We start from the raw sequence: 139,167 nt of genomic DNA, 5'->3' as shown, positions 1-139,167 counted from the left end.
GCATTTCGAAAATGTATCGGCGAGTGTGGTGGCTCATGCCTATAATCCCAACACTTTGGGAGGCCGAAGCAGGTGGATCAGAAGGTCAGGGGTTCGAGACCAGCCTGGCCAATATGCTGAACCGCCCCCCTCTGTCTCTACTAAAAATACAAAAAAATTAGTTGGACATGGTGGCACATGCCTGTAATCCCAGCTACTCTGGAGGCTGAGGCAAGAGAATTGCTTGAACCCGGGAGGCAGAGGTCGCAGTGAGCTGAGATCGTGCCACTGCACTCCAGCCTGGGTGACAGAGCAAGACTCCATCTCAAAAAAACAATGTTGTGTCATTTTCTTCTGTCTATCTTAGTCTGTTTTGTATTGCTATCATAGAATACCTGGGGCTGGGTAACTTACGAAGAAAGAGGTTTATTTGGGTCACAACTCTGGTGGCTGGAAAGGTTAACAGCATGGTGCTGGCATCTGCTCAGCTTCTGGTGAGGGCCTCGTGCTGCATCACAACATGGCAGAGAAGCCAAAGGGGCAGCCTCACTTTATAACAACCCGCTCTCATAGGAACTAATCCATTTCAGAGAGAAATAATCCATGAGAACTAATCTAGTCTCACAAGAAAGACATGAATGTGTCTTAACAACCTAATCATCTCTTAAAGGCACCATCTGCCAACATTGCTGCACTGGAAACTAAGGTTTCAACGTGAGTTTTGGTGGAGATGCTCAAACCATAGTACTGGCCTTCACAGTTTGGGATGAGAAATCCACAGTCATTGAAATCACTGTTCTCCTACAGGTAATGAGTCATTTTTGTCTCACTGCTTTCAAGATATTTTATTTTGCCTTTAGTTTTCAGCAATTTGATTATGTGTCTGCATGTAGGATTTCTTTGGCTTTATCCTGTTGGGAATTTGCCCACCTTCTTGACTTTATGTCTTTGCCTAACTTGGAAAGTTTGGGGCCATTATTGCTTCAAATATATATATATTTTGAAACAGGGTCTTGCTCTATCACCCAGGCTGGAGTGCAGTGGCACAATCACAGCTCACTGCGGCCTTGACCTCCTGAGCTCAAGCAGTCCCCCCACCTCAACCTCCCTAGTAGCTGGGACGTTAGGCAAATGCCACCACCCCTGGCTTGTTTTTGTTTTTTTGGAGAGACAGAGTCTCCTTATGTTGCCCAGGCTGGTCTCAAACCCGTGGGCTCAAATGATCCTCCTGTCTTGGCCCCCCCCGCCCCCCCCCCACAGTGCTTAAACAACAGGCTTGAGCCACTGCCTTCACCCGGCCTCAAATATTTTTTCTGCCCCACACTCCTCTCTTTCTGAGACTCCAATAGCTTGAATATTAGACTTTTTGCGGTTGTCCCACAGGTTCCTGAGACTGTTGTTGTTTTTCAATCTTTTTATTCTCTGTGTTGTTCTGGTTTAACATTTTTTATTAATCTATCTTCAAGTTCACTGGCTCTTCACTCTGTCATCTGTATTCTGCTGTCGTACCTATCCAGCGATTTGTTTAAATTTTATCTTTCAGTTCCAAAATTTCCATTTGGTTAGCCTTTGTCTTCTCTTTTCTATTCCAATACTTTCCATTTTGATATTTGTTTCAAGCATGATTGCTCATTCAATCATTTTTATAAAGCTGCTTTAAAGTGCTTGTCAGATAATTCCAACATCTGCATCATCTCATTCTTGGCATCTACTGGTTGTCAGTCCCCATTTGAATTGAGCATTTCATTATTCTTTGCACGCTGAGTAATTTTGGATTGTATCCTGGCCATTTTGAATATTATGTATTCATAATACATAATATGGGCCTTGTTTACATCATATGAAGAATATTGATACATTTGTTTTAGCAGGCAATCTATACGGTTAGGTTCAGGCCACAAGTTCCATCCTGTCTCCTGTTGGTGTGGGATTTTTTTTTTCCATTCAGTTTTCACAGATTTTACAGCATTATTCAGGTCCATCCCATTGTGTACCACCCAGTAGTGAGTGAGTCTAGGACTTGGACAGAGGTCTAGCATTAGCTCAGCTCACAGTCTTTGGTATGTAAATCAGGATCCAATGCATGCACATGCAGGTCAGGGCCTGGGGAAAGCAATGCCGTAAAGTTGTTTATGAGTTCCTGTGCACAAACCTAACCTGCAAAGGCCGTTTCATTGGAGTTCTCCGAGGTACCAGGTGGATATGAAGGTCCAGGCTGGCCTCCTCCTCCCCATCCCCAACCCTCACTATGGCCCACTAGTTGTCTCTGGTTCTTTTTCATCCCCACTTCTCAAAAGAGGGTGTTGAGACAGAAACAGGGCTGGCACAGGGAGGCTCCCAAGGCTCCAAAGAGGGTATAGAGGCCTTTATTGTGGACCCTCAGAAAACCAGGGATGATCTGAAGCCTAAAATAGGGAACCTTCCCCCACCTCAACAGAACTGGCTAGCCTCCTAACCCAGTCACTTCCAGCCCATTTCTCAATCAAGGTAGAGGAGAGAGGAGTGGAAGGGCTCCAGGGAGCTCCGGGGGCCACAGTGGTGTGTTCTGAGAAGTCTGAGGAGGGGACCACCAGGAATTACAGGTGATCTGAGGCCCCTAGTATGGCTCTCTTGCCCTCTCTGGAACTCCTGGACCGGGGAACTCAATGTAGTGGGGCACATGCTCCAGCTCCACTCCCCAGTGGTGGAAGCCTCTGCCCTGACAAACGTTAAAGCCCAGCACTATCTGAGTCTTTTCTGGCCAATTGACTAAATGGCCATCTAGTCAACCAAACTTCTAAAAAGAACAGTTGGTTGAATCAAGACATCTGGTCAACCTGTGCACCCAGATTTATGGTCAACCCCCAAATCCGAACATCGTATCAAACCACAAAGCAGGCCATCCGGTCAGTCTGACTTACCAAAGGACAATGTGTCATGGTCCCTGGGGGTCCCTGCACATTTGTGCTAGGCATGCCAAGAATGCAAGGTCCTGACCACTCTCTACAGAGGCAATGGCTCAGTGAGCTCCCTTGAGAAATGAGGTAATAGATCCTTCCAGAGAAAAGCAAGACTTGTCACTGCTCATTATAAAAGCAACAAATCCACCACATTCAGTGTATCTCTCCTATAACACAACCCACTGTGTGCGCACACATGCGTCTAGGCCCGCCTGCATACCCCTCTGAGACCTGGGGGCATGGCCAACCAGCCCAAACATCATGCTAATACTCTGGCTACTGCTTTTGCTGTAAATAGTAAAGTCCTTTATCTCCGACCAAGGAGTCTCATGTCTTCTGCTTGCCTCCATAATACAAGACATCTTGTTGGCTTGAAATAGGGTAAAACCTTAGACCCTTTACAGTTCTAGACATTGATTCTCTCCCATCAGACACTGAGTTTAAGGTCCTCAGGCAGGCACTAACGCCATACTCCTCACACCAGACACTAAGTGCCTTCCCCCTGCCAGATACTATGCCGCCTACTACTAGGTCCCCAATTCCCCCTTCAGAAGCTAACGCCACACTAATAGCTCCAGGACCTAAGTCCTACTTTAAGCTTCAAGGCTGAATCTTGACCTCGCTTGCTAAAAAGCAAGTGGGTATCTCTGCCTCCAGAGGGCAAGTTCCAACTTATGCCACCAGCACCAGGTTCCCCAAATCCCCCTCCAGGGACCAACTTTCCTCTGCTCCCCCTACAGATGCTAAGTTCTGATTTCAGCTCCCAAGTCTAAATCCCCACTTCATAGTCCTGATAGGAGTCTAATTTTCTCTGCAGAGGCTAAGTCCCAACTGTCACAAGCAGTCGCTGAAGCGGTCTTACCACCCGACCTCAGCCTGAGGATTTTGTGACCCCATTTCTCATGCAGGGGAGAAAGGAGAAGAGAGGGATTGGCAGAGGTAGCCCTGGAGACTTCCACAGAGGGTACTGAGTCATTTTAGAACTGACCTAAGGGAGGCCAGGCACGGTGGCTCACACCTGTAATCCCATCACTTTGGGAGGCCGATGCAGGCTGATCACTTCAGGTCAGGAGTTCGAGACCAGCCTGGCCAACATGGTGAAACCCCATCCCTACTAAAAATTTCTGTAAAAAGCTGGGCATGGTGGTGGGCACCTGTAATCCTGGCTACTTGGGAGGCTGAGGCAGGAGAATCACCTGAACCCTGGAGAGAGAGGTTGCAGTGAGCTGAGACGGTATCATTGAGCTCCAGCCTGGGCAACAAGAACAAAACTCCATCTCAAAAAAAAGAGACAGAGAACAGACCTAAGGAGGGCAGCAAGACTGACATGGGGAAAAAAACCCAGGGGCTAACACTAAGGGTGTCCAGTCCCTTTAGGGAGGACCCACTGGGGATCAGACGCAAAGCCAAACGCCAGTACATGCTTCCCCAACAGAGGTGGCTAGACATACAACCTGACCCTGGGCACTTAGGGGGCAGGGAAGACAAGCGTTGGGGGGAATGGCACGGATCAGCCCTGGGGTTCTCCGTGGTGAGTGCAGTAGCCTTTCAGGAGAGGTGCTACAGGAACTGGGGACATCCTACGTCCCAAGAAGCCTCCCTACACACTCCATGCAGCCAGCCAGCTTTCCAATAACCACCAGGGACTTACGGCCCAGTTTATCACATGGAGGAGGTTGAAGAGTAATGGAACCCCATGGGATGACCCCTGGGGCCAATGAAAAGGGTGAACCTTCTGTGGAACAAGGGCTCTTTGAAACCCATCTGGGCTCCATCGTCTCCAGCCATTTGGCCACCTGGCATTGTCCTGGTCACTCTCTGACACCATAGTCTGGAAGCCAGATTGACTTGCTCAGCCCCCAGGGCCTTCTACATAGAGTGCAAAGTTCCTTTCTGGAGATCTCTTCCAGATACCTATCTCTAGGTGTACAAAAGCCCCAGGTTAAGCTCCTCGCACCTCAGGAGGCTATTTGGGGGTTTTTTGTTTGTTTCAATACAGGATCTTGCTCTGTTGCCCAGGCTGGATACAGTAGTGCGATCTCGGCTCACTGCAGCCTCTAATTCCTGGCCTTAAGCAATCCTCACGAGTAGCTGAGACTACAAGCATGCACCAATATGCCCAGCTAATTTTTGTATTTTTTGTAGAGATGTGGTCTGATCAAGTTGCCCAGGCTGGTCTTAAACTCCTGGCCTCAAGTGATCCTCCTGCCTCAGCCTCCCAAAGTGCTGGGATTACAGGTATGAGCCAATACACCCAGCCAAGACTAACTGTGTGACCCCCACCCCCACCCCATGGGTTTCCAGCCCCAGCTCTCAGCAGGTGAGGTCAGAGAGAAGTAGGACAGGCTTGCTGGTCCTTTCAAGGCTCCATGGAGAACAGGCTTGCTGGGCTCCCAGGCTCCTTCCTCTGCAATCAGTAGGACCAGCACCAACAACCTCTGGAGGTTATAGAGGCTTTAGAGGCTTTTTTTCTCTTTTCTTTTCCTTTCTTTTCTTTCTTTTGTTTTCTTTTCTTTTTTCTCTTCTCTTTTCCTTTCTTTTTCTTTTTCTTTCTTTTTTTTTTTTTGAGACAGGGTCTCACTCTGTCGCTCAGGCTGGAGTGCAGTGGTGCAATCTCAGCTCACTGCAACCTCTGCCTCCCAGGTTCAGGCAATTCTTGTGCCTCAGTCTCATGAGTAGCTGGGATTACAGGCACCTGCCACCACTCCCGGATAACTTTTGTTGTTGTTTGAGATGGAGTCTCACTGTGTTGCCCATCCTGGAGTGCAGTGGTGTGATCTCAGCTCACCGCAACCTCCACCTCCCAGGTTCAAGAGATTCTCCTGCTTCAGCCTCCCCAGTAGCTGGGATTATAGGTGCCTACCACCACGCCCGGCTAATTTTTGTATTTTTAGTAGAGATGGGGTTTGGCCATGTTGGCCAGGCTGGTCTCAAACTCCTGACCTCAGGTGATCCACCTGCCTCGGCCTCCCAAACTGTTGGGATTACAGACATCAGCCACCATGCCCAGCCAAATTTTTGCATTTTTAGTAGAGATGGAGTTTCACCATGTTGACCAGACTGGTCTTGAACTCTCGATCTCAGGTGATTCACCCACCTTGGCCTCCCAAAGTGCTGGGCTTACAGGTAAGAGCCACCACGCCAGGCAGAGGGCCGTTTTTGAGGGATGACCCAACATCCAGGGCTGGTCCCTGCCTCTAGACCAAGCTCCTCCAACTGCAGCAGGTTAAGCATGCTATTTCAACCCAGCCTTGACTCAGCTGGGAGAAATCATATAGCATCTAGAATGACTTCATGAACACCTGAGGCCTCCGCACTGAAGAAAGAAGCTTTTTAGGAGGGATTACAGTAGACCAGGTTGGGGGTAGGCGGCATCCGTCACTGCATACTGTGCTTCCCTGTCCGCAGATAGCTTGCTACAGGCGTGCAGCACTACATGCAACCCTTTTTTTTTTTCAATTTTTAGTAGAGACAGGGTCTCCCTGTATTGCTCAGGCTGGTCTCAAACTCCTGGGCTCAAGCCATCCTCCCGCCTTTGTTTCCCAAAGTGCTACCATTAGAGGTGTGAGCCACCACGTCCAGCAGACCAGTTTGCCCCCTTGAGAAGGTGTTCAGGCATAGCATAAGGTGGGAGAACTGAGTTAGAGCCCACCTGATTTCCTGAGTGGAGGATTTGAGGCTAAGACTTCTGGGAGATCAAAATAGCTAGAGTTGATAGAACAGAGTACCAGAAAGCAAAAAGCTAATTTTTGCTTTCTGGTTAATTTTATGTCAACTTGGCTAGGCCTCGGTACACAGATATTTGGTGAAACAATATTCTAGATGTTTCTGTGAAGGTAGTTTTTAAATGAGGTTGACATTTAATCAGTAGACTTTGAGTAAAGCAGATCATCCATAGTGCACATGGGCCTCATCCCATCAGTTGAAGGCCTGAATAGAAAAAGACTGATCTCTCCAGAAAAGGGAATTCTGCCAGAAGACTGCCTCAGACTCACACTAAAGCATCAACACTTCCCTGGGTGTCCAGCCTTCTGGTCTACCTTGAAGATTTTCGGACTTTAGGCCGGGCATGGTGGCTCACGCCTGTAATCCCAGCACTTTGGGAGGCCGAGATGGGTGAATCACCAGAGGTCAGGAGTTTGAGAACAGCCTGACCAACATGGCAAAACCCTGTCTCTACTAAAAATACAAAAATTATCTGGGCATGGTGGTGGATGACTGTAATCCCAGCTACTCAGGAGGCTGAGGCAGGAGAATCGCTTGAACCCAGGAGGCGAAGGTTGCAGTGAGCCGAGATCGCGCCATTGCACTCCAGCCTGGGCGACAGAGCAAGACAACATCTCAAAAAAAAAAAAAAAAAAAAAAAAGATTTTGGACTTTGTCAGCCTCCACAATCATGTGAGCCAATTCCCTAAAACGTCTGGATGGATGGACGGATAGATAGGTAGGTAGGTAGCTAAATATAGACACCTATGTCATAATATATCCCATTGGTGCTGTTTCTCTGGAGAACACTAGTACAGACAGAGAACCCTGCGGATCTGAACAGCATACCCTTCAGTATTCAAAAGACGATTGATACAGTATATGCGTGTGAGGAAACCGCCTGGGGCCAGGGAGCGAACATCTGAAAGAATTAGACAGAATAGTGCCTCATGCTCACACAGAGCCAGTAATAGTGCCTGCTCCCACCAGTCAGATTGGAAAAAAATGCATAATTCGTGAGGCACTGGGTAGAGTCCTCAGGAAAGTCTCGCCTTAGTTGTGGAGAATAATCAGCTCTACACAGAGCACCGCTTAAGACTCCATCATCAAACAAATCATAAAAGCTAGACCTTAAAGAATAAAAATATTTCCAGCCAGGTGCGATGTCTGACACCTGTAGTCCCAGCAATTTGGGAAGGCCGAGGCGGATGGATCATGAGGTCAGGGGATAGAGACCATCCTGGCTAACTCAGTGAAACCCCATCTGTACTGAAAATACAAAAAGTTAGCCGGGCGTGGTGGCGTGCGCCTGTAATTCCAGCTACTCGGGAGGCTAAGGCAGGAGAATCGCTAGAACCCGGCAGGCAGAGGTTGCAGTGAGCCGAGATCGCGCCACTGCCCTCCAGCCTGGGGGACAGAGCAAGACTCCATCTCAAAAAAATAAAAAAGGATAAAAATATCTCCAAGGAGACTTAACTGTAACTCAACAAAGTTCCAGAAGATTTATACCAAATACAAAAATATCCAGCACCCAAAAAGAAAAAAATCACAATGTTTGGCATCCAATCAAAACTTTATGGGGCTGGGCATAGCAGCACATGCCTGTAATCCCAGCACTTTGGGAGGCCAAGGTGGGTGGATCACCTGAGGTCAGGAATTCGAGACCAGCCTGGCCAACATGGCGAAACCCCATCTCTACGAAAAATACAAAAATTAGCCGCCGTGGTGGCAGGCACCTCTAATCCCAATCCCAGCTATTCGAGAGGCTGAGGCAGGAGAATCACTTGAACCCAGGAGGCGGAGGTTGCAGTGAGCAGAGAACGCACCACTGCACTCCGGCCTGGGCGACAGAGTGAGACTCTAACCCCTCCCCCCAAAAAATTAAAAAATAATGTGCTGAAGGAGGAACTCTTATTCAAGAATAGTATATCTGGTAAAAATATCATTTGAACATGAAAGAAACGACAAAACAAAAGCTGAGGGATTTCATCCACACCAGACCTGTCCTACGAGAAATGCTAAAGGGAATTCTTCAATCTGATAGAAAAGGATGTTAATGAGCAAGAAGAAACCATTCGAAGGTACAAAATTCTCTGGTACTTGTAAATACACAGAAACAAAAAACAATGTATTATAACACTGTCATTGTGGTGTGTAAACTACTCAAATCTTGAGTAGAAAGACTGCAAGATGAGCCAATAAAAGATAACTACGACAGCATTTCAAGACATAATACAATAAGATATAAATAGAAACAACAAAAAGTTAAAAAATGGGGGATGAAGCTAAAGTGTAGAGTTTTTATTAGCTTTCTCTTTGCTTGTTTGTTCATTTGTTTGTGTGTTTATACCATAAGTGTTACTTTTTCACGAGTTTAAAATAATTGGTTATAAGATATTCTTTGCATGGCTCATGGTAACCTCAAATCAAAAAACATACAACAGATACACAAAAAATAAAAAAGCAAGAAATTAAAACATACCACCTGAGAAAATCACCTTCACTAAAAGGAAGATAGGAAAAAGGAAAGGAGGAAGAGAAGACCACAAAACAACCAGAAAGCAAATAACAAAATGGCAGGAGTTGACAAAGCTCAACATCCTCTCATGATAAAAACCCTCAAAAAACTGGGTGTAGAAGGACCATACCTCAACACAATGAAAACTATATATGATAGACCCATAGGTAGTGTCACTCTGAATGGGGAAAAACTAAAAGCCTTTCCTCTAAGACCTGGAATAAGACAAGGATGCCCATTTTCACCACTGTTGTTCAACATCGCAACAGAAGTCCTAGCTAGAGTAATCAGACAAGAGAAAGAAATATGGCGGGGCATGACGGCTCACACCTGCAATCCCAACATTTTGGGAGGCCAAGGCAGGCAGATCAACTGAGGTAAGGAGTTCAAGACCAGCCTGGCCAACATGGTAAAACCCCATCTCTACAAAAAATACAAAAAAAATTAGCTGGCTGTGGTGGCATGCACCTGTAATTCCAGCTACTCTGGAGGCTGAGGCAGGAGAATCACTTGAACCTGGGAGGTGAAGATTGCAGTGAGCTGAGCTCAAGCCACTGCACTCCAGCCTGGGTGACAAAGCAAGACTCCATCTCAAAAAAAAAAAAAAAAAAAGAAAGTGAACTCTGATAAGTTAACAATGTATACTATAAACCCTAAGGCAACCACTAAAACAACGAAACAAAGACTTATAGCTTATTAGACAACAAAAGAGATGAAATAGAATCATAAATGTATTTAACTGATCCAAAAGAACACAGAGAAAAATTTAAATTTGGAACAAAGAACAGATGGGACAAATAGAAAACAAACAGGAAGGTGATAGAATCAAACCTAACTACCACACTAATGTGACATTAAATATAAGTGGTTTAAACACTCCGATAAAAAGGCAGACATTGCCAGATTGGATAAAAAGGCAAGACCAATCTCTGTGCTCCCTACAAAGAATTCACTTCAAATACAAACACACTAATAAGCAAAAGTAATAGAAAAGATATATCATGCTCGTATTTTCAAAAAATTTGGAGTGACTATTAATATTGAAAAAAAGTCCATCTCGGGGATAAAGAAGGTCAAGAAGATATTAAAAAAAAAAAAACCCTTAACATTTATAGCCTGGAAAGAGAGCTCAAAATGCATAAAGCAAAAACTGATAGAATTGCAAGAAGATATAGACAAACCCAAAATCATAGCTGGAGCTTTCAATAAGCCTTTTTTGTTGTTGTTGAGATGGAGTCTCACTCTGTCACCAGGCTGAAGTGCAAAGGCGCGATCTCAGCTCACTGCAACCTCCGCCTTCTGGATTCAAGTGATTCTCCTGCCTTAACCTCCCCAGTAGCTGAGATTACAGGCACCCACCACCACGACCATGCCTAACTAATTTTTGTATTTTTAGTAGAGACAGGGTTTCACCATGTTGGTCAGGCTGGTCTTGAACTCCTGACCTCAGGTGATCCACCCACCTCAGCCCCCCAAAGTGCTGGGATTACAGGTGTGAGTCATCTCACCCAGCCTCAATAAGCCTTCTTTTTTTTTTTTTTTGAAACAGAGTCTTTCTCTGTTGTCCAGTGGCGAGATAACAGCTCACTGCAACTTCCACCTCCTGCGTTTAAGCAATTCTCACACCTCAACCTCCCAAGTAGCTGAGATTGCAGATATGTGCCACCACGCCCAGCCAATTTGTGTGTGTGTGTGTGTGCTTTTAGTAGAGACGGGGTTTCACCATGTTGGCCAGGCTGGTCTTGAACTCCTGACTTCAGGCAATCTGCCCGCCTTGGCCTCCCAAAGTGCTGGGATTACAGGCATGAGCCACTGTGCCTGGCCAATAAGTCTTCTTAATAATTAATAGAATAAGTAGTCAGTTAATATCGGCAAAGACATAATAGACACGAGCAACACTACTAACCAACTAAACCTTAATAGCATTTATAGAATACTCCTTCAACAACAGCAGAATACACATTATTTCCAAGTGCACATAGAACTCTTACAAACATATATTCTGGACCATTGACAGGCTTCAATAAATTAAAAAGTACTCAAGTCAAACAAGAAATGTTCTCTGACCATATTGGAACTAAATTCGAAATCAATAACAGAAAGATCTTTTTAAAATCCCCAAATAAAGGGCTTCTACAAAAATCCTACATCTAACATCATACTTAATGGTGAAAAACAATGCTTTCCTCATAAGATCTGGAATAAGACAGGAATATCTACTCTTACCACTTCTCTTCAATATTGTACCGAAAGTTCTAACTGGCTTCACCAGTGAATTCTAGCAAATATTTAAAAAGGAAAAAGACACTAATCCTAAACCAGGCCCAGTGGCTCACACCTGTAATCCCATCACTTTAGGAGGCTGAGGTGGGAAGATTGCTTGAGCCCAGGAGTTCAAGATCAGCCTGGGCAAAACAGTGAGACCCCATCTCTACCAAAAAATTTAAAAATTAGCCAAGTGTGGTGGTTCACACCTGTGGTCCCAGCTATTCAGGAGGCTAAGGAGAAAGGATTGCTTGAGTCCACGAGGCTGAGGCTGTGGTGAGCCACATTCACACCACTCCACTCCAGCCCAGGCAACACAGTGAAGACCTGTCTCAAAAAAAGCAAAAAACACCAATCCTGCACAAACTTTTCTGGAAAAGATATCACAGATCTGAGGTTGCACAAATAGCATAAGGAGGAATTTATTGCATCAGAAATAATTTTACAAGAAGGAATGTATCCTCTCTTTCTGGACAAACTCATCTTTTCCCGAAGTCTCAACAATCATCCACTTTTTTTTTTTTTGAGACAGAGTGTCAAAAAAACACTAGGCGGCTCTGTCGCCCAGGCTGGAGTGCAGTGGCGCAATCTCGGCTCACTGCAACCTCCACCTCCTGGGTTCAAGCGATTCTCATGTCTCAGCCTCCTGAGTAGCTGGGATTATAGGCACCTGCCACCACTCCTGGCTAATTTTTGTATTTTAGTGGAGACAGGGTTTCGCCATGTTGGCCAGGCTAGTCTTGAACTCCTGGACTCAGGTGATGCACCCACCTTGGCCTCTCAAAGTGCCAGGATTACAGGCGTGAGCCACAGTGCCCGGCCACAACCATCCACTTCTGAACGTGTATCCCAGGCCCCTCTGCAGAGCCCAGACACACATATCCAGTTGCCTACTGGATATTACCAATGGAAATGAGATATAAATAAATATATATATATACAGAATATGTTTTTTCTGTCAATTGTCACTCCATGAGGGAAAGGACTTTGCCTATCTTGTTCCCACCTGTATATTCAGTGCTCAAGATACACAGTAGATGACTAAGAGTTTAGTTCCTATTCAAGAAATACCTTCCTGGCCAGGTGCGGTGGCTCAGGCCTGTAATCCCAGCACTTTGGGAGGCCGAGGTGGGTGGATCACGAGGTCAGGAGTTCAAGACCAGCCTGGTCAACATGGTGAAACCTTGTCTCTACTAAAAATACAAAAATTAGCCGGGTGTGGTGATGTACACCTGTAGTCCCAGATACTCAGGAGGCTGAGGCAGAAGAATCACTTGAACCCGGGAGGTGGATGTTGCAGTGAGCCAAGATTGTGCCACTACACTCCAGCCTGGGTGACAGAGCAAGACTCTGTCTCAAAAAAGAAAGAAAGAAAGAAAGAAAGAAAGAAATACCAGGCTGGGCGTGGTGGCTCACACCTGTAATCCCAACACTGTGGGAGGCCGAAACAGGTGGATCACCTGAGTTCAGGAGTTTGAGACCAGCCTGGCCAACATGGAGAAACTCCGTCTCTACTAAAAATACAAAGTTATCCGGGCGTGGTGGTGCATGACTGTAATCCCAGCTACTCAGGAGGCTGAGGCAGAAGAATCGCTTGAACCTGGGAGGGGGAGGTTGCAGTGAGCCGAGATCGCATCATTGCACTCCAGCCTGGGCAACAAGAGTGAAACTCCTTAAAAAAAAAAATACCTTCCCACAAAGAAAATAGTGAGCCCAGAGGGCTTTGCAGTTGAGTTCTACAAAACATCCAAGGAACAGATTACTTTAGTACTGCATAAACTCTTACAGAGAAGAGGAAAAAAGAGGTTTGAGTTTCCAATTCATCTTAGGAGGATAGTGTATTGACGCCATAGAACTGCCATTACAGACTACCACCGAGTGGCTTAAAGCAACAAACATTTATTCTCTCACAGTTCTGGAAGCTGGAATTCTGAAGTCAAGGTGTCTGCAGGGCCATGCTCCCTCAAACTTGTCGGTGAATCCTTCCTCTCCTCTCCTAGGTTCTGGTGGTTTGCCAGCAACTTTTGGCATTTCTTGGCTTGCAGCTGCAAAATTCCAATCTCTGCTTCCATGGCCACATGGCATTCTCCCTGTATGTTTCTGTCTTCACATGGCCGTCTTCTTATAAGGATATCGTCCTAACTAATTACACCTGCAAAAACCTTATTTCCGAATTTTTTATAAGATCAAATTCTGAGCTACTAGGGATTAGGACTTTAACATCTTTTTGGTGGAGGACACAATTCAACGCCTAAAAGATAGCATAACAAACAAGGATCACTTGAGGCCAGGAGTTTGAGACCAGCCTGGGCAATATAGCGAGACTGTTTGTAAAGAAATAAAAATTTAGCCAGATGTGGTGGCATGTACCTGTAATTCCAGCTAGTTGGGAGGCTGAGGTACGAGGATCACTTAAGCCCAGGAGTTCAAGGCTGCAGTGAGACATGACCACACCACTGCACTTTAGCCTGGGCAACAGAACAAGACCCTGTCTCTAAAAAATAAAAGTAATAATAAAATATTTTTTAAATAAAGAAAATTTTCAGGTTTATCTCCTTCATGAACATAGACGCAAAAATCCTAAATGAAATGCTAGTAATACATAAAAAGGTTAATATATCATAAACAAGTTGGGCTTATCCCTGGAATACAATGCTAGTTTAATATTGGAAAATTAAATAATGTAATTTACTTTCTTTTTTTTTGAGACGGAGTCTTGCTCTGTCGCCCAGGCTGGAGTGCAGTGGCGCAATCTCAGTTCACTGCAACCTCTGCCTCCTGGGTTTAAGCGATTCTCTGGCCTCAGCCTCCTGAGTAGCTGGGATTACAGGTGCATACCACCACGCCCGGCTAATTTTTGTATTTTAGTAGATATGGGTTTCGCCCTGTTGGTCAGGCTGGTCTCAAACTCCTGACCTCAAATGATCTGCCCACCTCGGCCTCCCAAAGTGCTGCGATTACAGGCGTGAGTGACCATGCCCGGCCTTTTTTTTTTTTTTTTTTTTGAGACAATCTCACTCTGTCGCCCAGGCTGGAGTACAGTGGCGTGATCTCCACTCACTGAAACCTCCACCTCCCAAGTTCAAGCAATTCTATTGCCTCAGCCTCCCGAGTAGCTGGGACTATGGGCATGCTCCACCGCACCCAGCTAATTTTTTGTATTTTTAATAGAGGTGGGGATTTCATCATGTTGGCCAGACTGGTCTCAAACTTCCAGCCTCAAGTGATCTGACCACCTCGGCCTCCCAAAATGCTGGGATTACAGGCGTGAGCCACCTTGCCTGGCTAATTTACCATATTTACAGATTAAAAGAGAAAACTCTTGTGATTGCCAAGAAAGACACAGAAAAAGCATCTGACAAATCTTAACATCCATTTACAATTTTTTAAATTAAAAAATTAGCCAGGTGTGGTGGTGCAGACCTGTAGTTCTAGCTATTTAGGAGGCTGAGGTGGGAGGATCACTTGAGCCCAGGACGTCAAAGCTGCAGTGAGCTATGATTGCACCACTGCACTCCAGCCAGGGTGATAGAATGAGACCCTGTCTCTGAAAAAAAAAAAAAAAAGGCTGAGCACGGTGGCTCACACCTGTAATCCCAACATCTCAGCCCTTTGGGAGGCTGAAGCAGGCAGATTGCTTGAGTCCAGAAGTTCAAGACCAGCCAGGGCAACATGGCAAAACCTTGTCTCTACAGAAAAAAAAAAAAAGAAAAATTGCTGGGTGTGGTGGTGTGTGCTTATCCTACCTACTTGGGAGGCTGAGATGGGAGGATCACTTGAGCCCTGGGAGGTCAAGGCTGCAATTAGTGGTGAGCAATGATCGTGACACTGCACTCCAATGTGGGCAACAGAGCAAGACCCTGTTAAAAGAAAAAAAACTTCTATCAAACTAGGAAAAGATGGAAAGTGGGTTTTTTTTGTTTTTTTGTATTTTAATGTGATAGTCTCTACAAAAGTGTTCTCAATAGGAAAAGTTGAAAGATTTCCCTTTAAATCAGGAAAAAGACAAATGTCCCAGTATCAATATTCCCATTCAACATTGTACTGAAGGCTGGGCACAGTAGCTCATGCCTGTAATCCCAGCACTTTGGGAGGCCGAGGCAGGTGGATCATGAGGTCAGGAGTTCGAGACCAGCCTGACCAACATGGTGAAACCCCGTCTCCACTAAAAATACAAAAATTAACTGGGTGTGGTGGCGTGCACCTGTAATCCCAGCTACTCAGGAGGCTGAGGCAGGAGAATTACTTGAACCTGGGAGGTGGAGGTTGCAGTGAGTCGCGATTGTGGCACTGCACTCCAGCCTGGGTGACAGAGCGAGACTCCATCTCAAAAGAAAAAAAAAGAAAACAAAAAAAAAATTGTACTGAAATTAGCCAGGCATGGTGGCGGGCATCTGTAATCCTAGCTTCTCAGGAGGCTGAGGTAGGAAAACCGCTTGAACCCAGGGGGCAGAGGTTGCAGTGACCCAAGATAGCACCACTGCACTCCAGCCTGGGCAACAGAGAGAGACCCCATCTCAAAAAAACAAAAAACACATTGTATTGAATATTCTAGCCAGTTCAGTAAGACTAGAAAAAGAAACAAAACTGTAAGAATGAGTGGTCTGTGGAGGTCAGTGATTGCGGAGAGCAGGGGGCATCTGTGAGGCTCAGATCAAGAGCTCAGGCTGTCGGATGACAATGTAATGGTTACTTAAAATAAAGCTCCTAAAAATAAAAAAATAAAAAATAAAAATAATAAAGCTCCTGAATATTTCAGTGCACATCCTGGACAACCTACATTGCCTACCCTCTGCTGACAAGATTACAAACTTCCCAGATACCTACCTAGGCCCAAAACCAGGAGATCTGCCCCAGGACTGTCTCCATTGCTGGCCTTTCTCTGAGTCAAACTGTGAACCTGATGGAACACATGGAGGTCGGATTTGTCCAAGGGAGTGGAGGTACCTCACAGGACATATGGAGATAGATAGGATTTATAACAGAGAGGTGTTGGGGGGCGCAGTTGCCCTGCAGCAAAGCCAGTCCCTATCCACACTCTCCCCCACCCACCCTCCAAGTCCTGAATCCATAGGGGTGCATCCCAGTGTGTTACTGCCCCTATTCCCGCAAATCTTCTATGGTTTCGCACTACGGACATGCTGAGGATCTTCCGCAACAATACTAGGGCATTATACATATTATATACTATACACGTATTATGGTATTATATAATATATGTGTTATACGTTATCTCCATTTTCTAGATAAGGAAACTGAGGCTTAGAAGGAATCAGAAACTTGACCAAGGTCATACTGTGTTAGTAAGTAGTAACGAAGTACTGTGTTAGTAGTAAGGAAGTAGTAAGTAGTAGAGCTATGTACCAAATACATGTAGGTCTGAATCTAAAGGGAGATTATTACCTAAAAAACCCAACTCCATGCCTTCCTAAAGACCCATTCCCACCTGTCTGGGGCAGCTGTTTCCCACAGGGTCCTCCAAAGTCTCCAAACAGCAATCACACATAGGTCCAATCCCTGACCCTCCAAGAATCCGATTAAGGAACCAAAGAAACCACAATCAAGGCTGGGCACTATGGCTCATGCCTATAATCCCAGTGCTTTGGGAAGCCAAGGTAGGAGGACCTCTTGAAGCCAAGAGTTTGAGGCTGCAGTGAGCTATGATTGCACCACTGCACTCCAGCCTGGGTGACAGACCAAGAAATAAAGAAGAAAGAGAAAGAGGCCAGGTGCAGTGGCTCACACCTGTAATCCCAGCACTTTGGGAAGCCGAGGCAGGTGGATCATGAGGTCAAGAGATCGAGACCATCCTGGCCAACATGGTGAAACCCCATCTCTACTAAAAATACAAAAATTAGCTGGGCGTGGTGGCACACACCTGTAGTCCCAGCTACTCAGGAGGCTGAGGCAGGAGAATCACTTGAACCCGGGAGGCAGAGGTTGCAGTGAGCTGAGATTGTGCCACTATACTCCAGCCTGGCAACAGAGTGAGACTCCATCTCAAAAAAAAAAAGTGACAAGGGAGCACTCTGGGACCCCGTTTATAAGGTCACTAATTCCTTTCATGAGGGCTCTGCCCTCAAGACCTAACCACCTCCCCAAAGCCCTACCTTCTAATACCTTAGGGGTTAGGATTTTAACATACGAATTTTCAGGGGACATAAACACACATTCCACCGATAGCAAGTAGCATCTTAGTACTTGTAGCTCAGTTGCTAAACACGGCATAATCCAAGGCCACTCAGGTGTCAGAAGAAGCAGATGAATTTGGATCAGTCAGATCTAAACAAGACTGTGCTGGCCCATATATGTCTACAGGTATGAGGGAAGCCTGTGTTCAGGAGCTATTGTTGATGGCATCAGGTACAGCAGAGTAATTCAGGACCAGCCATGCTCACATGTTTTTGTTTTTTTTTTTTCTGTTTTTATCACCCGAGGACAGTGATGACGAACCTGGCAGCAGGTCAGATTGCCAGCTGCACCTGCTGCTTGACTCCAGTACAGCAGATGATTGTTTTGTTGGGCTGCAGTGCTTGATCTAGGAGACAAAGAGAGCATTCATTGTCTCCTCATCTCACACTTCTCAGGGTCTAAGAGATTCCCTCCCTGTATTAGTCCATTTTCACACTGCTATTAAGAGCTACCCGAGACTGGGTAACTTATGACAAAAAGAGGTTTAATTGACTCAGAGTTCTGCATGGCTTGGGAGGCCTCAGGAAACTTACAATCATGGCAGAAGGTGAAGCAGAAGCAAGAACCTTCTTCACAAGGCGGCAGGAGAGAGAGTGAGAGAAGAAAGCCATGCACTTTTTTTTTTTTTTTTTTGAGATGGGGTGTTGCTCTGTCACCCAGGCTGGAGTGCAATGGCACAATCTTGGCTCACTGCAACCTCTGCCTCCCGGGTTCAAGTGATTCTCCTGCCTCAGGCTCCCAAGTAGCTAGGACTACAGGCACACACCACCATGCCCAGCTAATTTTTGTATTTTCAGTAGAGACAGGATTTCACCATGTTGCCCAGTATGGTCTCGAACTCCTGAACTCAGGCAATCCACCCAAAGTGCTGGGATTACAGGCATTAGCCACCACACCCAGCACCACGCAGTTTTTAAACCATCAGATCTCGTGAGAACTCACTCACCATCTCAAGAACAGCATGGGGGAAACTGCTCTTATGATCCAATCCCTTTCCATTAGGTTCCTCCCCTGACACATGGGGATTACAATTCAACCTGGGATTTGGGTGGGGACGCAGAGCCAAAGCATATCACTCCCCAAATGCTCTCCTTCCACATCTCATGAAATCAATGTGTCCCATCCCAGAGCCTGTAACTTCACTTTTTCCCAATCATCCCCTATTTGTACCCAGACCTTTCATCCAGAAGGGTCGAGTACAAGAGGGTCAAAGGCATTTTTATAAAATTTACAGAATTGTTTTGTTTTTAATGTCTCCTATCTTAGCCAGTGTGAGCTGCTTGCTGTATGGGAACTTGGTGAGCAGTGTACTCAATCAAGTGGTCATTGCTATAGGATCCAGGACTGTGTCCACCCAACAAGAAAATTCAGGTGACTGACCAGAATTAAGTTTAAGTCTCAGCCGGGCGCAGTGCTTCACGCTTGTAATCCCAGCACTTTGGGAGGCCAAGGTTGGAAGATCACCTGAGATCAGGGGTTCAAGACCAGCCTGGTCAACATGGTGAAACCCCATCTCTACTGAAAATACAAAAATTCACCAGGCATGGTGGTAGATGCCTGTAATCCCAGATACTTGGGAGACTGAGGCACGAGAATCGCTTGAACCCAGGAGGCAGAGGTTGCAGTGAGCTGAAATTGTGCCACTGCACTCCAGCCTAGGCAACAGACCAAGACTCAGTCTCAAATTAAAAAAAAAGTTTAAGTCCCCTAGGCCTCTTTTGGGCTGGGCTGCTGCCTGAAGGGTTACCAACTAGGCTAGCCTGGGACCTGGGATTACTGTTAAATGAGAGAAAAATACATCAGGTCCAGGAATGGCCAGGGCAGAATCCCAAATACCTCTATAACCCAACCTTTTTGTCCTGACCATTACCCGAGGTACCCAATGGGAGATGATCCCATCCTTGGGACAGCCACATTTAGTGACCAAACTGTCTTACTAAGGTGAGTGGACCAGGAGAAGGAGAGAGAGGTAGGTTCTGAAATCTTTTTGAGTTCATTTTTGAGGAGGCCATTTCAATGTTGAACATTATCAGATACCTGCCCATGGTAGGGCACATAGAACACCTATGGAAGGCTTTGACTACAAGCCCATAGTTGGGTGGCCTTTGCAACAAAAGGCACAGCACCATCAGACTGAAAATGGTTTGTGTCAGGAACATAGAGTACTTTACTCTGTGCCCAGTCTATGATGGTGGCTGCATTGCCATGTTCAGGGGACAGTGGCAGTGACCTGGAAGTGCATCAGCTGTTTGATTCCAGTCGGTCTCAGAGAACAGGCTTTTACTATGGGCATCTACATGAGTGACCCAGATTGACCAATTCCACCAGTAGCTCCCTACCCGCTTAGCTGAGTAGTTGTTGTTGTTGTTGTTGTTTTTCAGACAGAGTCTCACTCTGTTGCCCAGGCTAGAGTGCAGTGGTGCGATCTCGGCTCACTGCAACCTCTGCCTCCCTGGTTCAGTCGATTCTCCTGCCTCAGCCTCCTGAGTAGCTGGGACTACAGGCGCGTGCCACCATGCCCTGCTAATTTTTTGTATTTTTAGTAGAGACGAGGTTTCACCATATTAGCCAGGATGGTCTCGATCTCCCTACCTCGTGATCCGCCCGCCTCGACCTCCCAAAGTGCTGGGGTTACAGGCATGAGCCACCGCGCCCGGCCACTTAGCTGTTTTTAAAAAAACATGTGAGGCTTTAAAACGTTTGAAAGTCACAGCTTTAGAACAGTTTAGCTTTTCCACTAACCATCTATTACTGGTCTCCACAGACCCCAATATTGTCTCTAGAACCCTGCCATTGCTCACCCCAGAAATCTTCTATTGGAAACACCTGCCCTCCATCGTAGCCTCGCAGGCCATAAAACCTCAAATCTAATTCCAATCCTAGGCCAATTCTTCAACCCTGACTGCCTTTTCTGGGCCGGCTCTTTTTTCACAGGTGCGGTGAGGCCATCGTTTCTGTACAGCGCGGAAAAGCTAAACTGTTCTAAATTTGACTTTCAAACTTTTTAAAGCATCATATGCCTTTTAGAAAACAGAAACGGCCGGGCGCTGTGGCTCACGCCTGTAATCCAAGCACTTTGGGAGGCCAAGACGGGCGGATCACCTGAGGTGAAGAGTTCAAGACCAATCTGGCCAAAATGGTGAAACTCCGTCTCTACTAAAAATACAAAAATTAGCCAGGCGTGGTGGCAGGGCCTGTTATCCCAGCTACTTGGGAGGCTGAGGCAGGAGAATTGCTGGAACTCGGGAGGCGAAGGTTGCAGTGAGCCGAGATCGTGCCACTGAACTCCTGCCTAGGCGACAGAGCGAGACTCCGTCTCAAAATAAATAAATAAATAAATAAATAAATAAATAAAACACAGATAAGCGGGTAGGGAACTACTAGTGGAATTGGGTTTCCTCTTTAAGGGAAACGAGGACAAGGACAAGACCCCGTCTTTTCTGCACTCAGTCGCCCCGCCCCCAACTGAAGCGGACATGTTTATTGGATGATAAGAGGGTCAGTCAAAGCAAGGACCAACTCTCTACTGCCAAAAGCCACGTATTACTCAAGGGCCCCTGCCTCAGACGTTCTCACTGGTCGGAAAGGCCATCAATCAAGTTCCAATCCCCGCCCCCTTCTTGTGGAAGAACTGTGAGTCCTAACTTATCTCTTACTGTCAGGCCTGCTGTCAAATCGGCTCCACAACGTCTAGTGCTGCACTTCCCGGGCCATCAGAGCAGGAACTTCTGATTGGTCCGCCTGCCGTTCTTTCAGCTATAGAGCCCACCCTCTAAAGGTGTCAAGCTGCTCCAAAGAACAACTGATTAACCCAAAGTCTGTCTTTGGCCCTCAGAACTGTCACACCTGGCTCCGCCCCCTCCCGGACATCTGTTGGCACAGAGAACGGCTGGGTTGGAAAGAGGCTCCGACCCATCCCGGCTTCTCTGTTGGACCTTGTCTGGTCTCTTGTTCCGTGCCCAATGTCACCTGGGTTGGAAGGCAGTGGGGCAGTGTTGGTTCTCATTTCACCTCGGAGTCTCTGCGCAGACGCAGTTCGAGAACACAAAAATCTGGAGGCGGGTCCAAAACACTAAGATTGATTGAACGCGCTGCTGATTTGGTTTTCTCTTACAGAGCTTAGGTAGTGGCTTTTATCCAGACTCCCCCGTCCCCCTTCCCCCGGAATGAATCCTGGTACGGGAAATGTCACCTGTATGTGCGCGTGAGATTGTTTTAAATATATTTAAATTTGATGAATCAAAAACCTTTTTCAAGGGCAGATCCCAGACCGACCCCTCTGGCCCCCCCCCCCTTTTTTTTTTTTTTTCAAAATGAAAGCTTTCCCAAAGAGGCCACGTTTATAGAGCTAGTGGAATATTTTGGAAAAGGAGAAAGCGGATTCTGGATGAGGACAATGGTGGCCCAGAGGTCGCTATGACTTAAGAGTCTTGGCGGAAGCAGTGGCTGGAAAAAGCGAGCAGAGAGTGTTTTACATTTAGGTGGCATCGGTACGAATCCTAGTTTGGAAAGGTGCGAAGGTTTTGCGCCTTTGTTTTTAATATTTTGGCTTTTAATTTTCAGTTTCTTTTTTTCACTTAGTTTTTATCTTCGAGGTTTAATTTTGCTGTTTTACTATTTTATATATTTTTTTAATTGTATAAATTTCAGGTATAACCTTAAGACTAAAAAAAACAAAAGTTAAAAATTGTATAATTAAGCAAATATTGCTGCTAGCTTTTTATTTATTTTTAAAGCAAATTCTTCCAGATCCTGAGTTTCTGGCTTTTTAAATTAAAACTACAAGAAAATGCATTCATTCCTCTGGTATTAACAGGTCTGGGGACATATATTTATGATACTTTGGACCTACTGATAATCTATAGAGTACTTTATTTATTCATTAATCATTTCATTCTAAAAACCCTGCTATATATATCCCCAAAATAGTAAGGCCTGGTGAGGAATATCTTATAAATAATTAATGATTATTACTAATTATTAATAACCATTAATGAAAATAAGAAACCGTTAAGAGATTCAATTAAGTGCTGTGTAATTTTATGTTGATTATGTCTACCAGTAATATTCATCATGCACTGCATAGAAGTGAGATTGTCTCTTACTTTTTCTCCTAGCTGGTTTGTAAGAAAATTGTGAGCAATTTTGCACAGGGAGGCTTCAATGTCTAATGTTTATTGACTGCTTGTATGGACTAGGAATAATTCTAAATACCCTTCATGTGTTTTGATTTTTCTTCTTTTCCTCCTTTTTTTTTTGTTTTCTTTTTTCTTTTTGTCATTCTAAATGCGCTTCGTGTGTTATCTCATTTAATCCTCACAAATAGGCAACTTTATTCTCCCCATACTACAAATGGGGAAACATCCTTAAGTGGCAGAGACGGGATTTGAACCCAAGCTGTCTTAAGGACTGCACCGGAACAGTGTTTTTTGTTCTCTAAAATGGGGGTAATAATACATGTAAAGTGATTAGGACATATAGTTAGCTCTGAATACATAGCAGAACTTATTGCTTTTTTTTTTTTAAGAGACGGGGTCTCGCTATGTTGCCCAGGCTGGGGTGCAGTGGCTATTCACAGGCGCGATCCCACTACTGATCAGCACGGGAGTTTTGACCTGCTCCGTTTCCGACCTGGGCCAATTCACTCTCCTTAGACAACCTGGTGGTCCCCCGCTCCCGGGAGGTCACCATATTGATGCCGAACTTAGTGCGGACACCCGATGGGTATAGCGCACTACAGCCCAGAACTCCTGGGCTCAAGCAATCCTCCCAACTCAGCCTCCCGAGTAGCTGGGACTATAGGCACACGCCTCCGCGCCCGGCAGAACTTACTGCTAAGGCTCTCAGCCACCCTGTGAGCTAGGGACCACCATGATCCCCCTTTTCTACAAGAAGAAACAGGTTCTGAGAGAATAAATGACTTGCTCCAGGCTACTCGGTGCATGGTCTAGCTGGGCTCATGCTGTGGTCACTTTCCTGCTATAAACCCTCCCAAATTCCACACCCCGCTCTGGATAAACTCTTGGTGCATCAAGTCTTTTGGTTAATAAAATTTAAATATATTGGGGCCGGGGGCGGTGGCTCATACCTGTAATCCCAGCACTTTGGGAGGCTGAGGCGGGTGGATCACGAGGTCAGGAGATGGAGACCATCCTGGCTAACACGGTGAAATCCCGTCTCTACCAAAAATACAAAAAATTAGCTGGGCATGGTGGCACGCGCCTGTAGTTCCAGCTACTCAGGAGGCTGAAGCAGGAGAATCGCTTGAATCTGGGAGGCAGGGGTTGCAGTGAGCCAAGATCGTGCCACTGCACTCCAGCCTGGGCGACAGAGCAAGACTCCGTCTCAAGAAAAAAAAAATTTAATGTATTTCTAAGCTGGATATGATAGCATGCACCTATAGTCCCAGCTTCTCCATGGGCCTAGGTGGGAGGGTCGCTTGAGCCCGGGAATTCGAGTCCCGCCTGGGCAATATAGCAAGAATCTGTGTCTAAAAATATATAAATAAATTTCTAAACACACACACACACAAACGTCAAACCCCTGCGTGATCTGGCCCCAACCCATCAGCCCTGCCTTATCTTAATGGGTTTAGAGTTTTTGTTTTTTTACTTTATTTTATTTTATTATTATTTCAGTAGTTTTAGGGAAACAGGTGGTGTTTGGTTACATGGAAAAGTCCTTTAGTGGTAATTTCTGAGATTTTGGTGCATCCATCACCTGAGCAGTGTACACTGTACCCAATGCGTAGTCTTTTACCCCTCACCCCCCTCCCACCCTTCCCACTCCAGTCCCCAGAGCCCATTGTATCATTCTTATGCCTTTGGGTCCTCATAGCTTAGCTCCCACTTGTAAGTGAGAACACGGTGGGCACGGTGACTCACACCTATAACCCCAGCACTTTGGGAGGCGAAGGCAGGTGGATCACCTGAGGTCAGGAGTTCCAGACCAGCCCGGCCAACATGGTGAAACCCGGTCTGTACTAAAAATACCAAAAATTAGCCAGGCCTGGTAGTACACACCTGTAATCCCAGCTGCTCGAGGGGCTGAGGCATGAGAATCACTTGAACCCAGGAGGCAGAGGTTGCAGTGAGCCGAGATTGTGCCACTGCATTCCAGCCTGGGTGACATAGCAAGACCCTGTCTCAAAAATAAAAAAATTTTTAAAAATTCCCAGTACCATGACCGTAACTAAAAGGACACCAAGCTTAATTCAGTTTGTGTGTGATAGGGAGGGGAAAAACCTGGAGAGTGAATAATAAAGGAGGATTGGCATTTTAAATAAGGAAAGTCCACATTGAGAAGCTGTTTACCAACGACTTGAAGGAGGTGAAGGAATTGGAAAGAAAATAAAAAGACAAGGTTGGCTGGGCATGGTGGCTGTCACCTGTAATCCCAGCACTTTGGGAGGTCAAGGTGGGAGAAATCCTTGAGCCCAGGAGCTCCAGACCAGCCTGAGCAAAATAACGAGACTATTTCTACAAAAAAAAAAAATTTTTTTTAACAACAATTTTGGGTAATGATAATAGCTAAATAACTAAGTAAAATACATACTACCTTTTTTTTTTTTTTTGAGATAGGATCTCATTCTGTTGCTCAGGCTAGAGTACAGTGGCATAATCTCAGCTCACTGAAGCCTCGAACTTCCGGGCCCAAGCAATCCTTCCACCTCAGCCTTTCCAAGTAGCTGGAACCACAGGTGTGTGCTACCACCTGGCTAATTTTTACTTTTCAGAGATGAAGTTTTGCCATGTGCCCAGGCTGGTCTCGAACTCCTGAGCTCAATCAATCTACCTGCCTTGGCCTACCAAAGTGCTGGGATTATAGTCATGAGCCACCACATCCCGCCCCACCACTTTCAATAACAGAGCCAAAACCTCGAAGCAGTGACTGCCAGGGTTCCAAAACCACCTTCCATCTTGGGGTCCACAAGCTGAACATTCCCAAAACCATGGTCCCACAATCTCATTTTTAAAAAAGTTTTTTTTAATTTAAAAACTTCCATGATTACTCTATTAATATGAAGATTAAGGACGGGTGCGGTGGCTCACGCCTGTAATCCTAGCACTTTGAGAGGCTAAGGCAGGCAGATCACGAGGCCAGAAGATCGAGACCATCCTGGCCAACATGGTGAAACCCCGTCTCTAAAAAAAAAAAACAGTTAAAAATAAATAAATCAATAAATAAAAAAAGAGAAGATTAATTCAGTCAGCCAATATTTACAAACAGCTAATCTGTGTCAAGCAACGTTGTAAGCACTCAGATTAATCTTCTCGATATTCTTATGAGGTAGTTAACATTATTAGCCCCAGTTTACAGAAAGGGAAGATAAGAGATGAGGGCACACATTTAGTATGGAAGAAGCTGGGATTTGAACCAAGGCAGTATGGCTCCAGGGGATGTTCCCCTAACCCCTGTGTTAGACTGTCTTGAGAGTTTTACTCTTCTTTCAAAGTTCTCTCTTCAATTAGACACTTTCCTCAGGTCTTTCTCAAATGTCATTTTTTAATTTTAATTTTTTTTAGAGGTGGGCTCTTGCTCTGTTGCCCAGGGTGGAATACAGTGGCAGGGATCATAGCTGACTGCAGCCTTGACATCCTGGTCTCAAGGGATCCTCCTGCCTCGGCAGCTAGGACTACAGGTGTGCTTGCACAAACAAATACATATACACAAATACTACATTCTTCCCTGCTTCATTTTTCTCCTCAACACATATCACTATCATATTATATATTTTACTTTTTTTTTTTTTGAGGCAGGGTCTCATTCTGCTGCCCAGGCTGGAGTGCAGTGGCTCAATCTTGGCCCACTGCAGCCTAGACCTCTGTGATCTTCCCACCTCAGCCTCCTGAGTAGCTGGGACCACAGGCACATACCACCATGCTTGGCTAAATTTTGTATTTTTAGTAGAAATAGGGGTCTCGCTGGGTGCAGTGGCTCACGCCTGTAATCCCAGCACTTTGGGAGGCTGAGGCAGGCGGATAACGAGGTCAGGAGACTGAGACCATCCTGGTTAACATGGTGAAACACCATCTCTGCTAAAAATACAAAAAATTAACCAGGCGTGGTGGCACGCTCCTGTAGTCCCAGCTACTTGGGAGGCTGAGGCAGGAGAATCGCTTGAACCCAGGAAGTGGAGGTTGCAGTGAGCCAAGATCGCGCCACTGCACTCCAGCCTGGGTGACAGAGTGTGACTCTGTCTCAAAACAAACAAACAAACAAAACAAATGGGGGTCTCACCATATTGCCCAGGCTGGTCTCAAACTCCTGAGCTCAAGGGATCTGCACCTCTCGGCCTCCCAAAATTCTGGGATTATAGGCGTGAGCCATGGCACCTGGCCTATATTTTACTTATTTATCTAGCTATTATCATTACTCCAAATTGTTAATTGTTCTTTAAATTTATTATCTGTCCCCTACACTGGAAGAAATCTCCAAGAGGGCAGGAACTTTTGCCTGTTTTATTCACTGCTGTATCCCTGTCACATATTAGGCACTTGATCAATATTTGTGAGATGAATGAATAAATGATTGAATGAGCAAATGAATCCTTCTTCACATTTATATATAGGTAATGGTTGTCGATTCCCAGCTGCTTTGCCTGGATCCTGCACCTTCAACTGGCCCTGGATTCACCCCTCTGATTCACATGCAACTGACCTCTAAAGTGTTGGCTCTGCTTACAAATACTAACATTTAAAATTGGAATCAGACTGGGTGCGGTGGCTCTTGCTTGTAATCCCAGCTTTTTGGGAAGGCAAGGCGGGTGGATCACTTGAAGTCAGGAGTTCGAGACCAGCCTGGCCAACATAGTGAAACCCCGTCTCTACTAAAGATATAAAAAATTGGCTGGGCATGGTGGTGCGTGCCTATAATCTCAGCTACTGGGGAGGCTGAGGCAGGAGAATCGCTTGAACCCAGGAGGCGGAGGTTGCAGTGAGTGAAGATCGCAACATTGCACTCCAGCCTGGGTGACAGGGTGAGACTCCATCTCAGAAATAAATAAGTAAATAAATAAATACAAAAAATTAGCCGGGCATGGTGGTGCACAACTGTAGTCCCAGCTACTCTGGCATCTGAGGCACAAGAATCTCTTGAAGCCGGGAGGTAAAGGTTGCAGTGAGCCAAGATCACGCTACTGTACTCCAACCTGGGCAACAGTGAGACTCCATCTCAAAAAAAAATGGAATTAGATCAACTCAAGTGAATTTTCATTGAGCAACTTTGCCCTGGAGTGAATTCTCCTGAGCCAATTTAATTCTTTGATAGTGCAGTTAACCCAAAGCAATTTTGGCCATTTTCATTTCTCTGAAGTTATTGTCACTGTAATCATTTTCTGGTTAATTTTTACAATGATGATTCAATCCATACATTGGTTCTCTCATCTGTGTCAGCTTCAAGCAGTAACAGCTTCCCTCAGATAGCTCCTTGGCCTTAGGCTGCTCCTTGACCATCTCGGGCACATTCTTGCTCTGGGGACTTGGTACCAATTGTTCATTCTGCCAGAAATGCTCTTGCATCTACGTAGCTAATCTCAGGCTTCCTTCATATTTTTTTCCTCAAGTAATCATTTTTGCTGACTACCCTATTTAAATTCAGGTTCTACCCTCCCCCAACTCCCTGACACCCCCTTACCTTATCTATTTATTTATATTTTTGAGACAGGGTCTTGCTCAGTCACCCAGGCTGGAGTGCAGTGGCACGATCTCAGCTCACTGCAACCTTCGCCACCCAGCCTCCAGCAATCCTCCACCTCAGCTTTCCGAGTAGTTGGGATTACAGGTGTGCACGACCACACCCAGCCAATTTTTGTATTTTTGGAAGAGACGAGGTTTTGCCATGTTGCCCAGTTGCCCAGGCTGGCCTCAGACTCCTGGCCTCAAGTGATCTGCCCACCTCAGCCTCCCAAAATGTTGGGATTACAGGCATTAGCCACTGAACCCAGCTCCTGTATTTAAAGTTAATGCATACTTATCACTTCCCTACATACATATAATATACAAATTAATTGTGCTGTTTATTTTCTGTCTCTCCCAGCTGGAATATAGGCTCCATGAGGGCAGGAATTTTTCAATCTTTTATTCCCTGCTGTATCCCCATTGCCTATAACAGTGCCTGGGAAGGAGGATCGCTTGAGTCCAGGAGGTCCAGGCTGCAGACAGCCATGGTCACCCCACTGCACTCCAGCCTGAGCAACAGAGCAAGACCCTATCTCAAAACAAAAATAAAAACAAAACAACAAAAACAGTGCCTGGGGCCCCGTAGGCATTTCAATAAATATTTGTTGAATGAATACCTCTTGTCATTCTGAGTTTTATTTATGGAAAGTTTCCATTGAGTCTAATATTTCAGGATCAAAATTTGCAGCTCCACATTTTGTTAACATTGAATCCTTCCTTCCATCCATTTTCCCTTGATATATTTTCAACTTCACGATTTGGCTGCTTGAGTTTATTCTGTGGTGCTTATGTTTATTGGTAATAGTCACTGTGAATCTGGTAAGATGTTCTGTTTTTATTTTCTGGGTAATCCATGAGAAAAACTGTAAGCAATCCCCCATAGACACTCCAGAATTGTCTGGCATGGGCTTTGCTAATCTGGGTTTTCTTTTTTTTTTCTTTTTTTTCTTTTGAGACCAAGTCTCACTCTGTTGCCCAAGCTGGAGTGCCGTGGTGCTATCTTGGCTCACTGCAACCTCTGCCTCCCAGGTTCAAACAATTCTCTCGCCTCAGCCTCCCAAGTACCTGAGATTATAGGTGCACACCACCATGCCCAGCTAATTTTTGCATTTTTAGTAGAGACAGGGTTTCACTATTTTGGCCAGGCTGGTCTTGAACTTCTGACCTCATGATCCGCCCGCCTCGGCCTCCCAAAGTATGTTTCTTGACCTGTGTGCTGGTTACATAGGTGTGCCTAATTTATAAAAAGTAAATGAGCTTTATGGGCTTTTCTGCATATATATTTTAATTCAATGATTTATAGTCAGCCAGTGCCTGGGCCACGAGGAGGGAGGGAGAAGGTAGTATTGTAGTCAGAATGGGGCCAGGGCTTGGATTTTAAGATTAAGTCTAAATGTAGCCCTTTGTTTGACCAGAATGGAGGCTTCTAGAGAGCCCTGGAGCTTGATGAGGCAGAGCAGAGGGGAAGGAGAAGTGTTCATCCTCAGGGACTGTCAGCCAGAAGGCAAGGATGGGTATGCGATGTCACCTACACAGGAGGTATCAATACCAAACGTTTATCAAGCACATACTATGCCAGTCACTGCTCTAAGTGAACAGAACAGCTGGGCGCAGTGGCTCATGCCTATAATCCTAGCACTTTGGGAGGCCAAGGTGGGCAGATCACGAGGTCAGGAGTTTGAGACCAGCCTGGCCAGCATGGTCTCTACTAAAAATACAAAAAATTAGCCGGGCATGGTGGCGTACACCTATAATCCCAGCTACTTGGGAGGCTGAGGCAGAAGAATTGCTTGAATCCGGGAGGTGGAGGTTGCAGTGAGCCGAGATCTCGCAGCTGTACTTAAGCCCGGGTGACAGCGAGACTCTATCTCACACACACAAAAAAAGTGAACAGAACATACCTGAATACCTGCCCTTCTGGAATTTACATCCTGGTGGGGGATGAGTGGAGAGAATATGCTCTCTGGGTGCCAGGCTGAGGTTAATATATAAGGGTTATTGCTCCAGTATACCCAGATACTTGGTGGCTGGGGTAACATACCCCTTTCACTTCCATAGTTCCACTAACTGCAGCGAGGAGGGGAGAGAGTGCTCCCTTTTACACATTAGTACTCTTTGCTTTGGGGTGTATACACTCGAGTTGGGAGACTGGTCCCACAAAGCAGTGCTGGGGCAAGGGTAGCACTCAGGGTCCTCCTTACTTGCAGGAAGGCTCATGCAGATATGGCTCCTACCTCAGCCACATGTAAGTGGATGTGGGCTCTCCTGAGACTCAGTAGCTAGAAGTAGGGCATCACCTCTGGTGGTGAATTTGGCAAGCCAGATTTTCTTCCTGTAGCCAGTAGCTGGAGGCTCCTACACCCTCCGAAGCCCCAGGTAGGGACAAGCACAGAGATGGTAGCAATGAATCCACGAGGTAGGGATTTGAATGTGGGAGCTGTGGAAGGAGGACCATGACGGGGAAGGCAGAAATGCCAGGAGAGTGAAGGGAAGCTCACACTTAACAGAGATGCCTTTGAAAGAAACAAACTCAGCCAAGGCCAGAACAAGTCCCCTACTCCATCTGCCTGGTGACAGAGTGGGACTGACAGAGAGCAACCCTGGCGCAAGGAGACAGCCTATTCCCACAGAGGAAGAAAGGAGAAAAGACCTCTTGATTTCAAGACACAGAAAGACAAAGTGAGGAAAGGTGGGTGAGTGGAGAAACAGACACACGTGCACACACACATACACAGATGCGTATTTTGAGTTAGAGATCATCCAGATTTGGGGCAGAAGGGAATAACAGGCATCCAGACTCACCAACACACAGGACAGGGGCAAACCCCAAAGCCCAGAGAGAAGCAGAGGGGACAGGGAGGGGAGACAAAACACCCACCCTTAGCAACAGAAAGCCCTGCACTCACTCTCCACCTCAATCTCTGGTCGCCCTGGCCTCTCTTCAAACATAGTAGGTCCTAGTGAGATGATCTGGCTTTAAAGATAGCTGCCAACAATTTCTTCCCATGTGCCACACTCCCATCCAGAGGAGCCCCAAGCCATCATGTAAGAGGCTGAGGTTAGGCTGGGCATGGTGGCTCATGCCTATAATCCCAGCACTTTGGGAGTCTGAGGCAGGTGGATCACCTAAGGTCAGGAGTTTGAGACTAGCCTGGCCAACATGGTAAAACCTTGTCTCTACTAAAAATACAAAAATTAGCTGGGCGTGGTGGCAGGCACCTGTAATCCTAGCTACTCGGGAGCTAAGGCAGGAGAACTGCTTCAACCTGGGAGGCAAAGGTTGCAGTGAGCCGAGATTGCACCACTGCACTCCAGCCTGGGTGACAAGAACGACACTCCATCTCAAAACAAAAAAAAAACAAAACAAAAACTAGGCTATTCTGCTGGAGAGAGGCCACATGGAAGAGGACTGAAGTGCCAGACATGTGAGTGAAGAAGCCATCTTAGACACCCAGCCCAGTTGAGCCTTCAGATGACTCCAGCCCCAGCCACCATCTAGCTGCAACTACCTGAGACCACAAGAAGGGCCACCTTACTGAGCCCAGCCAACCCACAGGGCCATGAAAGAGAAGACTGAATCGTGGTTTTAAGCCACTACATTTTAAGGTGTTTGCTACACAGCAATACATAACCAGAACACCCAGGAAAGGCTGCAGCAGCCCTTTTAAAGCTTTCAACACCATCACCCCATGTCCCCTTCACAATACAATCAACACCAGCAAGTCAGACTTTCAGCCTCTATTTATTTTTCCTTCTTTTTTTTATTTCAGGTTCAAGGCCTTTGAATCAGCCCCTTTAATTAGGTACTCTGAGAAGAGGTCAGAATGGCAGGCAGGGGGTGGGGAAGACGGTGCCTCTTGAGCCCCACTCAGCAACTGGTTAGTCATCCTCTGGCAGCTGGATCTTGCTGGGGTCGAAGCAATTTGATTCCAAGATGGGAAGGCCATTGGCCTCTCGGTATTTCACAAGCCTCTCAGCTTCGCGGCGGGACCATTGTTCCATCCTGGTGGTGGCAATAGCAGGGGCAGACTTGAGGGAGCCTCACTGGACACCAATCCCTCATCCTAGCTCCCCATTCCCAATGGTGCAGGAACAAGACTCCTGGCAGAGTCCCCTTCAACCTCCACCCCTGCCTCTGCCCCCTACCTATCCCACACTCTTGGACACCCCATGCACCTCTTGTCAGGCAGATAGGCAACAAAGGTGCTGCCAAGGACCAGGACGATGGAGACACCAAAGAAGAAGACAACTCGCATGTTCCAGAGGTCTATAACGGGGTCCTTGTCATAACCATGGGAGTCTGGGTTCTGTGGAAAAAGAGAGGTTAATAAGGGCTTCCTGCTGCCCCACAAAGCCTTATTCTGGCCCTGTATAACTTGGGTCTCCACGCGCCCCTCTCTCACTAGATTCCTCTGTTTCCATTCTTAGGACATGTCAAACTCTTTCCCACCGCAGGACCGCTGCACTTGCTGCTCTCTCTGCCTGGAAAGCCTTTCTTCCAGCTCTAGTCATGGCTTGATCTGTCTCCTCATTCAAAGTTTTAGATTCATCACCACTTCCTTCAGGAGGCACTCCCTAGTTACCTTGTCTTTCACTATCAAAGTTGAAGCATAGGAAACTGCTATTTTTATAGGTCATGAATGGTTGAATATGGGCAATTTCTTATGACTCAACCTAATGAAACAGCCCGCTACACCCAAGTCACTCTCTATCCACTTATCCTGCTTAACTTTGTCTTCACATCCTTTCTTCCTTCTGTGTCTCTTTTTAGCCTGTGTTTACCAAAGTAGCACACCACACCTTCCCCATTCTCTGTATCACATTATATTATCTATTATACTATTCTGTATTGTTTTCTAATATTTTATGTGTTTATTTTCTGTCTTCCCCACTATCATGTAAGCTCTATGAGAGCATGTGCTTTGTCTGATTTCCACGCTGCTGTATCCCCAGTGCCCTGAACTGAGCCTGGCATACAGCAGGCCCTCAATACATATTTGCAGAATGAAAACGCATCCTATATATCCAAGCCCCTTAACCAGAGGTTAGTATTGATGAAGTACTTATTATGTGCCAGTCTTTTCATATAGACAAACCTCACAATATCGCAGTGAGGTGAAACATGGTAATAACACACACGTTCTAGTGCTGAGTACATACTTACGAAATGCCAACTGCTGTTCTGACCATTTTTACTCATTTAATTACATGAGGCAGGTGGGGTGTCTTATTTTTTCGAAGGTGTCTTATTACTGTTCCCATCTTACAGACAAAGAAACTGAGGCACCAACCGGTTATGCTACTTTCCCAAGATCACATGGGTGGGTAACCGTCAGTGCTGCCTGATTTCACAGCATCTGCTATTAATACAGCACAGCAGATCTGGCAGTCCTAAATTCAAATAACAGTTCCACTTCCACCATGTATTTAGTTAGGTGAGCTTGGGCAATCCACTTAACATCGCTGTGTTTCAGTTTCCTCGTCTGTAGGATGAGTATAATAATAGTGCCTACCTCGAAACGGGGTTGTTTTGAGGATAAGATGAGTTAATCCACGTAGAGTGTTTAGAACACAGACAGGGGCCGGAGCAGTGGCTCACACCTGTAACCCCAGCACCTTGGGAGGCCAAGGCGGGAGGATCGCTTGAGCCCAGGAGTTCGAGACAAGCCCGGGCAACATAGCGAGATCTCGTCTCTAAGAAAAAAAAAAAGGAACGCAGACGGCAACGAGCAACTGCCATATCAGTGTTTAGTACAATCGTTGTTGTACTACATTGCTTCTAATGTGTTTTGACTGCTGTCCACATGAGGTGTGGTTTCTTTCTGCAAAATAAAACCAATCCTGTCTCTGGCCCTGGAACGAAGATACCGAGAGACAAAGGAGGAACACAAAGTAGGCAAAATTCCCAAGTCTTCTTTCGTCGGCCACGCAGTCCTCTACTGACTAAGAACGTCCTCTACAGCACCCCAACTGTCGCTCCCGGATTGACCCCTTCGGCGTTCCGTTTTCCCCTCCCTCTCACCGTCTCATAAAAGTTTTCGTCCTCGGGTTCTGGGTCCTCTTGCCATTCCACAGTCGGTTCCGGGGGCCGCTTTCCCACCGCAGCGGGTGGGGCGGCCACAGTCCTGGAGAAGGTGGATTCCCAGCGGACGCGGGCGGCTAGGAGCCCTCGCGTCGCCGCTGCCGCCCAAAGACGGCGAGCAGTCAAACCTAACAGCCCAGCCGCCATGACAGATGCTGCTGCAGGGGCTCAGGAGCGGAGACGGAAATGCGACTGTGCGCAGCTGCAGTGAGTGCGAGCGCGACAATTGTCGCTCCGCCCCCGTCCGCTTAATAGGTCCCAGATCTGATTTTGTTTTCCAATGAGGCGGGGCGTAGAACAACCCTCTTTGCCTCCAGTTGTCATGGCTTTGTGAGGCCAACCATTCTCTCACTCTTTCGGCCAGGCTGAGAAATTTCTTATTGATGGGTCTGCTAACTTCCTGGATAGGAAGAAATCGGTGACATTTGGGGTGATACATTTCTCAGCCAATCGCCCAAAGAGTTCCCTCGCCCTTTGGGGAAAGAGGTGGAGCTTCCGCTAGTCTTTCATCTTCAAAGGAAGTCAGGCTTCTAAAAAGCAGGCCCTGCCAGATTGGCCAATAGCTACTCCTTTTCGCGACTAGGGGCGCGTTCGCCCGGGTGTGAGGAGGTGGCAAGCGCTTGCCAATCAGAGGAGGCCAGGGCTGGCCCCTGGCGGGCAGCGACCAATCGCCGGGTCTGGCCAGAGCGCGCTTCCTTAGTAGGTGGATGGTGGTCGGAGCGCCGACTCCCTTCTCGTCGTCGCCATTTTGAGCTGATGACTGTGGCCGGCTGGCAGTAGGCGGCAGTGAGTTTCCCTGGGAGGGCAGCGCGCTTGGCGCTTCTCCCCTCCTCGCAATCTGCCTGCAGCCTCGGACTTGGTTGTTGCGCGCTCCAGCTCCGGCTGAGCTGGGAGAGTTGGAGGAGGTGGCGGCGGGCCGAGGTGATGTCTGGGAGCCCTCCCTTGACAGCCCGGGCCGAGAAGGTGAGCGTCGACGCTGGTCGTGGGGGCGGAGGTAAGGGGCCCGGGGCGGGGACGTAGAGGAGGCGCGAGGGCGGACTTCGGGCCGGGGGGATGCGTGGAACGGAGGGGTTCGTGCAATGTCTTAACCCGGGAGGGGGTGGGTTTTTTTTTTTTTTTTTGGTGTGAGCAAAGGCGCGTGCGCGACTGGGACACTGGCTGGGTGCACGCGGGTTGGGGGAAGGGAGGGACGGATGGGAGTGGGCTGCTGTGGATCACTGTGTTGGCTACACCGAAGTTTCTTCGTGGGGAAGCGGTTGTCTGCGACTTTGAGTTTGTGCATGGGAGAGGGATGCTGCTCTGTGTTAACTCTGGTGGGTATTGGTCCATGGGGAAATGCTCTGTGGTTCTGGTCTCTTTCCCTGGAGGATTGGAGGGAGGATGTGACTCTGGTCTTTACCCTTGGTGGGGGGTGTGTGTCTGTGACTCTGGTCCTTATCCATGGGGCGGGGCTGGGGGGACGACTGTCTTGTGACTGGCCCAAACCCTCTTATTGGGTGGAGAGGGGGATTCAGGGAATGTGTGTGTGACTCATTGCCGCTTCTTTTGGGGAGTTCGGGGAGTTCATATTTGTGACACTGATGCTCATCCATGGAAAGGGGACCCAGTGTGTGTAATTGTGGCCCTTACTGTGGGTTCCTTCTGTGATGTGGGCCCGTAGTTATTTGAGGCTCGTGTCTGTGACTGGCCCTTGGCTGTGGTAGATGTTACTGTGTGACTCTGGCCCCTTTGCCAGAGTCTCTTGAGGGTTTTTGTATCTGGCTCTCAGCCGCCAGTGCCTCTGGTGTGATTCTAACTCTTGCCCACCTGGGAGCAGGTAACTCAGGTTCCCTGTGGCTTGAGGAGGAAGAGAAAATTGGAGTGTGTGTGTGTGTGTGTGCGTGCATAGAGCAAAGGTGTGGCAGCAACCTAGAGTTGGGCAGGTGCTATTATTGCCTAGCTTTACCTGATTCATATTCATAGGGTGGGGCCCGAAGATCTGGGATTCATCCTGACCTCTGGCTGGGTCACACGGTTCTCAGGACTCCCTAAGTTCTCACCATAGCCCTGAGGGTTGGATGAAGTGGCTGCTGCTCCATCCCAGTAGAGCACAGTGGTTCAGAACAGCCTCCAAAAGGGCCCCTTTTGCCTGTGGAAAATAGGCTTGAGCCCTGGGGAGAGAATCACCTTGGGACCTTGCTGCACATAAGAGACAGGGCTCAGGGCTGAGCCATTTGCTGTGTGAGGGCCAAGGCTGTGTTGGCCAGGAGCCCAGGGAGGTGGCAGCTGTCTCGTTGCCAAGTTACCCCCTTCACACACACCCCCAAGAGCCTTTCATTGTCTTTTGCTTCCTTAAAGGGGGCAGCCAGCAGCTTCTTGGGAGGATTAGATGGTACCTTGGGGCCCATGGAAGGAGCCTGGTGCATGCGTGGGGTCCCCATTGTTGTTAGATCTTGCCTGATGTGCTGAATGTCAGCAAGACTTTCAGCACTGAGAGTCCCCTACCCCTACCCTGGGATGCATTCCCAGGCTTGAATTTGTCTACCTGTCTCAGGTGGCAAAGCCCTGATCACACTGTGTGTGGCCTTGCCAGGTCTTTCTCTAAGATGCCCTCTGTCTGCTGAAGGCCTTGTTGTTTTCTAGGGCAGTGGGTTCTAGCCTCATGTTTGTGAGGAAAGGAAGGAGCAGGCCAAGTATGCAGTACCTTCACGTTATGATGCACAGGAGTGCTGGGATCTGGAAGACAAGGCGGAGAGCCTTGACAACAGTGTTTCTCAAGGAGGCCCTCTCTGTCCCAACTGCTTTGACCCCTTTCTTCCCTTCACTCTCCCAGAGTCCCTGCAGGAAGAATCACCCAGGCTGGCAGATCATGGTAGCAGCAGCGGGGGTGGCTGGGAAGTGAAACGGAGCCAGCGGCTGAGGAGGGGCCCCAGCAGCCCCCGAAGGTCCTATCAGGACATGGAGTATGAAAGACGGTGAGTTATCTGTTGCCAGCCTTCCAAACAGCCTAGGCTTGCCTCTATGTGAGAATCGATCCAAGAAGGTGCTAGGATGGGGCTTCTGGGTAGAGGAAACAGCATAGCAGATGGGTTTCTTTTCAGCAGACAGGTATTTGGCACCTGTTGGAGCCAGGACTTGTGCTAGGCTCTGAGAATGCAGTGATGAATGAGACATGAGATACATTCTTCTCAGTACTCAGGGTGTCATAGGGAGGCCATGCAGTTTACAGGTGGTTAAGAACAGCTTGGGTGGGTACCATGGTTGGATGTGAGGGTGGGAAAGGATCAAGAGAAAGGGAGGAATCAATACTGACACCCAGATTTCCAGCTTGGGCGACCTTGATATGTTTGTGTGGTACCATTTAGCAAGGTGATGGCAGCCACTGGAGGAGGAGGAGGAGGAGGAGGAGGAGGAGGAGCAGGAGCAGCAGCAGCAGCAGCAGCAGCAGCAGCAGCAGCAGCAGCAGCGGTTGAGGTTGGGGCTATAGCTTGGGGTATAAGGGATGGGTGGGAATGGCGCCATCAGAGTCAGAATTTGCCCAGGACCACTAGGGAACAAGCCAGGTCAGATAGTGGGAGACTCCAGGGACTGTGTGGGCTACAGTTGGCATGATACTTACTTGGAATGGATACTCTCAGTTATTTCTTCAACTCTGCTATGAACGAGGAATAGCTGGAACACTGGGTAAAATTCAGAAATCCTGAGTAAAATTCAGTGATCCCTCACCAGCCAGGTGATTCCAAGGCAGGTGACCCAGCCATGACACTTGAAGATTGCCTAGAAAAGCAGACCTAACTCTCCCAGAAAGCCTCTATTAAGAGTCAAGAGTTAATAGCTTTATAAAAAGAGAGAAAATAATCTTTGAAATGTCTTACAAAGGGTTTCCTCTACCACCACCCCTTTTAAAAACGTAGAATTGTAATATTTTGTTTTCTGAAAAGTGATCCCAAATTTGAGATAAGGTCATCACCTAGTGTTATTCAGTCTTGACTTTCATTGGGAATGTTTTTTGAATATGCCTAAGTGCATGTAGAAAAAAAAAAAAGAAATGATTTTTGAAGGACATTTGCTTTTGGATGGTATTCACTAGAAGTGCCCTGTGGCCATTTCTGAGTTTGATTAGCTGACATACATACTTTGTTCAAACTTTATTACCAAGTAAAACCATTGACTTCTAAAAGCCCTCAAGTGCAGAGGTTTGAGTTCATCATACTGTCCAGTTCAAGGTAGGTTTCTGTCGTAGGTCAGCACAAGGCTTCTTCTTGCCATGTTTATTTTTTCACTTTTATTCCCAATTCCCACCCCTGTGGGTAACTGCTCTGTCGTGTTTGATATGTATCCTTCCTTGATACATGCCACAGAAAATGTATCATATGGATACATTTTCATAGAAAATGAAAATATGAAGTATCGTTTTGAGTGTGTTTTCAGTTGGCACACATGGCATAGTGCCACAGTCTTCTTTCTGTTTCCTGAACTTTGTATTTTACTCAGTGTGGAAATTTTTTTGTTTTTGAGAGAGGGTCTTTCTGTGTTGCCCAGGCTGGTCTTAAACTCCTGGGCTCAGGCAGTCCTCCTGCCTTGGCCTCCCAAAATGCTGGGATTACAGGCGTGAGCCACCGCAGCTGGCCAATAGTGCTGTATTTTTAACATCTGTCTGTATTGCCATGTGTATGTTACTGCTTTGTTTCTAATTGCTGGCAAGAGCATCATGGGGCATGTCCACTGCATTTTACTTAATTCACTTAAGAGTAGATGTCTGTTACTAATTTTGATGTGCTAACATTACCTTTTTTGCCTTATCTTTTAATCTGTAGTTTTACCTTCTGCATTTAGATTTTTAATCCGTCTAGACTCCACTTTTGAATATGGCATAAGGTAGGCTCTGGTTTTATTTTCTTCCATATAGTAGGCAGTTTTTCCAGTACCACCTCTTAAACGGTCCATTCTTTATTGATCTGTGGTACCTTATCTGATTTCAGGTTCCCTCACATACATGGATCTGTCTTGAGTGATGTAATTTGTTGCATTGGTCTGTTTGCACATTCTTGTGGAAGCACCTTACTGTTTTTATTATTATGGCTTTATAGAATGTCTTAATAGCTTCTTTGCACTTACTTTTCAAAGTTGATTTAATCATTTGTGGGGCTTTATTCTATATGAAAAGTTTTATCAAAGTCCCTCAAAAACAAGAAGAATTTTGATTGATATTGCACTGAACTTCTCTGTGAATTTGGGGAAAATTGTCTTTGTAAGTAGTCATCTCATCCAAGACCTGTGTAGAGAATATTTTGAAATTCATGTAAAGAGCATAAAAATCTTTCATTTTCATAAATGGAAATACAGGTCTTATGTATTCTTTGTTAAAGTAATCCCTAGGTACTTCAGTCATTTTCATTATCTTTTTTTTTTTTTCCTCTCTCAAGACGGGGTCTTGCTCTGTCACCCAGGCTTGAGTGCAGTGGCGACCTCCCCAGGCTCAGGTGATCTTCCTACCTCAGCCTCCCAAGTAGCTGGGACTACAGGCACACACCACCATGCCCAGCTAATTTTTTGTAGAGATGGGGGTCTTGCCATGTTGCCCAGACTGATCTTGAACTCCTGGGCTCCAGTGATCCACCTGCCTTGGCCTCCCAAAGTTCTGGGATTACAGGCCATTATCTTATTTTTTAAAAAATACTTTTCATGCTGGTATTTGCTGGGGAAGAGGAAAGCTGATGATTTCTGTAAGTTGCCCCTGCTGTATGCCCTTGTTATTTCTAATACTTCATTGTTGATTCTGATGTTCTTTCTAAGTAGTTGGTCACATTGTATGCAAATCTATCCTGTCACTTTTTATTTCTTTTTCTTCAGTTATAGCATTGTCTAGGACTTTTAGTACCATATTAAATAGTATAAGCGATATTGGGTGCACAAATTAAGATTTACTTTGGCTGGTTGTGGCAGAAAATCCAAAGAATAATGGCTTAGATAAGATAGTTTACTTTTCTTTACCATAAAGGCAATATGCAGATGAGCAATTAATCTACGGCTGATAGACAGCCCCTTCTATGTAGCCATCCTCAGCACATGGTAGTTGAGACAATAGGAAGAAGGGAGAGGAATAAAAGGGAATGTGTCTAAAGTTTCTCCATTAAGTATGATACATGCAGTAAGTTTTTAGAATGTATCCTTCAATAAATCAAGAAAAATCTCTAATCTTTGTTTGCTAAGGTTGACCATAAGTTAAGTATTGAATGTCAAAGTCATGTGCCTTTTTCCCTTTGTCCATTAATTTCATAAATTGTGGCCTGGCATGGTGGATTGCAGCACTTTGGGAGGTGAAGGTGGGTGGATCGCTTGAGGCCAGGAGTTGAAAACCATCCTGGCCAAAGTGGCGAAACCCCATCTCTACTAAAAATACAAAAATCAGCCAGGTGTGGAAGTGCATGCCTGTAATCCCAGCTACTGGGGAGGCTGAGGCATGAGAATTGCTTGAACCTGGGAAGTGGAGGTTGCAGTGAGCCAAGATCATGTCACTGCACTCCAGCCTGGGCAACAGAGTGAGACTTTGTCTCAAAAAAATAAGTAAATAAAAATTTCATGAATTGCCTTAAATTATATCCTCGGTATTCTTGAGCTGTACCCCACTTGATCGTGATATGTATATATGTTTATGACTTCTTACTTTGAAAATATCTCAAATTTACAGAAAGGTTGCAAGAAAAAGTATGATGAATTTCCATATATCCTCTACTCAGAATTACTAATTGTAAATATTTTGCCACATTTGCTCTATCACTATATCTTTACATACGTGTACACACACGCGCGCGTGCGCGCACATATTGTCTTTTCCTCATCGTTTGAGTTGGTGGCAGACGTGACCTTTTAAGTCTGGCAGCATGTACATCCTAAGAACAAAGGCGTTCTCGTCCATAAACACAATATACTTAACCAATATCAGGAAATTTAACAATGATATAGTACTTTTATCATATATAAAGCCCATATTCAGATGTTATCACTCTTCTTAATGTCTTTTATAGCTGGTTTTCCCCAATCCAGGATCCAGTCCAAGATCATGTACTGCATTGAGCTCCTTTATAGTCTCCTTTAATCTGAAACAGTTATTCTTTGTCTTTTGTGACCTTGTCTTTTTTTTTTTTCCTGAACCTATGGATTATATTGAAAGCATATTTTAAGGTTAGTTGTTTTGTACAATGTTTCTTAGTTTGGATTTTTTTAATGCTTACTCATGAGTTTTTGGCAGAAATGTTATTTAAGTGATTTATGAATATTTTTAAAACCTTGTTACATATTATTAGCTATTGTATCATCTAGGATATCTACACCTGTATTTATCAGTGAAGTAATCCAATCTTTTTTTTTTTTTTTTTTTTTTTTTAAAAACGGAGTTTCACTCTTGTTGCTCCAGGCTGAAGCATAGTGGCGCAATCTCAGCTCACTGCAATCTCCACCTCCCAGGTTCAAGTGATACTCCTGCCTCAGTCTCCCGAGTAGCTGGGATTACAGGCACCTGCCACAATGCCCAGCTAATTTTTGGTGTGTATTTTTAGTAGAGATGGGGTTTCACCGTGTTGGCCAGGCTGGTCTCGAACTCCTGACCTCGGGTGATCCACCCACCTTGGCCTCCCAAAGTGCTGGGATTACAGACATAAGCCACCGCACCTGGCTAATAATTTTATTTTCAGTATTTAGCTGGCATTGGAATCAAGGTAGCTTCATGACATGAAGTGGGCAGCCTTTGCGATTTCTCTCTTTATTGGAGAAATTTGTATAGGAATTATCTGTACCTTGAAAAACTTGGTACAACTCGCCTTTAAAAGCATCTGGAGGCTGGGCGCAGTGGGCCAAGGCAGGTGAATCGCTTGAACCCAGGAGCTCAAAACCATCCTGGGCAATATGGCAGAACTCTGTGTTTCTACTAAAAATACAAAAATTAGCTGGGCATGGTAGCAGGTGCCTATAGTTCTAGCTACTTAGGAAGCTGAGGCAGGAGAATCACCTGAGTCTGGGAGATTGGGGCTGTGGTGATTATGGCACTGCACTCCAGCCTCAGTGACAGAGACCTTGTCTGAAAAAATAAAATAATTTTTAAAAAAGCATCTGGAGCTGGTTTTTGATTACCATTTCATCTCTTCTGCCAATTTTAGCATTTTATATTTTTTAGAAATATACTCATTTTGTGAAGATCCTCATATATGGTGATTCAGTCCAGCATCCTAGAAATGCTTTATAAAAGGGGTATGTATGCCTTTGGAGTGCTCTGGTGGCCAGTTAAAAGTATTCCTCTCTATCCAAATATGTTCCCTTCCTGAGTTCAATACCTGAATTTATTTGGTCTGGATCTTGGATGTTAAGAGAGTTTAGGATAATTTCATCTGAAAATTTATAAATTTATTCATATCTGTACAGTTCTTTTTTTTCATTCTTGTTGCCCAGGCTGGAGTGTAATGGCACATTCTCGGCTCACCACAACCTCTGCCTCCTGGGTTCAAGCGATTCTCCTGCCTCAGCCTCCCAAGTAGCTGGGATTACAGGCATGTGCCACCATGCTGGGCTAATTTTTTGTATTTTTAGTAGAGACAGGGTTTCACCATGTTGGCCAGGATGGTCTCGATCTCTTGACCTCATGATCTACCTGCCTCGGCCTCCCAAAGTGCTGGTATTACAGGCGTGAGCTACCGTGCCCGGCCTATCTGTATAGTTCTTGAAATTTTTTCTGTTTTTTTTCTTTCTTTTTTTGGAGACAGCCTCACTCTGTCACTCAGGCTGGAGTGCAGTGGCAAGATCTTGGGTTACTGCAACCTCTGTCTCCCAGGCTCAAATGATTCTCATGCCTCAGCTTCCTAAGTAGCTGGGATTATAGGCGCATGCCACCATGCCCGACTCATTTTTGTATTTTTAGTAGAGAGAGGTTTCATCATGTTGGCCAGGCTGGTCTTGAACTCCCAACCTCAGGTGATCCACTCGCCTTGGCCTCCCAAAGTGCTGGGATTACAGACATGAGCCACCACGCTGAATTTTGATGACTTGAATTTTGATGTTCTTGAATTTTGATGACTAGAGTTCAAATTGATTATATCAAGAATCTTAAAGATACTCATACCACTGACAGTGATTTCTTGTCTAGGCGTTTATTGTAAGGAAACAATTTGGGGCCAAGCGTGGTGGGTCACACCTGTAATCCCAGCACTTTGAGAGGCTGAGGCGGGTGAATCACGAGGTCAGCAGTTTGAGACCAGGCCAACATGGTGAAACCCTGTCTCTACTAAAAATACAAAAAATTAGCTGGGCGTGGTGGCAGGCGTCTATAATCCCAGCTACTCGGCAGGCTAGGGCAGGAGACTCTCTTGAACCCAGGAGGCGGAAGTTGCAGTGAGACGAGATTGCGCCACTGCACTCCAGCCTGGGGGACAGTGCGAGACGCCCTAAAAAAAAAAAGAGAAACAATTTGGGTTCCAAGCTGAGTTGATGAGGATAGGGACTTCATTTTGTTCACAGCAGTATCCCCAGCACCTAGAACAGTACTTGATGTATAGTAAAATGTTAGGTTAATATTTATTCAATGAATACATGCATAAATTGTTTAAAAAAATGGAAATCAACCAAAATGTTTGGAAACATGTTTAAGAGATATTTACCCCATTTGTTGCTAATCATTATGGTGTTTTCCATATTTTAGTGTGACATTTCAAGCATGTAGCAAAGTCGAAAGAGTTTTACAATTAACACCATATATATCCATCCACCATAGATTTTTTTTTTTTTTTTTGAGACGGAGTTTTGCTCTCGTTGCCCAGGCTGGAGTGCAATGGCGCGATCTCGGCTCACTGCAACCTCCGCCTTCTAGGTTTAAGCGATTCTCCTGCCCGAGTAGCTGGGACTACAGGCATGTGCCGCCATGCCCAGCTAATTTTGTATTTTTAGTAGAGATGGGGTTTCTCCATGTTGGTCAGGCTGGTCTCAAACTCCCGACCTCAGGTGATCCACCCGCCTTGGCTTCCCAAAGTGCTGGGATTACAGGCGTGAGCCATATGCCCAGCCCACTAGATTTTACTATTGACGGGAGTCCCTGTCCCTTTGTACCATACTTGCTTTATTACATGTTGATTTCTAGGTTTCTCATATTTTTTACACTCTAAAGAGATTTATAATTTTTACAAAGCTAGATTTATTCTTTTCTTTTAATGACTGCTGGGATTTGTCTTGCTGAGGAAGACTTTTCCTCACTCTAAAGGTGATAAATTTTTTTCTTATGTTTTCTTTTTTTTTTGAAACTAAGTCTCGCTCTTGTCACCCAGGCTGGAGTGCAGTGGCACGATCTCGGCTCACTGCAACCTTCACCTCCCAAGTTCAGGTGATTCTGCCTCAGCTTCCCAAGCAGCTGGGATTACAGGCACCTGCTGCTACACTCGGCTAATTTTTGTATTTTTAGTAGAGACGGGGTTTTACCATGTTGGCCAGGCTGGTCTCAAACTCCTGACCTCAGGTGATCCACCCGCCTTTAGTTCAATTGTTATTATAGATTAAAGGGTACACATACAGGTGTTTTTCGTTTTTCTTTTTTTCTTTTCAGGCAGTTTCACTGTTGTCTGCCCCAGACTGGAGTGCAGTGGCACAATCTCAGCTCACTGCAACCTCCGCCTCCTGGGTTCAAACAGTTCTACCTCAGCCTCCTGAGTAGCTGGGATTACAGGTGCATGCCACTACGCTTGGCTAGTTTTTGTATTATTCGTAGAGATGGGGTTTCACCATGCTGCCCAGGCTAGTCTTGAACTCCTGACCTCAGGTAATTCGCCCACCTTGGCTTCCCAGTATGCTGGGATTATAGGCATGAACCACCACGCCCGGCAGTTTTTTGTTTTGTTTTTTTAAACTCAGTGAAGAGGTCTGTACAGCAGGAATCATGTGGGATAGCCGTTTTCCCCAAGGCTGGACCACTTGGTACTCTCTTCCATCTTTCCCCACCCCTCAGTCAGATCATGACATCAGAAAAGCAGGTGAAAAATTTTTTAAAAATCAGATCATTGGGGATTCTTAGCAGTAGCATCGCCATTGGGAGCTGTTGGCCTAGTGGGTGTGCTGTGTGCCCCGCACTGTCCCTCTGGATCCTGGCTCCATGGCTACTGGAGGAGGCCTTAGTGGCCAGGGAGGCCACACAGTGCTGCTGGAAGCTGGGCAACACACGGGTGGTGCAGCTGAGTTTCTGGTGTGGCATTTTGGCAGTACCACCTGCGTCGGCCTCGGTCTTCCAGGGTGCGTCCTGGCCTATCATGTTGCTGCAGCAGCCGGGGCTGGTGCTGCATGTCCGCTTGCCTGCCAGGCTGCCCTCTGGCTTGGCCAGGAGCTTGCTGTGCCTCAGTGGGGCCACATACCCCGTGGCTGCCATGGCTGTGCTCTGGACTTGCAAGACTTCAGCGATGTGGTTCTGGAAGTCTGTGAAAAACTCGCTCATGCCCTCGTATCCTGGGAAGGCATTCATGTCGATGATGGCATGCTGCCCCATCTGGTTGTTGATGACAATGTCGATGCTGAACAGTCATACGCCCAGCGCTTGCTGCAGGGCCCTGGAGAGCTCCCGGATGACCTCATTGCTTGGCTGCACTCGAACAGACCAGACCCGTCAATCTTGTCCAGCTCCGTCAGGACGGATGATGACTCCAGCTTTGACACATTGTGGCTATTGAAGAAGATGGACTTGTGGTTACATTGTGCCCATGGAGAAGTTCTTGAGCAAGGGCCTCTGGACCATGGTGTAGGACTCACCAACCACAAACACCTTGTACAGAACAGTGTTGTGGTTGATGAAATTCTGGACCACACAGGGTGGCTGGATGCCGTTCAGGCCCTCCTGGTTGAACCCAATAGCCATCTCATGAGAGTTGGTGCCGTTGCCACTCTGGTTTTGCAAATGAACGGGAAACCCAGGCCGTTCTCCAGTAGCCACATGGTGTCATCCCTGCACAGGCTCGTGACCTCCATGAAGGGCAGTGAGCAGATCCTGTCATCTTCCATGTAGACCTCAATCTTCCAGATGAGCTTGCAGGACTTGGAGTTGTCGAGCAGGGTTCTAATGTCAGGGAAGGGGTCCAGGATGATGGTCTCAGGGTGGGCATCGATGTACTCCTGAAACCTTTGCACGAGCTCCAGGTACTGGCTGTCATTCTGGTCGACTTCAAGGATGACGTTCAACTTGTGAATTATGACATCCAGGGGTCCCTGCTCCACCACTGGCTGGCTAAGATTTAGCTGTATGACTTCTATCCCTCACTTCCAGCACTGCTCCGCTAAGGCCTGGAAATTGAGCTTCTTGATTTTCTTCTCACTGAGCCAGTAGCCAACTCTCTTCCCTTTCTGAAAAGTCTGCATCTTCCTCCTCAGGCACAGACCCTATGTCTGGAGGAAATTGCCCACAGGCTGAGTCCGTTGGCCAGCGTGTGCTGTGAGCATGTGGGCACTTCCTGGCGGCAGGGACATGGAACGGGCTTGGGGTGTGGGGCCGAGTTGTTCAGTTCCGCTGCCACAACCACCACTTCCTCTTCAGCCTGGTATCCTGGCCACCCAGCTGGAGCCCGTGGCCCACGTACAGGTGGTGGTGGTGGTGGTGGTTGTTGTTGTTGTTTCAGACACAGTTTCACTCTCGCCCAGGCTGAAATGCAGTGGCGTGATCGGCTTACTGTAACCTCCACCTCCCAGGATCAAGCAATTCTCATGCTTCACCCTCCCCAGTAGCCGGGACTACGAATGCACGCCACCATGCCCAGCTAATTTTTGTATTTTTAGTAGAGATGAGGTTTCACCATGTTGCCCAGGCTGGTCTCAAGCTCCTGACCTCAGTGATCTGCCCCCTCAGCCTCCCAAAGTGCTGGGATTACAGGAGTGAGCCACCGCACCCAGCCCATACAGGTTTTTTACATGGGTAGATTGCATGACACTGAGGCTTGGGGCTTCATTAATTCCATCACCCAAGCAGTAAGCTTAGATCTCAACAGATGGTTCTTCAGCCCACGCCCCCCTTACTGCCTTCCTGGTCTAGTGATCCCCAATGTGTGACGTTCCAATATTTACATTCATGTGCATTCAACATTTAACTCCCATTCAATATTTAAATACATACAGTATTTAGTTTTTTGTTTTTGTAGTAGGTGGCTTAGAATAACAGCCTCCAGCTCCATCGATATGGCCATGAAGGACATGATTTTGTCTTTTTTATGGCTGCATAGTATTCCATGGTATATATGTACCACATTTTTCTTTATTCAATCTACTGTTGATAGGCATTCAGGCTGATTCCACGTCCTTGCTATTGTGAATGGTGCTGCAGTGGCCGGGTGCGGTAGCTCATGCCTGTAATCCTAACACTTTGGGAGGCCAAAGCCAGTGGATCACCTGAGGTCAGGAGTTCGAGACCAGCCTGACCAACATGGAGAAACCCTGCTTCTACTAACAATACAAAATTAGCTGGGCATGGTGGTGCATGCCTGTAATCCCAGCTACTCAGGAGGCTGAGGCAGGAGAATCGTTTGAACCCGGGAGGCAGAGGTTGTGGTAAGTCAAGATTGCGCCATTGCACTCCAGCTGGGCAACAAGAGTGAAACTCCATCTCAAAAACAAAAAATAGTGCTGCAGTGAACATATGGGTGCATGTGATAGAATGAATTATTTTCCTTTGGGTATATACCCAGTAGCAGGATTGCTGGGTCGAATAGCCAAAGCAATCCTAAGCAAAAAGAACTAAGCCAGAGGCATCACATTGCCAAACTTCAAAGTTTGAGACTATGATAATAGTCTATGAGACTATGATAATCAAAATAGCATGGTCCTGGTGCAAAAACAGACACAAAAACCAGTAGAACAGAGTAGAGAACACAGAAATCCGCACACATAGAACCATCTGATCTTTGACAAAATCGACAAAAGTAAGCAAAGGGGAAAGGACTTCCTGTTCAATAAGTGGTGCTGGGGTAGGTGGCTAGCCATATGCAGAAGAATCAAATCGGACCCTTATCTCTCACCGTATACAAAAATTAAGATGGATTAAAGATTTAAATGTAAGACTTCAGACTATAAAAATCCTAGAAGAAGGCTGGGCACGGTGGCTCACGCCTGTAATCCCAGCACTTTGGGAGAGGCCAAGGCAGGCGGATCACCTGAGGTCGAGAGTTTGAGACCATCCTCACCAATATGGAGAAACCCCATCTCTACTAAAAATACAAAGTTAACTGGGTGTGGTGGTACATGCCTGTAATCCCAGCTACTCGGAAGGCTGAGGCAGGAGAATTGCTTGAACACAGCAGGCGGAGGTTGCTGTGAGCCGAGATTGTGCCATGGCACTCCAGCCTGGGCAACAAGAGCTAAACTCTGTCTCAAAAAAAAAATCCTAGAAGAGATGCCCTTCTTGATACAGGATTTGGCAAAGAATTTATGGCTAAGTCTCCACAAGCAATTGCAACAAAACCAAAAATTGACAAGTTGGACCTAATTAAAGAGCTGCTGCACAGCAAAAGAAACTACCAACAGAGTAAATGGACAGCCTACAAAATAAGAGAGAAAATGTTCACAACCTACACCTCTGACAAACGTCTAATATCCAGAATTTACAAGGAAGTTAAATCAACAGTCAAAAAGTTAAAAATCCAATTAAAAAATGGGCAAAGGACATGAACAGATACTTCTCAAAAGAACATACAAGTGGCCAACAAACATGAAAAAATGCTCAACATCACTAATCAGAGAAATGCAAATCAAAACCACAATGAGACATCATCTCATGCCAGTCAGATGGCAGTTATTAAAAAGTTAAAAAAATAAGAACAGATGTTGGCGAGGCTGCAAGAAAAGAATGCTTATATGCATTCGGAATGCAAAGTAGTTCAGCCAGACGAGAAAGCAGTTTCAAGATTTTTTTTTTTTTTTTGAGAGAGAGATTGCTTTAATATTTTTATGGTTTCTATTTGGGGATTTAAGTTTTCACCCATCCAGAATTTATTTGGCAGAAGAAGTGAGGTAGATAAACAACTTTGTTTTCTTAAGGGGCAACACACTTTTTTCTGTAAAGGGTCAGATAGTAAATAAATATTTTTGGCATTCCAAGACTGCCTCTGTTGCAACTAAACTGAAAACAGTCACTGATAACTTATAAAGGAATGAATATAGCTGTGTTCCAGTAAAACTTTTATTTATTTATTTATTTATTTAACTTATTTTTTGAAACAGAGTCTCCTTGTGTTGCCCTGGCTGGCTGGAATGCAGTGGCATGATCAGAGCTCACTGCAGCCTCTATCTCTCTGGCTCAGGGGATCCTCCCACCTCAGCTTCACACACAGCTAATTTCTTTTCTTTTGAGGGAGACAGAGTCTCGATCTGTAACCCAGGCTGGAGTGCAATGGCAGGATCTTGGCTCTCTGCAACCTCCACCTCCCAGGTCCAAGTGATTCTCGTGCCTCAGCCTCCTGAGTAGCTGGGACTACAGGCATGCGCCACCACGCCCGGTTAATTTTTTGTATTTTTAGTAGAGATGGGGTTTCACCATGTTAGCCAGGCTGGTCTCGAACTCCTGACCTCAAGTGATTCATCTGCCTCGGCCTCCCAAAATGTTGGGATTACAGGCATGACCCACTGTGTCCGGCCTTTTTTTTTTTTTTTTTTTTTTTTTTTTAGTAGAGATGAGGTCTGACTGCTGTTACCCAGGCTGGGTCTGGAGCTCAAGGGTTACTCCTGCCATGGCCTTCCAAAGTGCTAGGATTACAGATGTGAGCCACTACACTTGGCCTCTACTAAAACTTTATTTAAGGAGACTGGATTTGGTCCACTGGCTGTAGTTTGCTGATTCCTGGGCCAGATAGTTATTACAACTATTATTGATTGACTAATTCATTTTACCCTTGTTAGTTTGAAATATAACTTTTGGGTTACTCTGAATTTCCATGTGTGTTTTTGTATGCTGTAGATTCTATTCTGTTTCACTGATCAATCCATTCATGTTTTAATTCATTTACCTTTATAATGTTTTAATATTTGCTACAGCTACTCTTCCCTTGTTAGTTTTTTTTTTTTTTTAACAGAATCTTCCTGACTCTTGTAAACTGTTTCTTTTTTTTTTTCTTTTTTTGAGAGAGAGGGTCTTGCTTTGTCCTCCAGGCTAGAGTGCTGTGGTGCAATCATGGCTCACTTCATCCTTGACCTCCTGGCCTTAAGTGATTCTTCTGCCTCAGTCTCCCAAGTAGCTGGGACTATAAGCATGCACCACTGCACCTGACTAATTTTTGGTTTTTTTGGTAGAGATAGGGTTTTGCCATGTTGCCCAGGCTGGTCTTAAACTCCCAGGCTTAAGCGATCCACCCACCTCAGCCTCCCAGAGTGCTGGGATTATGGGCATGAGCCACTGCACCTGGCTTATCCTTTGCTTTTTTTAAGCAGTGCTACAGTGAGTAACTTTTTTGTACATGTTCAAGTATATGTATATTTTAAATTCCCAGAAGTAGAACTGTGGGTTAAAGGGTATGTAGATTTTTAGTTTTGTCAGCTATTGCCAAATTCTTCTCCATAAGGATTATTCCATTTTTAATTCCTACCAGCAATATGAAAGTGCATTTTCCATACAGCCTTGCTGTTTGTTTTCAAACATTGGACTGTTGTAAATCTGTCAGGTTAAAAATGTTCTATCACAAATCTTCCTTACAGAATAATTCTAACTAATAGTGATTATTGTATAGTATATTGTTTAAGTTATTATAAATAATTTTTATATAATTCCAAATAATGTAGATACTCCCTCTTCCAGGAGGTAGAGCTGAATTACCCTCCTTTTGAGTGTGGGCTGGTCTTAGAGACTAACCTCTGAAAAATAGAATATGGAGGCCCAGCAGGGTGGCTTACACCTGTAATACCAGTACTTTGGGAGGCCAAGGCGGGCAGATCATGAGGTCAGGAGATCAAGACCATCCTGGCCAACATGGGTAAACCCCGTCTCTACTGAAAATACAAAAAGTAGCTGGGCATGGTGGTGCGTGCCTGTAATCCCAGCTACTCGGGAGCCTGAGGCAGGAGAATCGCTTGAACCCAGGAGTTGGAGGTTGCGGTGAGCTGCCTGGTGACAGAGTAAGACTCCGTCTCAAAAAAAAAAAAAGAAAAAAAAAGAATAGAGTATGGAAAGAGAAATTTTACAGGGGAGAAACCTGGCAGGTACCACTTTAACCAGGTGATCATGGTTAACATCACCAGACAAAAGTTGTGTTGTTATCGTGTACTCTCTTCTGTGATATGATCAGAAGGACATCTCACTAATTCACTTCTGTTGTATGCTTTGCCAAAAATTAAAAAAAAAAAACATAATCTCAAGTCTAACTATGAGAACGCATCAAACAAAACCAGTTAAAGGGCATTCTACAAATACCTGACCAGTACTCTTCAAAACTGTTCAGGTCATTGAAAACAAACAAGGACAGACTGATAAACCTTCACAGGCCAGAGGAGACTGAGGGAACATGACACTTAAATGTAATGTGATATTTAGGATTAAATCTTGGATCAGAAAAAGGATATTAGTGAGAAAATTGATGGACTCCTAATACAGTTTGTAGTTTATTTAATTCTTTAGTTTTGACAAATGTGCCCTAGTTTCGTTAATATTAGGGGAAGCTGGGTGAAGGGTATACAGGGACTCTATTGTCTTTGAACTTTTCTGTAAATCTAAAATTGTTTCAAAATAAGATGTTTGACTTCGTCAAAATTAGAAACTTTATTTTATTTTTATTTGTTTTATAGAGATGAGGTTTTGCTATGTTGCCCAGGTTGGTCTCAAACTCTTGGGTTCATGTGATCCACCTGCCTTGGCCTCCCGAACTGCTGGGATTACAGCTGTGAACCCACCATGCCTGGCCAAAGTTAGAAAGTTTTGGAAGTCTCTCAGGGATTGCTGGTAACAACAACAAAAGATTAGAAACTTTTGTGCTTCCAAAGACACTATCAAGGGAGTGAAAAGACAACCCACCATGGGAAAACATATTTGTAAATCATGTATCTGGTAAGGGATTAATATTCAGAATGTATGAACTCTTAGAACAACAAAATTACCCAATTTGAAAATGGGCAAAGGGTTCATGACCAGCCTGATCAACATGGTGAAACCCCTGTCTCTACTAAAAATACAAAACATCAGCCTGGCATGGTGCCAGGAGCCTGTAATTCCCAGCTACTTGAGAGGCTAAACCTCGGAGGCAGAGGTTGCAGTGAGCTGAGATCATGCCACTGCACTCCAGCCTGGGCAACAGTGTCAGACTCCATCTCACACACAAAAAATGGGCAAAGGACTTGAATAGACATTTCTCCAATAAAGATATGCAAGTGGCCAGTAAGCATGTGAAAAGATGCAAAATAACAAGTGTTGATGAGGATGTGGGGAAATTGGAACCCTTGTGCAACAATGGTGGGAACGTAAAATGGTGCAGTTGCTGTGGAAAACAGTTTGGCAGTTCCAGAAAAGTTAAACATAGGATTACATTGTGATCCAGCAATTCCACTGCTAGGTGTATACCCAAAAGAATTGAAAGTAAGAATTCGAACAGATATTTATACACCAATATTCATAGCAGCAGCATTCACAATATCCAAAATAACCAAGAAGTGGAAACAACCCAAGTGTGTGTGAACAGATGAATGGATGAACAAAATGTGTATGCATACTACCATAGAAGAGTATTATTCCACCATTAAAAGGAAGGAAATTCTAACAAACTACATCATGGATGAAACCTTGAAAACATGCCAGGTGAAATAAGCTAGACACACAGGGACAAATATATGATTCCACTTATATGAAGTACCTAGAATAGAAAATTTCACTGAGACAGAAGAAAGTAGAATAGAGGTTGTAGGGTGGGGTGGGGTGAGAAGTTAATTGTTTAATGGGTACAAAGGTTTTATTTGGGATGGTGAAAAATTCCTGGGAAAGGAGATGGTTGTGTAATGTTGTTAGTGTACTTAATGTTACTGAATTAGATAATTAAGAATAGTTAAATGGGCAGGACACAGTGCCTCACACCTGTAATCCTAGCACTTTGGGAGGCTGAGGCAGGCAGATCACCTGAAGTCAGGAGTTTGAGACCAGCCTGGCCAACATGGTGAAACCCCGTCTCTACTAAAAATGCAAAAATTAGCCAGGCATGGTGGTGCACACCTGTAATCCCAGCTACTCAGGAAACAGGCACAAGAATTGCTTGAACTTGGGAGGGAGAGGTTGCAGTGAGTCGAGATTGTGCCACTGCACATTCCAGCCTGGGTGATAGAGCAAGACTCCATCTCAAAAGAAAGGATGGTTAAATGGTAAATGTATATTTACCACAATAAAAAATGATCTAGAAGAAAATATACAAAACTTAAAATTTTAAGTTTTTTTTAGGCCAGCTGCAGTGGCTCACATCTGTAATCTCAGCACTTTGGGAGGCTGAGGTGAGAGGATCACTTCAGTCCAAGAGTTCAAGATCAGGCTGGGCAACATAGTGAAATCCTGTATCTGCCAAAAAAATTAAAAATTAGCTGGATGTGGTGGTGCATTCCTGTAGCCTCAGCTGGTTGGGGCTGAGGTGGGAGGATTGCTTGAGCCTAGGAGGTGGAGGCTACAGTGAGCTATGATTGCACCGCTGCACTCAGCCTGGGCAACAGACCAAGACCTTGTCTCAAATAAAGTTTATTTTAAAACAGTCTATCCACTGTTGTTTTAATTCTCATCTTTCTCTTTTTTTTCCCTTGAGATGGAGTCTCACTCTGTCACCCAGGCAGTGGTACCATCATAGCTCACTGTAACCTAGAACTCCTAGGCTCAAGCAGTCCTCTCACCTCAGCCTCCTGAGTAGCTGGGACTATAGATGTGCACCACCATGCCCAACTAATATATTGTTGGGGTGGTGATGGTGGTTTTGTAAAGATGGGATCTTGTCCAGGCTGGTCTTGAACTCTTGACCTCAAGCGATCCTCCCACTTTGGCCCCCCAAAGTGCTGGGATTACAGGATGAGCCATCTCGCCTAGCAATTTTCATCTTTCATTATGAGAGAGAGAGCATCTTTTCAGATACACATAGTTTATATTTTTATCTGTGAATTCTTTTCACTTCCTTTACCCATATTTTTTCCTAATTTATTGTTTGTCTTTTGACTTGCTTAGTGATGTTTTTTGTTTTTCTGTTTTTTTCTCCGAGCAAAAGTGTTTTATTTTTATGTGGTTGAATTTAGTAATCTTCTTCTGTGGCTTCTGGATTTGGATTATAGGTTTCTGCATTTCAAGATTATAAAGAAATAATTCAGTTATTCTATATTTTCTTCTTTTATTTTTGTGATTTTATTTCTTTTTTTTTTTTTTTTTAAGACAGAGTCTTACTCTGTCACCCAGACTGAAGTGCAGTGGCCTGATCTCGGCTCACTGCAGCCTCTGCCTTCCAGGTTCAAGCGATTCTCCTGCTTTGGTGTCCCAAGTAGCTGGGATTACAGGCGCCTGCTACCACACCCATCTAATTTTTATATTTTTAGTAGAGATGGGTTTCACCATGTTGACCAGGCTGGTCTCGAACTCCTGACCTCAAGTGGTCTGCCCACCTCTGCCTCCCAGAGTGCTGGGTTTACAGATGTGAGCCACCACACCTGGCCTATGGTTTCATTTCTTATATTTAAATCTTTGATCTGTTTCAAATATATCCTGGCATATATGTGAAGTATAGTCATAAGATCTTACACATGTCTAGGTATTTAACGTTTTTGATAAATTGTACTTTGGACCTATTTTCTTCACCCAGGCTGGAGTGCAGTGGCACGATCTCAGCTCACCGCAACCTCCACCTCCCAGGTTCAAGTGATTCTGCTGCCTCAGCCTCCCGAGAAGCTGGGATTACAGGCGTGCGCTACCACGCGCAGCTAATTTTTGCATTTTTAGTAGAGACGGGGTGTCACCATGTTGGCCAGGCTAGTCTCAAACTCCGGACCCTGTGATCCACCTCCCAAAGTGCTGGGATTACAGGTGTGAGCCACTGCACCCAGCCCTGGACCTTTCTATTTTCTAAACAGTGGTTATATTAATTTGTACCCAGCATCCTTACTGATTTATTATGTATAAAATTTTTCAGTTGATTATCTTAGGCTTTGCAGGTATACTCTCATATTATTTACAAATAATGGTAATTTTACCTTCTCCTTCCCAACTTTTAACCTCTTCTCTTCCTTCCCTGTTTAATTGTTTTAGCTAGTGTGTTTAGAATAATGTTAAGAATGCTGTTGATAATGGACATTCTAGTGTTGTTCCTGACCAGAATTGGAATCCTGTTAGTATAATAGCATTCTTCTATGGCATCTAGTTTTTGTGTTTTGTTTTTGGCTTGCTCATGTTTTGTATTTTAAATAAACATATTGGTTACTCTTAAAATGCTTTTGTAGTCATTATTTTGTTCAAAATAACTGTTGAGCACCTACTGAGTGCTAGGAAATATGGCAGTGAGCCAAGCAGGTAGGGTCCCCTCATTTCCTGGAGCCCACAGTCTAGTAGTTTTTTTTTTAACTCATCAAACACAGGTTAGGCCATGTGCATTGGTGCATGCCTGTAATCCCAGCACTTTGGGAGGCCGAGGTGGGTGGATCACTTAAGCCCAGGAATTTAAGACCAGCTTGGTAATGTGGTGAAACCCTGTTTCTACCAAAATACAAAGTGTCAGCAAGGTGACAGTGAAGCAGGGACGGGGGCGTGGTGTAAGATGGGGAGGAGGGGCCTCACCCCAGGGAACCCTGCAAGCTGCGTGGGACCTTGGTGAGTATTTTGGTGTCTGATCCTGAGACTGAGACTGCCACTGAAGAGAGTGAGATGGTTGGGTTTGAGCGGCTTTGCCTTAGAGAGCACTCACAGTTGGGATTTGGGATGTAGAGAGTGAACTGGGGAGGTCCAGGTAGAGGTGAGGAGACTAGCCAGGCCACAGCTGAGGTGCCCATGAGGGAAGCCAGTGGCGTGGACCAGAGAGTGGCGAAGGGTTGGAGAGAGGCGGATGGTACTTGAGAAATAAGGAGTAGGGGTTTAGGAATCCCTGTCTGGGGGCGGGCCTGAGGGCTTCCAAAGAATAGAGTAGAGGGGAGGGAAAAACGGAAAGTTTACAGGGGAGAAACCTGGCAGACACTGCCTTAACCAGATGACCAAGGTTAATATCACCAAAGCTAAGTCATGGTGGTATCATGTACTTCCTTCCGTGATGAGATCAGAAGGACATCTCACTTCTGTTGTATCCTCCTCCAAAAAAAAACAAAACCCTATAACCTCACGAGAACACATCACCTGTGCCTCTTGAACCTTTTAGAAAGGACAGCCTTCTGATCCTTCCCCATACTCCTTCCTCCTCTAGAGGTGGTCGTGGTGACAGGACTGGCCGCTATGGAGCCACTGACCGCTCGCAGGATGACGGGGAGAACCGCAGCCGAGACCACGACTACCGGGACATGGACTACCGTTCATATCCCCGCGAGTACGGCAGCCAGGAGGGCAAGCATGACTATGACGACTCATCCGAGGAGCAGAGTGCGGAGGTGAGTGCGAGCTGCGCCAGGCCTGGTTGGGATGGGCTCCTGAGGGCCCTCTGTGTCTGGCTGCAGCACCGTGTGCAGGCAGCTCTCCACTCCCATGCCTTCAGACTATGCTCCGTGGCTTTACCTCACCTGGAGGGCCTGTTCCCACTCCCCTCTCTGAGGGCTCCTCTCCCAACCTGGGTCTCCCTGGCTTCCACATGCTTGGCTCTATACTTCTGAAGGCCCCTGGCCACCGCCTCTTTCCCTTTCTCCCTGTTGTTCAGTTTGGGCCCATGGTTCACTGTGAACCCTGTACTGCCTGCTCCCAGCCACCTTGGGCACTTGAAGAGCCTCTTCCATGGGACCCGGCGTCTGGGATTGGGAGGACAACCAGGGCACTGCAGATCACCAAGCTGAGGAGTTCTGGGAGGCCAGCCATGGTCATTCCCAGTGGTACCAAAGCCCCTAGACAGAAGGGAAGGACCTCTCTAGAGGAGCCAGGGCCATGTTGGGTAGTTCCCCCTAGCCTGAGGGATGAGGCGTGATGCTCACCATCAGGGAGCCCCCACCCGAGGGGAAGAAACAGGCTTGAATTAGGGGAATCCCAGTTGGAGGGGCAGCCAGGGCCCTGGTCCATGCGAGCAGGCAGCTCTCCTGTCTAGCAGACTGGGAAGGATGTTCTTAGAAGCCCAGCCCTGTGGGGCTGGCTGTGAGCGGCCCACAGCCCTCTGGAGGGTCCAGGGCAAAGACCCCTTTGGTGGACTGTCAGGCTTCCCCAGTGGCAGCTGTCAAGCTGTGCCCAGATGTCTCCAGGAGTGGAGTACCAGGTTAGCTGGCTCCTCCCCGCTGTGGGCAGGAGGGCTTTGGCCCCAGTCCTGGCCTGCTTAGTCCTGGAATGGATGGATTGGGCAACAACCCAGAGCCCAGCAGCCATACCGTTTGGAGCGTGGTGTGTGGTGGAGGACTGGCCAAGGCGGAGGATCAGGGACTGAGAGGGGAGTGTCTGCAGCCCTCACACACCTCCACCAGCTCCTGCTGGCTGGCTCTGGCCGAGATCTGAAGCTATTCCTGTGCCCCCAGCTTGGTTGCAGGGTGGAACCATAGGAGACATGCAGCCTTCAGTGGTACTGGGAGCAATTGAGCACATACCCGCTGAGCTGGCCAGAGAGGAGGGGGAAATCGAGGGTGGGGTCTGGTGTGCCGACCCCGGGCCATTTTGTCCCAAGGAAGTTTAAGCTGTGTCTTATCAGCTACCTTTTAGGAGTTTCCCCCCCATACCGATACTGCCACCGGCCTCTCCCCAACCCCTGAAGGCAGTCCCCAAAAGGATCCCATGGAGAATTTCCAGCCCCAGAAGGATTGCAGGCCAGGACCTGCCCACCCTGCCTGCCTGAGCCTTTAGCCGGAGCCCGCGCACCCCTGGCTTTCAGAGCCTGCCTGCCTCACAGAGCCAGCGGCCAGCTCCTAGGCCTGCCCAGACTGACTGCCCGTCTGGTGTCACTCATCTCATTCTGTCGGCCAGGATTCCTACGAGGCCTCCCCGGGCTCCGAGACGCAGCGTAGGCGGCGGCGGCGGCACAGGCACAGCCCCACCGGCCCGCCAGGCTTCCCCCGAGACGGCGACTATCGGGACCAGGACTATCGGACCGAGCAAGGGGAGGAGGATGAGGAGGAGGAGGATGAGGAGGAGGAGGAGAAGGCCAGTAACATCGTCATGCTGAGGATGCTGCCACAGGCAGCCACTGAGGATGACGTACGTGCCCCCCATGGCCCTGGGCAGGAGGCCGGGCTGGGTCTCCTCCAGGGCCCTCAACTTCTCCCCACCCCTCCCTCACCCCCAACCTCAGCGCCTTTCATCCCTTCTTCCCCTCCAGCTCCTGTCCCCCAGCACTGATCCCTCCTCTGTGGGCAGGTCCCTTCGGCCCCCAGTCTGGAGGGAGGAGTGTCAGAGAGGCTGGCTTGGCCAAGGGGCAGCAGCCGTGGCTGTCTGGCAGTGGTGGGTATGGGCGGGAGGAGAGCAGTCCTGCACATTCCACTGGTCGTCCAGCCATTCTGCATGTGTGCATCAAGGGCCAGACGATTGCCGGGCCAGTGCTGACTATTGCTGGTAGCAGAGATGACGCTGGGGCCCTGTAACCATTAGGGGAGGGATGGGATTTTCTGAAATTTCGTTCTTCTTTTCCCCCATCCTCTTTTGTCTGCAGCCTGCCCTGGCCTCAGAGCCTTGGGTGGCTGCTAACAACCTCCCTCCCCACCTGCCTCCCTTTTCTCCTGTTTCCTTTTCATACATACTTCTCATGGCAGCCACACTGAAGCCCCATGAGGCCTACCAGAATAGCCTCCAAGAATAGCCTCCCTGATCCTGGTCCTTCTTAGTCCACTTCGCCACCTTCCACCCCCCAGCCCCGTGAATTCTCTGATCAGCCACCCTCTGAAATCTGCTGGCTGCTCATTTTGTAGCAGAGAAAATCCCACTTGTGTATATGAGGGTTTGTAAGGTATGGCCCACCTGCCTTGTTCAGGGTCAGACAGTAGCTGGTTGCTGACATTTGTTGAGAATGTATCTCAGGGTGGGCCATGTGTTAGGTCTGATTTAATCCCCACGGCAGCCCAACAGGGAAGATACTCTGTATTCCATCCTTTGGATGAGGAAACGAAGCCCTGAGTGGGAATGTGACTTGCCCCAGGTCCCACAACCAGTGAGTGGCAGAGCAGAGCTGGAGTCTGAACTTGGGCAGCTGGACCCCAGAGCCCACTGTTTGCTGCTGCTTCCTCGGCCTTCCCTGAGTTTGGAGTCCTGATGAGCTCTTCTGTGTGTTTTCCCTTTTCATTGTGTGTGTGTGTGTGTGTGCGCGTGTGTGTGTGTGTGCGTGTGTGTGTGTGTAAGGCTAATCTCTTGTCTGTTGTTTAACCTGGTGGGGAAACTGAGGCCCAGAGACATGAAGTCTCCTTCCCAAGAATGGTTGGCATAGGCTCCCGGTCCTCTGTGAGAGGCCGCACTGGTCTAGAGACTCTGCCTCTCCTGGTTCGAATCCTGAATTGCGTCTGCAGTCTCCCTGTGGTCTACTCCATCCAGGAAGCTTTCCAATCCCCACGACTACATCTTTTTGCTTTTTGTCTCCGCCGTAAGTTACTGCTACAGTCATGGTCTAGGGCACATGGCTGGGATTTGCTCAGACTTCTGTCCTCCCCAGTTTGGTATATATGTCATGGATCTCTTTTGATGTAAGCTGCAGGTCAAGGGGGCAGGGGCAGGGGCAGGGGCAGGGACGCAGGTTATCCCCTTGAAAAGGGCAAGAATTGCATCCCAGGTTTCCTTACTTCATGGCTGCCACCGAGCCCTTTGTCAGATCACCCTGCCCACCATTCTTGAGTGGCTGGCTCACTTGCTCTCTTGTTCTCTGTGCCCCTGAGAGTCGTCCTGCTGCCATGCTTTACCTTGCTCTGTGCCCATTTCTTCATTTGATTCACTTTCTGCAAGTTGGGGCTGCAAGTCAAGACCGTGTACTGGCGTGGGCCTGGGGCTGTTGTCACTCAGAGAAAAGCTTCCAAAGAGGCAGAGGAGACAGTGTGTGTACATCACCCCTTGGAATCTGGAGGCCTCCAGCCAGCCTCAGGTACCCGGCGGCCCCATTGTGCTGAGCCTACCCCACTCTGTATCTCCCCGTACAGATCCGTGGTCAGCTGCAGTCCCATGGCGTGCAAGCACGGGAGGTTCGGCTGATGCGGAACAAATCCTCAGGTGAGCTTTTGTTCCCAGTGCTCTCCCCTTCCAGTGGCCAGCCTCAGCCTCTGAATCTCCCTCTTGCCTCTGCCTTCTCCCCCTCCCTCCACCACCTTCTTGCCACAGCTGGGAACGGGCAGCATGGGGGGTGCCCTTTCTTCTCTCCCCCTCCCCACACTCTCCTTACAGCGCCCGCCCGCCAAAAGGCTCTTCAGTGGGGCTGTCGGGGCGGGGATGCAGCTCTGAGCTGAGCTGTGCGCTCCCCGGGGTCAGGGCCAGGGCCAGGCTCCCGGGCACCTTCTCTATGGGACTCTGAGTATCTGAGATGGTAACCCCTTCCCATACACTCCTTTCCCTCTCCTTTCTTCTCCTTCCTCTGCCCCTCACTCTCCCCAACATTTTTTGGTAACAGCCTCTGACCAGAAAGTAGGTCTGATGCGGTCCCACCTTTGTCCCAAGGGGGGAAGCAGGGGATGGCTCTTATCCAAGGGCACATCCCAAGGAACAGCCAGGACTTCCTGGCCTCGCCTGTTCCCTCCCTCCCTCTTGCAGGCTGCTCGGAGCTGGCCTGAGGTTAGCGGGGTGGTGGTGGGGGGAGTTGTCTCTGCAGGACCTCTGCCCAGGCTCCCCAAGGCAGGCACAGTGGGGCCTCACTCTGCCTGGGCTTCTCTCTCCATCTCTCAGTCTCTCTCCTCCCCATACCTCCATTTCTCTCTCTGTCTCTCTGCCCCTCAATTATATTATTCATTCCATCCTTCTATGCATCCTAACGGTTATTCTTTTGAACATTAAGCATGCTCCCCAAGCCCTCCTCGTGTATCTGCCTCTAAGGACATGCTCTCCCGAGGCCTCAACCCTGAATCCCTTTCCCAAGCCTGGAGTCTCTCTTGGTTGCATGTAGGTCTTGCTCTGCATCACTCCATCTATACCACACATGGACAGCTTCTGGGTCTCTCTCTCCCCAAGGAGGAGTTCCAGGTGCGGCCCTCTCGATGGCCCTGGGCACTTCTCCCAGGCACCCACTGAGTCTTACCTCTAAGGTCCTCCTGGCCAATCCTGGCCTCCATTCTCCTTTTGTCCAGGGGAACCTGGACTGTTTGTGGCTGTAGTCTCCACACTGTGGCCCTGAGGTGGCTCCCTAGCGAGGCCTGCCTCCCTTGCACTGCAGTGAGGCTGAGATGAGGTCGTGTTCCTAAACCACCCCTGGTTCCCGATGGTATGAGAGCCTTCCTAGCCTCGCAGAGCAGCCTGGTCCGGCTTCTCTTTGTTCCTGTGATTCAACACCTGTTACAGGACCCCTCCTGGGCACCCCTGGCCTCGTGCTGGACCCGTCCTGGAGTTATGTACTGTGGCTCATGTGGAGCCCGCAGCCTGCCCACTGCCCCCTCCCTCCTTCTCTGGAGGCAGATCTCTCCTTGTATTCTTTCCCTTCCAGCTGCTTCTCTCCGTCTCTGTCACCCCAGGCTGGCCGGGCAGGTCTATCTGAGCCCCATCTCTCTCTTCCCAATTGGTGTGTGTGTCTCTCCCCCTACCGACCTCTGGCCTCTGTTTTTTCCCTTCCCCTTCCCTGCCCCACCTGGCCATCTACCTTGCCTCCCACACCCCCTAGTCTTTCTCTCTCTGATTGCCTCTTTCTTTCTTCCTTTCTCCTCTTCCCCTTTCCCTCTCGGCCCCCATCCTCTCCCCTCGGGTCCCGCCCCCGGGAACGCCGTGTGTCCAAAGCTGTTGACTAACCCACTGCGTCTGTATCTGAATGCTGTCTCCAGGTCAGAGCCGGGGCTTCGCCTTCGTCGAGTTTAGTCACTTGCAGGACGCTACACGATGGATGGAAGCCAATCAGGTTGCTTTGCCGCACTTGAACCCCCTCCCAAACAAATACTACTTTGTAATCGAGCGCTCCCCATCGCCTGATTCTTACGGACACAGTTCCCTGCCCTGTGGCCCTGTGTCCCATCCCCCTGCCCCCTCTCTCCCCTTCCTGACCCTCACTATCTCCTCTTCCCATCTCTCGCTACCCCACTGGGCTTCCCATCCAGAGCCCACACTCACCACTGGCCCCTTCCTATGGCCAGGCACTAGCGCTGCCCCTTCACCTCTCCCAGCTGAGCATTCAGAGGAAGAGCTGCCAGGGTGGGTTCTTTCACCTAGCTTCCCACTCCCTGGGGGGGGGCACCCTGCTCTGGGGTTAGCTAGAGCCAGGACTTCATTCCACCCTCAGGACCACTGGAAGTCCTGCCAGTGAGGAGCTTAGCTGTTGGCACAGTCACTGGCAAGACTGATTTTATCAGCCCTCTCCCTGCATGTGAATTTGGCCCTTTGATTTTCATGCAAGGGGACAGCACTGCTTGTTGATCTCAAGTTCCTGTTGTGGATGATAGTTTTATCGACACCCTGGCCTCACTTCGCCGCCCTACCCTTCCCATCACATCTCCACCCACAAGAGGTACCACCTCAGGCAGCTCCATCGTCTCGGCAAGGACCTGTGCGCAGTCAGTCCCGGGGGGAGCCTCTCCCCTAGCCTGGCATGGGATCCCAACCCAGCAGCTTTGGGACCTCTGAGACCCAGAGATCTGCCTGGTCACCCACCCCTGCCCAGATCCCTGGTGTAGAGAACTGGAGAGAAGTCAGGGGAGGAAGGGGCAGAGGTGGTGGAACGGGGAATCCCGGCAGAGGCAGCCCTGGGGCCGTCTCCGCAGGATTGGTAGGCTAGTGCCATGGGCCCAGGACCCACTATCTATGGGAAGATGGCCTCACGGCAAGAACTTCCATCTGTTCGATATGGCTCTTTCTTTTTCCCCTTCTCCAGCACTAGCGCACCTGCGCTCTCTTTCTCTTTCTCTGCCCTCTCCCTTCCCCTCCCTGTCTCCCCTCACCCCCAAGTGTAGCCTGTGTAGTCCTGGCCCTGGGTGTGGCCTGGCAGAGTCAGGGCTGAGTGGGGGGTTCTCCCCACTGTCCGGCAAGCATCGGTCAGCCGAACACTGTGCGCCTGGTGGTGTGTGTTCACATGTGTGCGTGCGTGTGCCTGGCAGAGCAGCAAACAGCTGCGCCCAAGAGCTGTGGCGCTTTCCCTCCCTACCTCCCTTCTTCCCTCCATCCGCTCTCCGACCTCCCTCCATTCCCTGTCCCTCATCCATCCAGCTGAAGGGCTCGCTCACTCTCTTCTCCTGTGCTGAAACGGTGCGTGGGGCACTGCTGCCTGGGCCTCACTGTGCTCTGCTTTTTCCCGCAGCACTCCCTCAGCATCCTGGGCCAGAAGGTGTCCATGCACTACAGCGACCCCAAACCCAAGATCAATGAGGACTGGCTGTGCAATAAGGTACAGGGGCGGTGGGCAGTAGTGGTGATGGACAGAGACAGCAACAGCAGTGGCGGCGATCCCTCCCTTCCTCTTCCCCTCTTTCTCTCTCCCTTTATCTCTCTCCCCTTCCCTCCCTCCCTTCCTCTCTCCCTCCTTCCCTCCATGTCTCCCTCTCTCCCTTCCTCCTTCTCCCCTTCCCTCCATGTCTCTCTCTCTCTCTCTCTCTCTCTCTCTCTCTCTCTCTCCCTCTCCCTCTCCCTCTCTCCCCCCGCCCCCCTCCCTTTCTCTCTCTCTCTCCCTCTCTCTCCCTCTCTCATTATCTATCCCTTGCTCACTCAGCTTGGGTCATCACCATTCCTAGCCAGCCATACATAAATGTGTAGTGAGCGTTCAGTTGGTGCAGGCTCTGTCCTCCTAAAATGCAGTATTGCCTGGAGTTCCAGTAGACTTTAAGGAAATATATTCGTGGATGATGAATTAGTGACAGCATAGGCTTAAAATGGTGGTGTGGAGAACGTGAGCTTCAGAGCCAGACAGCCTGAGTCTATCGCAGATCGGCCTTCATTTTGGCCAAGGTGCTTAGCCTCTCTTTGCCTCATTTTCCCCATCTCTAAAATGTGAATACTAATGACACCTCTCCCAAAAGATGGTTGGGTAGGCCGGCGTGGTGGCTCATGCCTGTAATTCCAGCACTTTGGGATGCTGATACGGGCAGATCACAAGGTCAGGAGTTCGAGACCAGCCTGGCCAATATGGTGAAACCCCATCTCTACTAAAAAAAAATACAAAAATCAGCCAGGTGTGGTGGCAGGTGCTTGTAGTCCGAGCTACTCAGGAGGCTTGAGGCAGGAGAATCCCTTGAACCTGGGAGGCAGAGGTTGCAGTGAGCTGAGATCACACCACCGCACTACAGCCTGGGTGACAGAGCAAGACTCCATCACACACACACACACACACACACACACTCACACACACAAAGTGGTTGGGTGGATTCAGCTGTGTTAATGAGAGGGTAACACTCAGAACAGCACCTGGCCTGCAGTTAACATAGCCTTAAGTGTTAACTGTAATCATGAAAGAAAAGCACAGAGCGTTCTGAGAGCCCTTATCAGGTAGCTCAAGCCTGAAGGCCACTCTGACCAGGCCACGTCAAACCTGAAACTGGGGGCTACGGTTTTGTAGTCACCTCTACCTTCCCGGAGGGGAAGCTGAGGCTCAGAGAGGTGGAACCGTGGGTGAGCCTTTAGCTGTGCCCTGTGCCTTGCTTCTGATCACAGGGACTTGGGTGCCGCAGCGGCTTCAGGTCTGCCCTGGGGCCAGTTTTGTGATTCCACGGTTCGTAGGGCCCCAACCCTCTCCTCAAGAAGTACTCTGCCTAGTCAGGGAGAGTGGCATCTGTTTTAAAAAAAAAGAAAGTCCTATCAGAGAATTGGTGCTCGACATTTCTGGAGAGAGAAGGACAAAGTGACAGTGGAACTCCTTCCTATATTTCCAGATATCCTTGAAACCAGGGAATTCTTTTTTTTTTTTTTTTTTTTTTTTGAGACAAGATCTCTGTTGCCCAGGCTGGAGTACAGCGATCTGGGCTCACTGCAACCTCTGCTCAAGCCATTAGCCTCCTGAGTAGCTAGGACCACAGGTGCATGCCACCATGCCCACTAATTTTTTTTTTTTTTTTAGTGGAGATGGGGTTTCACCATGTTTCCCAGGCTGGTCTTGAAGTCCTGAGCTCAAGCGATCCTACCGCCTTGGCCTCCCAAAGCGCTGGGATTACAGACATGAGCCACCACACCCAGCCTAAAACCAGGGAATTCTCTTGAACTCCTTCCTGTCCCCTGCATCCTGTTGGCCACCAGGTCCTGTCAGTTCTATCACAGAAACGCCATCTTCCCTCCCTCGCCATTCCCGCTGTTCATGCTAATTGTCACACTCTCACCCACTCGCTGTGGAGCCCACTCTGGTATGCCAGCCTCTTATCCTCTTTCTCCCACTCCCTCACCTGGAACATTCCTCAAAACTACCTCTGACCCCCCATGGCCCTCCTCCTCTGCTTAACCACCCCTAGCTCAGCTTAAGCATAAGATCCTCTATTGCCTAACTGGCTTCCTTCTCCGGTCTCAGCTTTTGCTTCTCCCCTTACTTTCCCACACCAGTTTTGGAAAGTCCATTGTTCCGTCCGATGACCCTTCCCCAGCAAGGCTAACAAAACGAAACTTCTGGGCATCCCAGGTTAAACCTCCCTGCTTCTGTGCAGAGTCCGTCCCTGCTGAGTAAACGGCACCCCACCCCCAGCCCATTTACCTCCCCCAGCTCCTGCTGGGTGGTCCACACAGAGCAACCTGCCCCTCTTCATGCTGCATCTGCCCTCCTGTTAGGCCATGAGGGCAGAGACCATGTTCTGGCCACGAGCAACAGGATCTGGCCCAGGAGTAGTGCTAAGTACCTGAGTCTGGAACAGAGGTGGAGTGTGGTAGAAGCAGGGTCTTCGGATGCTAGAACATTCAAGGAAAATTTCTCAAGTGCAGCAGGATCCAACCCAGTCCTAGAACTAAGAGGAGGGGTGCTGGCCTGGCCAGAGGCTACTGACTTCTAGGGCTGAAACACTGAAGGTTTCTGATTAGAGCAGCAAGTTTCAGGAATAGGAACCTACTAAAGGGATTGGATAAGGGGGCGGGGAACAATCCTGGGAGTTGGTAACCTTAAGAAGGCAAAGGAAGGAGAGGAGGGAGTCATTGTAAGAAGTGGGGGAGTTATTCATTCCTGAGCTGAGCGGGTTGGCGCGGAGGACAAACAGAGAGTCTGGAAAGGGAAGATGCACAGTACTGAGAACCACATCAGAAGGTTCAGAAGGCACCGGCCACCGCTTGCCTGGGGACCTTTCTTCCTGGGGCACTGTGGGTCCCTGGGAAATCTCTGTTTGGAGGGTGCAACAGAAATCCCTGCTGCCTCTTACGGCCTGGCCTGTGCCTCACAGTGTGGCGTCCAGAACTTCAAACGCCGAGAGAAGTGCTTCAAATGTGGTGTGCCCAAGTCAGGTGAGGGTCACCTACCTCCCCCACCCCCCAGGACAGGGGCGTTGGGGGGAAGGGAAGGGTGAGGGGCCTGGCTCAGGGCTTGGTATGGGGAGGAGGGTGACCGGTCATGGAGCCTCCCCGCTATCGCAAGCCTGTCCCCCACTGCCCCAACAGAAGCAGAGCAGAAGCTGCCCCTTGGCATGAGGTTGGATCAGCAGACACTGCCGCTGGGTGGCCGGGAGCTGAGCCAGGGCCTGCTTCCCCTGCCGCAGCCCTACCAGGCCCAGGGAGTCCTGGCCTCCCAATCCCTGTCACAGGGCTCAGAGCCAAGCTCAGAGAACGCCAACGACAGTGAGTCAGTTGTTCCCTTCTTCTTCCTCTGTGCCCTAGGGTGTTTGGGCTGGGCTCACCAAGGGAACGGCAGTGAGCAGAACCTCGTCCTCATGGAGTCTCCACCTGGTGGGGGGATAAACGTGATGTAGGGAGAGCAAGGGGGGTGGCAACACCCCACCCGACTTTGGGGGCGTGTCAGGAAGGTTCTCAGCAGACGCGCGGCCAGGCTGGCACCTGGACCACCAAGCAGAGAAGAAGCAGTGAGGGAAGTAACAGGTGCAGAGGCACGGGGCAGAGGAAAGGATGCAGTGGGGGCATTGAAGGGTGGGGCTGGCGAGAGTACTGGGGCGTCCTCTAACACTGGGCCCCTTCCCACAGCCATCATTTTGCGCAACCTGAACCCGCACAGCACCATGGATTCCATCCTCGGGGCCCTGGCACCCTATGCAGTGCTGTCCTCCTCCAATGTGCGCGTCATCAAGGACAAGCAGACCCAACTGAACCGCGGCTTCGCCTTCATCCAGCTCTCCACCATCGTGGTGAGGGCGGCACAGTTGGGGGCCGGGCAGCCAGGGTCCCGGCCCCCAGGGTGGGGAGGAGGGTCCCTTCCCCCAGCCTCCCACCGCGGCCCCCAGCCTGGAAACTGGGCAATGGAGCCGGGGGCCTCCCCGGGCCTGACCCTTAGGTCCCTGCCTCCCCTCCTCCCACAGGAGGCAGCCCAGCTGCTGCAGATCCTGCAGGCCCTGCACCCACCACTCACCATCGACGGCAAGACCATCAATGTTGAGTTTGCCAAGGGTTCTAAGAGGTTAGGGTCCCACCGTGTCCCTTCCCACCCTTCTCCTCCCCACTCCCCACCTCCCCCCACTGCCTGGGGCCTCCCATCTCACTCCCAGTCTCTAACATCCTCCTCAGGGACATGGCCTCCAATGAAGGCAGTCGCATCAGTGCTGCCTCTGTGGCCAGCACTGCCATTGCTGCGGCCCAGTGGGCCATCTCACAGGTACTCAGACCCCTTGTGCCTCCCAGCATCCTGAGACCTGGGCTTTCTCAACCCTCCTGCACCCTCTCTGAAGCAGAAAGGCTGGCTTGCTATCTGTGGATGCAGAACCCTCTCCAGTAGCCGGCATGGCCATTCTACCTTGCTCCTGGCTCTCTAGACTCCCTGGGACATTCCCCTTCATCAGCACTGCAGCTTTCTTCCCAGTTGCCTCCCACGCCCTCATGTACGACAACATTGTGCCTGGCATTCTGTTCTGTTTGGTGGGGTTTTTATTGTCCTGAATTGATACAATATATTACACATATCCTTATATGTAATGTATGTATATATATCTGATATACATATATGTTCCTGAATTAAAATTATATATAAGTGGTTGAGAGAAAATTGGGAGAAGAGAAGAAAAAAGTGAGAAGATGGTGTCTTCCTTGGCCTGACACCCAACACACACACACCACACACAGCAGAATCAGCCCTGGAACATGTTGGCGTTCGTCTGTTTTTCTGTTTTGTGTTTGCCCCTGGCCTATTTGTTCTCTTGTGGCCAGGCAATCCTCGCTTTTCACTTGTTTTAAGGCTGCATGCTTTTCTGTCAGGTAGAAAGGCTAGCCTCACGTGTGGGACACATGCTTCTAGCAGGTTCCTCACCCTCCATACCCATACCCTCCTGTTGTAATGAACCCATACCACCTGCCCTTCAGGCCTCCCAAGGTGGGGAGGGTGCCTGGGCCACCTCTGAGGAGCCACCGGTCGACTACAGCTACTACCAACAGGACGAGGGTTATGGCAACAGCCAGGGCACAGAGTCTTCCCTCTATGCCCATGGCTACCTTAAGGGCACCAAGGGCCCTGGCATCACTGGAACCAAAGGGGACCCCACTGGAGCAGGTGAGCCCCAGCATCTCTCTCTGCAGCTCTGGTGGGGGCCAGCAGGCATAGAGTCCCAGGCCCCGCCATTCACAGGCATTCTCCCTGCCCTGTCCCTCCTTACAGGTCCCGAGGCCTCCCTAGAGCCTGGGGCTGACTCCCTGTCGCTGCAAGCTTTCTCTCGAGCCCAGCCTGGTGCTGCCCCTGGCATCTACCAACAATCAGCCGAGGCAAGCAGCAGCCAGGGCACTGCTGCCAACAGCCAGGTGAGTGAGCCCTGTGGGTATGTATCCTGGGGAGGCAGGCAGGCGGCAGGAATGGCATGGGCAGATACTGAGCCCCGTTCTCGTGTCTGGCCCCATGACCAGTCGTATACCATCATGTCACCCGCCGTGCTCAAATCTGAGCTCCAGAGCCCCACCCATCCCAGCTCTGCTCTCCCACCAGCCACCAGCCCCACTGCCCAGGAATCCTACAGCCAGTACCGTGAGTAGCCACAGCCTGTGGGTACGGGTGGGAGTTCTTAGTAAAGCAGGGAAGAGTGTGACCCCACTCCCCTCATCCCCTAGCTGTTCCCGATGTCTCCACCTACCAGTACGATGAGACCTCTGGCTACTACTATGACCCCCAGACCGGCCTCTACTATGACCCCAACTCCCAGGTAATAGAGCAGCCCAGGGAGGGATGGGGTTGGGTCAGGTCACATTGGGGGCAACTGGCCCTGCATGTCCCCTTCACAAGGTCTTCCCTCACTTCCCCTCTTCCTTCCTCCTCCCTCAGTATTACTATAATGCTCAGAGCCAGCAGTACCTGTACTGGGATGGGGAGAGGCGGACCTATGTTCCCGCCCTGGAGCAGTCGGCCGATGGGCATAAGGAGACAGGGGCACCCTTGAAGGAGGGCAAAGAGAAGAAGGAGAAGCACAAGACCAAGACAGCCCAACAGGTGAACGCCAAGGTCCAGCAGTCACAGGCTGGCTGTGTGGTGTCTTCAGTGACGGCAATCTCAGCTCTGGGCCTCTCTTGCCAAGGGAGATGGTGGGTGGGTGTGGATGTGGGCAGTGACTGCTTAGCATACCATGCTCCTGTTCCAGCTCTGCTCTTTGCTGAATGGCCTTGAGCCAGAGCAGTCTCCTCAGTGCGTGGCAGGGTTGCCCAACTCCAGGAGGTGGCTTGTGCCATCCGAGCAAGCCCTGTCATGTTTCTTTCCCATGGTGGGGACCCTCACATGCTGCTGGTGGATGTATATATGCGCCAGAGAAATTCTCACAGGCCCATAACGGGGTGGGCAGGAAAAAAGCCCTGCAGTGTTTTGGGGGAGTGGGCAGATGAGGGCACCTCCGTGTCTCTCTGTGGAGAAAGGTGTTGCACTCTGAGAGTAGCATTTACAAGCAAGCACTAAGTGTTCCCTCAGCAATCTAGTGAATTCTAAAAATGGTGCTGTGCTGGGGGGAACATGGGAATATAGAATGTGGCACTGTGTCGTGCATATAAATTAAAATTAGACACATATAAACATTCCTATGCATTTTTAAATGATAAAATGGAAATGCACAACAAATGTGACTGTGTGGGTATGTGTCAGGGGAAGGGGAATGTCTTCATTTGCTGCTCTATAACAATACCACAGACTGTGGGTAATTTATAAGGAAAAGAGATTGATTTGGCTCACAGTTCTGTAGGCAGGGTGAGGGCCTCTTGCTGCATCACATCATGGCAAAGACCAAGAGAGCATGCATGAGACCAAGAGAAAATTGGGCCAGACTCCCCCTTTTTATCAGGAACCCACTCTCAGTGATGGTGTTAAATGGAGACTCAAAAGGTGGAGGAGGTGGGAGGGGGTGAAGGATGAGAAATTACTTAATGGGTACAATGTACATTATTCAGCTGATGGATGCTCTGAAAGCCCTGACTTCAACAGTATGCCAGCTGTGCATGTAACAAAAGCACTTGGTACCTTATAAATCCATACAATTAAAAACAAAACAAAACAGCTGTAATTTCTTCAGGAGGGCAGAGCGTTCATCTCTTTTTGGTTTTTTTTTTGACATGGAATCTCACTCTGTTGCCAGGCTGGAGTGCAGTGGCGTGACCCCGGCTCACTGCAACACCTGCCTCCTGGGTTCAAGCGATCCTCCTGCCTCAACCTCCCAAGTAGCTGGGGCTACAGGTGTACACCACTACGCCCAGCTAATTTTTGTATTTTTAGTAGAAACGGGGTTTCATCATGTTGGCCAGGATGGTCTTGATCTTTTGACCTTGTGATCCACCTGCCTCGGCTCCCAAAGTGCTGGGATTACAGGTGTGAGCTACTGCACCTGGCCAAGCTAATCACCTCTTAAAGGCCTCACCTGTCAACACTGTTGCATTAGGGATTAAATTTCTTTTTTGATATGGAGTTTTGCTGTTGTTGCCCAGGCTGGAGTGCAATGGTGCAATCTGGGTTTACTATAACCTCTGCCTCCTGGGTTCAAGCGATTCTCCTGCCTCACCCTCCTGAGTAGCTAGGATTACAGGCATGTGCCACTATGCCCAGCTGATTGTGTATTTTATTTTATTTTATTTTTTACCAGAAATGGGGCTTCACTATGTTAGCCAGGCTGGTCTCGAACTCCTGACCTCCGGTGATCCACCCGCCTCGGCCTCCCAAAGTGTTGGGATTACAGGCATGAGCCACTGCGTCCCGCTGGGATAAAGGCTCCACCTGTCAACACTGTTGTATTATGGATTAAATTTCTGACACATGAACTTTGAGGGACAAAACTGTAGCAGAGAACACAGCCAGAGAGGGGCTTAACAAGAGGCACTGGTGACAGAAAATAGGAACTTGCACTACCGTGTTCCTCACCTTCTGCTTGTTCTGCCTCATCTTCCCCTTATCTCCCTCCTAGGTGGGCTCGCCACTCTGCCCACGCTGCTTCTGTTGCCTCACCATTGCAGACCAGTGAGGGTGGGGGTATGGGGTGTGTTCAGTGATGAGGTCAGGAGTAGCCAGGTGCCGAATGCCTTGCAGGCTGTGGTTGCAAGTTTGGGTTTATTCTTGGTGTGATGGGAGGCGGAGGAAGGGTTTTAAGGACATTGTATTTGGGGGTGGGAGCAGCTTATACTTTGTAAAAAGAGTGCTCTGCTGGGAGAGGTGGATAGGAGCCATAGCCCGGAGACCAGATGAAGCCTTCTGCAGTGGTTCAGACTAGGTATGGTAGCCCGCCCAGGTTTGAGGCTGCAGGGCAGTGGGTCAGCAGAAGAAGTTAGTAGCCCCAGGGGCATGAGGGTTCTGGGAACCTCATCTCCACCCTCACCCCCAGATTGCCAAGGACATGGAACGGTGGGCACGCAGTCTCAACAAACAAAAAGAAAACTTCAAAAATAGCTTCCAGCCTATCAGCTCCCTGCGCGATGACGAGAGGCGGGAGTCAGCCACTGCAGATGCCGGTTATGCCATCCTCGAGAAGAAGGTGTGTTGGAGCCACCCCCCTGCACCCTGCCCCACAATCTCATCCTTCCTTTGGGCCCTCTGTGGAGTCCCTGAATTTCTATGTCCCTCCACCCCAGGGAGCACTAGCCGAGAGACAGCACACCAGCATGGATCTCCCGAAATTGGCCAGCGACGACCGCCCAGTGAGTGCCCAGGGCAGACGGGTGGGGGCTCTGATCTGGCCAGGCCTGACTGCCCACTCTCACCCTCTGCAGAGCCCTCCGAGGGGGCTGGTGGCAGCCTACAGCGGGGAGAGTGACAGTGAGGAAGAGCAGGAGCGTGGGGGCCCCGAGCGGGAAGAGAAGCTCACCGACTGGCAGAAGCTGGCCTGTCTGCTTTGCCGACGCCAGTTCCCCAGCAAAGAGGCACTCATCCGGCACCAGCAGCTCTCAGGGCTCCACAAGGTAACTGAGTGGAGGGTTGGCAGGGCACACTGGGGCATGGCCCACTAAGGCTCAGCCTCTTCACTTCTCACTGTCCTCCTTGTAGCAAAACCTTGAGATTCACCGGCGAGCCCACTTGTCAGAAAATGAGCTAGAAGCACTAGAGAAGAACGACATGGAGGTGAGGTGTGACCTGCCCCTGGGCCCCCTCCCCTCTGTCCCTTCCAAGTCCCCATCACCTCAGGCAGCTGGAGCAAGTTCTTACGTGCTAACCCCATGAGCCTTCCCCATTCTCCCACCCTGGCTGCTTGTGCCCATTATGGCCTGACCTTTGGGACCTGAGCCTCGTTAGCCAGATGGCGTGCCCTGTGGGACCCCACCCCCCATGCCTGTGTTGCCTGAGAAAAGCAACCAGCTCCCCAGCATTCACATACACATATAAACTTTCAGCAAATGAAGTACCGGGACCGTGCAGCTGAACGCAGAGAGAAGTATGGCATCCCCGAGCCGCCAGAGCCCAAGAGGAGAAAGTACGGTGGCATATCCACAGCTTCCGTGTGAGTGGCTGGGCCAGGTGAGGGGATCTGGGATCTGGGGCCAGCATGCCGACCACTCACGCTGTGCACTGCCCCTGCAGAGACTTCGAGCAGCCTACTCGGGATGGGCTGGGCAGTGACAACATTGGCAGTCGCATGCTCCAGGCCATGGGCTGGAAAGAGGGCAGTGGCCTGGGCCGCAAGAAGCAGGGCATTGTAACGCCCATCGAGGTGAGTCTCAGGCAGTCCCGTCCCACCCCCCAGCATCCCTCACGGCATCCCCCACCCGCCTGACAGAGCCTGCCTCCCTCACACAGGCCCAAACACGGGTGCGGGGCTCTGGCCTGGGTGCCCGGGGCAGCTCCTACGGGGTCACCTCAACCGAGTCCTACAAGGAGACACTGCACAAGACAATGGTGACCCGCTTCAACGAGGCCCAGTGAGCAGCTTCAAGAGCAACTTCTCCACATGTTGGTGTCCATCCTGGGGCAGGGGAGGACGGAGTGTGGGATGGCTAGGACAGGACCTTGCTCCTGTCTGCCAGCCCACTCCCCAGCCAGAGAGGGCTTGACCAAATCAAATTGAGGTGGTGACTTTTGTTGAAAAATTGGGCTGGAATCATGTCCTTTTTTGTAATAAAAGCTGAAAAGTCTGCACGTTGGCCTCTCCTCTTTCTCGTGCTCTAGCACAGTTTTATAGCCTACACACAGACACGGGAACCCAAGCAAATGGACAAAGGGCCTCATCAGGCCAAGGTGGATGGCAATGGTGGCATTCACAGTGTCTGGAACATAGTGGCTGCTAGAACATGGGGTTCTGACCTGTACCTCAACTCATAAGATCCTGGTTATGGCCCCTCTCCCTTGTCAGGGTCCAGCAGGTCATGCTGTACCAGGAAATCCAGCACTACCAGGCATGAAGTCCCCTTGATCAGAGCTAGGACTAGGAACCCCCATCCCCTGTCCTTGCTGCTCCCCAACTGTACTTAGCCTGCAGTCCCAAGGCTAAACTGATTTTGCCATCCCTAGATCTGAGGACAATGCCCTCAGGCATCTCCAAGTAGAAGACAAGTTCTCAGACACCAGTTGGCCCAGAGCCCTCAACATGCCGATGACCTCAGAGGGGTGGAGATAGAGACAGCTTGGCCTGCAAATACAAGGTCAGGTCCCAGGGATGCCCCGTGAGAACCATTCAGGCCCACCCTCTCCATTGTTACCACAGCACCCCACCCCTCTAGTCACTGTAACCCATGACTCCCAAGTATGTGCGTGTGCTCTCAGCAGAGGTTCTGGGTACAGTGGACCATGTAGCTGGGGCTGCCCTTTTCCAGGCCTCAGAGGGCCACAGCGTGAAAGGGGATGGTACTAGAAGAGCAGTTGGTACAAAGCCCCTCCCCCATTTGTTAATGTACAGTGTGACATCCTGTACCAGTCATGGGAGGTGGGATGGTGCTGATCTGGGGTGGTAGGTATTGCCCAATGAAGGAAGGGGATGGGAGAAAAAAGGGGTGAAGGAACAGGAATAAAAGGCCTCCTGGGCCTGAGCACAGTGAATCACACCTGTAATCCCAGCACTTTGGGAGGCTGAGGCAGGTGGATCACTTGACCTCAAGAGTTCAAGACCAGCCTGGGCAACATGCTGGAACTCCACCTCTACAAAAAATATAACAAAAAGTAGCCGGTGTAGTGGCGCACACCTGTAATCCCAGCTACTCAGGAAGCTGAAGTGGGAGGATTGCTTGAGCCCAGGAGGTGAAAATTGAAGCAAGCTGAGATCACACCATTGCACCCCAGCCTTTGTGATAAGAATGAAACCCTGTCTTGGAAAAAAAGAGGCTGCCCTAGTCTCAGGATGGGTGTGTCTTTTAGCAGAGACACCTCCACATTCCCTTCCCTCTTCCTGCCCCAGGGCACTGCTCCCAAAATCCCACAACAAGGAACCCTCATACCTCAACTGGCAGGAGTACAAAATGCCACAGCCACTTTGGAAAACTGGCTGCTTCCTATAAAGTTAAAATATGCTTACCCTATGGCCCAGGAATTCTACTCTTATATAGCCCCTAATGCACGAAAACACATCAACAAAAGACTTGCATATGTATATTTGTAGCAGCTATATTCCTAATAGACAAAAACTGGGAAGAACCCAAATGTCCAACTAGAGGAGAACATGGTGAAACCCCGTCTCTACTGAAAATACAAAAAATTAGCTGGGTGTGGTGGTGGGCGCCTGTAATCCCAGATAATTGGGAGGCTGAGGCAGGAGAATTGTTTGAACCCAGGAGGCAGAGGTTGGAGTGAGCTGAGATGGCACCATTGCACTCCAGCCTAGGCAACAAGAGTGAAACTCTGTCTCAAAAAAAAAAAAAAAAAAAAGGCTAGTGTTAACTTGATCCCTGAAACAGATGAGATAAAACCAGAAGAGAAAAAATTTCAAGCCCATTTCACTTACATCTGTAGATGTAAAAATCCTTAATGAAATATTAGCTAATGATGAAGTTAGAAAATATGTGCATGATAAAACTAATGGATTAAACTTTGATAAGGGACAAGATATTTACATAGACCCAAAGTACTTCCCCACTAAATACTTATTAATTCCAAAGGGAAAAATAGTAACTTGACAGGAGAGAAACCTGGCAGACACCATCTTAATGAAGGGATCAAAGTGAAAAATCATGTGCCACCTGGTAGGATGAAATAAGGCAGGACCACCACCACCTGGTCTCTACAAAAAAAAATCGAAGAATTAGCTGGGCATGGTGGGGTGCATCTGTGGTCCCAGCTACTCGGGAGGCTGCGGCAGGAGGATTGCTTGATCCCAGGAGGTCAAGGCTACAGTGATCTGTGTTTGTGCCACTACACTCCAGCCTGGGTGACAGAGCGAGACCCCTATCTCAAAAAACAAACAAAAAAGTAGAGTTCCTAAAACTCCATAAAGGCCGGCCCAGTGACTCTTGCCTGTAATCCCAGCACTTTGGAAGGCCAAGGCAGGAGGATAGCTTGAGCCCAGGAGTTTGAGACCAGCCTGGGCAACATGGCAAGACCCCATCTGTACAAAAATAAAAATAAAAAATTAGCTGGGTGTGGAGGCACACACCTGTGGTTCCAGCTATTCAGGAGGCTGAGGTGGGAGGATCACCTGAGCCTAGGAGGTTGAGGCTGCAGTGAGGCATGTTCACAACACTGCACTCCAGGCTGGGCATCAGAGTAAGACCCTGTATCAAAATAAAATAAAACTCCATTAAAAAGCTGGCTGGGGCCGGGCGCGGTGGCTCAAGCCTGTAATCCCAGCACTTTGGGAGGCCGAGGCAGGTGGATCACGAGGTCAAGAGATCGAGACCGTCCTTATCAACATGGTGAAAACCCGTCTCTACTAAAAATACAAAAAATTAGCTGGGCATAGTGGCGTGTGCCTGTGGTCCCAGCTACTCGGGAGGCTGAGGCAGGAGAATTGCCTGAACTCGAGAGGCGGAGGTTGCGGTGAGCCGAGATCGCGCCATTGCACTCCAGCCGGGTAACAAGAGCGAAACTCCGTCTCAAAAAAAAAAAAAAAGAGATCAAGACCATCCTGGCCAACATGGTGAAACCCCGTCTCTACTAAAAATACAAAAATTAGCTGGGTGTGGTGGCGCGCGCCTGTAGTCCCAGCTACTCGGGAGGCTGAGGCAGGAGAATTGCTTGAACCCGGGAGGCGGAGGTTGCAGTGAGCCGAGATTGTGCCACTGCACTCCAGCCTGGTGCCTGGCAACAGAGCGAGACTCTGTCTCAAAAAAAAAAAAAGCTGGCCGGGCACTGTGGCTCACACCTGTAATCCCAGCACTTTGGGAGGCCAAGGCGGGTGAACTGCCTGAGGTAATGAGTTCGAGACCAGTCTGGCCAACATGGTGAAGCCCCATCTCTACTAAAAATACAAAAATAACAAAAATCATCTAGGCGTGGTGGTGCGCACCCTTAATCCCAGCTACTCAGGAGGCTGAGACAGGGGAATTGCTTGACCCAGGGAGGTGGATGTTGCAGTGAGCCGAGATTGCAACATTGCACTCCAGCCTCGGCGACAGAGCGAGACTCCATCTCAAAAAATAAATAAATAAATAAAAGTCATATCCTGGCCGGGCACGGTGGCTCACGCCTGTAATCCCAACACTTTGGGAGGCTGAGGCAGGCGGATCACTTGAGGTCAGGAGTTTGAGACCAGCCTGGCCAACATGGTGAAACCCTGTCTCTACTAAAAATATAAAAATTAGCTGGGCGTGGTGCCTGTAATCCTAGCTACTCGGGAGGGTGAGGCAGGAGAATCGCTTGAACCTGGGAGGCAGAGGCTGCAGTAAGCTGAGATCGTGCCACGGTAGTCCAGCCTGGGCGACAGAGTGAGACTCTGTCTCAAAGAAAACAAAATAACGGCCGGGCGCGGTGGCTCAAGCCTGTAATCCCAGCACTTTGGGAGGCCGAGGTGGGTGGATCACGAGGTCAAGAGATCGAGACCATCCTGGTCAACATGGTGAAACTCCGTCTCTACTAAAAATACAAAAAGTTAGCTGGGCATAGTGGCGTGTGCCTGTGGTCCCAGCTACTCGGGAGGCTGAGGCAGGAGAATAGCCTGAACCCAGGAGGCGGAGGTTGCGGTGAGCCAAGATCGCGCCATTGCACTCCAGCTTGGGTAACAAGAGCGAAACTCCGTCTCAAAAAAAAAAAAAAAAAAACAAAAAAAAAAACCCATACCCTCGGTGAAGCCTAGAAGGAAGGGCAACTCTCATACATCGCTGGAGGCAATGCAAAATAGTATAACCCTCTCTTCCACCCTCCCTCTCCCTCTCCTTTGTCTGTTTTCCTGCCTCCACAGGGCTCACTGTGGGAACACAAATGCACCCCACTAAGCCCAACTAATTCTTTGATTTCTTGTAGAGACCAGGTGGTGGGGGGAGGGATGTCTCACTCTGTTGCCCAGGCTGGTCTTGAACTCCTGTGCTCTAGCAATCATCCCACCTCGGCCTGCCAAAGTGATGGGATTATAGGCATGAGCCACTGCACCCAGCCAAGACTCCATTTATTAAAAGGCTAAAGAATTTTGCTGGTCAAGGTGGCTCACGCCTGTAATCCCAGCACTTTGGGAGGCCAAGTGGAAGGTATTGTCTGAGCTCAGGAGTTCGTGGCGAAAACCCGTCTCTACTATGATAACATATGTAAACATAGAAAAGATAACAGTAAAAATTTGTCTGTTACAGGACCATTGACCGAAACGTTATCCAGCACATAATTTACATTACTGTGTATAGTCACAGATATCTATTCTAATACGGATTTGTATGTGAAACTATAATTTTACTTATTGTTATGTTTATGGTCTGTATCTCTTGCTGGAATGTCGGCTCCATGAGGTCAAGGAAGAATTTCCAGCACCTGGCCCATGTCAAATGAACATTTTTGGCCACCTGAGTCTCAGTCTCCCCATCTGTAGGATGGGTGTGCCATGTGGAGGCACCCACACGTTCCGCTTCCTTTTCCCACCCCACAGAGCACGGCTCTCGGAATTCCACAGCCCAGGCTTACATTTTCCCATATTCTGGGCGCTGGTGCCCACCACGTGCACCCGGCACTGGCCAGACAGAACTACCACCCCCAGCATGCCGCGCGCATTTGGGCCGTACTACAATCTGTAGGGGCATCTGGGTCTGAAACGGGCACCAGCAACGCGGGAGCAGGGACTGACGCCCCTTTAGCAAAGCATCTGTGGTACCTCCCAGGCCCGGGGCTCTCTGAGGCCCCGCGCTTCCGAGCTCCGCGCAAACTCTGGCTTCTCTTGTACGACGGAGGTGGTTTGCTCTTCCGTTGCCCCGTGGCTTCAGCTCATCTTCAGCAGGAAGGCGAGGCTTCCGCCCGGCGCAGGGGGTAAGCTGGAGCACTGTGCCCCCAAGTGTCTGGACAGCATTTGGAGGAGGTTGCTTCCCTAATTCCAACTTCGGGGATACCCTAATGGGCGTATTTGGAGCCTCTGGGCCTGGGGTGATATTTAGGGGGCGTCTGCTTTTGAGGAGACCCTTAGGGGGTGCCGTTTGGGGACTCGGGGGTGGGATTTGGGAGTCTGTTTGGGAGAGCACCCCTCGGAGGCAGGCTTATACCCCTCGGAGGCAGGGTTTGCAGGGCTTTGGGGAGATTCTCAGGGTCCATGTATGGGAACCCTTGTCTGTGGAGCAGGATTTGGGTTATTCTTCAAGGGGAGAAGCAAAGTTTGAGGTTACTAAAGTCAAGGCGGGACCGGAGGAGGGCTTATTTCAGGACGGGGTCCTGGTGACAGTGCGAACCATCGGGACCGATGTGGCATTGTGCGTTGTGGAGGTGTCAGGCCTTTGTGATCTCTGGTTGTGTGATGAGGTCTTCCCGGCGCCTGGAGACTCGGGACTGCCAGGCTGGACACATCGGGGGCCCACAAGTTTCTAAGGGAGAGGAGCCTCCCAGCTCAGGCTGGGGAAGGAACACCGGAGCCCCGCTCTTCCTGAGCGGACGCGGCGCCACCCGGCCTATGTTGGTCGCGGCTTTATTCATCATTCATAAGGAGGTAGGGCTGTGGTGGGAGGCAGGTTTTTTTTGCTGCTTTCACACCTGGTCCGCTAAAGGTAACGGCTTGTGAATTATTCACGAGGGGCGCATCAGCGTGCTAAAGGGGCGTTCTGAAGCCTGCCGCGCAAACTAGAGTTCATTGATAATTCGCAAAAGTAAGCGCCTTGAATTTTCTGTGACTTTTCTAGGGGCTCCGTGCTTAATTCATGCGGAGCGTGGCTTTTGCAGCTTCATCTGCATGATCTGCGGTTAGCTTTCCCTTACAGGTACCAGGGTTAAAACCTGGCGTCTATCGAAGGGATGAGGCCTCCTACATTGTTCGTTTCTTATAGCCCGGTAGTCCCAGATAATCAGCCGAGGCTCTGGATTCAAATTCCATCGATCCTTTCCAGTTGTGTGATCTTTGGCAAATAGTTCTGTGAGCCTGAATAATGGGTATGAAGATAATGATAAGATAGCTTACACTCATTTAGCCACTTAGCGCATTTCATCTTCAGGACAATCCTAGGAGGTAGGTTATTATTACCCCACTTTATAGATAAGGAAACTGGGACACAGAAAGGCCAAGTAATTTGCCTAAGATCACACAATTAGTGAATGGGTGGGCCTGGATTCAAACCGGGGTGTAGTTCCACAAATCTGTAGTTTTAACCAGATGCCATCATGTCTCCCCACCCCACCCCCCGCCGCCATTTAATAGTACTACTACTAATATAACATTTATACTATGTGCCAGACACTGGTCTAAACGCTTTGTGCATATTTCTTCATTTCAACTCCATCACAAGGTAAGTTGCTGTTGTTATTCCTATTTTATGGATGGGGAAACAGTGGCCCAAGTTGGGGGTTTCTCTAGTGGCTGGGTATGCCCTCACTCATAACTAATTTTATATTAATGTAAATACATATTTACATATCTTAACATATTATCTTTATTTTAATATATAATTTTTATTGTTGTTGAGATGGAGTCTCTCTCTGTCGCCAGGCTGGAGTTCAGTGGCGCGACCTCGGCTCACTGCAACCTCCGCCTCCCAGGTTCAAGCGATTCTCCTGCCTCAGCCTCCCGAGTAGCTGGGACTACAGGCACACGCCGCCACGCCCGGCTATTTTTTGTATTTTTAGTAGAGACAGGGTTTCACCATGTTGGCCAGGATGGGCTCGATCTCTTAACCTCGTGATCCGCTCGCCTCGGCCTCCCAAAGTGCTGTGATTACAGGTGTGAGCCACCGCGCCCGGCCAATATATAATATTTTTAAAATTTAACAGTGCCTTGTGCCAGCACTGTTCTAAGGCTCATCCCATAATTCATACTCTCTGATTTTCTTTTTTTTTGAGACGGAGTTTCACTCTTGTTGCCCAGGCTGGAGTGCAATGGCATGATCTTGGCTCACTGCAACCTCCGCCTCGCGGGTTCAAGCGATTCTCCTGTCTCAGCCTCCGAAGCAGCTGAGATTACAGGTGCCCGCCACCAAGCCCAGCTAATTTTTGTATTTTTAGTAGAGACGGGGTTTCACCATGTTGGCCAGGCTGGTCTCGAACTCTTGACCTCAGGTGATCCACCTGCCTCAGCCTCCCAAAGTGCTGGGATTACAGGTGTGATCTGATTTTCATAATAACACATCTCTGGGAGGTGGATGGGCTCTATTACTATCCTCATTTTACAGTTGTGGAAACTGAGGCACCTGCCAAAGACATGTAGTGAGTTAGGGTTTGATTGGACCAAGACAGCCCTGGTTCCTAAGGGGGAGAAATGGGGGAAGGCATTTGGAGGGGAGGCGGGGGCAGGGAGTACACTCCCCCTGGGTTTCTTGGTGGCACTGAAGCATCATCTTTTATTATTCATGAACAGGAAGGCGTGGTCACTTTGCATTGGCTACAGCATCATAATCCCTATTTGCTGGGCAGGGCAGTCTTGAGTGTTTCTTTGCCTTATGCATAATTCATAATTGGGTGGGACCTTTCTTGACCTCTCTGAGTTTCCAGGTTGAGCTACTGCAGCAGCATAATTCATTATTCAGGACCTGGGAGAGTGTGTTTTCCCTGCAGTAGCCCCATTTCCGTGCTTACAGTGTATTAGATGCAGCAATAGGCGGGCATGCCTCTTTTATTCCAACCCACTGGGCCTCATGCATTATTCATTATTAAGTTGCGGCCTTGGTCTCCTTGGCTTCCGGGCCGTTGAAAGAGCATCATTATTCATGAATGGGGGTGTGTGGCTTCCATGTTTTAACATCTGCTTTCTGGTTGCTGGTTGATAGTCTACCAACCATCCAACTTCATGCATAACTTATAATCAGGAAGCGTGGCCTTAATGGTTTTTCTTCGCTTCCATGACAGCCTGGCTGCAACAATTCATTCATTATCCACATACCGTAAGGCTTGACCTCTGTTTTACCTGTTTTCTTTGTTACTGCCACAATGGCCACCAGGTGGTGCTGTTCCACTTCTAACCGAAGGAATCGCAACCGGACTGGGAACTTTATGCATAATTCATGAGTAGGCGAGGCCCGCCTGCATCCGGGTTTCTGGGGGTGGGGCCCAAGGTTTTGTTCCGGCCCCAGGCTCAGCGGCAGCCATCTTGTGTCGGCGGCTCTGCTGGAGGAGGTGGAGGGGACAGCCACAACCACAACGGCCGGGAGAGGAGAGGGCGGCAGCGGCGATTCTAGGCGTCCCAGGCGGCGGGGAGGAGGAGGAGAAGGAGGAGGGTGGCGGCCGGGCTTGGCTTCGGCTCCTTGAGGAGTTGGCGGCGGCGCGACCCGGGGAACCGGCATTGGTAAAAAAAAATTCGGTCTTTCACTGCGCCTCGCCCGAGGCAGGGGTTTCGGGGAGGCACTGGAGGGGCCAGAGCCAGCGCTGAGCCAGCGCTGAGCCAGACTGCTGTCGGGGCGGGCCGCGGTGACTCTGGCGCCAGGAATCAGCCGAGTAGGGAGGGGGAGCTGATCCTGGGGCGGGGCCGATTTTCCCCGGCCAGCACTACCCCGGCTCCCTCTAGTTCCAAAATCTGACCTTGGGTTCGGACCCCCAGGATATGCTTTTAGAGACTCAGGGCCAACATCACTAGTCTGGGACCCGATCCCGTTCCGAACCTTATGTATCAGATCAGAACTCTACCTAGTCTCCAATAGAGATTTACGGGAATCAGCATTACTAACCAAAGCTCCTCGCCATTGAATGCCATTAAAGACCTGCCCCAGAATCTCCTTTGATGAGACACCTCCTAGCTTCTCAGTATTTGTCCTCAAGGCTTCCAAGATGGGCTAGACCTCGAAGGGGTCCATAGGCCCTTTATCTCTGTAAGAGAGTCCTCTTTAGCATTTTCCGTCATACCCCCCATCCCACACACATGCTAGCTGTGCTCAGAGCTTCCAGGGGGACTAGACCCTGTGAAAGGCCATTTGGGCCTGGCCTTTGTGTCGAGGACCCCTCTTCACCACACCTCAGGTCTCTTAACCCCTCCCTGGTCCTAGTGTCTTCCATCAGAGACTCCTCTGCCCCGTATTTCTACTCAGAGACCCCTCTTAGCATCTGCCTTGAGAGACTCCTTCAATTCCAAGACTCTATTCTTAGACACTTCCTCTACTTTTACGGAATTTCTCCTTTTTCATACTCCCAGTATTCAGAGACTACTCCTGAGAGGCCTCAGTATCTTCCCCATCAGACACTTTTAACCCCCAGAGCCTTCCAGGGCACCAGATACCAGGGAGGAACTGTTTGGATGCATAATCCTCCATCAAAGAGCCCTTGCGAGCATCTGCTCTTGCAGACCCGGTTGGCTTCTAGCCCCTTCCGTCAGAGAGTCGCCTCCCCAACCCCACCCTAGACCCAGTCTCTGCCTTCGAAAGTCAACCCAGGTTCTAGCTGCTTTTTTCACAGATCCCTTATCCTCACATCAGGCCTAAGAATCTGCCCTCAGATCCTTTCAAGGTCCCTAACATCTGCAGTCAGGGACTTTCAGCTTCTGCTTTCAGCCTCCTTGGACCCCAGGATCATCGCCAGATGTCCCTTCCCCCCACAGGCCCTCTTTTTCTTTTTTTTTTCTTTTTTTCTTTTTTGAGATGGAGTTGTTCACTGTGTCACCCAGGCGGGAGTGCAGTGGTGCCATCTTGGCTTACTGCAACCTCCACCTCCCGGGTTCAAGCGATTCTCCTGTCTCAGCCTCCCAAGTAGCTGGAATTATAGGCATGTGCCACCACGCCCGGCTAATTTTTTTGTATTTTTAGTAGAAACGGGGTTTCACCATGTTGCCCAGACTGGTCTCGAACTACTGTCCTCAGGTGAACCACTCGCCCTTGGCCTTCCAAAGTGCTGGAATTACAGGCATGAGCCACCGTGTCCAGCTATGGCCCACTTATTTTCTACTGCAGTAGAAAACCCCCTTCTCAGCATCTACCTTCAGCACCTCCATGGGGTCCTACATAATTGGTCAGAGAAACTCAACCCCATTTGGGGACCTAGCCAATGTTTGCTTACTAATCTTTTTAAGGCCTGAGCTGTCTGGGCTCAGCTTCCCTTTTCCACCCCTTCAGAGCAGCTGTGATACCTAGCATGTCCAGCCAGAGATTGACACAGGGCCTTCGTGTTCCGTTAGAAACCTGTCTCAGCCCCTCACCATCCACCCCCACAGCCTCCTGGGACTCTGTAGTAGGAATGTCAGATACACCTCTCCTCTTGCATGTCCCTATTATTTTTGATTAAAGATGTCTCTCTGCTACCAGCATCTGTCTCCAGAGACCTCCAGAGCCTCAACATCCTCCTGATGGAGACTACCCCTCCCCCTAGACCCCAACATCTTCCTGCTGCCTCCTCAGACTCTAGAGTCCCCCAGCCATTCCCTTTGCAGCTTCCATGGGGCCCAGCAACTGTCCTCCTACCTCCTAGCAACCTCTGGGGGCCTCCATTGCAATTTTTCAGCCCTTCAAAAGATCCTTTTCCAGAGATCTGGATTTGAGTCTTTTTCTTAACACCCTGACCCAGTCCTTTCCCTCCCAGGACTTCCAACATCTCCTTTCCCATTTGTCTCAGAGCCTCCTTGTGCTTAGACAGCCACTTCCTGATTCTCCTCTTACATTCCCAAGGACTTCTCAGTTAACCCCTCCCGGAAAGCTTGACATGCCCCAGCCCCCCTTCTCTATGCCCTAGCTTCTCCATCCTGCTAACCTGCCTCCCCTCACACCTCCAAGACTCCTCCCTCAAACTCTCTGGTTTGGGAATAAAAGCTTGAAAATCTTCAGTGTGGAGACTCAAGTGTGTTTAGAAACGAAGCCACAGTTCAGCTTTGTCAAAACAGTTCACAGTATGTATGTTATAATGGGGGCCTCAGCAAATGTTGAGGGAGGAAGGGTGTAGATTGTTTTTCTGCTGGGGGTGGGGGATCTTTAGCTCCTCTCCAGAGTTTCTGTCCCAGACTCCTGCTTGCCTTGAGACAGGGCTGTTTTAAACCTTTGCAGTCGAAGTCCACTTGAATAGTCATCTGAAACTTCTTAGCCCCTTGCTGCCTGAACTAGGGGTCCAGAGGTGAAATGTCCAGATATTAAAGTGCTCTGTAGCCCCGGGTCATCTCTGATTTATGGAGCGAGGAGATGGTGTGTCCCAAGCAAACTGACCAATGACAAGGCGAGGAGATAACTAAGCAATGGCGGCCACTACAGGTGCCCAGGGAGGAACTCACATCCTCAGGTCAGTGAGTTCTGACCACAGACCTTGGCTTCTTTAACCCTGCCAGCAGCCCCTTGAAGACAGTTTCGTTTGCCCCAGCTTTTTGGAGAAAATGAGGCTCAGAGGAAATGAGATCCCTACCCCAGGTCAGAGTCAGTAAATGGAAAATACGGTTCACCTTTGTCTCTACTAACTAACTTACCAAGCTTCTTGCTACTCAGGTTGGCTCTTAGTATTCCCAGCAATTCAGCTGGCTATTTCAGGGGCTCCAGCCAGCCTCCTGCCTCCCCTCATCTCCCATTCCTTAGCCCTGTGGACTAAGCCCTGAGCCCAGGGGCAATCAGCATACAGTCCGCCACCAGCTGCATGCCTCTGGACGAGTCAGTGGGGTTCTCTGAGCCTTTGTTTTCTCATTTGTGATTTGGGCATAGGGTTATGTGGGTCGCGGGGATTGTTAACATTAGACAAAGCTCTTTCCTCTTTGATTGATATGCAGTATGCTCTTGGTAAATAGTAGGGAGCTCTTGTCATTGTGGTTGGTGCTAGTGACAGGTGCAAAGATGGAATTTTAGGTACATTGGGATACTTAGTGTCATAAAAGTCTCAGTGTAGGAGGACCTACGTGAACAGAAGACTCAGTGGCTAGAGGAGCACTGGGGATGAGGGGAAGTGACTCTGGGTCCTGCCGTCTCTAGCATCTGGATGCAGTCACCCCCACCACTAGATTTCACTTCCACAGCGGGCTGTATTGTTCTGTTTCTGGGACCTAGCAGGTGACCCTGGGCAAGTTACTTGACCTTGTGAGCTCACGTTTTCTCATTTGTCCAGCAAGGACGCTAAACTCTGCCTTGCTGGGTCAGGGTCATGGAGGGGATGAAACGTGGTAACACAAGGAAGCAGCTTGGGCTTCAGAGTCAGCAGATCCTGGTCTGGTCCCAGCTTAGCTTCGATGTGGGAACTTTGGTCACTGAACGTCCCTGAGTGAATTTTTTCCCTTTACTTTAAGTTGTGGGGGGTATTATTAATAGCAGTCCAAGCCCCACAGGAGTACCCTGAGGACAGAGTGACACAAGGCTTAGAGAAGTGCTTACTATGGCATCTGACACAGGGAGGACTCCTAATAAATCTAATACTCATTGATCATTGTAGTTAACCTGTTTAAGGGACTCCGCATGCAGATGAGGCTTGGGACCTGTTTGTTTTCTCTTTCTGCAACCTCTTGTATCGGTCTGTGTCGGTTTTCCCCTTCCAAAGCTGGGGCAGGGTTGGGCTCTATAAAACTTTCCTCCCTGAGCCGCTCTGGGCACTGGGTTCTCAGCAAGTTACTGCTCCTGCCATCATGCCACCCTGATGGATGTCCAAGCTTCGCGCTTCCCTCCTGCACTCTCCCTTCCCCCGCCATCCCTGGGATTAAGGGAGAGGAGAATGGCTGCTTATTATTGCGTACCTACTCTGTGCCAGGCTCTATGGTCTGTGTTATTTATCATCTCGACAACGCCATGGGGAAGGTAAGTAGTATTATCACCCCTGTTTTATAGATGAGAAAACTGAGGCCCATGGGGGTTAATTATTACTGAGTGGCAGGCAAGATTTGAAGCCAGGTCTGTCCTGAATCCACTTCCTCTGACCTCTGTACAAGTGCATTCTTGTCAATTCCTGTCACTCCAGGATTGGAGTTTCTCCCTCATTATCCTTGGCTGGGAAGAAGCAAATGGCTTAGTGGTCAGCAGTGTGGATTTGCAAATCAGACAACCTGGGTTCAGATCTTAGCTCTGACAGCTGTGTTACCCTGGGCAAGTCCTCACCTTTCTGTGCCTGTCCCCTGTTTTCTGTAAGATGGGGGTAATAATACTTAAGCCTTCCTTTCCCCTACAGTTGCTACTAACAGAAAAATGGTACCCACGTGCCCCAGGCTCACCTCTGACCTTCCTTTTCCCTTCCAGATGTCCAGCTCGCCGCTGTCCAAGAAACGTCGCGTGTCTGGGCCTGATCCAAAGCTGGGTTCTAATTGCTCCCTTGCCCAGTCCGTGTTGTCTGAAGTGCCCTCGGTGCCAACCAACGTGAGTGTCCTCTCCCTGGAGACTGGCAGGCAAGGTGGTGGGTGGGAAAGTCTTTTGTATCACTGTCTATCCGTGCTCCACTCCTGTGTGTCTCCCTGAACTTGTTCTTCCCTCTGTCCCTAGGGAATGGCCAAGAACGGCAGCGAAAGTGACATAGATGAGGGCCTTTACTCCCGGCAGCTGTAAGTAGGGCCAGGCCTGGGCTGAGGGGTGGAATGGGGCATTGAGAGGATAGGTTTGGGTGGGGCAGGCCCTGACCTGGAGTACCCCCTAACCTGGCAGGTATGTGTTGGGCCATGAGGCAATGAAGCGGCTTCAGACATCCAGTGTCCTGGTATCAGGCCTTCGAGGCCTGGGTGTGGAGATCGCTAAGAACATCATCCTTGGTGGGGTCAAGGCTGTCACCCTACATGACCAGGGCACTGCCCAGTGGGCTGATCTTTCCTCTCAGGTACCTCTTCCCCGCCTCTTTCTCCTCCCCGAGGCAGCACCCTTCCTGGCGCCACAGCCATTTCACCTTTTCCCCTACTGCACTCCCTTATAGTTCTACCTGCGAGAGGAGGACATCGGTAAAAACCGGGCCGAGGTATCACAGCCCCGCCTAGCTGAGCTCAACAGCTACGTGCCTGTCACTGCCTACACTGGACCCCTTGTTGAGGACTTCCTTAGTGACTTCCAGGTATCTTGGGGTACCACCCAGCCTTCTGCCCATTTCTCTTAGGGTCCATTTCTCTTAGGGCCCATTTCTTGTTTATTCAGTAGTTTTCAATATCGATTTAATGGTCAGCCTGAATGCCAGGTTTCGTGCTGGGGGACTAGAGGATGCAGGTAGCAGCATTTAGCTCCTGGCCCTCCCTGCCTTTTCAAATGGTACAGCATAGTGGTTGTGGGCACAGACTCTGGAGCTAGACTGCCTTACGGCGGGTCTCCAGCTCTGATAGTGTGACTTCAAGCACGTTGCTTCATCTCCTATACCTTAGTTTTCCTGTTTGTGGTCAGTGTGTGATAGCAGCACTGGCTTCATGGACTTTTTGTAAGGGTTAAGCACGTGGAATTGTAGCTGGCACATGATAAGGACTGGATGAGTGTTTGTTAATTAAAAAGTTTAGGCCAGAAAGAGGTACTCTGAGAGCTGAGGGTCAGCCCTGAGGGATCCCAGGTTGCCAGGGCACTGCAGCTAAATCCTGATAGAGGAGTAGGAGCTCACCCGGGTGGGGAAGGATGGACATTGAGGCAGAGAGCAAAATCCCAAAGATCATGGCGGAGCAGGCGTTGTCTTGAGAATTGGAAGCAGGTGGGTGTGGTAGGAGTGAGCTCAGACTTTGGCTGGAGACAGAGTTTTACTCCGGTGTCTCACAGGGCATGGCAGGCTCCTGTAGGCAGACAGCAGTGGGTGTTTGTCAGATAATGAGTCAGCTCTTCCAAACTCCATCCTCCCAGCTACCTCTTCACCTTTTCTGGTATAGTCCAGAGATTCATTTTTGACCCCCACAGAGTCTGATGCACAGTAGGTGCTGTGTGTTTGTGAAAGAGACTGACTTAGCAAAGCCTGGATATGTCTGCCTTGATGACTGCCTGAGTCCTCCACACCAGCCCGCTACCATTTTCTCCCCTTCACCCCAATGCTGGGCCTGAGCCTCCATCTCTCCACAGGTGGTGGTCCTCACCAACACCCTCCTGGAGGACCAGCTGCGAGTGGGTGAGTTCTGTCACAGCCGTGGCATCAAGCTGGTGGTGGCAGACACGCGGGGCCTATTTGGGTGAGTGCCGGCCTGTACCCCTCCCTGTCGCCTTTTCCCCTAACTCCTACCAGGCTCAGGCCAAGACCCCCAGCCTCTCCCTGCCCTCATCCCTCCACAGCTACCCAGGTTTTGGGTTCTGTGTGTTCATCTCTACCCATGTGGCACAAGTACCGTCTTACGTCCCAGCAGTGATAGGCTGAGTGTGCTCAGCAAGTTTTCACTACTATCTTGAGGGACCTGTGGGGCCTGTATGTGTGTGGGAGTTGGGCACCAGCCTGTTGCCTCCCTCTACAGGCAGCTCTTCTGTGACTTTGGAGAGGAAATGATCCTCACAGATTCCAATGGGGAGCAGCCGCTCAGTGCTATGGTTTCTATGGTTACCAAGGTAAGGAGACCAGCCCTATGGCTTCTGGCAGACAGGTGGGCTGTGGTAGTCCTTCCTGTCTGCTCTTGGTACCCTGGGCCTGTTTCTGAGACTTACTTTTCCTTTAACCAGGACAACCCCGGTGTGGTTACCTGCCTGGATGAGGCCCGACACGGTTTTGAGAGTGGGGACTTTGTCTCCTTTTCAGAAGTACAGGGCATGGTTGAACTCAACGGAAATCAGCCCATAGAGATCAAAGTCCTGGGTGAGCTGGGACCATGAGGGAAGCAGAGGGGAGGTAGGAGATATGTTCCTGGGTTCTGGCCAGGGAGTTGAAGGGAGAAAACATGGCCTGGGGTTCGGAGTGAGGGGAGACACATCCTGGTGTTTGACATGAACTACAGACAGAATCCTGTGGGGTCCAACAAGAGCTGGTGGGCATGGGGTAGAGGCGCTGTGTTCGAACTATTCCTGGGAGTAATGCATGCCTAGTATCTGAGCTGAGGGGGGAAAAGTCTCTGGTGTTTGAACAGGTCTCAGAGGATCTACTTGTGTGTGAGCTGATTTGGATGAGGAGCAGAGAAGGTCTTCCTGTGTAGACTTAGGGCCAGGGTCACAGGGTCTCACGGAGTCTGAGCTGGGTCAGGCACAGGAGAGATGGTTTCTGAAGTCCAAGTGGAGCCTGGGACTGGGGGAGATGGCTCCTGATGTCTGAGCTGAGTGGGGGGCGGGGGGTTCCTTATCTTGCAGGAGTTGTGGATTTTAGGGAGAATGGGTAGACTGACAGCTCTCTTCCTGCCCTCTGTAGGTCCTTACACCTTTAGCATCTGTGACACCTCCAACTTCTCCGATTATATCCGTGGAGGCATCGTCAGTCAGGTCAAAGTACCTAAGAAGATTAGCTTTGTGAGTGTGTCGATGGGAGCATTGGGCTGTGGTGGGTGGTTCTAGGCATTCCCGAATTCTCCATTCCTGTCTTCTGGTTCTGATGGACCTCCCCCTTCCCCCACCACAGAAATCCTTGGTGGCCTCACTGGCAGAACCCGACTTTGTGATGACAGATTTCGGCAAGTTTTCTCGCCCTGCCCAGCTGCACATTGGCTTCCAGGCCCTGCACCAGTTCTGTGCTCAGCATGGCCGGCCACCTCGGCCCCGCAATGAGGTGGGTGGGTGGGTGGGCAAGCCAGCCAGTGCGGACATGCCTAGTACTGAAGGCCCACCATGCCTCTCTGCCTGTCCACACTCCCTCCCCTCACTGTGGCCTCACAGGTTCTCTCGGTTCTTTCTGGCCCACCAGGAGGATGCAACAGAACTGGTGGCCCTAGCACAGGCTGTGAATGCTCGAGCCCTGCCAGCAGTGCAGCAAGAGAACCTGGACGAAGACCTCATCCGGAAGCTGGCATATGTGGCTGCTGGGGATCTGGCACCCATAAACGCCTTCATTGGGGGCTTGGCTGCCCAGGAAGTCATGAAGGTCAGCATGGGTGGGGAGAGGCAGGGTTGGGGTGGGCCAGGTGCCTCCCTGACTCCGTCAGTTGCTCTCCATCTGTGTCAGGGCCCTGTTAACCACTGACCACCCCTTCTCTCCTTTCCCATCTCCAGGCCTGCTCTGGGAAGTTTATGCCCATCATGCAGTGGCTGTACTTTGATGCCCTTGAGTGTCTCCCTGAGGACAAAGAGGCCCTCACAGAGGACAAGTGCCTTCCGGTATGTGGGTGGGACTTGTGTGGAGGGCATCATTGGGGGAGGTCTCTCTCTGACTCTCCTCCCATCGCATTCCTTAGCACCAGAACCGTTATGACGGTCAGGTGGCTGTGTTTGGCTCAGACCTGCAAGAGAAGCTGGGCAAACAGAAGTACTTCCTGGTGAGTGGTCCCCTTGGATGCCTGCTCCCCTCACTTCGGCCTCTGGCCATCTCCCCTCAGGCTTCCTTCGGCATGCCACCCATGGTGCATTGCCTTTGCCATTCTCCTTATCTTGAAGGAAAGCCCAGTGCATCCCTCTCTTTCCTCCTCTGGTGCCTCCTTCCTCACATGACTGTGTGTTATTTCTTAGAGTCCTGGGCCCTGAAGATGTGGTATTAGTCCCTCTCCTCATCTCGGGGGAGTAAGGGGTGATGGGCAGCTTTGCACTAACCTGCATCATCCTGACCAGCCTCTGTCTGTCTTTTTGGTTGCCTCTTAGGTGGGTGCAGGGGCCATTGGCTGTGAGCTGCTCAAGAACTTTGCCATGATTGGGCTGGGCTGTGGGGAGGGTGGAGAAATCGTCATTACAGACATGGACACCATTGAGAAGTCAAATCTGAACCGACAGTTTCTTTTCCGGCCCTGGGATGTCACGGTGAGTAGGGTAGGAGTGGGGGCTTTGTCATCTCACTTTCCTCCTTTTTTTTTTTTTTTTTCCATTTTGAGACAGGATTTTGCTCTTGTTGCCCAGGCTGGAGTGCAATGGCATGATCTCGGCTCACTGCAATCTCCATCTCCCGGGTTTAAGCGATTCTCCTGCCTCAGCCTTCCTAGTAACTGGGATTACAGGCATGCACCACCAAGCCTGGCTAATTTTTGTATTTTTAGTAGAGACGGGGTTTTTCCATGTTGGGTAAGCTGGTCTCGAACTCCTCACCTCGTGATCCACCTGCCTTGGCCTCCCGAAGTGCTGGGATTATAGGCGTGAGCTACCACACCCATCTCCCTCCTTTTTCTTGTTCCCTTTTTGTTTTTGCCTTGACCTCTTCTTCGTACTGGTTGAGATGGTATGTCTGGGGTCCTCAGCACCACTCTCAACCTCAGTTCACCAAGAGAATTCAACAGGATTCAGCATATAGTCATGCTCGTGGCTATGATTTATTATAGCAAAAGGATACAGACCAAAATCAGCAAAGGGAAAAAGCTGGTGGGGTGAAGTCTGGGGGAGGTGGGAGCAGGTCTCTAGGAGTCTCCTCCCAGTGGAAGTTATACAAGGCGGCCTTTATTTCCCCTGTAGCAACAGTAACTACAGGAATAGCAACAAAGTATAACAAGACAGGAAATGGTGCCAACCAGGAAAGCTCGTTAGACTTAGCACCGGTGCTTTTACTTGAGGCTGGTTATGTAGGCGCCCCCTGCCTGTCACATAGCTAAATTTCCAGACTCCTGAAAGGAAAAGTGTTCAGCATAAACTGTATTGTTTGCATGAACAGTTTAGGCACAGTGAACCACTGATAGCAGGTAGGGAGTGGTGGGAACCTTCCTGAATTCCAAGTTCCCAGACTCCAGCCAAGGGCCGACCTTGGAAGCAGCATTTTCAAGAGTTGCAGTTTCAGTCTCCTAGGCTTACGCTTCTTTGCATGTATGGAAACTGGGTTGGTTATACAGGGATCTCTGAGAAGTCTTCTGTAGGGAACAGTGTCACTTTTGCTTACCCAGGATTTATTCTCCCTTTCATTTATTCACCAAATAGTTATTGAGGTACTGTTTTAGGTATTGGATATACCAAGGAATAAAACAAGATTCTTGGAGGGGAGGGGAATGGACAGCAAACAATAGATAGAATACGATAGTGAGGCATATAGTTAATGTTGGTGATGAGTGCTCCTCAGAGGAAACAACAAAAACCAGATAAGGGGACTCAGGGAGTCAGTGAGGATGGTTTGTAGTATTGATGATGACAGTGGTTAAGGAACATCTGAGTTCTGCAAAGACCTCGAGGATTTGAGGGACTAGAGCGCCCTCTGCTGCGGAAGAGCCCACATGAAGATTCTGAGGTGGGAGAGGTCAGGGAACCAACTCATTTTACCCCAAGTGGAGGTGGGATCCAGGGGAGGATTCTGAGCAGAGGAGGGACAAGCCCAACTTGGGCTTTGAAAGGATCCTGCTTGTCTGTGTGCCAGCATCCTGGTGGTGGTTAGGGGAATCTACATCAATCCTGGGTGCTATTACCTGAAAAAATAGTAAATGTTAGACAAAAGAACAGGTGTCTGGCCCATTGTCTCCAGTCTGTTCCTGTCCACCGCTTCCCTTTCCACTGAGCCCTGCCATATGCAACATAGTCCTGGCCATGTGGCATTGTCACGGACCATCTCTCCTGCTAAACCAGGGAGCCTCCTAACTCAAGGCCTGGGTCTTCCCCAGCATTAAGTAAATCAGTCTTAGGTGGACAGCTCTTTATAGATGTCTGGGCCAGGTGCAGTGGCTCGTGCCTATAATCCCAACTCTTTGTGGGGCCGAGGTCTTTGAGTTCAAGACTGCCCTGGGCAACATGACAAAACCCTGTCTCTACCAAAAATTAAAATATTAGCCAGGCATGTTGGCGCGCACCTGTGGGCCCAGCTACTCGGGAGGCCGAGGTGGGAGGATTGCTGGAACCTGGGAAGTCGAGGCTTCAGTGAGCCACGATCACACCACTGCACTCCAGCCTGTGTAATGGAGAGAGACCCTGTCTCAAAAAAAAATAAAGATGTTTGTTGGGTAAATGCACAAATAAGTGAGCTCTGTTCCCCTGTACTCACTCTGGAACTGTACTTTCTTACCCCTTTAGAAGTTAAAGTCTGACACGGCCGCTGCAGCTGTGTGCCAGATGAATCCACATATCCGAGTGACAAGCCACCAGAACCGTGTGGGTCCTGACACGGAGCGCATCTATGATGACGATTTTTTCCAGAACCTAGATGGCGTGGCTAATGCCCTGGACAACGTGGATGCCCGTGAGTTTGGAGGCGGGTGAGGAGGTCAGGGGCAAAGTTGTGTGTGTTTGGGTGTGTATGTACCGAGAGGGATGTCTCTCTTCCTGTCCTCTCCTGACGTTCCTTTCCTGGCTCTTCTGTGTCCTCCCCACAGGCATGTACATGGACCGCCGCTGCGTCTACTACCGGAAGCCACTGCTAGAGTCAGGTACACTGGGCACCAAGGGCAACGTGCAAGTGGTGATCCCCTTCCTGACAGAATCGTACAGCTCCAGCCAGGACCCACCTGAGAAGTCCATCCCCATCTGTACCCTGAAGAACTTCCCTAATGCCATTGAGCACACCCTGCAGGTGATCAGCTGTGGGGGAAGGGAAGGAAGCCAGGCATCTGGCCAGGCCTCTGCCTCTTGGCCCCCGGACCCTTGCCTTGCCTTGCCTTCAAATGTTGCATGCCTAAGTGTAAAATGTGCCTTTTCTCCAAGCCTCCCTCCTTTACTTCCTACAAGGCAGCCTAGGTTTCTAGAATGACTCATTCCTTTTTCACTTTTATTTTGAAATTTTTTTCAACACATAGACAAATATTAAGAATATTATGATGAATACTCAAATACCATTCTTCACCTACATTTAACAATGCTTAATGTTTTGCCACATTTCCTTCTTAGATTTATATAGATTTTTCTTCATGCTTAAATGTGTCACAGACATCACAATCCTTTACTCCCTACTATTTCAGTACCTCTGCCAAGTGAGGATATGTTCCTATAGAACAGGGTTGGAGCTTCAGCACTACTGACATTTGGGGCTGGATATTTCTTTGTCATGGGAGGGGAGGTGCCCTGTGTACTATAGGATGTTTCTTAGCATTCCTGACTTCTGCCCACTAGATGCCATTAGCACTCCCCCTCCATCATGACATCTGAAAATGTCTCCAGATATTGCCAGATGTCCCCAGAGGTGCCACATCACTTCCAGTTGAGAACTACTTCTGTCTAACCAAAACATCATCTTCATGCTGAACAAAATTAGCAATAATTTCTTACTATCTCTTCCAGTTATCTATTTGTCTCTAATACTCAGTCCATATTCAGGTTTTCCCCAGCTCTTGCTCAAAATGAGTTTAATAGCTGGTTTGTCAGGATGATTCTGTGTGTATGGTATATGTACCTGCAGAACAGTGCACATAACTAACATTTAGCTCGGGGGTATCCAATCATTTGGCTTCACTGGGCCACACTGGAAGAAGAAGAATTGTCTCAGGCCCCACATAAAATATACTAACGATGGCTGATGAGCTGAAAAAAAACAAAAGAAGAAAAGGTCCGTGCATAAATCTCATAATGTTTTAAGAAAGTTTATTTGTGCTGGGCACCATTCAAAGCCGTCTTGGACCACATATGGACCACAGGTGAGACAAGTTTGATCTAGCTGAAGTTTTACAAAGTGAATACACAAGTGACTAGCACCTGGGCCAAGAAACAGACCTAGGGATTACTATTGTGTTGTCAGAATAATTCTTAGTACAGTGCTTGAGGCCAAACCATTTAGAATAGTAGGAGTATGAGGGTGGGAACAAAACAGGGAAGAGAAAAAAAACCAGCTCCATCTGTCACTTTCCCTTCTGACCCTGCGGTTCCGAGTGGATATGTTTGTATTTGTGCACCCACCATGGTCTTACTAGGTCATGTGTAACCTTGAACTTAACCTCTCTGTGCCTCAGATTCCTGCTCAGTAAAATGGAAATGACAGTAGTATCTACCTCACAGGGCTATTGTGAACCACTTGGCATTTACTGTGTACCTGGCACTGTTTTAAACAAGCTTTAAATATATATGTATTTGCTCATTTCTTCCTAGCAACCCCATGAAGTGTAGGTATTACTGTTGTATCATCTGTTATGGAGATGAGACACAGAGGTAAAGATGTTACCCTATGTGCCTGAAGTCACAAAACTAGGTAATATGCGGACAGCCGAAATCTGAACCTGAATTTCTAACATTTGTACACTCCAAACCACCACGCTAATGACTGCAAACTGTCTTAGGAATTCTCAGAGGCCAGAAGCTCTGTCTTGTTTGCTATTTTATTTTTGGAGACAGGATCTCACTCTGTCACTCAGGTTGGAGTGCATTGGCACAATTCATAGGTCACTGCAACCTTGAACTCCTGGGAAGTGTGTGTGTGTTCCCATTATATTGACCAGACAGGTTGCAAACTCCTGGGCTCAAGCGATCCACCTGCCTCAGCCTCAAAAAGTGCTGGGATTACACGTGTGAGCCGCTGTGTCTGGCCTCTGTCTTGTTTTCTGCCGAGTCCTCACAGCCTGGATAAAGGATCATTTGTGGTTTGGTCTGAGTTTTTTCTTTTTCTTTTTTAAAAATTATGGTAAGATATACTTAACTGAAGTTTTTCTTTTTTATGAAGGCATAACATATCTAGAATAAGGTACACAGATCTTAATATATTTTTAGGCTGGGCGTGGTGGCTCACACCTCTAATCTCAGCACTCAGGAGACCAAGATGTGAGGATTGCTTGAGCCCAGGAGTTCAAGACCAGCCTGGGCAATATAGCAAGGCCCTATATTGCGTGGCCTGGGCAATATAGCAACAAATTTTTAAAAATTAGCCAGGTGTGGTGGCCTGTGCCTGTGGTCCCAGCTACTCAGGAGGCTGAGGTGGGAGGATTGTTTAAGCCTGGGCGGTCAAGGCTACTGTGAGCCACGATTGCGCTGCTGCATTCCAGCTTGGGTGACAGAACGAGACTTTGTCTCAAACAAAACAAAACAGTTGGCCGGGCACAGTGGCTCACACCTGTAATCCTAGCACTTTGGGAGGCCGAGGTGGGTGGATCACCTGAGGTCAGGAGTTCAAGACCAGCCTGGCCATGATGGTGAAACCCCATCTTTTTAAAACAAAAAACAAACAAACAGTTTTCCACATGTGCATAGCACTATTGTAACCACTGTGCAGATAAAGTTCATTGGTTTTTCTTTCTCTTTTTCTTTTTTTTGAGATGGAGTCTTGATTTGTTGCCCAGGGTGGAGTGCAGTGGCACAATCTCACTGCAAACTCCACCCCTTGGGTTCAAGCAATTCTCCTGCCTCAGCCTCCCAAGTAGCTGGGATTACAGGCAATGCGCCACCACGGCCGACTAATATTTGTATTTTTAGTAGAGACAGGGTTTCACCATGTTGGTCAGGCTGGTCTAGAATTCATGACCTCAGATGATCCACCCGCCTCAGCCTCCTAAAGTGCTAAGATTGCAGGCATGAGCCACTGCGCCCAGCCTGGTTTTTCAATTAAGGTGGGGGAGTGGGGAAGGCTGGGGAGCTTCCCCACTTCCAGATCAGCTGTGTGCCGCCTCCTTGCTTTATTCACTGATGATCTTTCTAATATCTGCGGAAACCCATTTTGTCAACTGTGGCCACGTGTAATCCTTTTGCTGTGTCTGCAGTGGGCTCGGGATGAGTTTGAAGGCCTCTTCAAGCAGCCAGCCGAAAATGTCAACCAGTACCTCACGTGAGTAACTCGAGTGCCCTCTTGCCCTGTCCCTCCACCAGCCAGGGCATCCCGCCTGCTTTCCTCATCAAGTAACACTTGGCACCAGGTACACTTTTCACATGAAGGAGTGGCTGCTCGGGCCTAATGCTGTTAGGGGTCGGGAATAGTTTTCCATGGAGAAAGTAAGATTGCTCTGGAGCCTGTTCCTGAGTCTGACGTGTAATCCTGCCCTCTCTCCTCTTCAATTCCTGATAGAGACCCCAAGTTTGTGGAGCGAACACTGCGGCTGGCAGGCACCCAGCCCTTGGAGGTGCTGGAGGCTGTGCAGCGCAGCCTAGTGCTGCAGCGACCACAGACCTGGGCTGACTGTGTGACCTGGGCCTGCCACCACTGGCACACCCAGTACTCAAACAACATCCGACAGCTGCTGCACAACTTCCCTCCTGACCAGGTAATGCCCATTTGTTGGGTTCATTTGGCAGAATGTGTTTCCCTGAAATGGGAGCCTGCTGTGGGCTCTCAGTTTGGGTCCTCAGTCCAGCTGTGGCAGGTGCCCTGCAGCATGGAGATCTGAGAAGAGTGATTGAGCCTGATCTGCTTTTTTCCCACCCTGGTTCCTTTGAGCAAGAGGCTTGGTTGCTGTTTCCCTTGACCGTGGTGTGGACTGAGTCATACCTAATTCCCCGTCAGGGCTGTAGGGAGTGTGGGGGAGAAATTCTGGAGTTAAGAGCACAGGAATCAATGTGGGTTCAAATCTGAACTCGAACTTAGGCAAATCACATAACTTCTCTGTGTACCTCAGTTTCCTTGTCTGTGAAGTAGAAATAATAGTAATCTACCTCATGGGGGGTTTGGGTAGGATTAACTGGTATTTATTAATATGAAGTTAGTACAATGCCTGTAATCCATGAGAATTTGTTAAATGATGGGCTGTCTAGCACAAAATGCCTACCCAGGGATTGGTAATTGTTCTCTCAGCCTGATCTCTGGTTCAACCTGTGGGACCCTACAGTTGGGGTCTTTTGTGGTTGACTCCAGCCCCCATCGAGTGCCCAACTCAAGATAGTGAGTTAGGGGCACCTTTGGGGCCTAGGTGAAGCATCAAGATTGTCAGAGAGGCCTTCACTCTCAGGGCCTGTTCTCAAAAATCTCTTCATCCCTTATAGCTCACCAGCTCGGGAGCCCCGTTCTGGTCTGGGCCCAAACGCTGTCCACACCCGCTCACCTTTGATGTCAACAACGTAAGTCCTCTCTGGGGTCTCCTGGGGTCAGGTGGAGGGTGAGTAGGTGGGAAGGAGGTGGCGGCTCCCCACTCAAGGACTATGTGCTCACCCTTCCCTGCCCTGCCTTCTCCTAGCCCCTGCATCTGGACTATGTGATGGCTGCTGCCAACCTGTTTGCCCAGACCTACGGGCTGACAGGCTCTCAGGACCGAGCTGCTGTGGCCACACTCCTGCAGTCTGTGCAGGTCCCCGAATTCACCCCCAAATCTGGCGTCAAGATCCACGTTTCTGACCAGGAGCTGCAGAGCGCCAGTGCCTCTGTTGGTGAGGGTGTTTGGCCAGTTGGCCAGGAGTCACCCCCACATGTCCCCGGCCTAGTCCAGCATCCCCACTAGTCCTGTACCCCTGGCTCTGCTCTGCTTTGTGACCCCAGGCCTGAGGTTTACCCATACCTTCGTTTGAGCCTCCCTTTGACATGAAGAGGGTTGGTTGGGGCAGATTATTTCCCTCCCTCCTTCTCACTCTCTGGCGCTCAGGAGAATTCGCTGTTTTACCCTTGCCCTGTGTATTTCCCTGAGTTTTGTTTTTTCTTCTGTTTTTTCTTAATCTGTTCATCTAGGAGGTATCATCTCCACCAGCGGTCTCTCTCCCTTGATACCTTCCTGCCTTGTCTCCTTCCAGATCCGCCCTGATCTGTACATCTACCCCCATGTTTCTCTTTGTGCATCTTCACCCTCCATAGTTTGGGGCTGCAGTTTACTGACACCCTCCTCCCAACCCCCATCTACATATTTTTCCATTGTCCTTCCCTTCTGTATATAATGCTTCTGTAGCTCTGTAACGCCCCCTACATTTACCTTCCTTATATCTCCCCTGTCTTCCTCTCCATAAATCTCCTCCCATTTCCCCTTCCATGGTCCCTATCTTCCTTCCGAAATATCTACTTCATGTTCCTACGTGTATGTCTTTCAATCTTTCCTTCCATATCTCTCATCGCCTTCATATATTTCCTCCATTTTTCTCCTCCCACCTGTCTTGCCCTCTGTATATACCCCTACTCTCCCCCTTTTATATCTTCTCCATCTCCCCCCATATCTCTCCTCTGTTTCCATATCTGTACGTTTCCCCCAATTTCCCCTCTATATATCTTTTTTACTCCCCTTTTCCTCCCTGTATGTTCCGTCTTGCTCTACATCATTCTTCCCAAGATCTTTACGTCTCCCATCTTGATTTCTCCAACTCCACTTTATCCCAACATCTTCATTTCCGTTCCTTAGTGTCTTTAGAGGTTTCTCTTGATAGCCTCAGCTCTTAGTCTCTGTGTTTCAGGTCTGTACTCTGTTCTGCTCTACCTCTCCTCCCTGCCCCTTTTCTCTCCCAGGATGTCTCTCCTTTCCAAATCCTTTTTCTACCTGAATACCTTTTGCCCCACCCTGGGCTCCCATTTCCACCTCAGACCTTAGCGTGGCATCTAAAGGGCTGACAGTGTTCCTCTCTTCATGCAGATGACAGCCGTCTAGAGGAGCTCAAAGCCACTCTGCCCAGCCCAGACAAGCTCCCTGGATTCAAGATGTACCCCATCGACTTTGAGAAGGTATGGGATGGGGGCCCAGGACAGGAAAGGAGGATGGGCAAAGCATAGACAGGCTGGAGAAAACAGGAGGAGTATCTGGTGCCAGCCCCAAGCCTTTGTGGGGTTCAGATCATGGGCCTGCCACGTGGCTGTGAATGAGTAGGTGTTCCTAGCCATTCCTTTGCGATCTGGGAGAGTCCAGCAGGCAATTGCAGTAGAGGATACACATCTTCTTTATCGGCTTCTCTCCCCACTGCCTTCACACCCTCCCCACTCATAACAGGATGATGACAGCAACTTTCATATGGATTTCATCGTGGCTGCATCCAATCTCCGGGCAGAAAACTATGACATTCCTCCTGCAGACCGGCATAAGGTGAGGGGAATCTAGACCTGATGTTCGCCCTTCTCCAGGTTTCAGTTACCCAACCGCAGCCCCTCTGTAGACCCTGAGGCTCTTGTACTTAACTACCGCCCTCTTTTGTCCCTTCCTGTCTCTCAGAGCAAGCTGATTGCAGGGAAGATCATCCCAGCCATTGCCACGACCACAGCAGCCGTGGTTGGCCTTGTGTGTCTGGAGTTGTACAAGGTTGTACAGGGGCACCGACAGCTTGACTCCTACAAGAATGGTTTCCTTAACTTGGCCCTGCCTTTCTTTGGTTTCTCTGAACCCCTTGCTGCACCATGTCACCAGGTGGGGGCCTGCATCGGAATGGGGGTTTGGGTGAGGTGTGTCTGTGTAGATCTGGTTCTAATTTGCATCATACCCTGTTACCAGGTGAAGGTTTCTATGTGTACCTACCCTTTTTATTCATCCCTTTTTCATTTATTCATTAATCACATTGTTTGAGTACAGGAGAAAAGATGGGATATTTGAATTGTGCCCTGGGAGATTATTAGTAACTATGATAATGGCAGCCAAAATTTATTGGGTACTTCTACATTTAAATGCTTTGCTTGTTTCATTCACGAATTCACTTAAATATTTATTGAGCACCTGTTGTGTGCAGGAACTCTTCTAAGTTACATTCCTCCAATAGATTATATAAATAACCTGTTAAATGATTTTGGAATCAAAAAAGGATAAAAAGAGGCCAGGTGCGGTGGCTCACACCTGTAATTCCAGCACTTTGGGAGGCCGAGCTGGGTGGATCACCTGAAGTTCGAGATTCGAGACCAACCTGACCAACATGGAGAAACCCCATCTCTGCTAAAAATATAAAATTAGCCGGGCGTGGTGGTGCATGCCTGCAATCCCAGCTACTTAGTAGGCTGAGACAGGAGAATCGCTTGAACTCTAGCCTGGGCAAAAAGAACGAAACTCTGTCTCCAAAAAAAAAAAAAAAAATTAGCCTGACGTGGTGGTGGGCGCCTGTAATCCCAGCTTCTCAGGAGGCTGAGGCAGGAGAATCACTTCAGCCCAGGAGGCGGAGGTTGCAGTGAGCTGAAATCGCGCCATTGCACTCCAGCCTGGGCAACAAGAGTGAAACTCCCTCTCAAAAAAAAAAAAAAAAAAAAAATGATAAGACTTGAGAATACCAGGGGGCGAGGGGATGTGTTTGAGATTTTGTGTGGGATGGTCAGAAAAGGCGTTGCTGATAAGATGACATTTGAGATTGGACTTGGAGGATGTGAGGGGACAAACTGCAGGCTTGGTGGTGAGTGGGGACACATTCCAGGTAGAGGGACCAGTTCTTGAAAGGGGTGTGCCTGGCAAGTTGGAGGAATTCAAAGTCTGCAGTGAGTGTGAGATTGAGGAGGGTAGGAGACAAGAAGAAAACAGAATTTCAGTGTTTAGGGTGAGATGGGAGCCACAAGAGGATTTTGAACAAAAGAGGGTTGTAATCTGACTGAACATGTCTGCGTGGGGGTGAGGGGAATGGAGACAGATGGAGGCTGGACCCTCTGGGATGGTCTCCATCTTATTCTCCCCTCTTTGTCCTGCAGTACTATAACCAAGAGTGGACACTGTGGGATCGCTTTGAGGTACAAGGGTTGCAGCCTAATGGTGAGGAGATGACCCTCAAACAGTTCCTCGACTACTTTAAGGTAAGGCCCCTCTCTCACTCTCACCCAACCTCAGGGGGCAGGGTGTGCAAGGTGACTTGCTGGCCCGTCCACCCCCATGACACTGCTATTCCCTTTTCCTCTCCAGACAGAGCACAAATTAGAGATCACCATGCTGTCCCAGGGTGTGTCCATGCTCTATTCCTTCTTCATGCCAGCCGCCAAGCTCAAGGAACGGTTGGATCAGCCGTGAGTTGGCCACTAACCAGGCTGGGGAAGGCCCTGTATGGGTTGGGGAGCCTCAACGTCCAGCTGTCACAGCGCAGTTCACTGCCCCCACTTACCTGCCTGTCCTCTCTTGCTTTCTGCCTTCCTGACCCTATACCCCCAACCCCGTATCCCCAGGATGACAGAGATTGTGAGCCGTGTGTCGAAGCGAAAGCTGGGCCGCCACGTGCGGGCGCTGGTGCTTGAGCTGTGCTGCAACGATGAGAGCGGCGAGGATGTCGAGGTTCCCTATGTCCGATACACCATCCGCTGACCCCCATCTGCTCCTCTAGGCCGGCCCTTGTCCGTCCCTCTCCACACCCCTTCCAGCCCAGGGTTCTCATTTGGCTTCTGGCAGTGACCCAGCTAGCCAAGCCTGGTATTCCTTCATCATCCCCCTACCTGAGCCCCTCTTGCCACTGCCTTCTACCTTGTTTGAAACCTGAATCCTAATAAAGAATTAATAACCCTCACGTCGCCTCCCCTGCTGGTTCCAGGGAAGGGAGGGACTTTCTGGAGCTATCTGGTTCAGATGGTAACTCAGAGGGCTCAGCCTCACCACACCTGCCAGTTTTCTGGACAAAGAAAATGTAATTGCCACCTCTTCCTTCCCTTTCTGCCTAGGAAGAGATGGAGGCACCAGTGAGGCCATAGTGAGCAGGTACGTGGGTCCATGTGACTTAATTTGAGCTGGGTTCAAATCTTGCCTTCTCCATGTCTTAACTCTGCTCTGTGAAGAGGAAAGTTATAGTGACCAGGCTGCTAGGGCATGGTCAGCATGCCTTATGTCCTTATGGCAGATCCCCTCCCACCTGGCTCGAAGCACTCAGACCCTGGACAGGCCTTTATATAGGTCATGGTTTCCAGCACCAGGAATGCCTGTGGTGTTCTTAGTTCAACTTCCTTGCTGCAGGGGTGTCTTAAACCGCTCTGCTGGTCTGAGGAATGCCAGTGCCTGTAGGCATACTTTGTGATTTTTATGGAAAATTTGTCTGAGAACATCTGTAGAGGAAAAGCCCCTTGCCTGCCTTATACGCTGCCCTCCTCAGCCCCAGGTCTGCCTGTATTCCCCTTGAGGATCTTTGGCCTCCTACCTTGGAGAAGACAGCTGGCTGTGGGGACTGAGGAGTGTTCTTCGCTTAGAGCAGGTAGCAGGAGGCTTGACACGAGCGCCACCAGGATTGCAGAACTGCCATGCTCTGTCCTTGGTCTTGGCTGAGTGCTCCAGACAGTTGAAAGCACCAGTCTGGCCACTGCCACATCTTGGCCTCCTGGTGGCTGAGGAGTCCATTCATACTTCTGTCCCTCAACTAACCAAACATCAGTTTCTCTACCCTACTTCAGAAACAAGATCCCTCACTCTTCTACTCTGTTCCTGAACTGGCTTGATTCCCATCATAGCCTGTGCCCACATCTGCTGCCTCCTGTGCCAGTTCCTGGTCCCAGGCACAGTATATGCCCTTGCCCACCTCTTCCTGACCATTTTATTTTCTTGGCCTTGTCTGCTTGGGTGATCTCATCCTTCCACAGTTTCTTCGCCACTAGGACATTAAGGACAGAGGCACTTTCCCTTTGGTATCTAGTGGTGATGCTGTCAAGTGGAAAGTTTTTCCCACCACAGGCACTTTCCCATTATTGCTCTAGAGTACCCTAGACACTCCACACCGCAGTCCACTGGCCATACCACTACAGCAGTTGAGGCTTGAACACAACTGTTGTCGTCTTTCTCCAGTATGCCAGCTCCTTTGCAGACACTCCAGACACCTTGTTCACTGCACCTCCCCCATTACAGCTCCATTTCTTCCCCACCACAATTCCTGGATCTCCTTGACACCTTATTCATACCTGACACCCTTCTCCATCAAAACCAGCTTTTGAGTCAGGCATATTGAATCCTGGTTGCATCTTAGTCATTGCCCCTCCACCTGATTCCATTTAATTCTGCTGTTTGTCTACCACTGTAACACCAGTGAGATGGGAGATCAGGGCTCAGCAGGCAGGGGTTGCATAATTGCACCGAGCCCCCTGCACCCAGCAGCCACAAAGGACAAGGTGGGACAAAGGTTTCTCTTGTCACTGCCTGGAACTATTTGCCATTCAGGTGTTCAACAAACATTTGTTGTGTGCTGTGTACCAGTCACTTTCTAGGCATGTGAGACAGCATGGATAAAACGGATCCCTGTTCTAGGGTTTATGTTCTGCTAGGTTGAGACCCAGAATACACCATTAACACAGAAAGCAAAATGAACCTTAGAAGTTGATCAGTGCTCTTTAAAAGGTGAGGAGGGCCGGGCGCGGTGGATCACCTGAGGTCAGGAGTTCAAGACCAGCCTGGCCATCATGGTGAAACCCCATCTTTAAAAATAAAAAAAGAAAAGGTGAGGAATAGAGCCCGATCTGGGGATCTGGAATGACGGCAGTGCAGGTAGGAATTTTTAATTAGGAAAGGCTTCATGGACATGACTTTGAAGCAAGCACCGGGAAGAAGTGAATGAGGCACGTGGATGTGGGGGAGGAGCATTCCAGGCAAAGGGAACCGCAAATGCAAAGCCCCTAAGGCTGGATTGTGCCCGTTTCTGAGAAACGGCTAGAAAGAGAGCTAGTAGGCGGCAGTGAGGGGAAGAAGAGAAAGGGGTGAGGTCAGAGAAGTGATGGACTTGTTCTAGGCCAAGGTGAGGACTTTTGGCTTTCTGTGTTTGTCAAATATTTCCACTTCCATCATGGCCCGGTAAATCTTCACTAATATAAACCTTACTGAAAGTCCTAACTGTTGTGACCAAGGCTGCCATAAAGGGAAGCCCGGAAGAGCCGGGGACGCTACCTTTGAACAGGGGTGTAGTGTAAGGATGTGCCAGAAGGCCTGCTGGAGGTTGCAGCCGTTTGAGCTGAACTTGGGGATAGTGTGGTTTTCCAGGCATAAGGAAGTGAGGGATTAGGTCGGCCTGGTAGTGCTTGGCACACAACAGGCGCCCAATAAATAAAATGGAAATAAAACCGCGGAGTGTTCTACTTGTGTTGACTGACATCAAAACAAAAGAAAAAACCCGCAGAGTGAGGGGAGGCACGGGGGAGGCCTGTGGCGGACAAGAGAAGTGGCAGAAATATCCAACGCAGGGCGCCTATGCAAATACTAGCGTGAGGCAGAAAAGAAGCTCCGCGTCGCGCGAAGTTCCAAGCATGCGCAGTAGTGGCTCCCGCATCTCTAAGGATCCGCCTCTTTCCTCCCTCCTCAGCCTCTGTTCCACCCCGGGAGGCCCGCTGTAGGAAATGAGAGGCGGGCTAAAGGCGGGACCAGACCCGATTGAGCGCAATTATGACCAATCATCTCGCGGAATATTCGGCCTATAGTTGAAGGAGAAGCTCAGAACAAAAAGGAGACCCCACCTCCGGCGACGGTGAAAACCTATGAAACCCGGGCGGAGGCGTGCGGAGTTGGGTAGAGAGCGAAATCACGCCTCTTCAGTCAGCCACGCCCTTTATTCTTGCTCGGCCTCGCCACAGGGAGCAAATCCGATTGGCTGGACGACAACCTCAAAGGGCAGGGCTGCACACGTTCACTATGGGAATGAGGTAGCGGTGGAGGGGGCAGTTGGGCGGGGATAGGCTGTCCTAGCTAAGGTGGTAAAGGCCAATAACTGTTGAGGCCGCCTCTCCTCGAAAAGTCATCTTCTCGCGAACCTTTAAAATTCCTTCCTCCCCAAGCACCTCAAGGGACTAGAACTGAGCGCTTCATTTGTCTTTTTCCTTTTTGCAAAAGTCCCGTTTGCCACCATGAGGATGTACCAAATGAGACCGAGTAGGGGGAGCGAGTGGTGACTGACGCGCCAGTTTACTGGCCGCTGCTCTCTTTGGCGCTAGCAAACTTCTGCCAAGATCGGAACTGAGTACTAAACAGCCTCCACACTTTTCCCTGGTGCCGTCCCCAGCCCGGCGCCGCATCCCGCTGTGGGCTCGCAATGGCCGCGTCCCCTCCCGCTGCGGACGGGTCCTTTGGTACAGGCAGTACGAGGTGAGTACCCTCCTCTCCACTTCACCCTTCCCAGCGCCTGCGTGCGCATGCGCGGAGCGCGGCGCGCGCGGCGGTTGGGCCGTTGGCTGTTCGGCCCTGGGATCCGCCGCGACTCTGCGATCAGCCGGCTCTGAGCCGCGAGCCGCCGTGAGCACTCGGATTCGAGCCGGCGCCAACGAGCCCGGGGGCATAGCCCGCAGCGGCCAAGCTCATGGCCGGCTGAGCGGGACGCCGCCTCCGCCTCAGCCACCGCCGCCGCCGCCGCCTCCTCCTCCTCAGCCGGCGGCGGCCCGGGCCCAGCAACCATGGCCGAAGACTACTGGGACGGGCGCCTGCGGCGAACAGGAGGACAAGGAGGTCGCGCGGCCTCATCCCGGGCCGCCGCCCCAGGCGCCGCCGCGCCGGCCCCGCGGCTCTGAGGTTGCTCGCGCGCCCCCGCCGGTGAGCGCGTCCCCGAGGCGTGGGGGCTGCCCCTCCTCCTTCAGAACCCACCCGGGCGGTGCCCGGGGGTCCGGACTGGCAGGTGCCCCCACCCCCGGCGAATTTCCCAGAATGCACCGGGGCAGGGGGGTCATTTGGGGCCTCCCTGACCTTGGCCCCGCCCTGGGCCCGTCCTGCGAGCTGGGGATGGGAAGTGCTGTGGGTGCTAATGGGGATCAGGGGGAAATCAAAGGACCAAAGGGTGTGGAAATGGGTGACAGTGGGGTGAAGGACTGGGGGGTTGCTAACGGGGGTCGGGGCATGTGGCATTAAGCCTTACGACTGTGTAAAGTTCAAGGCCCGGTGTGTGCTTGTGGAAAGAGGGCGGGGTGCGGAGCGGGTGAGGGACCCGAGGGTGTATAACGGCCGGTAGGATGTCGAGGAAGTTCCAAGACATGCTCATAGGGGTTATGTCCGCAAAGAGGCCAGGTGTGTGTTTATGGGAGACAGGGTGGCACAGGTACCAGAACGTGTGCTGATGGGATCAGAGCTCTGAGGCCTGGCACGTGGCGATGAGGGCCGGGATGGTGTTAATACTGCGTGTCTGTCCGTGGGGCCTGCAGTGTGTGAGAGTGCAGTGTGTGCTTGTGGAGGGCAGGTAGTTGAAGGACTCGACTGTGGCGTGTGCCCAAGTGGGGGTCATGGCTGTAGAGGGTATATGCCTGTGGCCACAAAGGTCTGGGTGGTTTGGGGCCCAGTACATGCTAATGAGGGCAGAGTGGAGGAGGGACCTGAGGGTATCTAATGGCGGAAGGACGGTGGAAGACCTGAGCCTGGCCTAAGGGAGATGAGAATTGTGTGTCTGCGGGCCTGGGAAGGGGGGTGGGGAGGGAAGTGTCTTAGCACTGTCAGAGGCTCAGTGCACAAAGGGTCAAGGTGATGTGAAATGTGTGTCCATGAACACAAGGAATGTGAGTCTCGAGGGCACACTAGGAAGGAGCAGGATAATACAAGAAGTTCTGGTGGTTGCTAATGTGGGTTTAGAGCCATAGAGGCACTTCAACGTGTGCCATTGGGAGAATCTGTGAGGTCTGGAATATGCTAATAAGCGTCAGAACCTAGCGAACATTGTGCCTGTGTGTGTCTGAAGGGGACTAGAGTGTTTTGAGGTTCCAGAGAGTGCTACTTGGGGGTAGGGCTGTGGAGGGAATCTAGTGTATAATAAGGGAGATCAAGGCTTTCATGAAAGGATCCAAGTATGGTCCAACAGGGATTATATCTGGAGGGGTCGGAGCAGAGAGAAATAGAGGACAGGAATGTGTGATGATCTCGCTGTGCTAAAGTGGATTACAGCTAGGGAGGGCTGAAGTGTGTGCTAATGGGAGTCAGGGCTGAATGGAGACCTATATGCACTAATGAGGGTCAGGCCATGGTAGAACAGTGTGTTTGTGTGTCCCTGGGGAATAGGGCTGAGTAGGGGTTCAGGGTGCACTAATGTGGAGACAGGACTGTGTGAGGCCCAGCGTGTGCTAATAGGAATCAGGGCTGAGTGAAGGCTCAGTTTGTGCTGACTGAGGGGACAGGACAGTGGAAGGACTGGAATGTGTGTTAGCGATGGTCATAGCTGTGAAGCGCCCTGAGTGTGGGTAATACTGGTTAGAGATCTATCTGTAAGGTTTACTTTATGTTAATGGCATTCGGTGCTGCGTGAAGAAGGTCCACTGAGTGCTAATGTGGGTCAGCTATAGAGTACCCCAAGTGCATGTTAATAGAGGTCAGAATCATGTAGAGGGGAACAATATGTTAACGAGGGAGGTCAGTGCTACAGAGAAGCTGGCAAGCAGCTAGGCCAGGGAGGGGCCCAAGAATGTGGTAGCAAGAGTTACTTAGAGGAGGCTGAGTGTGTGCTGGCAGAGTTCAGGGCGATATGTTATGTGTTGGGGCTTTGAATGCTGATGGGTATATGAGATGATAGCAGGTAAGATGTATTGAGGCCTCCTTGAGAGTCTAGCATGTACTAATGGGGATCAGGACATAGAGTGTGATGATCGAGTCCTTAGTGGTCAGTGTGGTGAGTATCCTTGAGCATGAGAGTAGGCTGAGGATGAGTATATGTCTTCGGGGATCAGAAGGGTCAGGCAGGACGTGTGCCCTTTTTGGGGTGAGGTTTTATGTCCAGTTTCTTGCTCCCTCCACTTTTTTGAAATCTAAAAAGCTCAGACAACTGAAATGATATTTAAGTTTCCTTGCATATAAACATTCAAGTATCTTTGTTCACAGGGACTTGCCTGAGCTCCCCCCATCCCCCTTTCTGGGAGTGTTTGTTATGTGAAATACAGATTTTGTACCCAATCTTCCTAAAATTCCAAAAAAACTGAACTCCAGAGCATGTACAGCCCTTGGGGTTTCCAGTTAGAGGTCGTGGTCCCATGGCTCCTGCTGGCTCCCTCCCCATCCTCCATTCAGCCCTACTTCCAGTCTCCCCCAGCCCCTCCCCTACTCCCTGTCACAACATGCAAAGCAGTTGGGTATCTGCGCCATATGGGGACACAAGGTTGTCTTTGGGAGCTGGCCATGCTTTACCTTCCTCACCTTAGGTCCAGTATTCAGCATCCCAGGTCAGGATGTTTTGTCGTTATCCTGGGTTCTCCATGGTTGGACCTCATCCTCTATCTGAGGTCTTTCTGCTAGGCTGGCCCCTACCCCTCCTGGGGATAGTGAGTTCAGCCAGAGGGGAGTTGGGGTGGGAACTGCTGGGGGAAGCACCTGATTTCAAGGTAGCAGATGACCCATTTCTCTCCTCAGATCGAGCCCGTCTCATCCTCGACCTCCTATCTAACTCTGCTTCCCTTGGGCCCAGGGCCATCTTAGGCCCTGCTGTGAGTCCAGATGGTTCCTGGGCCAGGTCTTTCCCCCTCCTTGCTGGCCCAGAGCCCAGGAGGAAGCAGAAGAAGGCTGGCCTAAGCCTTTTGGTGGCCCCATTCCCTTCAGCAATCCATCTAGGTCATCTTCCTATTGATGCCAGCATCCCTGGGCTACCCTGTTTAGGGTTGTTCAGTGAGTAGCAGGGACTCAACACCTCAGCAGAGGTTGGTCCTAGGCCCTCAGCCCTCTGATTCACTTTTTTCTGCCATAAGCACTTTTTGAGCATCTACTCTGTGTCAGTCACTATTCCAGGTCCTCAGGATATAGCCGTGATCTAAACACAGAAACCTACCCTGGCGGAGCTGATCTTCTAGTTGTGGCGGTGAGGAGATAGACAGTAAAGACTAAAGAAACCACCAATAAGTAGGTGGTATCATTTCTGAGGAGGTAATGAGTGCTGGGGGGATAACTGGCAAGGTGAGGGAGCTCGGGATGGTTGAGATTTTAAATAGGGTTATTCATGGAGGCCTCATGAAAAAGGTGACTTTTGAGCAATGGCCTGAAGGGAGAGGGGAGTGAGCCATTTCGAAATTTAGGGGAAGGGTGTTCCAGGTACCAGGAACAACCAGTGTAAAGGCCCTGAGGTGGGACTCTGCTGGGTGTGGTTACAGAACAGCAATTAGGAATGTTGGAGGAAGGGGGGATCAGAGGTAATAGGGGCAAATGAGGTAAAGACCTGCGGGCCACATTGAGGACTGGGGCATGTATTTGGGGTGATGAGAAATGTAGTACATTCTTGAGTAGAGGAGAAATGTGACCTGGCTTGTAAAAGTCTGGATTAGACCCTAAGGGTCCTAACCTGATCAAACCTTTCTGGCAGCCCTGAGAACAGCTGGTGTACACTGAGACATCCCACCCCCCCGCCCAACAATCCCACTCAGTGGTTGGGTCTGGGCAGGACACCCTGACAATGCCCCCACCCGGTGGTTGTCATGACGATGATTGCTAGAGGAGTCAGGAGGGGAGGGTCCCTGTGGGCACAGGGAATAGTCTGCCTTGGCCTTCAGGGGTGGTGCCAGGGGAACCATGCCACTCTACGGGCGTGCTCGAGGCCATGTCATCCATCCCTCAGTTCTGGGCCCACGCCCTGTTCGACCCATGGCTGGCCCCATCACTGCATCTGTACCTGAGAAGATCTGCTATGGAGCTTTCTCCTGCAGTGGGGCTATTCCCCTAGAGGCCAGCAATCCATCATTTGGGCCCTTGCCCTCAATCAGCCACCTAAATCCAAGAACTCAGGTGGGCTACTTAGGAGCAGGGTCCCGGGGGGCTGGCAGTGTGGGTGGGCAAGTATTGACAAGGATCCCCGACCATGCTGGGTTTCCAGAAATCCCAAGTGGCCCTAGGGGGTCCATAGTGGTTGAGTGAGCACTGACAACTTCATGTCAGTGCTCCCTGCTAGGTTGTGGGCTTAAGGGGACCCATGGCGATCAAGCAAATGCTAATATGAGACCCATTTCCATCCTTGCCCTTGCTTAGATCGCCATGGATCGGATGAAGAAGATCAAACGGCAGCTGTCAATGACACTCCGAGGTAGCCGAAGCATAGACAAGACCAATGGTGCCACTGAGCAGATAGGCCTGGATGAGAGTGGTGGTGGTGGTGGCAGTGACCCTGGAGAGGCCCCCACACGTGCTGCTCCTGGGGAACTTCGCTCTGCACGGGGCCCACTCAGCTCTGCACCAGGTGGGTCCACTAGCTACTCCGTCTCCCATATGACCCCAGGCTGCTTCCCAGGTGCTGCCTCTTGACCACATGCCTCATTTTCCTCTCTATTTTCTGTCCCTTCTCTGCCCCCCATGTGCTTTCTTCTTCCCCTTCCCTCCCATCTCTCAACACCCTCTGTCTATCTGTCCATCTGCACTCCTTTCCTTGCCTTTCTGGCCAGGCCCCGTGGTGGGGGGCAGAGGGTGCCTTACCTGCCACAGCTGCCCCAAGGCTCCCTCTGCCCTTCTGCCCTCCAAGGTGGCCTCCTCAGGCCTCTGATACCTGCCTGCCCTGGGCCTGCCTTCCCAGGGCCCTTGGCTTACCCCCACCACCACCTAGCTACTGGCTCTGAGCTCAGTTTGCCCTTGGAAGAGAGGGTTCCACTAGGTGACTTTTGCACCCTCCCCCAGTTCAACCTGTTCTAGATGTACCTGGGCCCCATCACCCTCTCCCTGAGGGACTCCAGGTTTACTCTGGGGGCCATGTGTACACATGTGTGATGATGGAATATGTTTCATGGGGAAGGGGGTTTCCTGTGGTACCTGACCCCACCTGGCCTGCCCTACCCCTCTCCCTGCCACCAGAGATTGTGCACGAGGACTTGAAGATGGGGTCTGATGGGGAGAGTGATCAGGCTTCAGCCACATCCTCGGATGAGGTGCAGTCTCCAGTGAGAGTGCGCATGCGCAACCATCCCCCACGCAAGATCTCCACTGAGGTGTGTAACGCCCTGTCCGGTTTGTGAAGGAGCTGGGAAAGGGGGTTGGACCTGGGGAGGTGGAGCTCATGATCCTGTTTCTCTCTCACCTTACCTGCTAGGACATCAACAAGCGCCTATCGCTACCAGCTGACATCCGGCTACCTGAGGGCTACCTTGAGAAGCTGACCCTCAATAGCCCCATCTTTGACAAGCCACTCAGCCGCCGCCTCCGTCGTGTCAGCCTGGTAAGTGTCTTCTATTCCTGTTCTCTCTTTTTTCTCCTCCTCTCCCAGACCCTTCTCCTGAGCCTGCTTCAACCTGCTTCCTTTGTCCCACAGTCTGAGATTGGCTTTGGGAAACTGGAGACTTACATTAAGCTGGACAAGCTGGGCGAGGTGAGAGGCAGCCTGGAGGCCCATGGCGGGGATGGAGGTCAGTGGGAACTCCTAGAATCTCATAGCACCTCTCCTGTGACACTTCCTTATATTCCAGGGTACCTATGCCACCGTCTACAAAGGCAAAAGCAAGCTCACAGACAACCTTGTGGCACTCAAGGAGATCAGACTGGAACATGAAGAGGGAGCACCATGCACCGCCATCCGGGAAGGTACACACCCCCATCCCATCTGCCCCAGGCTTCCCTGACCCACCCCATGGTGCACACACTCCATAATGAGAACAAAGACTGGTTCTAGGACCGCCCCCCCTCCCCTGCCGAGAACACTCTGGCTTCTGTCATCCGCATATCCAGGTAATAATCAGGATAACCAGGAATCTGTTCCCATTTGGATAAAAGGTGGATGAATTGCAAACCAGGTTGCTAGCTTTGGTTCTGAGAACACCCCTGAAAGTAGTCACTAATTTATTTACAGCAACAATTTCTAGTCAGAATATCACATGGAATGACTTTGAATTCAATTTCACACAATGCTGCAGGCCTATGTACTGAGGGTTAGAGCCAGGCCCCTTCCCAGAAACCAAAAGCAGGTTGTGAAAATCTAGTGCCAAATGAGCCTGGAGCTGCAATCCCAGGTTCTTGCTCCATACTGTCCTCTGAGTCTTATTTTCTACATCTGGAACATGGAGACACAACTTCTTTCTGGCGTGAGGTGGGTTAGAGCTGGTGGCTCCAAGGCATTACCCTGAACTGTCTGGAGAAAGAAAACCTGGGCTTGCCCCTTTCTAGTCCTTGTCCTCACCTCTGTCCTGAGGGTAGGACCCTGACTCTTCCCCTGTCCCACTCCCATGCTTCCTGCAGTGTCTCTGCTCAAGGACCTCAAACACGCCAACATTGTTACGCTACATGACATTATCCACACGGAGAAGTCCCTCACCCTTGTCTTTGAGTACCTGGTAAGGTTGAGTGGCAGTGGGTCCCAGGGGGAGGTGGGGAGAAGGCCAGGAGCCATAGGAAGTAACCCTCATTTCTGTACCACCTCTTCTTTCCTCAGGACAAGGACCTGAAGCAGTACCTGGATGATTGTGGGAACATCATCAACATGCACAACGTGAAAGTGGGTGTGGGCCAGGAAGCAGGGGCACAAGGGGGCCCCCACTCACCCACTCCAACCCACAAATCTCCCAGAAATGGACTCTTCCCTTTGGCTTTTTTTGCTGGGAGCCCTTGGAGGGCACTGGGACCTGTCCTCTTTTGGTGACAAGGCTCTGGGCCCAGTGTCTGTGTTTGGGAGGGGAGCAGTGCCTGCTGGGGGTCGGGCTAGTGGATAGTCTTTGACCTCTGCCTGCCATTCCTGGGTCCCCAGCTGTTCCTGTTCCAGCTGCTCCGTGGCCTGGCCTACTGCCACCGGCAGAAGGTGCTACACCGAGACCTCAAGCCCCAGAACCTGCTCATCAACGAGAGAGGAGAGCTCAAGCTGGCTGACTTTGGTACCACTGGCCTCCCCCTTCTTCTCATTGGCCCCCAGCCTCCTACTTTCCCACGACCACTTAATCTCATTTCCCTTCAGCCTCGCCAGATTTTGCCTAGGACACCATTGGTCCCAACTGCACTCTCCCCTAGACTTGGCCCATGACCTTCTCATTCTAGCTGTCCTTTCTATGACAGGTCTGGCCCGGGCCAAGTCAATCCCAACAAAGACGTACTCCAATGAGGTGGTGACACTGTGGTACCGTCCCCCTGACATCCTGCTTGGGTCCACGGACTACTCCACTCAGATTGACATGTGGTAAGGCCAGGTGGAAGTGTGGTGGGGACCATGTGGTAAGGGGGGTGGCTTGGTCACAACAGCCACCCAGCCAGCTGTCTCTCTCTCCACTGTGCCCTCCCTGCTCAGGGGTGTGGGCTGCATCTTCTATGAGATGGCCACAGGCCGGCCTCTCTTCCCGGGCTCCACGGTGGAGGAACAACTACATTTCATCTTCCGCATCTTAGGTGAGGAGGCATGGGCCCAAGGCACTGTGGAGACACACAGGGAAGACCTGTGAGATGTTCAGGGTAACTCTTCTTCCCTACTAGGAACCCCAACTGAGGAGACGTGGCCAGGCATCCTGTCCAATGAAGAGTTCAAGACCTACAACTACCCCAAGTACCGAGCCGAGGCCCTTTTGAGCCACGCACCCCGGTGAGGCTGGTGGGTGGGTGCATGTTAAGGGCCAGGGTGTCCAAACTCATTTTAAAGCAGATTTCCTTGTCCTTGTGGCAGACTTGATAGTGACGGGGCTGACCTCCTTACCAAGCTGCTGCAGGTGAGACCACCTTGGGCCAGTGTTGGGGGTAAGGGATTCAAGGTATGGGGAAACAGGGACCCCCCCACCCAACCAGGGGCAGGGTCTGAGGTGGGCAGGAGACCTACTCATTGAAGATATCAATACTATCCCCTACCTCCCCCCAACTCAGTTTGAGGGTCGAAATCGGATCTCTGCAGAGGATGCCATGAAACATCCATTCTTCCTCAGTCTGGGGGAGCGGATCCACAAACTTCCTGACAGTGAGTGGAGCTGGGGAATGGACCAGCTAGTGTGGGGACTGGGAAACAGGACTGCTGGGGCCAGCTGGCGGGTTGCATAGGATCTGGCTGTGCCACCTCTAAGTAGGGGGACATCTTGTTCACATGTGTGATGGGTTATTTGTCATGAAGATATTTTTTAGTTTTCAGTTCCTTTTACCTTTCATGAAAATTTCAAACATACATAAAAATATATGTAATAGCACTTTACCTTTTTTAAGTAGACATTTCCTTACATGTGCTAAAAAATGCACAAATCATAAGTATGAATTTTCATAAATGAAACACATTCTTGTAACCAGCACAAAAGTCAAGAAACAGAATGTTAGAAGCTCCTTGCCCTCAGCTCCCTTGCATCTCCTTCAGTTATTCCCAGCCCCCTCCCAAAGGGTGACCACTGTTTTAACCTCTAACAGCAAAGATAAGTTTTTTCTGTCTTTGTACTTTATAGAAATAGAATCACATGTGATGTTCACTTTTTATATCTGGCTTTTAAGAACTTTTTAATATGGATATTTTCAAATATATGTATTTATATATTAGTCAAAACAATGTGATGAGTCCCTAAGTACTCCCATGAGTCAATAAGTGGTCAATCTGGTTTTATCTATATTCTCTCTGATTATTTTGAATCACATCTAATCCCAGACATCATAGCATTTATCCCTCATTTCAGCATATACCTATAAAAGATTTTTTTAAAACAGTATTATCAAACCTACAAAAAAATTTGCCTACTTTCTTATCTCCTTACTGGATTAATATATAAAGCAAATCCCAACCACCACCCATCACCTAGACTTAACAGGTGGTAATTGCAATACCATAATCCATTTGACAAAATTAATGTTGATTTCTTTGTGTCGTATAGTAGTCCATATTTCATTGTCCCTAGTTGTAGCTGGTTTGTGTATGGAATTGTTTGACAGATGAAGGTCAAGCCTCTCAAAGAAGGGGCAGCTTTTTCTAATTCCTCCAGTGGAGTTATGTGGGGCTGGTCCTAGATGACCTCATGGGTCATCCCCTACTTCTATGTCTCCCCCATCTGTAGCTACTTCCATATTTGCACTAAAGGAGATTCAGCTACAAAAGGAGGCCAGCCTTCGGTCTTCATCAATGCCTGACTCAGGTGGGTGTAGGCCCTTGTCTTGCTCCCTGCCCCACCCACCTACCTGCTTGCCCACCAACAGCCATCTGCTCTGCTTTCCCCTGCAGGCAGGCCAGCTTTCCGCGTGGTGGACACCGAGTTCTAAGCCACAGACAGAGGCCCCAGCAGGCAGCGGCTGGAGGGATGCCACACCCCTCACAGGGCAGCCCCCAACTACATCTTCCCTGCTTACTCTCTGCCTACCTGCCTGAGCCATGTTCGCCTGCCCACTTGTCCTCTGCTGCCTGCCCAAACACCCGACCATTGGCCTGTCTGCTGGGTGCTAACAAAGCTCTCATCACTCCTTCACTTGGTCTGTCTGTCTCTGTCTTGGTAGTTGCCGGCGGACAGCATGGTCATGCCAGCCTCCCACACTGAGGCCAGGCCTACCCCTCATCATACCATCCCCCAGGACCACTACCCCACGGCCAGCCAGGGGTCCAGAGCTAGTCCAGGCTGAGGATCTCAACTCAGACAAGATGGTAACAATGCCTTGAGTCTGAGGCATCCCTGCCTGCTTTCCTGCCTGCCCCACCTGCCTCATATTATGTGGGCCTTTTTTTTTTTGTTTATTTCATTGTTTTTTTTAATGATTTTAAATGAGGTTTTCATTTTTTAAAATGCAATATCTCTGTATACAGACTGGCTGGGCCCCACCCCCTGTGTGTGGCCCTCCCACAGTATTTTGTGCAATGAAGCCCTGCTCTCAGCCTTTCAGAGACAGGGACACAGCCCCTATTTGGAACCCTGATCATCACCAGACCCTGAGATCAGCTATGGGAAAGCATGCCACGGCCACTCACCTTCCTACCCCCGCCTTCCATCCCCAGCTGCACGGGGATCTAGGGACCTCCAGAGACTCTGGGAAATGGACAAGGTCGGGGGGGGGGCCCACTCTTTCCCTCCTGCAGTCCCGTAGCTGGGGCCTCCTTCCTTCTCAGGGTCTCCCCAGCCCAGCCCTCCTGCTCCCATCCCACGCGGTGCTGTTGGGTAGGGGCCCTGCCAGGAACTGACCAGCTTGGCAAGGAGCCATAGTGTGCATGTGTGTGCACAAGGAGGGTTGGCAGGGGTGTGAGGGGTTGTGCCCAAGTATTGCCCCCTATCCTCTGGGGGAGGGTGAGGCAGGGCAGGGACAGTCTCCAGGGTCAGTCCCTGGATGGGTGGTTACCTCCCCTTCCTCCACCCTAAGCCCTGGGGCCCTGAAATGGGGTGGGAGGGCAGGGGTGGGAGCCCTCCTAGTGGGGTTTGGGGGGTTGGGTTCCTGAATGCACCATAATCGCTGTATGAAATATTAAAAAGTCTAAAGTGAAAATCCTGCTTGTAAATCCCTGTAGGGGTGGAGGGTGGTCGAGCTGGGGTGACTACTGGGACCTTGGAGAATTCATGCCTGATCACCGTTGTCTAGAACACTGGGAGTGGGCCAGGGACACGTCACGACTATGAAAAAGGCATCTAGGGCACTGCACATGTAACAGTGGAACATGGTGTTGAAGCAGGTAGGGCAGGCTGAATGGTATTAATGGGCTGAAAAGCAGAAAGGGGAGTTAGATTTGCCTAGGAATATGAGGAAGCTGATAAGAGGGTGGAGGCAGGGGAGTGGAGAGACGATGTTTGAAAGACACTGAAAGGCCTAATAGAACCATGGATGAGAAGATGAGGCAAAGGCCCAGTATGACCACCACAGCATCTGTCTAGGAAACCATGAAGAGGAGGGAATGTAAGAGGACGGTAGAGGGTACATTTTGGATCACTGAGTAGGTAGAGAAATCCTTTAATACATGGATCAAATTAAGCAGTGGGGCCATAGATGGAGCTGGAAATTTCTATTATTAGTGTCCAGGAAGTAATGGAAACCATGGGCATGGGTGAGTTTGCAAGAGGCCAGGGATCAGTGACACAACCTGGAACTTGCCCTCAGGAGGAGAGTTGAGACTTCTATTTCCTTTGTCCTGTGAGTTCCAGCCCCAGTCCCATCATCTTGGGCAAAGCCAAGGATTGTTTTCCAAGCAGAAGTGGTGGGGTGAGCAGGACCAGGGAAATACTGCAAGTAATGGTAAACCTAATTAAGTGGGTGTTTACTAAAGCCCAGTGGTGGGGACTCACAGACCTCTAATCACTGTACTGTGTCTTTTTTTTTTTTTTTTTTTTTTGAGACGAGTCTGTCACCCAGGCTGGAGTGCAGTGGCATGATCTCGGCTCACTGCAGCCTCTGCCTCCTTGGTTCAAGTGATTCTCCTGCCTCAGCCTCCCAAGTAGCTGGGATTAGAGGTGTGCACCACCACTCCTGGCTAATTTTTGTATTTTTAGTAAAGACAGGGTTTTGCCATATTGACCAGGCTGGTGTTGAACTCCTGACCTCAAGTGATCCACCCACCTCAGCTTCCCAAAGTGATGGTATTACAGGGGTGAGCCACTGCACGTGTCTTTGTAAGCACTTTGGTTATGTTTCAGCTTGCAGCTCTATGGTGCCATGATGACTGCCATGTCCCCAGAGATTGAAAAGCAAGCAGGGAAAAAACACCTTCCCTGTCTTTTCTTTTAACGGCTGGAACTTTCACATGCTCCTCAGCAGACTTCCCATGCCACTTCTTGGCTAGAATGAGAGGACATGGCCACTTCTGGCAGCAAGGGAGGATGGGAAAATGAGGGCTTTGCAAAGGGGGACAAGATTGCCAGGCTGGATTTAAAAGGACTAGAATTCACCCAACTGCTCTGGCAAGTGGTAGGGTCACTGGTGTGGGCAGAGGTTAGCCTCTGGAAGATGAAAAAAAAAGGTCTAGGGCTGGGGAAGGCGGTCTCTTGGATTTCCCTGGCTGCCCAGATAAATGGGGAGGGGGAGTCTGCAGGGGGACAATGGGGAGAATCAGAGAATCTGACAGGATTCAGCTAGGCTTAAAGAGCAGCTGTCTGCCATGTGTCTGACCCAACTCAAATGCCACTTTCTTTTGGGACCCTTAAGTGAAAGGGCTGCTCCCTTTCCTCACCCAGAGCTTACACAACTGGGTTGTGACCCCTCATCTATCCCAGGTCTGGGCTGGGGGCTGGAATCACAGTAATAAAGACACAATCCCTGCCCCACAAAGGTTAACTGAAAATAGGTAAATTATGAGATTGTAGCGGGGGGAAGGGAGGTTTGAAATTAAAGTCATCACCAACAGGGCTCGCAGCCCTGACAGATAAGAGGCATAGCCTAGTGCAGTGGTTCTCAACCAGAGACATTTTTTCCCCCAAGGACATTTGGTAATGTCTGGAGACACTTGGTTGTCCTGAGGGGTACTACTTGCTATCTGGTGGGTAGAAGCCAGGGATGCTGCTACACATCTTGCAATGCCCACAACAAAGAAATGACAGTAGTGCTGAGGTTGAGAGATCCTGGCCTAGTGCAAGGGTTCTCAAACTTTGGGTCTCGGGATTCCTTTATGTTCTTAAAAGTTGAAGAGATTCAAAACAGTTTTTTTCAGGAAGCCTCCGGATAATTCCACTGTACACCCGTGAGAGAATGAGAGTGAAAAAGTATTGTGAAAATAGTTTTCACTTTGTGAACCCCCAAGAGGATTTTTGGACCGGTAGACAGCCTGGAACCACACGGTTGGATAATGTGTGTGCTGGCCTGGTGTTTAAGGTCACAGCTTTGGAACCAGATTTCTCAAGTTTGAACTGCCGCTCCACCATTTACTAGCAGAGTCCAGTCCCGTTGTCGTCTATGGGTGACAAGGACAGTACCTGCTGCCTGAGGCTACTATTTTAGTCCAATGAAGCACTTAAACTGGGCGGACTGTTAGTTATGATTGCTGTGACTCCAACAAACATAGGGCCTGGGGCTGACTTGCCTTCAACACCTTGTCTAGTGAATAAATCTAGTTCCGGAAAAGGGAAACAATGGCCCGCAGGCCTAGGCGGCTCTCTGGAGGTGGAAACCTCTTTTACATTGGGTTTTGATGGTTACGTAGTACAATGAAAGGCATTCTGATCAGGCTAACAAAAACGCTCCTCCCAGGGTAACGGTCCTCGCCCACCTCGGGAACCTCAGCCTTCACTTTTCATGCCACCTGTGCCCTAACTCTACATGGCGTTAGAGCCCCACAAGGCACTTTTCTCTTTCTTGGTTCCCACTGAAGATTTTACCCCACCTAGCCCTTCGATGTGTCTGAGCGCGGGGCCATTTCCAATATGGCAGTAGCCCCGCGACTGTTTGGGGGGCTCTGCTTCCGTTTCCGGGACTAGAATCCGGAAGTGGCTGTTGAGGGGCGTCTTCCAATCTCGCACAGCTGCGTTGGCTGTAGAAGAGAACGAACGGCGATGGAGACGGTCGCAGCGAATCCAGCTGCTGCGGCGGCGCCGGCTGAAGTGGCAGGGGCTGAGGATAGAGAGCCAAAGCGTGAGGAACTGCCAGGCTTGGACAACCAGTGGCGCCAGATAGAAAACAGCGAGAGTGGACGAGAACGTCCTCTGCGGGCCGGCGAAAGCTGGTGAGGCTGGGCTACGGTGGAGCCTCGGCAGAGGGGACGGTGGGGGCATTGACAACCGCTGGGAACTCGGCGGCCCAGGGCCATGGGATAGCTGCTGCGTGGGGCGGGGGCGGGGTAGTGGCCGGCGGGACAGCGGGCTAAAGGGGCGGGGAAGCACCTTTGAATGAATCGCAACGTCTAGAGAAGGGGCGGGGCCTGTGTGGTGCAGTCTGACGCCTGAGAACAAAATGGGGTTTGTTGTGATGAGACCTGTTTCGGCCCTGGAGGAGGCCGGGCCTGCGTAGGGAAACTAGGAACGGAACCTGGGAAGAAGGTGGGTTCTGCGCCATAAGGCGGGGGCGCGGCCTGCGCTGCGAAACACAGCTTGTGGGGGCGGGGAGCGGTCTCGGATTGCTCCGGAGATGCTGGGAACGAGGCGAGCTTTGTGACGTCAGCAGAAGAGCGGCGCAGAGCCCAACGGTCTGAGGGAGGGAGCGGGGACCTGCGTGGGGGAGGAGCCTGGAGCCTGGGAACGAGGTTGCGCTGGGAACGTGAGCCGAGGGGCGTGGTCTGAGGCCGAGGGACGACTGTGGAGGGGAGGTGGTACTTATGAGGTAGAAAATGGCGCCTGCGAGTAAGCAAAGTTTGTGAGGCGAGAGGTTTTTGATTCCGGCAGAAGCCTTCCCGAGTCGAGAGAACGTGCAGGTGATTAGCACGGGAGAGGCTTTCCATTTTTAACTGGTTTTCTGTCTTGGTACTGTTCTTTTAGAATCAGGAAAAAGCTGTTTTTTTTAAAAAAAATCAATGAGAATTTTTATAAATCGGCTTGTTTTACTGATTTCTTGCTAAACAGTGCTTCTTGAAATTTTTTGCTTCTGGGTTCATTTTGTTTCTCACCGAGTTGCGTCTCGTTTTTTAATTGTGAGATACGTAAGATCTAAAAAGATTATATAAAACGTTTTCGCATCCCAGATTGACGGACACCATATTAAAATAAACAGCCTATACTCTTCAAAAATGTCAGGGTCGTGAAAGACAAAGGCTGAACAACTGTTCCAGATTGAAGGAATTAATGCGATTTAACGAATAATGATAACTAAATGCAACATGTGATCCTGGATTGGATCTTGGAACAGAAAAAAATATATATTTTAAAAATCAATTTTTTCTCGTAAGATTATTTTGGTCTCTTACTGTAAAAGGCAATGGAAAAATCGGTGACATTTTATTAAAGTGGGTAGATTAAATATTAGTACTACTAATTTCTTAATTGTGATCATTGTGGTTATGAAAAAGAATATCCTTGTTTATAGGAAATACTGAAAAATTTAGGAGTAAGAATGCATCCTGTAAGCAGTTTATTCTCAAATGCCTGAAAATTCGCGTATGTAAATTTATGTATGGCAAGGGGAAAGGGGAAATTTGGGAGATGTTGGTCAAAGGATACATTTCAGTTAGACAAGAAGAATAAGTTCAGATCTGTTGTACAACTATAGTTAATAAATGCATTGTATACTTGAAAATTGCTGAGAGAAGATTTTACACATTCTGCCTCCTGAAAAATTGATAAGTATGTGACGTAATGATATGTTAATTACCTTGACTTAGTCATTCCACAATGTATACATAAGTCAAAACGTCATGCTGTACGCCATAAATATATACAATTTTTGTCCATTTTAAAATAAAAATACCAAAAAAATGCATATGATAAAACAACGATTGAGCAAATGGGTAAGATACTAGATTTGGAGAATCTGGATGAAGGGCATATGGGGATTCTCTGTATTATTTTTGTCATTTTTCTCAGTCTATTTCAAAGTTTAAAAATTAAAGAATAATAAAAACGTGTGAATTCACCATCCAGGTTAAGATTCAGAACACTGTCTTAAGAAATCCTTCTATGCCCCTCCCAGATGGAAATTCCCCTCCCTGCTCCATGGGAAACTGTTATCCTGAATTTTGAGTTAACAGTGTCTTCCTTTTCTTTAATGTTTTACCACAACTGTATGCATCCCTAAGTAGTATTTATTGTCTAAGCTTTCACTTTATACATATGTGGAATATATATATGAAATCATACTGGATGCATACTGTGAGCCCCTCTCTTCCTGTCGGGTGGTACATGGTATCCACTTGACATCATTGGTGATGTTAACCTTGATCACTTGGTTATGGTAGTGTTGGCCAGGTTTCTCAACTGTAAAGGTACCATTTTCCTCTTTACATACGCAGTAATTCTCTTTAAAACGTATATCATGTCCAGCCATTCCTCAAAACATTCTAACAGCTTCCCATCTCTTGCAGCGTAGATGCTAAAATCCTTACAATGAATTGCAAGGCTTTATGAAGCCGGTCCCCTGCTTGCATTCTGATTTCTTCCCAGATCTCTCTGATTACGCACTCCCTCCCTGTCTCCATCCAGGGTGGCCATATTGGACTCTTGCAAACACATTTACTAACCTTAGGGCTTTTTCGAGTGAGGTTTACTTTCTACAGAGTTCTTTAATAACCACACCAGTGAAATGTGTATCCCTGTTACTGGGGAGATGAGTTGAGATTTTCCAAATTGGGAATACAAACCCAAGCCATGTTTTTCTGTCATTACGTCATACCTTTCCAGCAAGAAAAAGCCTCATTTCATCTTAAGAATAAACAAAATAACCAGAACGTTTTATAATCCATTTGAAGATGTTCAGAAGGGCCTTGAGGCTTTGGTCCTTGCCTCTTCCTACCTTTGTAGCCTTGTGATTGAATACCTAGCTGTAAATATAATAATTTGGGTGTTATTGGTACAGACCATGACACCTTTGTTGTGACTGCCACCTGGCCTGACAGAGATGATGAGACGTCCTGATTTCAGAGATGTTAAACAATGATTTTTTAAAAGTGTCTTTGACTTGAAGCGATATGGTAATAATATTCTGTGAAAAATTGTGTAAAACATCAGTTCTCTATGAAGTCTATAGAAATTCAGCCAGTAGCCAGGTCTGGAAGTTTTGTTTACCATTATACAGAGTGATTTTAATGTTAATTGTTGTTCAAAATCTGCTCTTAAAAAGAAGTTGAACAATGCCTACCTTTGCATTGGAAGGTACTGTTAACTACAGCTTTACTGAACAAATTAACTTCATAGACTGGCTATGGAGGCAAGTAAAGCCATAAAAGGTGGATGGTGGTGTGTGTGGTGCAGGGTTGGGTCTGTGGCGTGAGCCACCGGGACAGAAGGGTTTGTTTCCCTGGTATGAGTGATATGGCAGGGTCTGTGGGGGTCAGTGCAGCAAAAAACAAACCAAACCAACAAAAAACCCACATAAATGTTTGTCTATCCAGGTGACTTGTGACTATTCCAAGATTTGTCTGTCCCTCCATCCTCCCAGCTCTCTGATCCTTTCATGGACAAAGGAACATTGACATTTTAAGGAATCACATTAATGAGGTTAAATTGAGAGAATCACTTGAGCCCGGGAGGCAGAGGTCACAGTAAGCTGAGATCGCGCCACTGCACTCCAGCCTAGGTGACAAAGTGAGACTGTGCCTCAAAAAATGATAATAATAGGTTAAATTGCTGGAAAACCAACCAATATAATGTTATGTATATTTCATCAAATTTGGTTGTCTTCTAAAAAGCATTTATTTGAGGCTGCTAAATATTTGGGATAGCCTTTTATGTGTCAGAAATGCCATAGCAGAACAGTTGTGTGTGTGTGTTTAGGCAGGAGGAGGTTTGTGTCTGTGAGCTTTTATGTCCAAGCCCTGGGATCAGAACAATGACAGCTAAAATTCGTTTAGCACTTATTATATGTCAAGTATTTTCCAAACCTCAGGATTTCTCACAAAGGCAGATTTCAATATAGTTCTAAATGGTTATCCTTGTAGTACATATAAGTTTCACCTTTAAAAAAGAACTAGTTGAACCATACGCTGAAAAATGGTTGTTGATGGCAAGTTTATTTTTTGTTTTTTTTTTTAAGACAGGGTTTCACTGTGTTGGCCAGGGTGGTCTTGATCTCTTGACCTCGTGATCCGCCCGCCTTGGCCTCCCAAAGTGCTGGGATTACAGGCATGAGCCACCACGCCCGGCCGCAAGTTTTATGTTATGTGTTTTTATCACAATTTTAAGAGAACCATAAGCTCAGAAATTTATTATAAAGCCAAAATAAATTCTAAATTAAAAAATGATGAGCAATAGCAATATGCAGTTCTTTTTTTTTTTTTTTGAGACAGAGTCTCGCTCTTTCGCACAGGCTGGAGTGCAGTGGTGCAATGTTGGCTCACTGTAACCTCTGCCTCCAGGGTTCAAGTGATTCTCATGCCTCAGCCTCCCGAGTAGCTGGGATTACAGGCACGTGCCACCATGCTTGGCCAATTTTTTGTATTTTTAGTAGAGACGGTTTCACCATGTTGGCCAGGCTGGTCTTGAACTCCTGACCTCAGGTGATCCACCTGCCTCAACCTCCCAAAGTTCTGGGATTACAGGCATGAGCCACTGTGCCCGGCCTTTGTTTTTTTGTTTGTTTGTTTGTTTTTGTTTTTTCGATATGCAGTTTTTGAAGGGAAACCTTAAAATTCTTTTCAGCATTTTAAATTATTTGCGGTTTCTAAGCAGATTTTCACAATTTATCAAATCCAGTTCTTAGTTGAAGAATTATGACTCCACTGATATATCCTTTAGAAACAAACACGTAATGAATGGCTAAATTCTTATAAAATTAGCTGCAGATGGCAGATATCTTGAGCCTAACTTAACTGTGTTATCCCGCAGACTAATTTAAATGAATTATCTTTTATTCTATAGTAAACCTCATGTTTCCTAGCACTATCAGTGTGGGTTTTTTGTTGGTTTGTTTGCCATTGTTGAGCACATTTTCTGTTTTTTTTTTTTTTTTTTTTTTTTTTTTGAGACGGAGTTTCGCTCTTGTTACCCAGGCTGGAGCGCAATGGCGCGATCTCGGCTCACCGCAATCTCCGCCTCCTGGGTTCAGGCAATTCTCCTGCCTCAGCCTCCTGAGTAGCTGGGATTACAGGCACGCGCCACCGTGCCCAGCTAATTTTTTGTATTAGTAGAGACGGGGTTTCACCATGTTGACCAGGATGGTCTCGATCTCTTGACCTCGTGATCCACCCGCCTCGGCCTCCCAAAGTGCTGGGATTACAGGCTTGAGCCACCGCGCCCGGCCACATTTTCTGTTTTTAATCAGATTTCTTTTCTAATACTAAGAAGTAATAACATACAAATCTGAGTTTTGCTGATTAAATATTGCTTCTAATTTATTTTTATATGATGCTGAAACTTTTCATCTTGATTATAATGTGTTGATACTTTTAGTCTAATGGGCATGGGAAATTGCGTAGCTAACCCTCAGCTACCCATGTAACACCCTTGTTACCTGTCTGGGCCCCAGGTTCCTTGTGGAGAAGCACTGGTATAAACAGTGGGAGGCGTACGTGCAGGGAGGGGACCAGGACTCCAGCACCTTCCCTGGCTGCATCAACAATGCCACACTCTTTGAAGGTACCAGGCCTCTGTCTCCCTCTCACCCTAGCCCTGGAGTTCTTGTCCCTTCTGCCCCTGCAGATGATCATAAGCCCATTCTGTGTGCTAGGTCACTGGTGGGTGGCATGGCCAGAGTTATTCATCAGTTTCCTTTGCTGATTGTTCCTCTGCCACCCCCATCCCCGCCCCACAGATGAGATAAACTGGCGCCTCAAGGAGGGACTAGTGGAAGGTGAGGATTATGTGTTGCTCCCAGCAGCTGCTTGGCATTACCTGGTCAGCTGGTATGGCCTAGAGGATGGCCAGCCACCCATTGAACGCAAGGTATAGTGGATGGGGCGGGTGCATGGTGGGAGTTCAAGAAAGCCTTGTAGGCCCAGCATGGGTCCAGATCCATGTATGCTGGGTAGATACACATATGTCTGCCCTCTTCCCCCTCATAGCTCATCATACAGGTATATCTGTGTGTGTTTGCTGTGTGTGTTCCCCTGTGTAGCTCCCTTTACAGACCACTGTATATGTGTGTTTGTATGCTATGTGTGTAAGCCAGTGTATACTTCTCTCATCTCAGAGGTCATAGCGCCGTTTCTGTGTGGTTACACCTGTGACTGCATCCCTGTACCCTTACAGGTCATAGAGCTGTCCAACATCCGGAAGGTCGAGGTGTACCCAGTAGAACTGCTGCTTGTCCGGCACAATGATTTGCGTACATCTCACGCTGTTCAGTTCAGCAATACCGATTCTGTTGGTGAGTCTGAGGGTGACGGAATGGGTTGGCGTTCCTAGCTACTGGTCCCAACTCAGTGACTTGAGGATGCATACGGTTAAGCTGTAGCTGACTGAGAAGGCACTGGGCAGACTTTGGAGGACCCAGAAGGCATTGGCTAAGTTGGGTGGAGGCACTGAGGGGGTCTAGTAGAGCCCTGAGTATGTGAGCTACATTCCAGTGGCTTACATGGTGTGGCAGAGGGTATTTGCTGGAGGTCTCAAGTCTGGAGTGTGGGCCAGTCATTTGGAGATTGATCGAGGACACAAGTATTGGCCAAGCATGTGAGGTCCATGGGGATGAGTCAGGTATGCTCAGATGAATCAATGATTTTGGGTCTCATGAAGATCTTGAATGTGCTCCATCACCCTGCACAGGCCTGGTATTGCGCACAGCTCGAGAGCGGTTTCTGGTGGAGCCCCAGGAAGACACTCGGCTTTGGGCCAAGAACTCAGAAGGCTCTTTGGATCGCTTGTACGACACACACCTCACGGTTTTCGATTCAGCCCTTGAGACTGGGCAGGTAAGGGTGGGAAGGGCTTTTCTGTTCAGGTGGACTGGCAGATAGACTCACCTGGCAGTACTCAGGTGGGGGGAAATGAAGACTAGGTACCCATAAGGCCCTCCAGTAATACCTTTGCTTCTTACTCTTTCTCCAACCCAGTTGATCATCATGGAGACCCGCAAGAAAGATGGCACTTGGCCCAGCGCACAGCTGCATGTCATGTGAGCCCTTGGGGTTTCTGGTCCAGAGCAAGGGGTTCCACAGTAGGCAAAATGAGCCCAAGAGCACATTGCACCCTCAAGCAGCAGGCCCTCAGCTGACAGTTTCTCATCCAACCCAGGAACAAGAAAATCTTGGAAGAAGACGAGGACTTCAGGGGCCAGCCAGGCATCTGTGGCCTCACCAATCTGGGCAACACGTGCTTCATGAACTCGGCCCTGCAGGTTGGGCCATTAGAGTTGTGTCTGGCACAGCCACGGGGTTGGGCTTCTAGAGCTGAGGACTAGGGACAGAGCTGGGGTCCCCAGGGGATTACAGGGCAAGGGGTCAGGCTGGAAGTTAAGGCCCCACAAGTCAGAGGTGACACGCCCACATTCATTCCTGATCTATCAGCCTCTTCTCCCAACTTGCCCTCGTTTTCCCTCTTCTCTCCCCTGCTCCCACGTTCTTCCTTCTTGTGAAATCCTAATGCCTTCTCTCCTGCTCCTATCTCTCCTCCCTTCCCCTTCTCTTCCCCATTTTCCTCTCTCTTCCCCCCGGCGTCTTTTTCTGTATCGTCACTTTGGCCACCGTCTGTCTCCCTTCTGCCTCATTCACTTGGCCCCTGGCCCCTGCAGTGCCTCAGCAACGTGCCACAGCTCACGGAGTACTTCCTCAGCAACTGCTACCTGGAGGAGCTCAACTTCCGCAACCCACTGGGCATGAAGGGTGAGATCGCAGAAGCTTATGCAGACCTGGTGAAGCAGGCGTGGTCTGGCCACCATCGCTCCATCGTGCCACATGTGTTCAAGGTGTGACTCAACCCTGGGCACCACCAACCCCCTACTTCTCTTGGTTCTCCTAACTCCCTCTCACTCTGATGACCCTGCCCATCTTTTTAGAACAAGGTCGGCCATTTTGCTTCCCAGTTTCTGGGCTACCAGCAGCATGACTCTCAGGAGCTGCTGTCCTTCCTCCTGGACGGGCTGCATGAGGACCTTAATCGGGTGAAGAAGAAGGAGTATGTGGAGCTGTGCGATGCTGCCGGGCGGCCTGATCAGGTAGGCTGCCCCCGGCATTCTCAGTCCCATTAACACCACTAAGACTTCTGCCTCAGGGATTTGCTGGCCTCCCTTGGATACCTAACATGCCACCATTTTCTGTTAAGTTTCTCTACCCTGACCTCAACTCCAGCCTCACTCCTAACCTTAGCTCCAATACCGTATCAGCCCCCACACTCAACCCAGAGTGAACCCCAGCCCCGTATCCTGCTCTAAATGACCCTCAGTCTTGACAGTGAACATAGTCTCCGTATATCCCTAGCTGGAGCTCTACCTCTGGACTTTAGCAGTGGCCTTCCCCTTAACCCCATTTGAATCTACCCCAAGTCATCGTTTCCTCCTACCCTGGGTAAGCCCCACCATCCACCATGACTCTGTCAACAGGAGGTGGCACAGGAGGCCTGGCAGAACCACAAACGGCGGAATGATTCTGTGATCGTGGACACTTTCCATGGCCTCTTCAAGTCCACGCTGGTGTGCCCTGATTGTGGCAACGTATCTGTGACCTTCGACCCCTTCTGCTACCTCAGTGTTCCACTGCCTATCAGCCACAAGAGGGTCTTGGAGGTCTTCTTTATCCCCATGGATCCTCGCCGCAAGCCTGAGCAGGTATAGGGCAGTGGGGGCCTGGGGACATGATGAGGGACACAGAGTCAGAGTTTGATTAGCTGCCATAAGCTCAAGGCTTCCTGCATTAACTTACCACAAGCCCTTTTGGTCTTTTGTGGATATTGTTTCTCCCTCAGCACCGGCTCGTGGTCCCCAAGAAAGGCAAGATCTCGGACCTTTGTGTGGCTCTGTCCAAACACACGGGTATCTCGCCAGAGAGGGTGAGACTGCAGACAGAGGCTGGATGGAATTCTGGGGCAAGGAGGTGGAAGGGCCTGGGGAGACCTTGCTGACTGACGGCCCCCTCTCTGTATCCCATTCCCAGATGATGGTGGCTGATGTCTTCAGTCACCGCTTCTATAAGCTCTACCAGCTGGAGGAGCCTCTGAGCAGCATCTTGGACCGAGATGATATCTTTGTGTGAGTGTGGATGATGGGGAGACGGCAGTTCCTCAGGAACTTGGTCTACTTCCTTTTGTATGGTCCTGCCTTAACCACCTTCTCTCCTCCCTTCTCTGCCTTGTTCACTGGGCACCTGCGCTGTGCAGAGCTTCAGCCACTTGCCTTGGCAGGAGGCTTGAGGTTGCCAATGGGGTGGAGCAACAGAGCCTTATACAGGGTGTCTTTGGATATTTTCTTCCTCATTAAAGCAGGGAGGCTACTGTTTCTTATTTCTCTCGGTCAGTACTTAGGAGGCTGCTCCTTGGACCAGATGCTGAGCTGAGCTCCTTCCTTTAGTGTGGGCCTCACATGGTGAAATCCTGTTTCTATTAAAAATACAAAAATTAGCCGGGTGTGGTGGCATGCGCCTGTAATCCCAGCTACTTGGGAGGCTGAGACAGGAGAATTGCTTGAACCCGAGAGGCAGGGTTTGCAGTGAGCCGAGATCACGCCACTGCATTCCAGCCTGGGTGACAGAGCGAAACTCCATTTCAAAAAATTAAAAAAAAAAAAAAAAAAAAAAATACCTTCAGGATGAGTGGGTGGGGCAGCCAGGGCAGAGTTAGGGAGTCTCGGAGGGGGGCCCTGATCAGGTATGCCTGCCATCCACTCTCCACAGCTATGAGGTGTCAGGTCGGATTGAGGCTATCGAGGGCTCGAGAGAGGACATCGTGGTTCCTGTCTACCTGCGGGAGCGCACCCCTGCCCGTGACTACAACAACTCTTACTATGGCCTGATGCTTTTCGGGCACCCCCTCTTGGTGTCAGTGCCCCGGGACCGGTTTACCTGGGAGGGCTTGTATAACGTCCTGATGTATCGGCTTTCGTAAGTGTCCTCTTCCCAGGGGCGGCGGGGGTGGTGGGGTCTGAACTCCAACTTGGGTGTTTAGCTGCTTATTCGACACCTCCCCTGCAACAAGCAAAAGACAGTCCAAATTTAACGTGGCCATAGAAGAACTTGTAGGGTTTTTCTTTCTCTGGACCTCTAGCCTTGCTACTGCCTCTCTTGGGTGCTGGTGATACAGAGGTGAACAAGATGCACAAAACACAGACAGAGTCATCTTGTCTTCAGTTGTCTCTCCTGAGAGAGTCTCGGTTTTTTGTCTTTTTGCTGACAAATTTTCATTGTGCCTAAAATCCAGAATCTTTACCATGGTACACAAAGCATTGTGTTACCAGGATTCTCCCCCCTCATCTTGCACTCAAAAGTCACTTCTTAGAGCCCTTCCCTGATGGGAAGTTACAGCCAGGCCAGCATGTGTCTATCTAGCAGCAGCTTATTAGACTAAAAGTCCAAACTCCATATTTTTTTTTTTTTTTTTTTGGAGACAGGAGTCTTGATGTGGAGTGTGATTAACCTGGAAGATGCAGTGATGTGATTTTGGCTCTCTGCAACCTCCATCTCCCGGGTTCAAGCAGTTCTCCTACTTCCGCCTCCCAAATAGCTATGCTTACAGGCGCCCACCACCACTTGCGGCTAATCACACTCCACACCTCTTGACAGGCACCCAAATTCCTTCATTCTCAGACCACTGCTGACAGTGTTGGCCTCTTCATACATTAACGCATCAACCCCTCATCACTCTCACACCTCAGATTCAGAATGGTTTATGTTTGGGTCTACCAGTCGTTTCCCATTATCATCTAAGTAAAATCCCGGGCCCTAACCCCACTGTCTTTGTACCCATGTCTTGGGAGTCTCCTCTGCTCTGTCGCAGACGCTACGTGACCAAACCCAGCTCAGATGATGAAGACGATGGGGATGAGAAAGGTGAGGGAGAGGTGGGAGACAGGGTCGACAAGGATGAGGGTCTGTACAAGTCGTGCCATGGCCTGAGTGGGGGTGAGGGGCTGATAGTCAGTGGGCGGGGGGTCTGGGAGAGGTCTGAACCACACAGGGTTCGTCTAGGTGTGATTGCAGCTTAGCACTTGAGGCTCACACCTTCCCATCTCTGACATCCTCCTGTCCTAGAAGATGATGAGGAAGATAAAGATGACGTCCCCGGGCCCTCAACTGGGGGCAGCCTCCGAGAGCCTGAGCCAGAGCAGCCTGGGCCCAGCTCTGGAGTCACCAACAGGTGCCCATTCCTTCTGGACAACTGCCTTGGCACATCTCAGTGGCCCCCAAGGCGACGGCGCAAGCAGCTGTTCACCCTGCAGACGGTGAACTCCAATGGGACCAGCGACCGCACAACCTCCCCTGAAGAAGTCCATGGTATCTCCTTTGGCTGTTAGCCAGGGCTGGGGACACCGGAGGGGAGATTTCCTGGCAGCAGCATCCATGACCACCTCTTCCCTCACCCCCTAGCCCAGCCTTATATTGCTATCGACTGGGAGCCAGAGATGAAGAAGCGTTACTATGACGAGGCAGAGGCTGAGGTAAACAAGATCCCAGGGATGGGGGGCACTTTCAGCTCTTGCCCCTCAACAATTTGTACGTCCCCCCCACAATTGCTCCAGCCAGGAACAGAGCCAAGAGCTCCAGCTCAAGCCTGGCCTTGGGGCCTGAACACCTACTGAGGGCTCCAGGGCCTGAGGTTCCTAGCTTCAAAGTTGGTGCTCTGACCCACTTGGCATGTGTCTCCCACCCCTGGGCCCCCACTCCCCTCTACCCATCCTCACACCCGGCCGCCTGGCCATCTGCTCACCCAACCTTAGGGCTACGTGAAGCATGACTGCGTCGGGTACGTGATGAAGAAGGCTCCCGTGCGGCTGCAGGAGTGCATTGAGCTCTTCACCACTGTGGAGACCCTGGAGAAGGAAAACCCCTGGTGAGGGGCCAGAGCAGGGCCTGTGGTGGTGTCATTGGGTGGCACTACTATATTGGGTGGCAGCTTGTCCGAGGAGCAGAAATGGAACAGAAATACAAAATAGTACCAAAGGGTTAAACAGGCAATCAATAAATACCTGGTGAATGAATGAGTGACTAAAATATGAAGAGAGGAAACTAGAGGGATAGAGGTGGGTTCTGAAATAAAACTAGTATCTCATGGAGCAGAAACCAAACAAAAACAAAAAATAGCGTGAATGCATATACAAAAGATAATCAGTAAGCACTTGACAAGTGAAAGGATTTTAACAGGAACAGAGCAAAGTAGAATACTAGATGAGCTAATAGAGCAGTGTCTCTGAGTGAGACGTGGCACGTGAGAGTCAGGTGGTACAAAGGGCACACAGTAGGTGCTCAGAAAAAGTCTGTTTCAGCTGGGTGCAATGGCCCACACCTGTAATCCCAGCACTTTGGGAGGCCGAGGCAGGTCGATGGCGAAACCCCATCTCTACTAAAAATACGAAAATTAGCCGGGCATGGTGCATGCCTTTAATCCCAGCTACTCAGGAGGCTGAGGCAGGAGAATCGCTTGAAACCAGAGGCAGAGGCTGCAGTGAGCCGGGATTGTGCCACTGCACTCCAGCCTGGGCACCGAGAGTCTCTGTCTCAAAAAGAAAAAAAGTTTGTTTACTGACTCAGGCTCTGTCTGTAGGTACTGCCCCTCCTGCAAGCAGCACCAGCTGGCCACCAAGAAGCTGGATCTGTGGATGCTGCCAGAGATCCTCATCATCCACCTGAAACGCTTTTCCTACACCAAGTTCTCCCGAGAGAAGCTGGACACCCTTGTGGAGTTTCCTATCCGGTCAGGGCCAGGGAGAGGATGACTGGGGGAAGGCAGGGAAAGGAGTGGGTGTGCCAGTATTAACCCTCTTCGCTTCCACAGGGACCTGGACTTCTCCGAGTTTGTCATCAAGCCGCAGAATGAGTCGAATCCGGAGTTATACAAATATGACCTCATTGCGGTTTCCAACCATTATGGGGGCATGCGTGATGGACACTGTATGTGCCAGGCTGTGGGCGGGGCCTGTTCTAGGGGTTCTGGGCTGGGGTTGGTCAGTACTTTCCCACTGGGTGACTAGGGATGTGAGCCAGTGGTGAGGTTATCGTGGTGGGAGGCGTGTCAGAGTGAATCTGATCACTTCTGAGAGGCAGGAAGGGTGGGTAAGGATAACTGTCCCTCCCTTTCAGACACAACATTCGCCTGCAACAAGGACAGTGGCCAGTGGCACTACTTTGATGACAACAGCGTCTCGCCTGTGAATGAGAATCAGATTGAGGTGTGACTTCCATCCTCTCTCCTCCCCATCTTCCCTTCTGACTCCACCTCCCCACCCCCATAATCCACACTGACTCCTGTCCTCTCCCCACAGTCCAAGGCAGCCTATGTCCTCTTCTACCAACGCCAGGACGTGGCGCGGCGCCTGCTGTCCCCAGATGGCTCATCTGGCGCCCCAGCCTCCCCTGCCTGCAGCTCCCCACCCAGCTCTGAGTTTATGGATGTTAATTGAGAGCCCTAGCTGGGTCCTGCCACAGAAAACAAAGCCTTTTCTGCAATCTCGCTTCTCGTGTCCGTCCCTCTTCTCTTACTCGTGTTAGGTGCCCCCGCCAGGCATTGCAGGCTTAGTCGTGGCTACTGTTTTCCTGTGCTGCTGCATCCCTCTCTCCCGGGAAAGAACAGGTCCTGTTTCCTCCTGGCAGTGCGCGCCCCGCCTGTGTTTGCCCTTCCAGCAGTGACCCTCCCTCCTAGTCTTTATTTATGGTTGTGCCCTTCCTTCTCCTCAGCCCAGAGTGTTCTGCGTGGGTGGTGATGGGGGTTCACCTGAACACAGAGTGTATTTTCTTATTGAGTCCCTGTACCTTCTGCCGTGTGTGTGTATATATAAAGTGCCAGTCTGCTCCCCGCTCAGCAGTGTGTTTTTTTTTTTCTCCCTGGACCTAACTAAGCACCAGTTTTGTACCTGTGTCCTGTGTGCTTATCAAAGGCCAGATGTGTGATGGGTGCAGCTCTGAGTACTTAATGAGCTCCAGCTGTGGGCCAGGTGCTGCTGTCGTGCTTTGAAAGCACCCTCTGTGTGTCAGGCATGATTCCAAGCATCGATGATGTGCCCAGTTTTTTCCAAAGCATTTTCCAAATATTGATATGTAATCCTCACAACAATTTCATACAAGAGTTGTCATAGGTACAGAGGTCACAGAGTTGCTCAGGGCCTGTCAGGAGGTCAGTATCCTCATACGCTACCCTGGAGTTGGTCCCTGGAGGGGGCGTTTGGCTTGTCTGGACCCAGGACTGCTACTGATTCTACAGACACAAGCTGCCCTACAGCTAATGTGGAAGTGGAGCACATGGAACGAATGCATCCATGTGGGCAAATTTGTGGTTTGGAGACATAAAAATACTCCTCTCAGGCTGGGTACCACCTGTTATGTCAACATTTTGGGAAGCCAAGGCAGGAGAATCACTTGGGCCCTGGACGTTGAGGTTGCAGTAAGCTATGATCGTGCCACTGCCGTCCAGTCGGCCAGAGCAAGACCCCATCTCAAAAAAAGGATGCAATTCTCCAGACCACCTCACAGACCCCCAAAAGTGTCTTCTGAGATTTCATCACCCTGAGACCTCCTTTGGAGGTGGTACATGCACTTGGCAGACCGGCCAGCCTACCAGGACAAATGCATTGTGTGTGTGTGGTCCCTGTAGTCAGCCCCCTCTCCCATCGTGACCCCAGCTCCTGCACCAGGCAGGTTCCCTCCGACCTCACCCTAGACGACACTGAACACCTGCCGCAGGAATCTGGACATAAGCCATCCGCTGGGAGTGGTGGCTCACACCTGTAATCCCAGCACTTTGGGAGGCTGAGGCTGGCACATTGCCTGAGGTCAGGGGTTTGAGACCAGCCTGGCCAACACAGTGAAACCCCATCTCTACTAAAAACACACACACACAAAATTAGCTGGGTGTGGTGGTGGGTGCCTGTAATCTCAGCTACTTGGGAGGCTGAGGCAAAGAGAATCACTTGAACCTGTGAGGCAGAGATTGCAGTGAGCTGAGATCATGCCACTGCACTCCAGCCTGGGCAACAGTGCAAGACTCTGTCTCAAAAAAAAGAATAACTTTTAAACAAAGGAGGAGAATAGAATGAAGAATAACAATCCAGAAGAAGACAAGAATAAAGGAATACAGAAGAGGTGGACAAAAACAAAGCACGTACGCAACAATTTGCAAATAAGATCTCTGCTCCCTCCAGTTGAAGGAAGGGAACTGGGAACAAGGCAGCTGCTTTGAGACTGACCAAGACTGCCAGGCAGACAGGGGGAAGGGCAAGTAAAAATGTCTCAATACTCCCATTTTGAAGATGGCTCTTTTCTTGGTTGGACAGTTGCTGTAAACTTTTGACCATTGTATTAGTCTGTTCTTGCACTGCTATAAAGAAATACCTGAGACTGGGTAATTTATAAAGAAAAGAGGCTTAATTGGTTCATGGTTCTGCAGGCTGTATAGGAAGTATGGCTGGGAGGCCTCAGGAAACTTACAATCACGATGGACGGTGAAGGGGAAGCAGGCACGTCTTACCTGGCCTGGAGCAGGAGGAAGAGAGTGAAGCGAGGAGGTGCCACACACTTTTAAACAACCAGATGTCATCAGAACTCACTATCATGAGAACAGCAAGGGGGAACTCTGCCCCCATGATCCAGTCACCTCCTACCAGGCCCCTCCTCCAACACTGGGGATTGCAATTCTACATGAGAGTTAAGTGGGGACACAAGTCTAAAGCATATCAACTATTTTCCAGAGCTCTGACAGAGTTAACTCTAACGATTCTGCCTGCTTTTTGATGTTTCTAAAGAACCGGAGCCTGGAGCCTACTAGTCTTCCATTTTGCTGACATCACTCCTCTTGTGTGTTATGGGTTTGTTTTTTGTTTTTGTTTTTTCACACACAACATGGATATTTTTCTTTGTTTCTTTCTTTATATTTGGATATAGGATCTCACTATCTTGTGCAGCCTGATTTCAAACTCCAGGGCTCAAGGGATCTTCCCTGCCTTAGCCTCTTAAGTGGCTGGAATTATAGGCATGAGCCACTCCACTATGCCTAGCCCACTTATCTTTTCTTGGCTTATCAACTATAACTCTTGGATTTTGGTTTGAGTTTCTTGTTTAATTTTTAGAGACGGGGTTTTGCTCTGTTGCCTAGGTTGGAGTCCAGTGGTGCAATTATGGCTGACTGCAGCCTTGACCTCCTGGGCTCAAGTGATCTTCCCAGTTCAGCCTTCCAAGTAGCTAGGACTACAGGCATGTGCCACCATGCCCAGCTAATGTTTTTTACTTTTTTTGTAGAGACAGGGTCTCGCTATGTTGCCAGGGGTGGTCTCAAACTTCTGGGCTCAAGTGATCCTCCCGCCTGAGCCTCCCAAACTGCTGGGATTACAGGCATGGGCTGCCACGCCCAGCCAACTGTTGGTTTTATTTCACCAATTGCTTTAGGGTTTATAGTATTCACCTTTAACTTATCATAGTCTATCTTCAAGTGATATATACCACTTTGCATATAGTATAAGATATTTAGTGTGCTACTATTTCTCCTTGCTCAGCCTTTATGCTGTTGTATCATGCATTTTACTTTTACATATGTTATAAACCCCAAATATATTGTGATTTTTATTGAAACAGTCAATTACCTTTTTTTTTTTTTTTAGACAGTGTCTCACTCTGTCACCCAGCCTGGAGTGCAGTGGTGTGATTATGTCTCACTGAGCCTCAATCTCCCTTGGCTCAGGTGATTCCCCTGACCTCAGCCTCCTGAATAGCTGGGACCACAGATGCATGCCACCATGCCTGGCTATTTTTTTTTTTTGAGATGGAGTCTCGCTCTGTTACCCAGGCTGGAGTGCAGTGGAACGATTTCAGCTTACTGCAACCTCCACCTCCCAGGTTCATGCAATTCTCCTGCCTCAGCCTCCCGAGAAGCTGGGATTGCAGGCGTGTGCCACCATGCCCGGCTAATTTTTGTATTTCTAGTGGAGATGGGGTTTCACCATGTTGGTCAGGCTGGTCTCGAACTGCTGACCTCAAATGATCCACCTACCTCGGCCTCCCAAAATGCTGGGATTACAGGCGTGAGCCACCACGCCCGGCCATGCCTGGCTAATTTTTGTATTTTGGGAGGAGATGAGGTTTTGCCATGTTGCCCAGTCTAGTCTCAAACTCCTGGGCTCAAGTGATGTGACTGCCTCAACCTCCCAAAGTGCTGGAATTATAGGCTTGAGCCACAGCTCTCAGCCTAAACAGTCAATTATCTTTTTTTTTTTTTTTTTTGAGGCAAGATTTTGCTCTTGTTGCCCAGGCTGGCATGCAATGGCATGATCTTGGCTCACTGTAGCCTCTGCCTCCCGAGTTCAAGCGATTCTCCTGCCTCTGCCTCTCGAGTAGCTGGGATTACAGGCATGTGCCACCACGCCCAGCTAATTTTGTTTGTTTTTTTTTTTTGAGACGGAGTCTTGCTCTGTTGCCCAGGCTGGAGTGCAGTGGTGTGATCTTGGCTCACTGCAATTTCCGCCCCCTGGGTTCAAGCGATTCTCCTGCCTCAACCTCCCGAGTAGCTGGGATTACAGGTGCCTGCCACCTTGCCTGGATAATTTTTGTATTTTTAGTAGAGACAGGGTTTCACCATCTTGGCCAGGCTGGTCTTGAACTCCTGACCTTGTGATCCACCCGCCTTGGCCTCCCAAAGTGCTGGGATTACAGGCATGAGCCACCATGCCCGGCCTGTATTTTTAGTAGAGATGAGGTTTCTCCATGTTGGTCAGGCTGGTCTCGAACTC

The 139,167-nt window shown here is 49.3% G+C and overlaps 5 protein-coding genes and 1 pseudogene across 19 annotated transcripts; 4 read left to right on the top strand and 2 right to left on the bottom strand.

Moving 5' to 3' along the window:
* Positions 1 to 32,000: 32,000 nt before the first annotated feature.
* On the bottom strand, positions 32,001 to 35,328 carry NDUFB11 (NADH:ubiquinone oxidoreductase subunit B11). The gene is made up of 3 exons (XM_012477395.2): positions 34,300 to 35,328; positions 32,454 to 32,584; positions 32,001 to 32,280 (listed from the first exon to the last, which is right to left on the bottom strand). Exons 1-3 carry the CDS (start codon positions 34,504 to 34,506, stop codon positions 32,157 to 32,159), a joined length of 462 nt encoding a protein of 153 aa, XP_012332818.1. The 5' UTR covers positions 34,507 to 35,328; the 3' UTR covers positions 32,001 to 32,156.
* RBM10 (RNA binding motif protein 10) lies at positions 34,868 to 74,162 on the top strand. Of its 5 annotated transcripts, none has more exons than XM_012477390.2 (24): positions 34,868 to 35,353; positions 37,172 to 37,313; positions 56,715 to 56,895; positions 58,397 to 58,627; positions 60,547 to 60,616; positions 62,365 to 62,438; positions 63,828 to 63,914; positions 66,871 to 66,931; positions 67,085 to 67,261; positions 67,622 to 67,779; positions 67,954 to 68,051; positions 68,159 to 68,246; positions 68,948 to 69,134; positions 69,240 to 69,379; positions 69,482 to 69,599; positions 69,683 to 69,774; positions 69,894 to 70,058; positions 72,418 to 72,567; positions 72,665 to 72,730; positions 72,803 to 72,991; positions 73,077 to 73,151; positions 73,421 to 73,527; positions 73,608 to 73,737; positions 73,824 to 74,162. In XM_012477390.2, the coding sequence occupies exons 1-24, from the start codon at positions 35,284 to 35,286 to the stop codon at positions 73,947 to 73,949; spliced, it is 2,982 nt and encodes a 993-aa protein (XP_012332813.1). In that variant the 5' UTR covers positions 34,868 to 35,283; the 3' UTR covers positions 73,950 to 74,162. The 5 variants fall into 5 exon arrangements, with proteins under 5 accessions (XP_012332813.1, XP_012332812.1, XP_012332817.1 ...); XM_012477389.2 differs by having other exon boundaries at positions 67,622 to 67,782; XM_012477394.2 differs by having other exon boundaries at positions 34,869 to 35,322.
* On the bottom strand, positions 45,320 to 46,713 carry LOC105734545 (inositol-tetrakisphosphate 1-kinase-like; annotated as a pseudogene).
* Positions 74,163 to 79,289: 5,127 nt separating the features above from the next.
* Positions 79,290 to 103,591, top strand: UBA1 (ubiquitin like modifier activating enzyme 1). Of its 3 annotated transcripts, none has more exons than XM_012477380.3 (26): positions 79,290 to 79,394; positions 87,665 to 87,781; positions 87,905 to 87,963; positions 88,064 to 88,232; positions 88,326 to 88,460; positions 89,435 to 89,541; positions 89,818 to 89,908; positions 90,020 to 90,152; positions 90,696 to 90,793; positions 90,903 to 91,049; positions 91,185 to 91,361; positions 91,490 to 91,594; positions 91,672 to 91,752; positions 92,072 to 92,227; positions 94,403 to 94,568; positions 94,702 to 94,898; positions 98,002 to 98,066; positions 98,304 to 98,499; positions 99,215 to 99,289; positions 99,406 to 99,595; positions 100,777 to 100,865; positions 101,128 to 101,220; positions 101,347 to 101,538; positions 102,792 to 102,893; positions 103,000 to 103,100; positions 103,257 to 103,591. In XM_012477380.3, exons 2-26 carry the CDS (start codon positions 87,665 to 87,667, stop codon positions 103,390 to 103,392), a joined length of 3,177 nt encoding a protein of 1,058 aa, XP_012332803.1. In that variant the 5' UTR covers positions 79,290 to 79,394; the 3' UTR covers positions 103,393 to 103,591. The 3 variants fall into 3 exon arrangements, with proteins under 3 accessions (XP_012332803.1, XP_012332802.1, XP_064220454.1); XM_012477379.3 differs by lacking the exon at positions 79,290 to 79,394 and adding an exon at positions 82,641 to 82,839; XM_064364384.1 differs by lacking the exon at positions 79,290 to 79,394 and adding an exon at positions 87,207 to 87,229.
* A 3,123-nt stretch (positions 103,592 to 106,714) lies between these two features.
* CDK16 (cyclin dependent kinase 16) lies at positions 106,715 to 118,213 on the top strand. 9 transcript variants are annotated; one of them, XM_012477369.3, is made up of 17 exons: positions 107,939 to 110,859; positions 111,545 to 111,711; positions 111,952 to 112,159; positions 112,765 to 112,898; positions 113,000 to 113,125; positions 113,219 to 113,275; positions 113,373 to 113,487; positions 114,139 to 114,233; positions 114,332 to 114,394; positions 114,644 to 114,767; positions 114,946 to 115,066; positions 115,175 to 115,272; positions 115,357 to 115,462; positions 115,544 to 115,586; positions 115,738 to 115,828; positions 116,898 to 116,975; positions 117,331 to 118,212. In XM_012477369.3, the coding sequence occupies exons 2-17, from the start codon at positions 111,571 to 111,573 to the stop codon at positions 117,369 to 117,371; spliced, it is 1,641 nt and encodes a 546-aa protein (XP_012332792.1). In that variant the 5' UTR covers positions 107,939 to 110,859; positions 111,545 to 111,570; the 3' UTR covers positions 117,372 to 118,212. The 9 variants fall into 9 exon arrangements, with proteins under 9 accessions (XP_012332797.1, XP_012332795.1, XP_012332798.1 ...); XM_012477374.2 differs by lacking the exons at positions 107,939 to 110,859; positions 111,545 to 111,711; positions 117,331 to 118,212 and adding exons at positions 106,715 to 107,127; positions 117,062 to 117,302; XM_012477372.2 differs by lacking the exons at positions 107,939 to 110,859; positions 111,545 to 111,711 and adding an exon at positions 106,958 to 107,127.
* A 3,009-nt stretch (positions 118,214 to 121,222) lies between these two features.
* USP11 (ubiquitin specific peptidase 11) lies at positions 121,223 to 135,254 on the top strand. The gene is made up of 21 exons (XM_012477388.3): positions 121,223 to 121,462; positions 126,847 to 126,956; positions 127,132 to 127,262; positions 127,569 to 127,686; positions 128,082 to 128,227; positions 128,369 to 128,430; positions 128,550 to 128,652; positions 129,046 to 129,219; positions 129,310 to 129,468; positions 129,853 to 130,077; positions 130,215 to 130,298; positions 130,403 to 130,497; positions 131,138 to 131,344; positions 132,237 to 132,289; positions 132,491 to 132,733; positions 132,827 to 132,897; positions 133,177 to 133,289; positions 134,001 to 134,150; positions 134,232 to 134,347; positions 134,537 to 134,625; positions 134,719 to 135,254. Exons 1-21 carry the CDS (start codon positions 121,293 to 121,295, stop codon positions 134,854 to 134,856), a joined length of 2,757 nt encoding a protein of 918 aa, XP_012332811.2. The 5' UTR covers positions 121,223 to 121,292; the 3' UTR covers positions 134,857 to 135,254.
* The last annotated feature ends 3,913 nt before the right edge of the window (positions 135,255 to 139,167 follow it).

The sequence above is a fragment of the Aotus nancymaae genome, unplaced genomic scaffold (assembly GCF_030222135.1).
Source record: "Aotus nancymaae isolate 86718 unplaced genomic scaffold, 86718_ANA_hifiasm-v0.15.2.pri h1tg000058l, whole genome shotgun sequence".
NCBI classification, from domain to species: Eukaryota; Metazoa; Chordata; class Mammalia; order Primates; family Aotidae; genus Aotus; species Aotus nancymaae.
Note: the sequence above shows the minus strand (reverse complement) of the source record. Positions and strands in the feature narration are given on the sequence as shown.

Bases quoted from the DNA above. Each gene is read 5' to 3' on its own strand.
- NDUFB11 (XM_012477395.2), bottom strand. From the start codon at position 34,506: ATGGCGGCTGGGCTGTTAGGTTTGACTGCTCGCCGTCTTTGGGCGGCA. The intron at 32,585-34,299 runs GTGAGAGGGAGG...CTTTTTCCACAG, and splicing joins ACGAAAACTTTTATGAGACG to AACCCAGACTCCCATGGTTA. The intron at 32,281-32,453 runs GTGCATGGGGTG...TGCCACCACCAG, and splicing joins GCCTATCTGCCTGACAAGAG to GATGGAACAATGGTCCCGCC.
- RBM10 (XM_012477389.2), top strand. From the start codon at position 35,284: ATGTCTGGGAGCCCTCCCTTGACAGCCCGGGCCGAGAAGGTGAGCGTC. The intron at 63,915-66,870 runs GTACAGGGGCGG...TGTGCCTCACAG, and splicing joins AGGACTGGCTGTGCAATAAG to TGTGGCGTCCAGAACTTCAA. The intron at 67,783-67,953 runs GTGAGGGCGGCA...CTCCTCCCACAG, and splicing joins TCCAGCTCTCCACCATCGTG to GAGGCAGCCCAGCTGCTGCA.
- UBA1 (XM_064364384.1), top strand. The intron at 90,153-90,695 runs GTGAGCTGGGAC...TGCCCTCTGTAG, and splicing joins CATAGAGATCAAAGTCCTGG to GTCCTTACACCTTTAGCATC. The intron at 101,221-101,346 runs GTGAGGGGAATC...CCTGTCTCTCAG, and splicing joins CTCCTGCAGACCGGCATAAG to AGCAAGCTGATTGCAGGGAA.
- CDK16 (XM_064364382.1), top strand. From the start codon at position 111,499: ATGCCACTCTACGGGCGTGCTCGAGGCCATGTCATCCATCCCTCAGTT. The intron at 113,126-113,218 runs GTAAGTGTCTTC...TTTGTCCCACAG, and splicing joins GCCTCCGTCGTGTCAGCCTG to TCTGAGATTGGCTTTGGGAA. The intron at 113,488-114,138 runs GTACACACCCCC...TGCTTCCTGCAG, and splicing joins ATGCACCGCCATCCGGGAAG to TGTCTCTGCTCAAGGACCTC.
- USP11 (XM_012477388.3), top strand. From the start codon at position 121,293: ATGGAGACGGTCGCAGCGAATCCAGCTGCTGCGGCGGCGCCGGCTGAA. The intron at 127,687-128,081 runs GTGAGTCTGAGG...CACCCTGCACAG, and splicing joins CAGCAATACCGATTCTGTTG to GCCTGGTATTGCGCACAGCT. The intron at 134,348-134,536 runs GTATGTGCCAGG...CCTCCCTTTCAG, and splicing joins GGGCATGCGTGATGGACACT to ACACAACATTCGCCTGCAAC.